The 113,695-nt window shown below is 42.6% G+C and overlaps 1 protein-coding gene across 2 annotated transcripts; it reads right to left on the bottom strand.

Annotated features, from left to right (window-relative positions):
• Nucleotides 1–3,363: 3,363 nt before the first annotated feature.
• Nucleotides 3,364–107,291, bottom strand: fat2 (FAT atypical cadherin 2). 2 transcript variants are annotated; one of them, XM_041943519.1, is made up of 29 exons: nt 107,182–107,291; nt 91,250–94,516; nt 89,452–89,763; nt 79,868–79,926; nt 78,448–78,759; nt 77,052–77,262; nt 68,463–68,602; nt 67,785–67,847; nt 66,701–66,913; nt 66,265–66,475; nt 62,359–66,026; nt 61,338–61,734; nt 59,489–59,688; nt 58,135–58,288; nt 56,848–57,081; nt 53,119–53,508; nt 43,863–44,074; nt 41,186–41,323; nt 40,941–41,084; nt 37,313–37,510; nt 34,998–35,598; nt 34,287–34,487; nt 30,785–30,942; nt 24,987–25,440; nt 20,844–20,997; nt 17,844–17,943; nt 17,577–17,725; nt 16,615–16,895; nt 3,364–8,866 (listed from the first exon to the last, which is right to left on the bottom strand). In XM_041943519.1, exons 2-29 carry the CDS (start codon nt 94,500–94,502, stop codon nt 8,370–8,372), a joined length of 13,104 nt encoding a protein of 4,367 aa, XP_041799453.1. In that variant the 5' UTR covers nt 94,503–94,516; nt 107,182–107,291; the 3' UTR covers nt 3,364–8,369. The 2 variants fall into 2 exon arrangements, with proteins under 2 accessions (XP_041799453.1, XP_041799455.1); XM_041943521.1 differs by having other exon boundaries at nt 68,502–68,602.
• Between the last annotated feature and the right edge of the window lie 6,404 nt (nt 107,292–113,695).

Genomic DNA, 113,695 nt, shown 5'->3' with positions numbered 1-113,695 from the left:
GAAGGTTTCTTCTTTAAAAAGACTGCAAGTGTAGATGATGTGTTGTCACATCTAGATATTTGCAACAGCTACCACAGTGTTTGCATGCAGGAAGTGTTGGGTTGTTCACAGGAATTTGGAAAAACATGAGGAACACTTGAAGCAGAAGTTTGGGAGAAGAAGAAGCAGTTTGGTGGAAAGTTGGTTCCACAGAAAAATAAAGAAAAATATATCATTGCAGTCTGATGATATATTTCAGGCCTGTAAGAAGCAGAAATTAGAGCTGTGGAAAGTGTGTGTAGTCTTTGATATGCAGTGTGCTATAGCTTCCTCTAAACACACACACACGCTCACATACACATACAGCTTATCAGGTAGAGTCAGGATCAGGCAGAAAGTTGCTGACTGGGTCAGATAAGAGCTGCTTCTGTTGTAATGAGAGTCTGAAACACACAGACAACTAGCTGTCTCACCTTTATCTCAGCGCCTCCATCTTTCACTCTCTCTGTTTCACACAAACACACATTCTTTCATCTTGTCACGCTTAAGTATTCACAAACTCTCAGACAGCCAGACACCCGCATTCGCTGTGTCATCGTCCCTTTATCCCGTTTTCACACAAACACACACACACACACACACACACACACACACCTCTGTATGTATGTTTATGTGGCCTTAGCTGTGCTCGTTATTCCATAAATGTGTAGGAAGAAAAAGAAAATTAGATAATCAGCAAGAAACTCCAAGCACATACGGCCCTGTGAAAAAGCATTCGCCTCCTTCCTGATTTCTTACTCTTTTGCATATTTGTCACACTTAAATGTTTCAGATCATCAAACTAATTTCAATATTTATATTAATTTCTATTTATAAATATTTAACCCGAGTAAATAAAAATGCACTTTTTAAATGATGATTTTGTTTATTAAGGGAAAAACTGTGTGAAAAAGTAATTGCCCTCTAAGCCTAAAAACTGGTTGTGCCACCCTTGGCGGCCACATTGGATGGTTTTCGGGCATGAACAGCCAGTGTGAGGTCATACCACAGCGTCTCAATTGGATTCAAGTCTGGACTTTGACAAGGCGGTGGACTCGCTGGTGTGTTTGGGATCATTGTCGTGCTGCATAACCCAAGTGCGCTTAAACTTGAGGTCACGAACTGATGGCCGGACACTCTCCTTCAGGATTTTCTGGTAGAGAGCAGAGTTCATGGTTCCATCAATTATGGCAAGTCTTCCAGGTCCTAAAGCAGCAAGCAGTTCCAGACCATCACACTACCACCACCGCGTTCCACTGTTGGTATGATGTTCTTTTTATGAAATGCTGTGTTAGTTTTACGCCAGATGCAACGAGAAAAGTTCAACTTTTGTCTCATCAGTCCACAGAATATGCTCCAAAAGTTTTGGGGATCATCAAGATGTTTTTTGCCAAATGTGAGACGAGCCTTTGTGTTCTTTTTGGTCAGCAGTGGCTTTTGCCTTGAAACTTTCCCATGGACGCCATTTTTGCCCAGTCTTTTTCTTATTGTTCAATCATGGACACTGACCTTAACTGAGCCAAGTGGCTTTGTAACCCTTGAGTGGTAGATGTCAATGACTTTGTTGCTCTCCTCTTTATTTACAGGGGTTATCTTTCTGTAATATTAAAATTTGATGATTTGAAACATTTAAGTGTGACAAATATGCAAAAATATAAGAGTCAAGAAGGGGGCAAATACTTTTTCACAGTACTGTATGTGTCAATACTGGACTTGGATGATAGAGGTAGTATAAATGCAGTCATTGGTGGAGCATGTTTCTGAGCCTCTTGGGCACTTACGCTCAGCAGATTTATCACCTTTCCCTCTGTGTGATACACTAAAATCCATATGGCATATTTTACAACAAGCAGGACTTTGACTGATGTTGCTCTTCAGTAAGTACAGTTAAGCCTTCTCCCATTTGGTGAGATACTTTTTAGCCATTTTGGCAGATGCTCCATCCCGCTCATGTTATCCATCTTCTTGTTTTATGGGTGTGTTCTGTTTGAGTGAATGACCTCTCGTTACTACCGGCAAATGTTCTGCATACTGCCACCTATGTTAACAGAGGGGAATGAATTGGTCTTAATGTTACAGCCAACCTTTTTGGGGTTTTTTTGTTTAGAAAGGTTAAAAGTATGGGAAATTTAAGGGACAACATTTAAACATTTAGAAGGGTAAAATATGTGAGAATCCTGGGATAAACGGGAGGGTTGACAGGTCTATAAGCAACTTAAATTTTTCTCTAAATCATTTGACTTTGTAGTCACTGAGAAAACACAGATCTGTTTGTGTACTGTCTGTCTGCAAATGTAAATGCCAGATATTAGAAGCCTTGTATTGGTGCTGGATTCATGTGACTGCTAGTTTACCTCTCTTGGAAATTACCTGTTTTGATACAGTGGATCATGCTTCTACTGTCACTGCTACAGTGATTACACAAAATAATCAGTGTGATTTACATTTTTGATTAAAACAATTTATTAATCAACAAAATGCTTTATCAGAACTGTTTGGGTGATGTTTGATTAGATTTGATTGAGACCGCTGACAATGTCATCAGATTTAATTTAAATGTTGCTAAATCCTGATTGGTACAACTAGAATTAGATGACATCGCCTTTTTCCAACTGAGCCCCACCCATTTAAAACAAAGAGAAATCTCTTAAATGAAATAACTAAAATGGCTCCAACTTTGGCTGGAAACTGCACTTATGAGGCCTAAATAGTCACAGTAGGACGCTGATTAAGTTTAGTTTGTGTTTATAGCATCTTTCAGTTTATTCTGATGGCGTAAATGTTTGTCTGTAAAGATGCTGACAGTCTTGGTTGCACACAGTTGCTTAATCCTCCCTAATTGAAATGGACAATACTTAGATTGAGGTGATATTTTTCAGAATCAAATATATAACCCTACTTTGGTCTGAAAATGCCCTGAAAACTTTGTGATTAGCTCTTTGTTGTTTAAACACATGAGTAATTGGAACATACTGAACAAAGCATGAACACTGCTTTTGTCTTTTTGCTGCTCGCTGCTGTCATCATTTCAACTACGTCCTGTAAAATTCTGATTGATCGGGCTTCCAACTGTTTGGCCCAGTAAATTTCTCAGTTGATGTGTTTGAGACCAACCCAGAAAATGATTTTACTCTCTGGGTGACTTGCGTCAGCGATGTGCATGGCCAAATTCAAATTACCCGTGATTTCCTCTGATAACACTAATCCTGTCTGGAGAAGGCTTAAAGTTTTTTCTCTTCTTTCAATCCGGTGACGAAACCCACAGATGTGTGTGTTTTTTTTAAACCTTGTCTATTTTCGCAGATGCTGAGAGCACAAAGCAGCAAACAAGTGTGATATCTTAAATCGATGTTCGTAGAAGATAATATCTTTATTCATATTCTCTTTACAATATTGAAAAACAAAACAGAAAGACGGCATCTTAATAAAATCTCTCACAGAGAAACAACAGAGCAAAACATGGGGAGGCCCACATTGATACAAAAATAAACTTTATGAATGAAATAAATGAAAACAAATGCAACTTACATTCAGGTAAAGTCATGTTCTGCACAAACAACAACCTACAACAGCAACACACAGATAAATACTGTATGTACAACACAATACCTGTAGATTATACAAACACAGCAGTCACAGTTAAACCATGTGTGATAGGCAGACACTGTACATTAACCCACAGCATACAACAACAATGGCAGTTCAACAGGGTTTAATTACACATTCTCAGATTTCATAGAATAAGTTCAAAATCTGAAGTGGGCATGACATTGACCTACAAAACAAGATTCATGTGAGAACAGCAGGAATAGAGTTACTCAAATGAAAGCGTCGGCTTAGCGTGTATATTTAGGCGATTAAAACTGCCTGCTTTTGGTTATGATGCAACACACTTTCCATGATCTTCAAAACCAAAATTGCCTTACAGTGCTTTGACTGGAACAACAAAGGCAGCAGAAATTCACTGTCAGATTTATGATGGAAAACACAGAAGTTTGATTTCATTAAGGCCTATGTTGTTCATCCAGGATATTAACTTCAAAAGGCTTTTTTAAGGCGCAAATGCTAATTTTTCTTATTAGTTTTTCTTGATAATAATTTGCCGTCTTTGTGGCATGAGCTTAACACTGTCTTCTGTGAGAGTGGTTCATAGTTTCTAGAGTTTGTTGAATTGAGCTCTGTCTCCCATTATTCAGGGTTTAGAGCAGCACGGTGGCTCAGTGGAGCTCTGTGTGAACAAATGTCACCATGTGGTACTAAGCATGATTGTATGTGACAGTAAAGGAATCTTCATCTTCTTCTTCAACGTTTTCTCTGGCTAAGCAAGACTGGATTCATGGAATTCTTTTAATTGCAAGAAAATGTATTTCTCATTTCTCTGTTATTTGCATTGACGCAGTCATTTAAAGGAATACTCTAAACATTTTTGGAATTTGCATATTTGCACTTAGCAAGAGCTGGATGAGAAGATCAGTATGAGTTTTGTCTCTTCAGGTCAAAACAGAAGCAGCTCTGTCATCTGATTAACTTAACACAAAGGATGAGGGGGAGGGGTGTGTGGCTAAAAATCAATAATATACCTAACACTTAGCTAGCTCGATGCTAACACAAAATGAGAACACGTTAAGGTAAATTAGCATTGCAACCGCAACAATATTATCTTAACAGACGGTCTACTTTACTGAGCATACTTGACATAAAAACGGCTAATATTTACAGGCATATATTTCCAGCCACCACTGGGTGCATGCCAGGAGAGGTACAGTATGTTCATCTTATAGCACGAGCTAACCATTCTGTTGTACTTTTGATTTACCTTGCAGTCAAGCCCAGGGTTCAGTTGTAAATGTTAGGGATGTTAATGTCTCACATTCGTGCATCTAATTTTACTTTGACTTTTCTTATGGCACTAACTTGATGAGCAGTAACAGCTAAACTGTAGCAGTTTACTGCACAATGTACTTTATGGCCACTTTTATATGCAGTATGGCTACGATGCTGCTGAAATAATTATAGAGACTGTAAATAAAAAATTATTTTTACAGTCTCTAGGAGTATGTGATTCAGCTTTGTCCCATGGTCTTGTCACGTCTTCATAATGGCAATGCATATTGATTTACCACCCAACTCTTAGTAATATCTAATTGGTAGTTAGCATATCATCCCAGCTGCATATTGCATGCTGTATGTGTGGAAATAGAAAGTGAGATATTGTAGTTTTAAAAGTAGTTCACTCATGTATTAGAGCTGAGCCAGAACAGTTGGATCCAGAGGCTGTAGCAGCGTATCAAAAGTTCTGTCCTCAGTGAGAAGCTCAATAGATTTATGAACAGCTTTCTTACTGTAATACAACATATAAACAGTTTCTGCAAGGCATTTTCTTTTATCCTGATGGATACAAGCAATTTAATGAACACAAAGCTACAGTTCTTCTCCATTGAGCTTGAAGAGATAAAACTGATATTGATCTTCTTTTCCAACTCTTGGTACACAATTAGTATTCCTTTACTGACATTTCAGGATACTCCGGTTGGATGATTGTGCAGTTATTGTGTCTTGCATGATTCTTTGGTCCTGTTTGTTGTGATTGTAAAATATACTTGCTATATGCTTTGCTACAGGACTGGTTTCCCATTTCAGACAAGAAAGATTTGGCCTGTGTGCATTAGATAAACAGCTGAAATCCGTTAAATTTCACAATGCTGCACGTTCAGCGTAAGTCTTTCTTAATGCGTCTTGAATTTTGCTTCCAAGCACCAATTTCTTTCCGTCTTCTTTTGTTTTAAAAATGGTGCCAAAGCTAAGCAGCAGCTCAGCAAGACTGCAGTAAAAACACCAGTGACTAGTCATGTATTAATATTTGCAGCATGTGTGCTTTGATTTAGTCCATTATGGTGCCAGATGGGTTAGGACATTACAAATGCATGACAGACTTACATCAAAAACAGTTTTTTCTGTGACTTTCCACCCCTGTCTGAACTACACTCATGTCCATTAACACACACATTACAACAAAATGCCTTCTTCGAGTACAAGCAGTGCTCTCATGACTTGTTTATCTCCCCAGCCTCAGGAGCTGTGTAAAAATTCAGTTGATGCGAGCTTTGATACTACGAGCATCATCTGCATCCTCAGCACGTTTACATGGAAGCAGCAGTAAACACTGTGTACACATTCACCCTGCACCCCATCGTTTGCCAAAACACAAACTGTCCAAACAGCTGGAAAATCCGATTTGTCTTTTAGATCTGATCTTTGAGGCCGTCTGTCTGCCCTGGAATTCACAAACCGCCTGATTAAGGCTCTGTGTTGTTTGGACTGTATAATCACATGCTGACACTGGTTGTTATGCTAACATATGTGTTGTACCTAAACAAAGTGCATGGACTGTCATACTGTATGTTTGCTCAGTTTATTAAAAGGGACAATCCATTGTTTCCCTGAGTTAAGTCAATTAGAAAACACTCCCTGAAGACTTTTACGCTTGAAATGTTATTGAGTTGGTCGTGGATTGAATTAATTGTGGAACAACAATAAAATTGAAAAGTCACACAAAAGTCCAACGTCCTAAATTACCCAACATGCATGTTAGAAACCCTCCGTTTTAGTGCCAGTAACAGCTCCTGAAATTTGACCATTTGCCTGTTTTTCTCCATGTACATACATTGCTTCTAATCTGACAATAAGGAATTTGGTTGTCGTTGCCGTTTTTGCATCATTTTTCACTTTTATACACGAATTTATTAACAGATGAAAGCTGAAATGAATAGTTGAACAGAAAATAATTGTTTAAGAACCCACTTTTGAAGCAAAAATGCAAAATGATTGCTGGTTCCATCTTAATTGGCAGATTAATGACAATCATTAGCTGTTGCTCTAAATTCTTTATAAAAGAACTTTTGATGAAATGATTGTGTGTACAAATTTGTCAGTTATTTAATTAAATATCATGGCTCTTCACTGTCAAACAGTTGATTTTAGAAAAGGCTGTTCATTGACTCTACTACTCAGTATAACACATTCACTTCTTAATATTCTGCATTCTGTACAAGTTCTTGACTAAAACAAGCATTTCTTTTATCTTAGGCTTGCATATTTATACCATTTAAAATGGCTGCATAGACATTTCTTTAGTGCTGCAAAAACTACTCTACATTAAGTGTTCCCTTTATCATGAAGGGCAGCAACACTGCAGAGCTGCACTTGATCACAAACACAAACGTCTCCTCCTAAGAAAATAGTGTAATCTAGTTCACACTTATTCTAATCCACAAGGAGATGCATACAGATTCAAAATCTACAGAATTTACAGGAGTGTCAACAGCATTGATACTAGCAACACTAAAAGTTAAAATACATCTGTGTCACAACTTCCCTCGCTTTGCCCTTCTTGTTTAAGGATTTAATTCTTTTATGAGGATCCAGCCCCCTTCTTTGTAACAGGCAACAACCATAAACAACAGAGCAGAAGAGTTCAATGAAATGTTTATCCTACATGAAATGTGTCATTTTAAGTACGTTTTAGATTTGAAATAGTGGGCCAACGTTAAACCTGTGTGTTTTCTGACATTCCTGCAGCTCTTTTATTCATAAACCCCGTCTGTGATTTACCTTTCATACAATGCAACAGTCCTCATCAAAGCTGCTTTATCAGGATTTCATCAGAAAGGCATTTCTGAACGAGCGGTGTTGTCTGAATGTCATGCTTGCCACTGTCATGGCAACTGTGTTTTCCTCGTGCCTGCTGTCGCACGTTCGATCACATCAAACTGTGCATCATAAACAGCTGAGACTGATGTTTTTTGGGCATGTTTCGAAAGCAGAGAGTCAGATTCTCCCATGTTGAGAAAAAAGAAAAAGTCTTGAGTTTTGCCTTATTTTGACTTTGAAACAGTCCACAGTCAAGTCAGTAATACTGTTCATGATTCCACAACCCGAACAAGTGAGCGAATGCTCTCGGCGAGGCTCTTTGACAAAGGGATGAACTTCTGCTGAACTTCTTCCGCAGAGGTAACCGAGGAGTCCTCAATTACCCCCGTCTAGTCTGGCACAGCAAGACTACACCACTTCAAAAAGTTAAACAAATAAAAGATGGCAGAACTGTTGTTTCACATGGTGCTTTCATCTCCATCAGGGTGGAAAAAGACTCGTTCTCACAGTGAGAGACTGCTGAGCTGCTGAGTCTGAAATCTGAAAGTGTACTTATACACAAAGCTGCCTTAGAATGGAGTAGTAGAACACAGTGGACAGTACTTACACTGTTTGGGTTCATGTGAAACTAGAAGTGAATTATCACTGGAAAGGACGCAAATTGCCACAAAAGGATGCAGGCTTCGAACCAGAAGTTGGTCCTAAAACATCACCTCCTCGCAGCTCCCATAATCGCTCTCCACCATGCTTGACCCGTCGTAGCTGCGCGGGTTCTGCCCTGCCGGTCTCGTTTGAGGCTGGGCGGGATTTGTCGCCGACGGCGGGCTGGCCTGCTCAGCATATGATGGCATAGCCACGCTTAGACGCATGCTGAGTCTCTTGTAGCCTCCTGAGACGTTGTCGAGGCTGCGGGTGTGCTGGGTGGGGTAGTAGCTGATGGCGGTGTACTCGTTGGGGCACTGGGAGCTGGGAAGCGGGAGCCCGTCAGGACCCAGGAAGTCGTCCAGGTTCTGGTTGCTGTAGCAGGGTGGCAGGGGAGCGCGGCGGTCGCAGCGGTCCAGTGGGAATGGAAAGCCACCGAATCGAGAGTTCCGACGGGAATCCATGGTGGAGGTGGAGTAAGTGTCCTCCACGATGTCAAACTGGGGGAACTCCTGGACTGCTGGGCGGCCATAATAGTCAGGGTCTGCCGGATAGACTGAGGAGAGAGGACATAAAAAATTAATTACTTAAAAAAGTGATCCTAAACTTAAATCTGCACTGAACTTTGGTCAGTTACAATATATCTGCAATCCGCTAATATCTGCCTGTATACTGGCTCTAATTTAGGTGATTATATTCTTAACTCATTTTTGCTTCGCACAACCTCACAATCGACACGTAAAGCAACAAAACACATTTTAGGTAAAATGGTTTCCTCTGCTTGAAAACAGATTTAATTTGCCTGTGTAAAAATTAACACAACCGTATTCTGCTGTGTGCCGGTTTGTGCAAGTCCACACCTATTAGCAGGGGACTGAGTACACAGGGCCCTTACTAGAATACTAGAATGAAAATCTGTGGATTTGGGGAGGGGCCCATAGAGAATGCTCGTGTTCAGGGTTCAGAATTTTGTGCTATGCCCCTTCCCATCAGAGTGAGAAGTCCAACAACTGAGTCAACACCTACTGTCACTGATAGATTAATACTAATAAACACTGAGACAGTTGTTGCTGTGCAGGATGGATTTGAGCAGGTCGGGGGGATTTAAGGAAGATTTGACTATTAGCATATTAAATCCTTTACTGTGGATTTGAAGTGGTGTGGGTGTGATTGCTGAAGCAGGAGGAGGGGAGATGTCTAAAAAAAAAAAAGGTCCACATCCTAAAGTCACCACAGTTACTTTAATGTTTTAGACAAGTGACTGATCCAGACGTCTATTGACTGTGAAAGCAGAATAATCTCTTCTTGGATCAACATAATTACAATCAGCTAACAGTGAAGATTCAAGGGCAACTTGACGATAAGCTCCTCCTGCTTTTTGGACATCCCGTGTGTGCTCTTAACACTTAATCACTTGTACATTTTTCCCAACCTCAAAACACTTTAATGATAAATTATGTCCTTTTGATGTGCTAATCCTGAATAAGACGTTACACCCAATACGCTTTTTAAATCATCTTCGGCAGGTTTAACAACAGGAGTGTGTGGCAGGTGGAGAGATGTTTTTCATGGAGGACAAAGCTTGTTGACGACCTTGCAGTGACTCATACTTCAGTTATTTTCCCTGTGATCTGTCCACACATTGTTCATTTGCATTCACATAAGGAACAGCATGTTCAGTGCGTCCGTGAGGAAGCAGTAAACACTTGAACTTGCTGCAACGCGCCGATAGAAAAATTATTTGCGACTTTTTTGGTAATAAATAAATAGTGAGTAATGGCAACCATTCGTCAAGCAAAAATGTAGAACATTTGCTGGTCACAGCTTCGTTTTTGTTTCATATCATTGTAAATTAAATCTCTTTGGGGTTTGAGCTTTTGGCAAACAAACAATATGAAGACACAGACTTGAGAGATTTTTCACTATTTTACATTTTTTTTCTGAAGATTTTTTTTATCTTTGGACATTATTATAACAGTCCAGCCGAAGATGGACAGGAGGGGGCGGAGGACGACACGCAACGAACCCAGGCCACTGCTAAGGACTCAACCTTATGTTTTACAAGGTGAGCTGCCTGGTGTCCCCCCATAGTGACTGCTGCTCGCTATACTCTTTGCTGTAGCAATCAAGCTAGTTGGCTGAGTTAGCCATGCAGCTAGTGGCCCCATTAGTTAACTGGAGTCTGCTGCAACCACCAGGGGGTTGTTTGTGTTTACACCGCGGACAACAGAACCAGGCTTAGCAGCCTCCCAGTGAACACAACCGGATCAGGACAGACAACAGCCTCCGAGACTGAAGGAGGCCAGTTTGATGACAGAGAAAATGGTGCCGAGGTGATTTATAGCTGCTCTAATCAGAACTTCGACTCCGGGGACGACAAAGACACAGCGGGCCGGGACAGGAGAGGCCTGAAGCGGGAGAACAGCGACAGGAAGGTCAGTCATCATCAGCATCTAGAGCTAGAATATTTTCACATCTAACTCGAGAACCAAACGGTAATAGTTGTTGCAAACATGGAAAGACAAGACAGTTTTGGTGAGTTTTATTGTGTTTCTGTTGAGTTTTGTCTTTTATGATGAGTTAACTTCGCAATTTAGCTCATCTTAGTTCAGTAAGAGAGACACTTGTATTTTTCTGTTCAATAAGGAAAAAAAGGTGTAAGAATATTTCCTTTCTTGTAATTTTATGAATCTAATTTATTACACTTAAAAAAAAAATAAGAAGCTTGTGAAACATAGCAAACTTGGCACTTGCATACATCTCCCAGCTAAAACTACGTGTTATTGGACTGTGGCCTCTTGAGGGTCTAAGTGGTATTACGAGATGGTTTGGGCCACAGCTAGCTGGTTAGCATGCTAACCTAGACGTCTTTGATGTAATGTCAGAACTATGACTTTTTTATTATCACTTTTATCAGTCTATTGATAATGTTAATTTTTTAAACGTTTTACAACTCACATTCTGGCCTTAAAGGTTTAGGACTGTCAGTTATCAAAATAATAATTGTTGATGTAACCTGAAACCTTTTATCTTTTTTTTTGTTTACATATCCTGTTAAATTATTGCATTTCTACATTTAAGCTATCCTTAAAACTGTGTTTATTCTGTGTGTTTATGATAAATGAATATTGTAAATACTGTTGCTGAACTTTGATATTGTTATTTCTACATTAAGGACTAATCATTTTTGAGTTTTTAGTACCTAACAACGTGCCTGGAGTCTTGAGAACTAGTCAGCATTTATCAATAAATGGACTGACTTCAATGTATTTCAGCCACGGCTCTGTCTCGAATCTTAAATTTTGGTAACCGCTGAAATGTGTCCATGGCATCTCCTTTGTCAGGCAGGTATTTACTAATTTAAATCACATTTTGGCTCATTTTAAACGCATTTTAGCCAGACAAAGTTGTTGTATTAATCAAAATATCCTTTTTTGTTGCTACAGAAAGTCAGGTATCTTTTCATTTATGATGGAAACATGAATGAACAAAGTAATAATTATAATCAGCAAAAGAATGGAAAGAAGGCCGGTGATGCCGCCCAGCTCCCAGTGTTTGACTGACAGTGAACACCACACAGCGATGAGCGCTTCGCAGAAAAGATTGGAGGCAAAAACTGAAAACAAATTGAGGATTCTTGAGGATTACCTCTTCAAATTTCTTCCCGTTATCCCACAAATCTGAAACTAACAAGGCAGACACATTATACAGTTTGCTCAAACAAAACGACATTAAAAAAAGTCTCCTGCTGTCGCTTGAGTTACTGAGAATACTAAGCAGACTCCCAGCTGCTTGTGTAGTGAGAGAGAGAGAAAACGATGAGACCAAGTGGCAGAGCTACGAGAGAGCTACTGGGGGGGGGGGGCTAAAAGATGGATGGTGGAGGAAAACAGAAAAATCAAAGGGAGAGAGACACAGGTCAGAGGGAGACACAGGCAGAGAACAAGAGGGAAGGAAAGAGGGACAAAAAGAAGAGAGACCAAGTGAAAGTGTTTGAACAGAGATGAAGATGCTTCCAGGCTTTAGAGATGATAAAACATCTTTGAATCTCCCTCTGTAGACTTGATAGACATCAACATTCAGCTCAGACTCGAAATCTTTGCTTGTTGTTTCCGCACGTTGCACGGTTCAATAAGTAGTTAAGAACAAAAGCTGTTTTTTTTTCTTAAGCTGCAGAGAACAGAGGACTAAGTCTCAGGTCACAGGTTTCCGGCTGAAACATGGTTTGACAAATGGCAGAAGTACTTTAACTTAAAGGACGGGTTCAGATTTTTCTAGTCACATGGCCATATGTACCGTATGTTACTGCGTTGACTTAGTCTTTGCTGTAACAATCCTGTTTCTCCTGGTGCTGCAACTTCAACAGTAAATTCCCATCATTCCCTCATGACATATTTCTTGTTTTTTGTATAATACTGACTTGTGGCACCTGAAGCGTGACTTTAAGGTTAAGGTTAGGGAGAGATCATCGTCTTGGTTCCACACAGAAAGGGGGGCATTCAGCTCAGATTCAGTCTCTTTTTTTTTGCCACACTTCAGCAAATAGTTAAGAACAAGAGCTGCAGAGAACAGAGGACCAAGTCACGGATCACCGCCGCAGGCTGCTGTACTGATAATAAATGGCAGAATGAAGATTTTTTTTAGACTAAACTGAGCTCTACTTAGAGCGAACTTTTACCTGAAGCTCCTTTTTTCAAACTCGACTCCAGGTGGGAATATATTGCCCTGAAAACTAATTCAAGGCATCACAAATGTGACGAATATGCTCCCCCATGCAAATGTATTCTTATATATATAAATTGTCGTTGCATTGCACCTGTGCAGTGATTAATGTTTGCAGCCTCTGGGCCTCTGCCTTCAATTAATCAGTGAAACGGTGCATAAAAAGGAAAATCAAAATAATAATTAGTGTCCAACTTCACCACAGTACATATTTATACTGGCAGCAGGGGGTTCGCTTCATTTTTGATGGCTGCAGATTTACCTAACGAGCATTAAAATTTATCAGCATTTCCTAAGAACAATGTGCAGTTATAGTCATATCTGGCATTTAAACAGCCTTGAAAAGGATGTTAAAAATCATCATTTGTTGGGGAAATTTCCTTTTTCATGAAACATGAAGGCTGCTGCTAAGGTGGGGCAAATAGCTGAAATGTTCAAGAGGGGCTTTGAAAAGGCAAAAATCTGATTTGACTTCTGCATTTAACGAGTGATCAGTGTGGCTTTTAGCTTTTAGTCTTTATCAAAGAAAATTTATTTAGGAAATAAAGGCCATGATGATCACCACTTTGACAGTTCACAAGCCAGGTTTGACTTTTCTAACCTCGTCTCAGCAAACAAATATTCAAACAGGATAAAAAGCTTGAAAATGGAGAACCAAATCTATGATTTAGACTAAAAATGCACAATTCTGCAATTTAGTATGTGCTAAAAGTGAGAAACATTCCTCCACAGATGTTTTCTGTATCAAATTAGGACATTTTTGAGAATTTAAAAACAGGAAACTATGTTCATGATCTGTTGGCTGGGAGCCACAGACAAGGGAGCGAGGTCTTTTTTTTCGCATTTGGTGGCAGTAAGACAAACCACCAGCCTTATTTTTCATTTCTCTCTCACATTTCTCATCATTTTTAAGTATATTGTAAATGCAGCAATGTCAAAATAACATCATCTGGTTGATGTTTTGGAGGGTTTTGATCAAAGCAAAGAGCAAACCTTAGAATTTCTGCATGCAGTGACAACAAAGATATTCATATTTTATTGTTGTCTTGATGTAAAAAGTAATACTTTCTACAAATATATTCTTCTTTGGAACAAAAGCAAATCTTATTTTGTGCTTGTACGTTCTGTTTTCACTTTTCTCTTTGTCTTTCCAGCACCATATAATTTTAGCTTCTTGGCGTTTGGTAGCCATAAATCATTTCATGATGGCTGACAGTTTGATGGGGCTTTGTGCTTGGATTCTTCAACACAGATTCAGTAATGTTGATGGAGGGCCGATTACGTTCTTTTTTTTTCAGCCTGTAACTCTTTACTAGACATTATGCATTAGACATGCTTATTGGACATGCTTATTCCAAAATCTTTAACCAGTTTTGCACGTCTAAGGGGAATCACATGATATGTCCACAGAACATGTCATGTGTGGCCAAGAGCCATAAAAGATTTTTTAGATTTAGCACCAGGGTCACAGGGCGAATGAGAAGCAAAGTGGAGAGGATTCAGCCGCTGTCCCCACTAAACAACGAGCCCGGATAACAAGTGAAAAACGACAGGAGCGTGTCCTTTATTCTCTGTGATAAGGTCAAGCAGATGAATGACCTGCCAGGCGGGCGTTGCCTGGGGAGAGATGGCATGACGAACGCCTGATCTGCCTCTCTTCATCTGTCGCGAGAACATAGCAGTGGATGTATGAGTCATGGCTCAGCTGTATTGATTTCTTACAAGAGGAAAAAAAAAGCACACAAAAGCAGAGAGAAGGAATGTGAGGAAGGGAAGGTGGACAGACAGAGCGTGAAAGAAGGACAAAAGGGGAGAAAGACATGGAGTGAGTGTGTCAGGAGGAGAACAAGACAAATAGACCAGAGGGAGATAGAGGGAGGAATAAACGAGGAGAGAAGGGTGGAGAACAAGGGACGGAGGGTGCAACAGAGAAATGACAGCAGATGCGTGATCTATAAGAATAAAACAGGGTAGGAAGACAATGGGACCTCTTCTTCCTTTGAGGTTTGCTTACAAGTGAACCACGACAGATTCAGCAAACCCTCCTGATTAAACTAACATGATGAACAAAATGTTGTGAATTCCACCTTTTCAATGTTTTCATTAGCAAAATATTCAAAGCAATCTTTATCACATTGTGGTTATTGCATGCACAAAAAATGTAACCCAAGAGTAAAACAGAACTTCCTGGGTCATATATGTGGATTTAATAAGAAGTTTCCCATTAATACATTTGTATTTATAAAACAATGAGGTGAGAACGTGCACGCCACACACATACATGGTGGAGATCAAATTATGATGAGACACTGAATGTGTGACGGGATCAAAATATTAAAGTTTTAAAGTGATTTATAAAACATCAGTTAAAGGCACATTTATAAACTTAGTTTTGATGGATTACTTTTGTGTGATCAATTCTATGTTTGCTTGTTTACGCTGGAGGCATAAATTCCAATACAAGCACATCTCTCTGAACAAATTTGTTCGTACGAGACTCGCGTGAGGCCCGTTGAGAGAGATTTAGAAGAGCAGCGAGAGGAAGGACTGCGAAAGAAAAGATGGAGTGAGAGCAACAAATCCAAAGGACAGAGCGCTCCGGAGAAAAGAGCAAAAAAAAAAAAAAAAAAGACAAAGCAGATGGGGGGGGGGGTATAACAGAATATAGAATGTGAGATGTGTAGAATATAGACAATGTCGTAGAAGAAAAAAGATGGAGGGAGGAGAATCAGCTGCAGAAAGATTAAGTGGAAAATGAAGACATGCTGAGCGATGAAACAGAAATCACTTTATTTCCTGATGTTATCGCGTCCAGTCGGCCTCGTCTATGAATGTTTCATCCGCCAGAGTTTAATCAGCGTTGTGTGTTGACAGACGACTCTGCAGGCGGTCTGATGTTTCCCATGATGCGCCACTCCGCATGACAATTAAATACTTGCTTACAATGACCTTGAATGACTGAATAATTCAGCATGTGGTGACCTTTTGTGTTGCCGTGTGGCTTTGCAGCATGACGGAGAATGCCATTGATTTACTTTACAGGTCATTAGCGTTTTTTTTTTCCTTCAGTGCAGTTGACATTTTCCCAAACGATTTTGCAAAGTGTGTGGCGATTAAATTATTTTTTACCATTAACTTGACATCAACACATCAACTGCGCTGCTAACTGCTAACAGAGATGCCCTGAGTGAAAAAACACACATGTGACAGTACAGTTGTCGTGTGTTACACGAGATTTCAGTGCATCGCATGTTCACACTGGAAAAATTACAGATTGCTCCAGACTTCAAAATAGAAGACGTTATTCTACATTTTGTGACATTTTTCAAATTTAAATCAGCCATCTCAGTCTGATTGCTGTCATAATGATCTGTTGCATACAGTATTTTCCTGTTAGTATTTGTGTAAGACAGTGAAATAACAGCTGTAACCTGAGCAGCACTGTAATTTTGAGGCAGATATTTGCAACCCTGAAAGTTGGTTCTTTCAGAACATTGGTTTGCATGACTCTTCCAGAATAAACACAAAAAGTGTGCTCATGGACATCATCTTAAAACCATACAAACGCACATAAAGACGCACCTTCATAGTCCATATCCCAGTGGTTCTTCCTGATGGAGTCATTGTCGGAGCTGGACGGTGGCCTGGCGGGAAGGTTGGGGGCAACACTGCACACGACCGGCCCCTGTGTCTTCTGAGAGGAAACCCCACCTCCTGACGAACTGATCTGGCTTCGTGGGCGAAGCGACCTGAACGGCGTGTGGTCGAGGTCGTTGATGGGACCGACCAATGAGCTCATCTCTATGGGGTTGACTTCCTGGTTGTCGGCTTTGAGGCTCTTGGCCAGGCTGTGCTGGAAGTAGCTGTGGGTGTGAAAAAAGTGTACGTTATTTGTGGAGTAATTACTGATGCCCAAATTCTTGCCGCCTTTATAAGCGTGCTCTTTTCTTCCAAAGAAGTTTTGTTGGGTCAGTTTTTATAAAAAGCTGGACGGAACCATTTCAAGTCCAAATGAAAGATCATGCTGCTTAGTGACTGTTGGACGACAGTTGTTTGTTAACAGTAATCCATTATGGCATGTTTGTACATCCCTTACCCTCTAGTCACTTACAGTTGATCGACCCAGCTCCAGATGTTTGGGATGTTGGAGGTGAATGGAAAAATAATGTTTGGAAAATTGAGGAGCAGATCAATTCTTAGCTTGCTGTGTTGCAAGTAAAACATCTTTCCAAGAGAGTTTCTTCTGATGTCCCTGCACAACTTCACAGTTGTATAACTAAGAAATTCTGCTTTCTCTTCCTAGTCAGCTACCTCCACCTTGGATGTCCATTAAATACACATTGATAACAATACACAGAGCAGAAAGTCATGACGGCTGCAAGTTTTGCTTTCAGAATCTCCAGATGAATTTCCAAACTTTAAATATTAACTATGAAACGGCAATTGAGCACTGTGGTGTTTAGTTTTTGTCTTCAAACCTGGACTAGCGGAACATGTTGGGGAGATTTGAACTTCATTTGAGACTAAGAAAAATAAGCTCTTACCCATTGGAGTCCTGGACACAGACAGGTTTTTTCTTCTTCTGCTGAACGTAGCGTTTCCTGACGCAAACAAAGATGCCAACCAGGAAGAGCAATCCGAGCACACTGGCACTGATCTCCATGATTTCCATATAACCGATCACTGGAGACACCTGACAGATTGAGATGACAGATGTTGATTTTAAACATCATATCCCTCAGCTAGCTCAAAAAACTCAGGTGTCTGTGAGACTTGAAAGACGGGAAATGAAAGATGCTGTTCTGACTTACCTGAGGCAGCGGGTCGCAGTGGATGGAGCCATCAGTAACCTTACAATCAAAGCCTCCTGGACACGGATTGGGCGAACAGACTTCTACCTGATTGTGGCACCTGTAAGAGTGGGAGAGATTAGATTCAGGACATTTGGTGATGACAGGATTGATTTTTGCATGTAGCGTCCTGTTATTTGGTGGGTGCAGGACAATGTGACTTAATCCTGGCAGTGTGGGAGCTCTGCTATAAACGCTCAGGGACCAAAAGTCTGTAGCTATGCTAGCAGCCCCGTGAGGCTGTTATGCTCATCACGTTGCATCAAAGGAAGCGTTATTATGTAAGACAAAAAGGTTCATCCTGCGATCATTTTAGGAATGTGGCATTTCACAGTTAGCTTGTCAGGCTCAGCTAAATCGTCCGATTTGGCTTTGAGATGAAGGATAATGTTAATATGCTAAATGCTAAATGTCAGAATTTTACCTTAAAATGCTGCCATTTAGAATGTAGCATTTGTCATGTTAGCATGATAGTTTTAGCATGTTAACATACTAATGATTAGTGTGAAACATTCAACGTTTTAGCTTGTTGGCATGGTAACATGCGAACAGTTTGTATGCTGACATTTACAGTTAAAATACAGTTAACATGTAGTACTTGTTATGCATGTTTCTGTTTCAAACTTTTTCCATGACAGAGGCGACATGCATGTGCGTTTTTCCATCACTTGGACTTTGCAAATTGTGGAATTGTGGCCAAAAATGGGTTCAAACAGTTGGTGTTCATGACCAAACTGCTGTGTCTGAACCAGAGTGCTACAGTGAAGAGCACAAAGGCTGCCACCTTGGCCAGGGAGTGAAGGTTAAATTTGGCTGATGATACTGAGGGCTTCACTGTGGCCCTCAATCTTCCAGGCCCAGGCACAAAACACGACCCTCAGGACCTGCTGGCAGAGTTCTGATTGCAGAGTACTGCTGCTGCCATACCATATCATTTTGTTTTACATATAACTGCCTGTTGTTCAGCTTTAGCCACTCACTTTCCCCTGGTGTTGAATCCTCTTACTGTACAGCACTGAAAGTGTACTCCAGCAGAATGAAGTGTGCCATTCAGTATTTTTTTCTTGGACAGAAAGAGAGAAATGTTTTTCAATGAACTGTCTTGTCGAGTCTATTTTCTTTGCATTGGACGCTCTTTGAATGGATGACTAGTGGATCGTGTGAACGGTGTTCACTGCACAGACCGATGACATTGTGACGCACATGTTACAATAATTATCAGACCGATCAATAAACCTTCACAGCATGATAAAACATATATCTGCATTTTACATGTCACACGGCAAACTCCCACTTCCTGCAATTGCCAATCCAGCGGTGGTCATTTTTCACTCACTGAGTTAATCAAAACCCTACCTGGAACGTGGACCGCTGTTCATACCCGCGAGGAGAGATGCAATTTTGCAGGCGGCCTTAATGAAAGGAGGAATATGCAAATGCTGCTGTAATTTCATTGGAACGTGACTGTTCTGTTCATCAGCCGTTGGTGGTGTGAACGGAATACAACTAGCTGGTGGCTTGATGAACAAAGTCTGTGATGATCTGACAGCGTGCTCGTGTGTGTGTGTGTGTGTGCGTGCGTTACAGTTAAGAGTATGTGTCCAATCACATACACATGCAAATGCAAGGCCGTGCACAGATTTTGAAACGCAAGCAAGGACTGCAGTGTAAATGATGTTGCATATTAATGAGAGTTCAATGAGAGAGAGGAATCATGATAATATCCACATGTATCTGATTATGATTCTGTGGCTATACTTGATCTGTTTGACCACAATACATTTGGGAGAGTTGCAGCTGCAGGTAATTTATCTTCCTCACTTGTTAATCTTTTGTTTTGGATTATTTAATTGAATCATTTAGTCTAGAAATATTATGGGAGAATCCAGTTAATTACAACTTGTATTTCACTTTTGTGGCTCTAGCCATCAGTTCTCAGTTATGATAAAAGTTTAATCCCCAAGAAACTGAGTTCTCTGAAGGCGCACAAGCGTGGAATTAAGTCATTTTTAGGCCACTTTGGCCTTGATAAATACAGATGTATTGGGGCATCGCAGCCAAAGTTAACAATTACATATTATGAAGACAAAACTAATTAATTGTTATTGTTCTATTCTAGATTCTAACGTGCTGCTAACGCTACGCCTCCTCTGTAGACGCGGCGTTAGTGATGCTGCTTGGCGAGTACGGGAGCTGCACTCGGCAGAGATGCTGGGACAAACTCCTTTTTACGGCTTTTCTGCAAGTGTGGGCAGACAAGTTACTGTACCTTTTCCATTTGGAGTTAACCACTACGAGCCATGTGAATATGTTTTTATCAGTCTGTCCTGTTTGCAGGGATGTTGGTGCATGTGGCATCCTGTTGAAGTGCTGCATGGAGCCATCATTTCAAGTTGGCACACACTGTGCGTCATGAAGAAATGGTGTGGAAGCAATGCCCAGAGGTAGCAAAAAGCTGGCATTTTTACTTGGGAAATGACTCAAAGTCTAAATAGTTGACTGATAATAAATCACCTCAGCACTGATGATGGCTAATACTGCAAATGCTGAATATTTTGGGCTTTGAAGAGATAGTTTGAACACTGAATATCTTAATACATGTTGAGCATTTTCATTATGAAGAAGAGTCATGAAGAAGTCAGACGTGGCCTCATCATTTTGTTCTGTAAAAGCTTCTGAAGTGTTTTGATGGAAACTGGACACAAACTCTTGACAATTACGCCCGTCTTACAAAGTGGTATTACGAGACAGGACTCGCCGGGGCTAGCTGGTTAGCATGCTAACTGCAGTGGATATCTCTGCAAGTAAACCACAAGTATGCAACCTTCTTCATATTCTGTTGATGACATTAGTTCATTTTTTTTCTACATTTTAGACCAAAATTCTGGACACATCTTACACATTGCACCTTGATTAATAAATAAATAGTAATAAATAAATAAAATGCGCGTGTGTGTTTACCGTGCTTCGGCGTTGTCCAGCGAGCAGTTGCACATGTAACCTTGAGCCTTGGGTATGCACACCCTGCCGTGGGCACATGGCTGGGAGGCACACGGGTTGTCAGGCAGCTCGCAGCGGGTGCCGTGGAAGAGTCCTGCACACCTGCAGCGCGGCTCTGCAGAGTAAATAAAACACACCCAGACGTCTGAGACAAGAGCGACTGATCAAAGCCCCGGCCGGTTTCCCCTACAGGCAGTAAATAATCAAAGCAAAGGTCAGCCTGATCTAGCCAAAGAGCACGTGTGTGTGTTTGATATTTACAGGGGAAAAAATTCACCCAAGAAAAACTTGAGCACTGTTTTTCTTCTCGCTGTGTATAACCGGTCAAAAACAGACAACGTGACATCACGTCCAGCAGTGACGAGGCAGCCGCTTCACAGAAATGCTCTGACCGATCTAAAGCATCAACAGGGAACATCTGACGTGTTGTGTCACCACGATCAAAGAGTAAGAGCGGTTTTCTAGATCCATCCTGCATCATCAATCAGATCAGGAGAAAACCACCTTAAGAGGAGGAAACAGACCAATTTACACGCACGGGAGCCTGAAATGGACCCGAACGCAACAAGGACTCGAGCTGTTTTCTGACGAAGGGACAAAACTCTCATTTTCTTTTTGTTACTCTGCATTTTCAAACATGGAGAGACGGCAGTGTTTGGAAAATGTAAAAAAAGTGCCAACGGGAAAAAGAATATTACACTTTAAGATTTGGTGGTTGTTGATGGCGGAGCTGGAATTTTGGAAGTTTAAAAGTTCAAGCAAACGACAGATTTTTTTTAAGCTACGTGTCCTCAAGATTTGTCAAATTAAGAAAAACAATATCGTTTTATTGGAGTTTTAAGGCACTTTTAGATAGACACTTTTTTGTTCTCCCTGTAAAAGAATTATTTATGCAGGTAAACACAGCAAAAATGTCTCCAAAAGGGAACATTTTGGAGGTGTTTTGGAATGAAACCAGTTATATATATACAGTTTTATCACTGATATTGCGCCTGCCTGTGGGATCCTTCTGCTTTTTTGTCATTTGCATTCGTCCAAAGAGAGCATTTACACTCACACACACACTATTTTTAGCCAAAACTGACCCTGCGATTAAAGTCATATAATATCGAGTCCTGACACGTTAATGTTTGAACTGAAAAATGTCCTGCTTTGTTTTTTAACAACCAAATTTAAGGGCTTCTGATCTAAACTGTCAGTTTACGCTACATTTACATTACGCTACATTATATTTCTCAAATATCAATATCTGGCGGACAAATCCAGAATCATTCAGGCTCTACTTTCAGTCGCATCTCCCCCGGCTTGTTCGGCAAATGGACCGGCTCAGATGTCATCATGTGACCCCAAACATGGTCACATCCAGTTAAACAGGGGAACGTGAGCTCTGGTGTTGTGACGGGGATGTCCTGCTCCATCTTTTCCCCTCTCCACTGACTCAGTCTGATAACCTTTGACCTCTTCTCGGTCTGTGCTGTGATGGGGTCTGGTTTCAGGTTTACAGGCAGCTGATTGTGTCTTTGTGTTATCTCATTTTAGAAGGACGTGTTTCTTTCCTTCATAACGTTAGGCCTCATAAAGAGGAAGTTAAACCTCACTGTCTACATCCACCCTGTTGCTTTTTTTTTAATGTCATGTCCCGTTTTACTCAGGAAGTAAACAAAACCGAAGCCTCAGTGAAACAGCAGGAGATCAACTTCATATTCTGAGTAGAAAGAAAGAAACATCCACAGCCTTCATTGTTTTTCCTGCCTGTGTGATTACATTTTCTCGATCTGGAAGGATCTTCTGGGAAATAATATTTACTCGTTCAGCATCGCAGCCCAGACCTCGTGCCTGAAGCATAACTGAGATGTGATTTGGCGTGATGATGAATAAAGTCCTGAGAAAAGTAATACCTGGCTGTGACCTTCTGTCTGGTGTCCACACGGGCCACAGTGGACATTTTATTATAGTACAAAATTATGCGGCTGGGTGACCCAACAGGTAAAGAGAACCAGCAGGTGGCAGGCTTTTGATAACAGCTTTAGGGTTTATTTGTTTCCATCGTTCTTCCAAGGCGCACAGATCTGTGTCGTCTTCACGGCTTTATGTTCGGCTTCATATCCACCTTCCTAGAAACAGAACATATTGCCGCTCTGAGCCGCAGACTCACCACAGGAATATTATTTTAAAGCTCCTGGCTTTTATCTGTAATATCGCAGGCGTGCTTTTCACTGCTGTTCTAAGTACAGAATAAGGCAAGCTGCCCGACATCCTCTTTCGTGATAATGCAAAAAAAAATTGAATAAACAAAAACAAGCAGACATTGCAGGTAAGAACTGAAGCATTCGGCCAATTCGTGATAACCTAAAAGTAGTAAAGCAAGCAGCCACATAAAGGGAGAGAGAGCCTGATAAGGATTTCAGGCCACACTAATCTTTAAGACAGAGTTGTGGCTCGTCCCTGACTGAGAGGATGTACCGAAGAACTTTGTTAGATTTCATAGTTGGAAACTGCCGTATTTCCTGCTAATTCCTTGTAAGATAATAAGAACCGGGATATGCAGGAAAGAATGCTGGTCCAGAATTGCCGCTTGGTTTGAAGGATTAGGCTGCGTTTATTCTATATTTATCTTTTTGTAAAGAATGACCAAAAATGTCCTCAGTTAGCTGATCAGTGCTTTTCCTTATCTGTTGCTACTGAGGACGGAAATCGTCTGAAACTTTTTGCTTTGACTCCTGCTGTACTTTTTTATTTTTACCTATATTTTATTATTTTATGCTGATTTGATTTGTGAATGCTTTATCCTTGTTTTCATTTGCATCCTTGTTCTACTCTATTTTTACCTTGATTTTAATATTTTATTGTGTAGTTTTATAAATTCTCTTTATTTTTAATTTCATCGTTATCATCATTATCAAGTGGGTTTTATTCTCAATTTTTTTTCTTTTGCTTGTTTTTATGTCCATTTCTTTTTTGTAAAGCACTTTGAGCTGCCATTCCTGAATGAAAGGTGCTATACAAATACATAAAAAGTTTTTTATAATTATCATTAAGTTCAAAGTTTATTTTATTTTTTTTTTTTTAAGTCTCCGTTATTCCCTCCAGCAGTGGTAGTTTTTAGCTGAAGTTACTGAAACTGAGGCTGTTTTCAGCCGTGGATTAATCCACATCTGGTGGTCTCAACTGTCCCACTTGGGACGCTTTTGGAAGAAAATCAGATATTTATTCTGAATCAAACTGGTCAGCTTGGCTGTGCTAGGATTAAAATCCATCTGTTTTAAATCTGTCGATCTTACTGGTTTTAGTCTCCAGAGTTTGCAGCAGATGCATGAACTCGTAAAATTTGTCTTTTTAGAGCTGTCTTAAAAAGTACAGGTTGTGTTGAGTTGACTGAGTTATCATCTTTCTTTATTTCTGTATGTTATTTTCTGGTAGGTTTACACCTTAATGTAGCTGAGAAACCACCAGCAACACAGGACACTGCATTTGTTTCCAATTTTCCATGAAGACATGACCAACATGACTTTGGGAATGAGAGAGAAGAAAGAAACATGTTCACTGCAGAGGTAACAGGAAATTGTCGTGATTTTATATGTAGTAATAACAGTTTGACTACAGCAGGGGTTGGTGTCGGGTGGAGGAGGAGTAGAAGAAAACAGTAGGAAAAAATGTGTGAGCTCCTTCATTTAGTCCTTAATGGAGACATGAAAGCAGAGAATAATTCTTCTGTATGTGCTGAGAAAAGCAAACTAGTTTGGTATCATGTGATTGTATGTTTCTGCAAAATGACAGAAACTGCACTGCAGAGACGGTGCAAACATATTTTCTGTCTGTTGATTTTCATACGAACGAGTGGATCCAGTCAAGCCCGACTTTGTGCTCTACATCAAACCTTCATTTTCCTGGGAGATCGTAGCCGTTGGCAGAAGTGCAGCGTGAGCGCGGCTTATAGGGAACCATCTAAACGCTGATGGTGTCATTATTCTATAGCTGTTACATTGTGCAATAAACATTTACTTCATAATAATAATAAGATGAATACTTAATGTTACAGAGAAAATCTGAAACCAAGTTTTCAGGCTTTACACTGGAGTCAGGTGACCTCTTCAGTGCACTCACCTCCGCTGGCGTCCTCCTCGCAGACCCCTCCATTCTCACAGGCGTTATTGTCGCAGGCTCCTGCCCTGCTGCAGCACTGGTACACCCCAAACACCCTCCTGCTCCCCGGCCCGGCCCACTCCGCCGTGTCACCCGCTCTGATTGGCTCCCCATTGAGCTCCAGGCCCTCTAGGCAGCCGATGAAATTATGAGGATGCTGGTGGACCTCCGGAGCAGTGACCTGGGTGGAAGAAGCGAAGAGCAAAGCACCGTGGGAGCGCATCATCCGGCATGGCTCGGCCAGGGTGGTGAAGGCCGGATGTTGCCGGTCCAGGGTCAGTCTGAGGGCGGTGGAGTTGACCTCAAGCAGGACGCCGTGCCAATGGGCGTCTGACACTTGATCAGATCTGATCAGTAAGGAATCAGGGGAGGCGTTTCCACAGCTGTAGCTGAACCGCAGCCCCCCATCAGTCAACTGAGGAAAGAAAATGAGGGTCAGTTAACAAAACACTGATGCTCAGAATCTCCAGAGCAACAAGATAAGTCAAAATCTTTCTTTTCAAATGTTAACACGAACATTTACATCTGGGTGTGATGAACATACTCTTACTGTCATCATCTGTTTACATTCGGTTGGCATTTAACGTGCATTTTAGACCCTGTTGTTTTATGGTTATGCATCATACTGTGGTGCCAGTTATATTGATTTCTTTGCTCAATTATAGCAGTTTCTGCTGGCGTTATTAGTCAGCCGGAAGCATCGATGTGGTGGTTTGAAGGTCAGAAGACGTCTAGACGTCTTGGTAAAAACTGGACTGAAAGTGTAAGGCACGTAGATGTTCAAGTTCCATATAATCATTGTTTAAATGGTTGTATTTCAGCATTTAGTTAGGACCTTCTTTCTGTTGAAATATACTAATTTAAATGCTGTAGAACCAACATTTAGATGTAGCCATGTTTTAAACCTGGAGGATGCGGTTTGGGTCGCAGGCCCTGCTTCGTAACTGTCTCCTAAAATATCTCCTGGAGAGAAGAGGAGGACAGCAATGCCAATTATTTCCCCAGCTGTGCTGATCAGCTTTTGGAGTTTTGAGTCCAACGGGCAAGTTACCAAACTATGTTGTGATACCATGAGGATAATAGATCCAATAGCTGCCCTCCAGAGCAACAACAGAATGCTTTTATCGCCTCCATGGACCCTGAGCCTTTGCACAAAACGCAGACACTGACTAATTCATGAACAAACTCTACTTGATGAGCCCACTGTAACTGACAACCTAAATTAATGCCAAAGTACTTGTGTGTTACTACCAGCTCAACTCTCTCACCTTTAATTAAAACAGGGCTGGAACCACCAGCAGACCTGATCCAAGGTCTTGGTTGAAGCAATCGCTTGAAATAATAAACTGAAAACAGTCCGAGCACATGGACTATACCTCAGCAGCTACGGTAACTTTAGTTTGTGTACATTCATTCTATGGAGACTGTAAGAAGAAGATGGACACGCCTGTTTTTTTGTTGAGAAGTCTGATGTGCTACAAATAAAATGAGCTCCCCACGTTCTCCCTGTACAACACCTCTCCGGGCAGAGTCGCACATTCATTCAGCATTCTATCAACATCAGCAGGAGCCTCTTAACGCTTCTGCACGCTCAGCGTTCCCACAAACTAACAAGCCAGCAGCTTTTTTATTCATGTTTTCTTTATGTTACGGAAGGCTCCTCATATCTTCCCGATTAAATATACAGATGAAGTGTGTATTTTGCAAATTGCCAAGCATCACCCCACTGGAGGCTGAAAGCCGTGATGCATTATTGATACCAATCTGCTCGGCTCCTGCTTGTTTAACTGCTGCAGCAGGATGAGCTTTTCTCTCTGCTTCGCAGATCTATTTTCTCTTGGAGCTTTTATTCTTCTGTTTTCTATAAAACTCAGTATAATACGGATAGATTGCTCAGCATTCGGGCTCTGCTGGGCTGCTTTCTGTGTAATTCCCTGGCTGGAATGATGAAAAATATGAACAGGAATGATTAATTTTGGAGGGCTGGACCTGCGAAAATCTTCACATGGATCAATGACAGCACACACAGCGGGGAGGGAGATGAGGGCTGCTCTTGCTTTGGCTTATCGTGGACAGATGCTGAAATGCTGGCAGAGGAACAAGTGAAAACCTCGAGACATCCGAGGCGCCTGTTGCTTGTCTTTTAATCTATTTTACATGACTTGGTGTGACTCCTGGTGTGATTTATTGTGGATATCTGAGGAGAGATATCACAGTTTGACGCACTCAGGATTTTACAGCATCAGCACAGGCGACGTAGCGCAGGCGCGGTGTCAGGTCTGACTCCACGGGGACCGAAGCTCTATGGGACTCCGTAAATCACTGACCCTGAGCGCTAACGCTGCGAGCTTCCTGCAGGGAGCTTTAACACCGCTGGGCAAAGCTCAGTATTCAACAGCGGCTGCTGCGCTCATGAATTCTGCTTGCACATCATGTATGTGTACACTCACACAAACAGTTATAACACTGAGAACGTACAGGAGGCAGCGCAGCGGCGATAAAAGCTTCACTGAGCGCGCTCACTTGCTTGTTGTGGCGCATAATAACATTTGGTAACGCGGGAATAGTTTGTCCACTAAGTGAAAGGTCATGTTTTATTACTGTGTCCTTGAGCAAGACTCTGAAGTAAGACGAAGGAAGATGAAAGGAGTGAAGTGGCGTGAAAGACCGTCAGTTTGTGTGACTGCGTGAGGGAGTGTTAGTCCACTGATTCCACACCAGTGTGCATCTCAATCTCGGCTCGCTGTCGAGTCTGTAAACTGCTCTGCCGTCAGCCCTGCGCCGTCACTCCTCATCAAGGACGGTGTTTTCCTTCCACCGACGAGTCACCTTTACTTCTTCTGCTCAGCTTCCCACAGCGGCTTTTCATTCAAGCAGCTACAATTTCCATTTCAAAGCTGACGACTGAGAGTAAGATGTGTGGCAGCATAAAAGAGAATTAACAGCAGCAAATAAGTCTGAACTTCAATTTGTATTTTTTTTTTTTTTCAAAGACGCGGCTTGACAGAGCATACTGATGACATTCGGTGTTTTATAAGAAGCTACGGCAGCTCATGTCCCGCGGGGAATGAAGCGCACAAATAGCGTCTTGTGTCTCCAGGAAGTTTCTCTGAAGTCATCACAAAAACCGGGCGAGGGACTTCTCAGATGACCACGTTCAGAAATTCCTTTTGAAGCCATTTGTGCTCACAATGAATCGGGCAGGGACCCATTCTTGCATGTGCGAGGCGAGAACCAAAACCCAGGAGGTGGAACCTTGGGAAAGACTGAATGCTGCTTTTGAAGTTTTCCGAGAATCAAAATGATTGAATATTCCGCCCGAGTGCACACGGATGTCACACAAATGAGAAGAGCCCATGAGGGGAAGCATCATGCTGCATTTCAAGTCCATAGAAAGAGACGTTTTTTTTGTTATCTGTTTAGAGAATTATTCATGTCTTTCAAAGAATACAACAATTCATTATTCTCTTTCAACGTGCCCCTTTAATACAGTACAGTAACCTTGTATTGTAGCACACAGTTGAAGCTTCCTTTCCCTTGACGGTTCTAAAAAAGCACGATAATAAAACCTGAAGACGGCTTTTCATTAGGACTCCTGCAGAAGTCTCGCTGGTTCCCTCGGCGTGCTTTTTAAGGGAAAAGGGCAACGTGCGTATCATGTGCAGCGTCCGCACAGCTCGAGTTAAAGGGGCATTGATGAGCTGAGTACACTGGAAAGGCAGGGAATAATAATAAAGCCAGACATGTGTCCCCGGCTTCATAACCCGATGTAAAACTTTAAATGTGGGCTGGGGGGGGGGGGGGGTCACCGCCGCCTCTGATGTCCAATCAGGCATTCATTACACATAAACACGCGAAACAATCTGCCACAGAGAGATAAAGCAGAGGCATGCCTGATCCGCACGATTCGGCAAGAGAAGCAGCGGGGTTTGGACAGTTAAAAAAAAAAAACAACAACCATTAACTGGACAACCAAATGTCTCACTCCAACGCTGGTTTTCTCGTCAGCTCGGAGGATGTGAAAAGGCCCAGGACACAGCTGGTATGTCACGGCGAAGGAGGGCACATTGTCCGAAATGTCAGCGTTGCCACAATAGAACACATTTAAATGAAGCTGATTTTATTTGCCAAGTTTCAGGGTGTGAACAGGTCTGCGTGATGCTGACAGTGTTGACCCAGATACCCAGCAGAGTGCTCTGCTGCGGTGGGATCTGTGTTCGCAGCAAACACAGAACAGGACAAACAGATCAGACGCAAAATGTTTCACCGGTTATCAAATATTTCCAAAGATGTGACACCTATGCTGATAACATGACTGCTGGCACAAAGTAGCACAGAAAATATTGACATTTAAGATGGTATCAGTTGGTACAGTTGAAGCAGAGCATGCAGCAGTGTTTGTGCATTTGAGCTGGAAGCATTTTGGTTTGAAAGTCTTTGCTCGTCGCTCGTCGTTGGCGTTCTCCTGTGAGATCTCCGGTAGATTAAATCGGCCTCTCAGATTTTATCATTCTGAGAGTAAATTAGTGTCAAACAACAACATTACACTAACAGCACCTGAAAATTAGGAAGAGAGAGATCTCTCCACCGCAGCAATACATAATAAATTACCTGCCAGCTCAGGGGAGAATATAACAAATATTTACACTCCTTTCAAACGAATTGAAAACGTAATGATTTTCTTCTTCGTTTAGTCGTAATTGAATTGCCTCGTGTGTGTTTTATCATGCTGAGCTGTTGTGACATTTCTAACCAACAGGCAAAGAGGAGAACTTTATCTCACATGTGAGCAGAACAAACACTGACATACATGTCTCTACTGGTTTGTCCTCGGATCAGTTTTAAATACACCGATACACCCATGCAAACACACCGGCAGAAGCAGCAAAACACGTGAGTTCAAATGTGTAAATTCAGTCTGAGCGGGACTTCTATGTTTTGCCGCTAACTTTTTACGTGTTTACCTGTGGTGAAAGAAGCATTTAGAAATAAAATAAAAAAAATCTTGAATGTTATTGGATTATTGGATTATGATGATGCTGACTGTGCATCAGGTTTGACTGAGTTATGAGTCCTAGAAGAACTGAACAGCAAAGCATCATATTGTAAGTTCAGAACTTGAGTACATGTACTGAGAGCACAGATACTGGGCACACACACATCAAAATGCTGGACTTTATCACACACACATCTATATGCTGGACCCAAGTGTGGACAAACCGACTATTGCACACTGTTATTTTGCACAACTGCAATACTATGCACATATTTAACTGCTCGAATGTTTATCCTGTATTACAGATGTTGATCCTGGATAGCCTAGTTCTTTATTTTTACTTATATTGTTATTTTGTATTTTGTATTGTATTTTTACCTCCTACTTGAAAGTTGTTCTTTAGTAGTGAGTTGATCTCTACTCGTAAGTTGTTCATTACTTGAAAGTAGTTCTTGTTCTTTTTTGCATGCCCTTGTGTGTCCACCTTTTGAGCTGCTGGAACTGCAAATTCCTCTTCGGAGATGAATAAAGTATCCATCCATCCATCCATCCATCTATCCATCTATCCATCCATCCATCCATCCATCCATCCATCTACAGCAGCGACACGCCACGTATACAACATGAAACAGGCTACAGGAGAGCAGCTGTAGGAGGACAGAACCGAATAACATCCAGTAACAGGCTGAACGTCTGGAACAAAATATCCACCACAAATGGTTAAAAACACATTCTGTCATGCGTTCCTCGCACTGAGATATACCTGCAGAGTTCCCCAGTCCTTGGTGCCGTTGGTGGACACGAGCAAGCCCTGGTCCTGGAAAGTCTTGAACCTCAGTGACAGTTTGAAATCCTGGTTGTCCTCGTCCATCCTGTGCAGGTACTTCAGGTAGGATTTACCGTCGAACCTCACCGCCGACTCTGAAACACGGAAACAGCCGACAGTCAGCAAACAGCAGCCTGACGATGAACCACACAGTCACTCTGATTTGTTGAAGAACAGCACCTCAAACCAAAAGTAACATCATGAAGGGACGACATGCATCAGCTGGGCTTGTTATGAGCTGATTTGTTAATTGGAATCAGTCTTTTTCACAAGAGAACAACAAAACAAGTGCATAATCTGATTTGATCAAAACCGACCAGCAAAGAGGCCACGACCAGAGGAGCAACGGTTTCCACGGACAGGTGAAACAACGGCTCAGACAACAAAGACTGAATATATCTGAGCAGTTTAATGGAAATAATGGCCGTCTGCAGTCTTATTCCTGTGCTACAGTGTTACAGTACCTGGTGAATAAACTCCACACCTGTTTTAGTTTGTATTTATCATCATTTCACTTTAAGCAGAATGTTTAAAGTTTGATGTATTCACAGTTTTGGAAAACGATCTTCTTGCTGAGTGAAGAACGTCGGTTTTTGTTCTCGTTAACTGAGCTTTTGCAGGCACCAGACTACAGAATGATTAAAAGCAAATGATCCTTTTTCGCATTCCAGCTCAGCTTAAACAGAGAAAAACACCCCCCCCAAAAAAAGCCTTTGGCTAATCTTTCTCAGTCCACCTTCACTTTCCACTTAATGTGGCAGCTGAGTGTGAAACGTGGTGTAAACTGAATGTAACGTGTGATCTCAGATCTGACAGACAAGACCGCAAAGACAGAAAGACAGAAAGAAAGAAAGAAAGAAAGAACCTTTGATCTTCTCCACTGAAAATCGCCAAAAGCTGAAGAACCAAAATGCCCAAAAGCCAAAACAGGAGCAGAATGAACCGCGGCTGAAGCTTAAGCATCGACAACAGGAAGGAGGAGGAAGGCCTGAATGGAGGAGGAGTGGATTCATGAATGGAAACGGATCTCTGATGATTCCAACAGCAAAGCTGAGCGCATTAGTCTGCAGACTAAACTTCAGCCTTTTTAGTGCTTCTCAGATGAAACTTTAATGATGCCTGTGGGGAAGTTCAGTAACACGTTCCTGAAGTCTGCTGGTCAAAAAAAACCAAACTTTTCCTGAAGTGGGATTTGAATCCAGTAACTTTTTTTTCTCATTTTGACCTCGTGGTCCACGCCGCGCTCCAAAAAAACAACATTTTGTTTGCTGAAGTTTGTTGGTGTCTCAGAGTCTCCAGTTGGGACCACGGACCGACTTCGTGTGGAGGGAGATTCTTCCTCAGCTGTTTGAAGTTTGAAACAAAGCATCGCTGTTTAAACGAGAGGTCGAGGGCAAAAGTTAAAAAAAAAAGACCTTACAACTAATAAACATTTCAATTTAATGACAAACAAAGAAAGTGGAAGTTTAGAGTCGAGCTCTGAATGATAAAAAGGTAAAAAAGTATTTGTATAGTGACATTGTTCATTCACACTGCCAAATTGGCCCTTTAACCTTTCTAATGTGTATTTGTGTGTATAAGTCTTTATAGTGACTCTCATTGTTGTTGATTATGCAGCTGACAGCTGTTTTTAACATTGATTGAGTAAAGGTTTAGTACATAATGTGCTTGAAAATAACTATTTCAGTATTCCAGAGCTGACAAGTGGGGCCTTCAAATGTCTTGATTCAGATTACAGGGACATTCAACAGAGGAAGGCAACAAATGCTCATGTTTGAGACGCTGAAGCTGCGTCAAAGCTAAACTTCCCTCGCCTCATGAAGCTTTTCTGATTCAGATTCTGTTTCCAACACAGCAGCACAAAGCGCAGTTTAACACCACGAGCTCTACTGCTTTTAAGATGCTTATGTTTTTCTTACCTGTTCTCCGTCCTCACACGACTCCCTCTTATCACCGAACCTCAGAGTCTCTTAAGAGCACAGAGGTTTCCGATAGTCAAAATACGGTGGCGATAACACATTCAGAAGATGTTCCCGAGGGAAGAAGACTCTGAATAAGCTGATAATGAGGATATATCCTGGAGAGCCCCTAGCTGACTTTTATTCTGTCCTCACACCACTAATCCTCACAGGAATGCCAACACAAATCAGTGAGGACGATCGGACGAGGTGGCGCCGCTGCTCGATGATATAGACGTTCTGTCAGCTGTACAGCCGCTAACCGAGGGCCCACATTCATGCTCACCGTGTCCTGAGTGATTTATATGAAATCATGGGGGTTGACTGTGGATTTAACAAGAAGAAGAAGAAGAAGAAGGCAGCAACAAAAACCTTGACACTACAAGTCTCTGTCCTCTCCTGAGTCTGAGCCGAGTGACGGGAGATGGATCGGTCTGCTGGGGGAGTCCAGCAGCGCTGAGGGGACACCGCAGAACGTTTCCTTTATCCATTATAAACTGGAGCAAATATCAGACTCACTTCGTCCTCAAAGCTACAGATGAAATCTCTGAAAAGTTAGGAAAAACTCCCCGAATGCAACTGGCTTCAGGTGAGTTCACTGAAGATTTTTAGGTTTGCTGTTGATTGACACGATCGTCCACTCACAGCTGCCAAAGAGTCAAATGAATGACAGATGGTCGTCGACGGCTCCACGGATCCTGAGCTGCGTCTCAAGTCGTCTGTCCATGCTTTGTGTGTAATTGTGTATTGCGGTTACTTGTCAGTTACAACATTATTTTAGAGCATGAATGAGAAACAATTGTCTTCTTTCTCCCCTTTTCTGTTAATATTTTGTCCCCTAATTGCTTTTCTGTCCCTTTTTTAAATAATTTATATAATTAGTTTATCTTGCTTTGAGCGTTTCAGTGGACCTCCGCTCCTGTATGTGCTTTTTCTTTTCATTTCCTGAATGTCTTTTATAATTCTTGTACTTTTATGTAGAAATAAAGAATAAATAAAAAAATCTGAAAAATGAAAATGTCTGTTTTTCCATTATGACAGAAGAAAGAAAAGGTAAAAATGTAGGTGGAGGTAAACCTGTCTCCACCTCAGTGTTTCATCAGTTACACCTTCATGTGGCTTTCTGCTGCACAGCCACGTCCACGGTCGGATGAGGTGTCAGCCGTGCACCCTCTGCTCGGCGAATGAAATGACTCTGCTGGAGCGTTTTCTCATTCACGGCTGTAGTTTTCAGTCGAATCAATTGTCAAAGCAGCAGGACGACGCTGCTGCGTCTGAGGCTGCAGACTCCTCCTCGGAGGAGGAGACGAGGATGATGAGCTATGTGATAGACTGTCTACCTCAAAATCGTTGTTCCCCGCTGATAAAAGGCAGCCACCCCCTCACCAAGTCGCACGCGCTCATGTTGGTACCCACATGCATGCTGCCTCATTACCGGCTCTCCGCAGCACAGGTACAGACAGACAGAAAGACAGACGTACCGTTACAGGGGCAGACGCTCTCCCAGGTGTGTCGGGGGGTGATGTAACCAGCTCTGGCGGTGGTGAAATGGCTCATTCTTTCTCCTGTCAGCTGGACGGCGTTCCTGCAGCCTCGCGGTGGACAGCCGGTACCCAGACACCCGTTGTGGCTCACCCTGAGGATGCTGAGGCCCAGAGAGTCCTCGATGTCCGAAATAATACCTACATGAAAGAGTTCAGCTTTCAGACAGCACATTCGAAGAGACACTTCATCTCACAGCATTATCTGACTCACTTTGTGTGCAAATGAATGGCTGCCAACATTTCAAAAGAGTCAAAGAGTTCAACAACAGCTTTTTAAGAATGTTACCAGATATTTATTGATCTGTATGATCAGTTATTTTCCATTAAAAGCTGATTAATGATCTGCTTTGGGGCTCAACTGGTGACGCTACAGAGCTGCAGTGTCATTACTTTAAATCCTAAACATGGACACTTTCCCAAATCTGAGAAGCTGAATATGAGGAATATGAATCTGGATTTGTACCTTTTGAGTGTTTTTTTCTATTTAAATTCATATATCATATATACATCATATACATATCATGTCGTGCTAACACATTAATCCCTGAATCAGTGAAGTATTTTATCTCATGGAGTACACTCGGGTTAGTCAAAGCCCTCATTGTGACAGTCAGTTGGAATGCCTCAGTATGTATCTTGATTGATCACCTGCGAGTCTGCTGGTTGGCAGAGACTGGACGAGTCCATTCTGAGGCCTCCAGACCAGCAGGGTTTCCAGGACCTTGGTGTCAGGTAGCTGCTGGAGGCTGGCCAGGTGAAGCTCTTGTCTGGGTAAACCCAAAGCTTGTCCTAGGCTGCGCTGAAGGCCTCTCCAGTGGTCGCCCAGAAACTCCTCCGGCGACAGCCCGACCAGCTGCAGCGTCAGGCCGGAGTCCAGCGCCCTCTGGTCGGCCGCCCACACGTGAACTCTGACCCCAGTCCAGACGCTGAACTTCCCATCAGTCACGCTCACATTGAGGGAGTAGGAGCCCTCCTCCAGGTTTTCATCCGCCCAGATTTTGCCGTCAGTCAGGTCCACGGAGAACCTCCCGTTGTCTGGATTTTCTGATACTAGCTTGTAGGCCAGGACGTCCTGCAGGTCCTGGTCTGAGGCATGGAGCCTGCCGATGACCCGGTTGGCAAACAGCCCGCCGGAGGTAGTGATGAAGACCTCCAAAGGCACTACAGAGGGAGGATACTTGCTCTGCTCGGTGACATTGATGTTGACCACACAGATGGAGGAGAGGGGAGGGTGGCCGCTGTCTGTCACCTGATTGGTACGTTGATAGCACATGACACAGAGAATAGACTGATATTATATTTTGCTTTTTTTGTTTAGAAAAAACACAATTGTTTTTGGAACTATTCGACAGTGGGCCCCATAAAATCTACGGTGAGCTCAAATCTTGCTGCTCCAGCATCATTTATTTATAATTGAACATCAGAAAAAGAAAAATCAGTCTGATTGAGCTGCTCTGAACTCACAGACGTGCACCTGTATGAGGCGTCACAAGCAACAAAGCAGAAAAACAACATAATAAATGAGTTAGTTTGATTACTTTTATTGCTGATTTGAGTTTTGATTATAATTCCTGTCCCTAATGAACCGTGTTTGTCCCATGATACTCTGAATGTGTGTGTGGATTTTTTTACACTGACCCGAGAAACTGGGTAAAAACATATTTCTAAGAATTGAAATGGTGAAAAAGAAAGAAATGTAGTTATCAAAATATGCATATTCAGCTGTACTCAAATGCTTCAGCTCATAATCCTGAAGTGCTTTGACAGCTGTAACCTCATAATAACCTTTTATTTCTCATGGAAAGACACAACGTCATAAACTTGTTCAAACTAAACTCATGAATTCTAGTTGACACTGTTAGTTAGTCAATGCCTTGAAATATTATTAAGCGACCGCTCCACCTGCTGAGCCACAGTCGACACATACATCTATGTACCTGTGATGGTAATATGTAGGAGGTTTGACCTCACGGCCAATCAAAGCTAAAATAAAATGTTTCTGCTTGTTGTTTTTCTACCTCTCCTTTTTGTTATTCTGCTGCTGTAACAGGTGAATTTCCCCAGCGAGGGATGAATTAAGTCTTATCTTAGGCCAATCATCAACAATTTGAAGTTAAACTGCAGCTTATTTAGCTCGCTGTGAAGCTAAAGCTTCAGCTTGCGAGGTCACTCCTGAAGCACAGCAGACAGCTTCTCTGTTACCGCTTCCTCTGCTGTTTGCCAGTGTGACTGCCACCTCTCCTGACAGCACTGTCAGCAATACAGCACCCGAGGCCGCGAGGGACTCTGCAGCGCATCAGCATTTCATCACCGAACCAGGACTACAAGAAACACTTTGTAGCTTCTTTCCTTGTGTGACAATTTGGCAGATTTTCATTTTATGGTCCTGCAATTGCAGCAGAAAGACCAAGATGTGAATCTCAGGGGTGAAATGGGAGATGTGACAGACATGATGATAGATCTTTATCCTCCCACTGGGTGAAAACAGCAAAGGAAAGAAAACAAAAGTTTTAAATAAGCGTTAGAATGAGTGAAAACCAGGTGAGCGAGCAGGGATTCAGGAGGGGAAACTTGGAGCTTGTATGCGCATCGACCTCTAAGTTGAACATGTTCTCTAATCGGTAGGTGATATGATGGAGGATACCATCCCCCTTGTTAACCTGCCATCCACCCTCTCCATCTCCAGGTAGCAGAGCAGGAGCAGAGGGGTTGTTCAGTCGAATATCGGTCAGCTGGACCGACTCATTGATCCTTTATCTGACCTGATTGTGCAGGTTAGAGTCCCCGACCATGACTCTAAAATATCAGCAGTCTAACTGTGATGTGCATCGTAAATCTGCGCTGCTGTCCGTGGTGCTGAATTCACAGATGGATCTGTAACTGCGTCTTTTTCTCTCAGCTTCATCTTGGATCTCTAAATTAACAAACCACCAGCTGCCTGTCGTCATATCCTGTATTGTTACCTGAATCTTGAGCTGGTGATGGGGTTTGACCTTCTTTCTGAGTGGAGCGGAGAGCGACAGCAGGCCACCCTGGTCGACGTGGAAACGGCGGTCCTCGTTGCCGCTGACGATGTGGAAGGAGAAAGGCGGTCCGTTCCTGGGCGTGTCTTTGTCCGTCACGACAAGCTGGAGGATGCTGCTGCCGACTGACTCGCCCTCCTGCAGGAGACGAGGTTTATTAATTCACCTTTTACTTCAGCTTCAACCAGTTCTGTTATTTCATGTCCAGTTTAATGCAGCCCGTCAATAAATCCTACATTTATGAAATGAAGGTGTTCAGTTTTGGTTTTAACTGTTTCCAGGAGGCGTTGATTGAACTTAATGGTCATTTTGGAGCCTTTAGTTTGTGCTGCTGTTGAATTACATTGCATTATACTGAGCTATACTGAATATGTAGTCTGCACTATTTGATAGAAATTGTGTGGTTGAAACAGAAAATATTAGAAAGACATATTATGCGAGACTGCATTTGTTTTGAGGGGGCTCACTGTGGCCTTATATCCTACAGAGCATGAAGTAGGAGTACATTAACAGTTTTAGCCTGGAGCACCTACCAAACCTGCAACTGAGGGTAATTCAGCCATATTACAGCTGAGCATTTACTATTGCATTTTATTAACTTCTTCGATCAACTTCCAGGCAGCCATTGATAATTTATACATGTTCAATACAATACTTTGCTGTAATAAACGTACTGAGAGACCAAGAAAGTTTTTACACATTGTCCCTGCTTGAAACTTTAGTACCACAGGATGGTAGCTGACTGAAAAATAATAAAATCCTTAAATCGTTCACTATGACTGATCATCGACTCAAAGCCACCTTGACAGGCTCTGTCTGCTGATTTTCGTAGTGTAGTGAAATTAATAGAAACAAGTGGTTCCCTGGAAGGTGGACTATCAATCTAAAAGCAGGCTTTTAGGAGGAGGGCAGCAATGAAATAAAAACAATTTGGAGTTAATGGGCTAAAACATGTAACGGCTCCAGTGTGATCTTTCAGATTTCAATTAGAGCACAAATCACGATCCTGTTTCTGCAAACAGCGGCTTCATCAGAGTGTGAGGAATGTACGGGAAGTTTTTTGGCCAGTCAAACTTGAGGAGTGTGTCAGGGTTAGGAGTTTGATTCCTAAAGCAGGTTGTTGGTTTGAGCAAGGCATTGATGCTGGAAGGGAATCACCTTCCCTGCACAGGTTTTTCAGGTGTGGGAATGAAGTGATAACCTACAGATCATTGGCCTGCCTCTCTGCCCTTCACCACAGAACCGGGCTCAGCAGCCTCCCAGTGGACACAGCTGGATCAGGATTGAACACAGCCTCAGAAACTGAAGGAGGCCGGCTCGATGAAAGGGTAAACAAAGGTTAATGCAACCTAGATGTGAAAAAAACTTTCACATTTCAACCAAATTTAGCCCTATTTTCACCAAGACAACAAGACTTCACCAAATCAATGCTTATATCAGTGCTTTATGAGTGTCTTTCCTCGACAGGAACATGACAGATGCAGCGCAGCACAGATCCTGTTCATGGTATTCACGTGTCTGTTTAGCACGATGGAGTGAAGACAAACTTCAGTCCGCGTTTCCAGTAAATCTGCAGTAAAATCAACAGAGATGCAACGTGCTGTGGCGCTTCTGCATCCTTTTAGGGCGTTCCACCAATCTGCAACCAACCCAATGAAATATTCAAAGTCGACTGCAGCCTAATAGCACGTTGACACTTCGCTACAGCAGATGTGCCGGTCGTAAAACTGGCAAATAGTGAAACAGCAGAGAGGACGCCGCCGCCGACCTGCAGCACCTGCCTGAAAAAAACAACAACTCCATTCCCCACTTTCAGCAAAATCCATCTGCTTAATGCAATCAGGGCTTTCTTCTTGAGCTGGCTGTGGGGACATTAGCAGATGGGATGATATCACAGAGCTTGGATTCATCAGTGCAGACGTTTTGGCTCGTAAACCAGCTATTCTGCGGAGTTTCTGGGGTGGCAGCGCTGCAGCAGCAGGTGGAGTGATGGAGAGCTGGCAGACAGAACCGAAAGTGTCAGTGAGGAACAGCCAGCGTGGCTGAAACAACACTGCGACGGCCCTGCCAGAGGCGCGAACACACACCTGCAGAGGCACATGTGCATTCACAGGCATGTGGGCAACTACGTCGCACCGAAGCACGCGGCGAGCCGAGCTTTCAGGCGCACAAACAGGAGAAGTGCAGGTAAACTGCCTGTTAAAAGTTTCTCCAAACCAGCAGACGTAGTCCTGTAATTAGCGGTTGTAGGTGAAAGGGTGGCACTGATGTCCTGCAAGCAACTCACACAGCGGCTCCAACAAATCATGACAGCTGATCTTCCCGCCTCTTTGATCCCACAGAGTTCAGAAACCTCGCTCTCCTTTTTGGCTCTCTGAAGAGTTTCACTCTTGAACTCTCAGCACACAGTTTTAATGAGCTCTGGCTGCTGCGGTGATGATGGAGCAGCACTTACAGGTCAGCACATTTTCACTGGAGTGTCTGAGAAAGAGAGTTATAATGATACAGAAGGACTGATTGATAGAGGATGAAGGACCTTTAGTGATTTCTCTTTAATTACCTTCAGTCATTAGTTCATCTGTCTTCATTATCAGCGTGTTAGGCGGCCAGGAGCAGAGCAGGTTTACAGCCTTGCTTGACGAGTATTTGGCTCCGCTAATGGCTGTTTTTCAGAAAGTCCTTAACTAACTTAGGGAACAAATGTTTTCAGTTTCCTTACACATCATAAACAGATTAACAGATGAGGAGCTGCGTGTTTTGCTCATATTAATGTGAAAGCGAGTCCCCCCCTGGTCAAATTTTTCATTGAGTTGTCAAATTTCACACATGAATGCGACTGCAGCTTCCCCCTGCAGGACACCAGGGGTTATTTTCAGAAGCTGATGAGCAGATGAGTCTTTCCGGAGCGTTCTGGGCGCGTTTTTCTCATTGCTTGTTGACTTTTTGTAGATGCGGTGGTTTGTGTGAAGACGGCGTTTTCTTCTACTGCAGGCAGCGGGGTGCCAACATGTCTTCAACTGCTTCAGGCTGCAGACGTGGTTGGTTTCTGAACACCGAACCGAAGCTATTTTTCCCAACTAGAATCTCTCAGACTGCGTATGGTGTCCCCCGGGGGTCAAATCAATTAAAGAAACTGGGTTAAAGGCAAAAAGAGCACTCTTAATTATTGGAGGTCCCACGTTTTTATCTTGTAAATGAGGCATTCTGATGGGAGAAAGGATAAATGATCAGATTTTTATAATCAATGTGACTGCAGCATCATGCCAACACATCCTTCCTGCTGAATGCCATACGCACATGCCGACATCCATTTGATAGTAATTCACCTGCCTGCATCATTTACTCAGCCTGTAGACCTGAACCAGGATTTCACCTGCCCACCTTCTCACCACCTTTCCTTTAAGAGCTTATGCTGGTAGTACCACACTGGACAGATCACACAGGCAGCAGAAGAGGCCAGGTGGTTTTTGTCAAAAGCCGACGCATTCGCAGGTGCACCTGTTGGTGTGTGATCCTGACGTGAGTGTGCAGGTGTGATCTGTCGTGCGAGATGTTCCGGTGGTCATACCTGCAGCAGCAGATTGTGGTTGACCTGCGAGAAGATGGGCGGGTTGTCATTGACATCGGTGACAGTGATGGTGATGAGGACGGCCGAGGACAGAGGAGGATCACCTTCATCAGCTGCCTGCACTGTCAGAGAGTAATGAGGGATCTGGAGAGGAGATGGAGATGAAATTCAGTATTTAATTCATAAAATAATTTTAAATTCTTCCTTCCTTTTTATTGATTGAACACACAGAGAAACACACTGACCTCCTCTCGGTCCAGTGCAGTGCGGACAGTGATTTCTCCGCTGCGAGAGTGAATGGAGAACTGCTGCAGAGGGTCTCCGCTCACTATGGAGTAACGCAGCAGATTGTTGATTGGACCGTCCTGATCCGTGGCTGTTACCTGGAGGTGAAGATGGAGGAAGTGAGGCAGAAGTCAGATGAGAGATCCACACATTTTACCGGCAGCATTCAACAAATAATCCCATAGAGCAACAAGAAAGCTGGGTCAGAGGTCACGGTTAGCCACGGGACAAAGCAATGGCAGCAGATCTTTGCTCATTCAAAGGGCTGAATGTCGATGCCTGGGTTGAAGGACATTCTTTCGACTGACGGCATGTGCAGATTTTTTATTAGTTGTAAATAAAGTGATAAAATGATCAAGTCATTATCACAGAACTGCCTCCTTTATTATTTTAGAAAATGACATATTAGCCTGTTTTTGCTCTGGTTTTAGCCTCAACACAATGCTTTAGCTTGTTTTCCTGTTTCAGCCTGACTACAATCTTACTTTCTTTTTGCATTGGTTTTAACTTTACAACAAAATTAGCACAGTCTAGCTTAGTTTTTATCTGGACTGCGAGCTTAATGTAACACGGAAACAAGCTAAATTAGCATTACACGTTAGCTTGTTTCAGCCTTTGCTTTAACTTGATCACAAGTTTTGATTACAAGCTTGTTTTAATCTTGGTTTCAAGAACAGCTTTACTTTGAAAACAAGATTTGTTTGTTCTAGCCAAGATGTGATTAAAACAACTGTATTAGCTTGTTTTAGCTTTGATCTCACTTGACGGCAACATTAGCTTGTTTTCGTGTTTTTCATTTGGCTAAAATATTAGCTCGTTTAAGCCTTTTTCTTTAACTTGACAACAATAAGTTATTTAGCTTTGGTTTTTGGCTGTTAAAGTCTTCTTTTTATTCATCACAACACAGAAATCTACATCTAATCAAACATGATTTCACTGTTAGTGATAAAATTCACACTGTTTTAAGAAGTACAGAACTAACTTTCATATTATTACGCCTCAATAAGAAACAGTAAAAAATAATATGACAATTGAAACAGAATGTGCTTTAATAATCTTTAATGGCAGATTGTTCAATTTGTTCTCAGAGATGATTTTTGTGCTCAATGAGAGACAAAGATTAACATTATCATCATTATTATTAAGACGGGGATGTCTTGCAATAAAATCATGAGCTCAGCCGTCTTTGTTTTCCTCTTTATTGCCGTCGTTTTAGCTCATCGTGACAATGAATCTTATTATTTTCTCTGCGACACTCTCCCCCAATTATGTGATAAGTGATAACAGTTAAAACATTTTTAAATGGCGACAGGTTGCAGTTAAATGGTGAAAACAGAGATGGGAAAAGGGGGCGAGAGAAGAAAAATGTCAAATATGAAACCATATGATTACAGACTCATCATCCAGCCGTGGTCCAACCATCAGCAAACCACTGAACTGTGTTATTGCTGTGTTATCTCTGCTGCTGGCCTGACAGATGATGGTTGACATGTCATATAGCTGTGTGTGTCTGCACATTTAATCAGTTTTTTACACATGTACACCATCGACAAGCTGCCAGATCTCATACTGCTATATTATTATTGTGTATATGGAATTATTAAACCCTACTGTGTGTGTGTGTGTGTGTGTGTGGGCCTGTTTATTATAATTATTATCATTATTTTCATAAATTTAATTTGGGCCTGAAACACGAAACTCTGCCTAATAACTGGAAATGGTGTACATGTGCCTCCCAAGAAATATGAGCCCAGTCAGCCAGATGGTGGCGCTGTAATTAAGGCTCAAAAACGTTCCTCATATCTTAAGTCCAATTGACTTGAAGGTGGACATCTACAAAAAGCCTCTTGGACCATTACAGTCCGCCATGACGGATTTAGTTTTTGGAATATTTGTGTGTGTGTGTGTATGTATGTGTGTGTGTGTGTGTGTGTGCATCATATACACATTAGTTTATATATAATAAATTAGTAAAATTAGTGGAAAAACATGGCTGCCATGAACTAGCTATACAGTGCAGGGCTTAGCCAGAAAACGTCCATAACTCATTAATGATTTGTCCAATAATCACAAACTGGCACCACAAATACCAAAAACATGTACCTCAAACTCCAGTGGGCAGAATTTCACCATTCTGAGCGTGCATGCTCTGGGTATTGACCAAAACCTGAAGTGCCATATTGATTGGTGCAAGTGGGCGAGATCCCTTTGAGTAATCCTGATTAAACTCACAGGAGACATTTATCCTGGACACACACAGTTTGTTCAAATCCAGCGAAGGAGGGACAAATGGCTGAACCGTGAGTGTGTAATTACTGAAATGCTGCAGGCTTTGTGATGATGAAACAAGTGTGTGATTGTTCTCACTCCTCGTTTAAACTGAATTAAAATATCTGGTGGCTTTGTTCACCTCAAATAACCTGCACTGTACTGTTTCTTTTCGGCTTCACTTGCAGGAGCGCGATGCTCTAAAGACAACAGCTGTTGTTTCACCTGCTCACTTTCTGAGTTGGCACAGGTGAGTGTGAAGCCTTCAGGGCCTCAAGTTGAGCTTTTACACCAGATTGTAAACACGTGAAACGCACTTACAAATACAAATATCTGCACTATGTTTCTGTGTAACTCCTTAGCTCTTACCTTCATTACAAGGCGTCCAGGCGTCAGATTCTCTGATATCTCTGCAGTATAGTCGCCTCGCCCGAACACTGGCGTGTTGTCGTTCACGTCCGTCACGTTGATGATCACCGTGGTGATGTCGCTGAGGGACGACTTGCCACGACTTCCCTCCACAGAGAGGTAGTACTCCCGAGAAACTTCAAAGTCCAGCGGTGCGATAAGGGTCAGACGGCCTGCAAGACCACAGAGTAGGGACTGACTTATTCTTATTGAACAGTGAGATGACGCCGTATAGATTTGACTCATGTTTCTACAAAACACACACAAGAAAAGGATTGATTCTGCAGAAGCATAAAGACTGAGAATCAGAGAAATGTAGACTCGCTGGACTGGACTTCAGAGATTTTTCCACCTGTCTCTGGTTTACTGTAGTATAAACAGATCACAGCAGGTGCTGGACACCAGTGTGCCGTGTGCAGCGTTCTGATGTACTGTTGCAGGATTTGTTGGGGGTGATGAGTTACCTCTGATACACAACAGAAGTACAAAGTTCACTAACTGCCAAGTTCACCTTCTGAGCAAAATACCAGGTGTGGACTTTGTTCAGTGCAGCTGTACAGCCTCTGGTAGATTCACCGGTGGGTCCATCATTACAAATACATGACTGTTCAAATCAAAACTTTAAATTCCAGTCAAGACTTCCATGTTTTTCAAGACCAGCACATATATCAACCTGAAGTGTGGGGAAATACGGAAACAAAAAAATTGATTCACAGCACATCCAGAGTCACGGTGGAGCCGTATTAAACGCGGCCTCCTGGGTTTGAGTGTTGGCGGCTGCAGTGTTCGTTATACACCAGGGGAACAAGGAGATGGATGGATGAAAAATGATTAACAACGTATCTGGGAACTTAACCTTCTTGAGATCAATCAGTGTGGCAAAGAATGTTAAGTCTGGCCTGAGGGTGGTGCCGACGCTGGCTGTCAGCAGCTCTGCTTCATCAGACTCCACCTTCACCAGTCTACGCTTCAGCTCAGGCTCATGATAATTACAAGCGTGTTAACATGGCAACGTGCAGCATGTTATTACATGCAGCGCCTTAGCTTTAGGGCTGCAACAAACAATGACGCTCATTATTGATTGACATTCTGATTATTTTTGACTAATTGGTGAAGTTGCTTTAGGCGCCATCTTCAAATTGTTTTTGTTCAACCAAGAGTCCAAAACCCAAAGACAGTCCATCAAGAATCATATGAAGAAGCAGGATTGTCACATTTAGGGAGCTGGAACTCGTCCATCTCTGGCTGCTGTTTGATAAATAAATGACAATTCAATTATCAAAATATTTGCCGATTAATTTCTGCAAAAATTACTCAATTGATTAATCCTTTCAGCACCAGTTAGCATGCGAGCATTTAGCACGAGACGCTGGGCTTGTTACGCTGTTAACATGATGGTACTAGCTTTTTAATCTGTAAAAATGCTACAGTTTAGCATGCTCATGCTAATAACGTAACATGCTAATGTCTAGCACAGCAGTGTAATACATAAACTGAAATGCAGGGTGGCTGCTCGAGTGTTATGAGGGCACAGTATAAATGGATGATGTGCTAATGCTGTGTTAGCATTACACTCGAGGCTGATGGGAATTTCTTCATTATTTCTATCAACTGGGCTGCTGGATGAGTGAAAACTCTGACTGGTTTGTGGAGCTACATGAAAAGTCGATGACGACCGACTGATCCTCATAGAACGCCACGTTAAAGTCTGTACAGGACCAGGTTTAAAAAAAAAAAAAAAATCAGGTCCAGGTCAGTGGCTCACAGTTCTCATCCAGATCTCATTTCCTCCATCCTCAGCACCACTGCACGTCTGAACTGTCCTCATCTCCTCTCTATGTAAACTGCTGGGATGCCGCTCTGCTTGAATGCGCCTCATATTGAAATGCAGAGGGTATATTATGTTGAGTGACAGACATAATATACATTTAAAATGGATGTTCGCATGGTACGAGCAAAGTGCTTTGGATGATAATCCCCACCATAAGTCAAAGACTCTGTGTGTGTGTGTGTGTGTGTGTGTGTGTGTGGTATCATGTGACATATCTAGTGAACTCTCACTTTTGTCAGCTCAGTGAAGCTGTGAGTTTAACCTTTCAGGAACTATAAATCTCTCCACAGCTGGCTGCTGTCTTCATGTGTTAGCTATCATCCACATGTGAAGTTTAACCTCAATTTATGGCAGCGATAAAAGACGTGTCAGAGTCCTTAAGGGGATATATGGCGTCGTGTCCACTTTTTTTTGTCTGTTATTGAGCCACTCCTTTCCGTTTGGGTTGATTTCCTCATTTATCTGACCTGCCATAAACCTGCTCAGCTTTAACAGATAGACCTCTTCACCTCCTGCTCCCTCCTGCTCCCTCATTCCATCAACAAAACATTGTTATTGAATGTTTGCTGTGAGGTTTTTAGAGGGTATGAATGATTTGCTGCCAAGCTGGAGGACCGACACATTTTTTCAGTGTTATTTGTGAGAGAGAAGAAAAGATCAGAAAGAAAGAAATTGCACATTAAATAGTTTAACGGTTGAATATTTTGGGAATTGATGAAAAGTTTAATTTTTAAGCAAAAATGCTATAAAATCAGCCGTTACAGAAACTTGATGCTTTTCTTTGTTTCTGGTGACCGTTGGTTGACACGTTGGTCAGACAAAACAAAATTTTTAAAATTTTGAAGGTTATTTCTAACAATTTTCTGCCAGATTGAATTGATCAAAAAAAGTTATCTGCAACCTCACCACTAGATGCCACCAAATCCTGCACACTGGTGCTGCTTGAAGAATTTGGAGAAAATGATAAACGTTCTTCCTCTTTGAGCAGCTTCTTCTGAAGTCTGGTCATATTCTAGTCATGGCTTTATCCATCTCACTTCTCCTGGGCCTGTCTTCTTCTGTTAAAAGCCTGATTCATGTGTGAACCAAATCTGAACATGTAGTTTGCGTTCTGATCAGCCACTGCCACTTCTTATAGATATGGCTGTTTGGAGACAAGAGGCTCTAAATTGTTCCGACTTTGTGTTTATTACACAGGATACCTCTGTTAGTGAGTTTATTATACCACACAAAGCCGGAGTGTATCTGTGGACGGCAGCGTGTCCTATCCAGCAGTGTGTGGGTGAGACACACAGCGTATTTTCACGGGCTGCCAGCCAGTCTGCCAAACCACACTTTATTAAGATAAAATGAAATGGAATCCAACACAAACAAACATCTAGCATTCCCCTCAAACTAAACACCTCCAGGTTTCAACAAGTAAATTATTTGTACCTCTTACACAAATCCCACTTTATTGATTTCTCTGAGATCAAGGAGATTTGTACAAGCAGCCTCAGTCAGAATGATCCAAGCTGTGTTATTTATTTATCTGGTTTTCTGTACCTTTTTCTGCAGGGAGAAAACTGGCCCAGCTCCAGTTTTTCCTCTTCCCATCAATGCTGCTTCATGCTCTTCTGTACATTCTCACTCGAGCACTACATCCGCAGTCTATTCTTTCCATCACAGAGAAGCTCTACCGCTCATTTTTCACATCGAGGCACGAAGCAGGGATCAAGTGCTTTGCTCAGGGGAATTTAGTTTGTTGGCTGAGAGGAGCAGAATAGCTGGTTTCTACATTTATAATCACATCTGAGTCATAATTATGATTTATCATCTATCAATGGCCCCGTTTTTCAGTTTTTATTTCATGTGTCATCTGATTGTAGTCTGTCTTGGTTTTCCTGGATTACACATCTCAACGTTCCCTCTGTGAGGGATGTGTTGAAATCACTGGAGCTGCCTCTTTTCTGCAGGGAGAGCAGCAGATAATTACAGCGTGGCTTCAGCTGGCATTATCCCAGAGGACGGACTGCTCACTGACGCACTCGCACAAGGCAGGACTGAAGCCTCCGTGCCTGTCCTGGAGAGACGGCTGCATGTGCACTACTGCTGTGACCTTTCAGTCTGCATTCAAGCGTTTTTCATATTCTGACTCCGGACCACTTGAAGCAGCTTGCCTTGCGGTCCAGCAGAGGGCGTTCATAAAAACCGGCTTGACCTGGAAGGGGTGGAGGGCACTGCAGTGAGCGTAGTTGGCTGTTGACTTTGTAAAAAGCAGCTGCTTCACTCTACAAACACAACACATCTGAGGATTCACCTGCTGGCTACACCCAGGCGAGGCAGCAGAGGCACCGGGAACGAGTGGAGCAATATCCAGACCATGACTCATGTGACCCTGACAACTCGCATGACGGCCGGGTGGGTCGACGATCCTGCAAGCGGATCGATGCCAGGAACTCCTCAACACTCAGTTAGAACTGAAGAAGCCTCTTGGAAGCCTTTTTAAAGCACTTAGAAATATTCAGAGAGCTTCTAACCTCTCGTGTTTCTGTTCGATCCATCTTTCCTGTTCCAATTATGTTAATGACTTAGTTGTCGTCCAAACAGCTGCACAAAGGAATTTATTATCTGGTATCTTTTGCTATCTGGATACAATTTGGCAGTGTATTTTACTGATGATCATATCGTGTTTGCTTTGAAAACAATTAAAAACCACAGTTTAAACAAAGCTCCCTCCAGTTAGCATCAGTTGTGAACGTTGCAAAGTTAACTTTCAGCAGGAGTGAACTTTGCTTACATTTTAATGAGCTGAAACAAACAGACAGACAGACAAATCTTCTCTGGCAAAGAGGTGAAACCTTGTTTTCCTCCCTGTGTAAAAGTCTTGGCTCTGATTTTCCATCAAGCTTTAACTCCTTCCACCACCTGCTGCGGCCTCAAAAAGCTCCTTTTGTTCTATAAAACACAAAAAATATCTGCCTTTTTGTACTATTAAGTGTAAATAATCCCCACAATCCATCAGATGTCCCTCCACATTCACACAATGTAATGGCCGTGCAGAAATCACCAGAGGCAGGCATTCCTCTTCGAAGCAGTCACGTTTGTACAGGTCATTATGCTAATGTCTGGGATTTATTGTGGCAGTGACTTATTGCTGTTAAATTCCTGCACGTTGCGTCTTTAATATGAATGAAGAAATGATTTCTGAGCCGCAGCTCCTGCACGGCTGCTGCCAGCTTCCTGTCAATGCGGGTTCGTATCTGTGTTTTGTGTTTTACTCAAAGCCGTCTGAGCTCATTCTGCACAGTGTGATACGACTTCTCAGAAAGAAGGAACTGGGTGAAGGTCGTTTGTCATTGTCACCTAAATGACGCTGCTTCCCACATGTCTCATTGTGTACACACACACACACGTAAACAGAGTGCAGGTTTCAGGAAGTCAAACTGAAGATTGAATATGTTTTAAATGCTACATGTAATATAAAGTGACGCTAATTTAAATCTAAATGGAAGAAAGCTTTTCTTGGGCTGTAATCAGGCCATACTTCTATAAAAAAAGAGTCCCTGATATGAGATACTCCACTGGGTCGTGGTCGTACGCTTAAATCTTACAGCCAAGTCTTGATATGTAATTGATATTCATAAACTAAATTCTCCATCACAGTGATCTCAGGTAAATAACATGTTACAAAATAACAAATGAGGAACCTGCATGTGATCATATCGGGCTGCAGCACCTCGTCAGCTGATACAAAAGTTCACCTTTTTTGCTGGAGCTTTGTGCATCGGCGTCCTCGCTGCATTAACAGAGTGTCCTCAGTCAACCGAATGAGGAGGCTGCTTTGTTTTCACAGTGTTCCCGTGTGTCTGTACACAGTCTAACAACCAGATTACGCTTCGTGCATTCATGTGACGCACATTTCACCAGATTTCAGCAAGAGTCCATGCAGACCGAGCAAATGCTTCCCAGCATGTACGGCTCCACGGACACGCTGACGAACATGTGCTGGAGTATATTCATGCTATAATTCCATCTGACACACTGACATCAACTTGACAATAAAGTAAAAGGAATGTATGCACTCCAGTTCCTACATATTTCTATTCACCTGCATCTGTTTTCACTGGTTCTGTTTGTCATCCTTACACAGTGACACTCACTTTATAATCTATATATATATATGCATCACTCTGTTTGTGACGGTGCTCTCTTTGTCATTCTGTGTGTGTCAGATGTGTGTTTTCCTAGTTTTTCCTTCTTGCTGACACTTAACTTTCATCCACAGAGATACGTGGACTGTCAAACACTCCCAGTGATTCACCGACACATTACGCTGTCACGTTGGGTAAACCGCCGTCCATCTGGCACCTGCAGTGAGATATGAGAAACTGCGGTACGCCGAGTGTTTGGCTGAAACACCTCCTGATCCAGGGCCAGTGTGAGATTTACTGTTTGCAACTGCGTCCTTCACGGCAGCCTTGACGCAGAGCATCCGTCATTTATTCATGTAATTTTGAATCATTTTGTGGAAATCATAAAACAAAACTCATAAATTATCAACAAGCCAGAGAGTCATTGTCATGCAGTGGACGAAAAAAATCAAATAAAGATGAACTTAGAAAAACAAGTACGTAACGTTGTTTGAAAATCCTTCTCACATCATGCAGTTCCTTCAGGAATTTACACTTTATCCATCTTGCGACCAGAAGAATTACATTAATGCAAATTCAGCTAATCTCAGCAGTGTTTGTGAGAGTTTTTAATGCTGTCCAACCCTCCGACATTTAATTTAAGAATAATTTTTTTAAATGTCGCAACTTTCTTCTCAAAGCTTCAAAGAAGACGTCCTAAAGTCAAGTCAAAACAGCTTCTGAACAACTTACTTAAAGCAAAAGTTCGAGACTGGGAAATTTTCCTTATTTGCTTTCTTAATGAGACCCAGATGATACTATGATATGATATGATATGATATGATATGATATGACATGATATATGATATTATATATGACATGATATCATATGATATAGTATGATATATGATATGATATGATATGATATGGTACTACTCTCTTGGTTACCATGGTTATCTCAACTAAGCATAAAGACTGGAAGCCTGGCTTGATCTAAATTTTAAAAATGACCTACCAGCTAAAGCTCACTTAGTATTATAGAATTTTTAGAGCCAGGCTAACTGTTTCCAGTCTTTGTGTTGAGCTAGTGGTTTCAATCTTCTCATCTACACTAACTCTAAGCAAGAAAGTGAAGAAGCGAAGACAGAACTGGTGTGAAGGTGACGGTGACGTAGACTCGGCTAAACCTTTAAGTGTAAATGAAAAGAAAAACTGAGAGAATGCAGCTTTAAACTCCTGCACCCCTCGGTCGGTGGTTGAGTTCGCTGTGCAACTCCACACTGAGAGAGTAAACTCAGTCACCGTGTCTCTCAGCGGGTCGTCCACTAATCAGAAGGTCGGTGGTTCTATCCCCGGCTCCTGCAGTTAAAGTGTTCACGGGCAACGTACTGAACCAGCTGTGTGTGTGTGTGTGTGTGTGTTGTAAAGTGCTTCGAGTGGTCGGTAAACTATAAAAGTGCCATATAAATGTCCTGTTTAAACTGTGTGTGATGTGTGCAGGGCCGGCTGGGGGATTTATTGATTAGTACGAGCTACACAGAGAGAGGCCACACAGGACGGATCAGCAGGAGATGGTAAAGTTACCGTCCTCCTCAGCTTACGATCACTTCACTACACATTTAAAGGGATCGGTGCAGCTTTCCAGAGCAAATGAAGTCTCTCTCACTTTTAATACATCCTCCTGACTCAACCACAAAACCCCGTTAACAGCCGACTGACTCTGCTGTGATTACGTTCACTTTGGGTTAGTTTCCAGGCAGACCTTGAATTTCTGACTCTTGACTTATTGCCTGACAAACATTAAACTCTGCCTGAGGTCTTTTCTCAGCTTGGCTAGTCATGCCATCAGACAGACCCTTCAGATATCAGTTTGTTCTTCTAGTTCAACTTGTCACATGAATAAATATGAATTTTCCATGTTCGAATAATCTCAACAACCTTGCCGAGTCTAATGTATTCCTATCAAGGCCTGTTTATTTGCCCAACATGGTTTTTCTTTGCTGCAGTGTGAGATTCTGATCGCCACGTCTCAGCTTTTGAAACTTTTAAAATCCCTGCTCTCCACAAATAATGAAACCTAATGCAGTGGACAGTGATCAATGAGTGCGGTTCTTCTGACCAGCTGCCCTTTAACGATTTATTGGCAGCAAGCCGTGAGACGGTCCCACACAATCCAAAGGGCAGACTGCAGTTCACTCCCAAACTCTGCAAGTTTTTAAATCCAGCAGGGGATGGAGCTCGTGAAAACTCGGGCTGTTTAACTTCAAGTCCAGCTCTCTAACTTTTAGCTACAATAATAAATCTTTTATCTTTCAAAACAAAAGGAGGAAGGATGACGGATTCATTTTGTGTCAGGAGATACGCTTAGGCACAGGACAGCAAGCATGATCATGAATTATGATAATCTTTTAAAGGGGACTCAGACAGGAAGGTGTCTGGGAAAGAGAACATCTAGTCCTTTGGTGGATGATTATAACCGACCTTTAATCTGGGATGTTAAATGTGTTATGTGTTAACACACACAAAATATTACCACTATTATCAATTTAGGACCAATTACTGTAAACCTGTGACACAAACACTGGGTGGTCTGCCAGCGTCTTGCCACCTTGGACAGAAATGAATGACAAGCTTCGGCTGTGTTTACTGGTGAAGAAGAGACTGATGTTGAAAAGAAATCAAGCTGGATTCTTGTTGCTTTACGCCACAGAACAAAGACAGTGAAGAATGACTGATCATTCTGACCGTTCTGAGAGCTTCTTGCAATGACAAATAGCGGATGGAAAGTTGGAAAGGCCAAACCACTGCAGCAGTAAACTCACTGTACGCTACCTGTTCAACACCAAACAGCAGACAGACACAGTTGGCGGCTGGCTAATTGTGGACCACGTGGCAGAGTAGCATCCTGGGACACAGGAACCGACGGGCCCCTGCTGTCCCCTCGTCTGAGCCCTCAGAAGGCATCGATTTCTCACTTCTTATTCATTAAAACACGGGCCTTGCACACTAGTTTCTGACTCCCAGGGTCTTTCTGAGTGGAGTTCAGACACTATGTCAACTGTTTTTACAGGATGAGGAAGGACGGTTCCTCATGATGAATAAACCAACCTTTACTGTGAGTCTAAAATCACGGCGGGGCCCCTTTAAAGAAATACAGAGATGAATCTTGGGAAACTTGGTCTCATTTGTTCAGGTCCAGTATAGAAAATAAAATATTGCTTCAGGTCTCCACCTTAAACAAAGTGTGAGCAAGATGGACAAAAACTTTTCAAACCTGTCTGTGAGTCCAGCAGGAACCGTCCGTCCTCGTTGCCGGTCATGATGCGGTAGGAGACAGGATCCGGTCCTCCACCATCTCTAGTCAGGGCGGAGACGCTCACCACCTCGGACCCCACGGCCAGGGATTCTGGGACCTGAGCGGTGTACTCCGAGCTCAGGAAGACGGGCTGATAGTCGTCCAGGGAGACCACGTCCACCGTCACTGTGGCGACGGAGTAGAGGTGACGAGGCAGGCCGCGATCCGTGGCCTTCACCTTCAGCTCAAAGGTGGGCGGGGTGTCGGGGGTCAGGGGTCGCTCCAGCCGCAGGATCCCCGAAAACTCGTCCAGAGAGAAGTAGCCGCTGTCGCCTGCCAGGAGGGAGTACTTCACCTCAGAGTTTATACCTGGAGGAGACGCAGAGGGAGACACGTCAGAAACACGCACCACTTTAACACTTCTGATATTCCTGTAGTCTGCTGCACCAGTGCTGCTGCGACATGACTTGTCCTAACTTTTTGGAATTGAGGTTGTACATAAGGATCATCTGCCTGGGACCATGAATACCAAGCAGATGTTTACATGTCTTGCTCTGGACCAGCGTTGGACAGATGGAAAGAAAAACTGATGGACCCACCAAACGTTGCCATCTGGAGGCCCTGCAGAGACAAGGCCAGTGAACACACAACTGGTAACACCAGACAGATGAGGTTTATTTTAGGGGTATAGTTTTAAACCTGGAGCTCAGAACCAGGTTTTTCTTGGTTAGCTTCACCTCGTAAACTCGTTGCTATCAGTGAGGAGAGACATGAAACCAAACCACACAGGGCATCATGTCTTCTACCTGCAGCTCACTCAGCATGTTACCTGTGGAGTTTGAGTGGTGAACAGACCGCTTTGTTTGAAGAGGTCACGAGCTAAAACACTTGAGAACTGTTGTTCAGGATAATGACACAGACTATCATGGGAGTGCCGTGATTAAAGGTCAACATTTTTAACTGGAACAAAGCTTCAGTGAACAGGTGGTTTGACAAGTCCTGGAGGGAAAAGATAAAGGTTCCAGCGAACTAAAGATGGTGCTGCAGTTAACAACAGTAATTTCAAACCCTGCATTACAGAGGACGAGTGGCATTTGCCTCCCTTTCCTAATGTTTCCTTTTTATCACTGCAATCATATCACAGATCTATCGAATCAATTCGAACGATTTTTAATCACAAACAGGGCTGTTAACTGGATCTGCTGAATCAACGGCATCTTGAATTCTTTCTTGGCGCTTGGCGCTACGTGCAGTTTGTCTTTTGTCTTGATGTGTCTTTTTAAGTGTTTTTGATACTTTTCTTTGGCATTTCTTTGGCAGATAAAACATCCAATAAAAACAGCATTCATTAGTCATTGCTGTCTGTGAGAAAGTGTGGAGAAAGAGAACAAGCTGCTGCACATCTGAAGGAGTGGCTCCTGTTCCCCTGCCCAGCTCTAAGTGTGTGTGTGTGTGTGAAACATGAAACACCACACTGACTGAGCTCCACAGCTGGTTTCAGATCAGGAAACAGTCTGTTTAACTGTTATCTGACTTTACTGTTCCAACACCTAAAAACCAACCAACCATCAAAGGAAACAAATGAATAAAACATTGAGTGCAGTGGAAATTTGGACCAAACCACAACAACCAGAGGGGGTTGGTTCAGAACTGCTCTACATTTCTTCAGTGCGAAAGCACTCAAGTGATTTTCAAAAATCAGTGTGATCAAACACAAAGTCAAACACAATTTATCTCGTAATCTTAAAGTGAGCGTGTTTTTCTTCCATATAGTAGCCAAACCTTCTGTTCTTGAAACTTACCCCTAAATTTCCACTAAATCTTGCAGAGATTCCCAGACTGACACTGATCACTTTTCCATGAGAGCAGGTGTGCTCAGACTTTTTCATCTTGGCATCAACAGTTGGGTTTTAGTGTCCCAGGATCCCACACTGGTGAATGCATAATTAACCGCAATAATTTCTACGTTTGATTACAGTCAACAGATAGCAACATTCATTAAATGCTCAAATCTACAGACTCAGTAAACCGTCTCACATGACAGAAACCTTGTTTCTGTAGTCCACCATCGGGCCCAAACAACACAACAAATATTGTACAGTAATGGCTGCTCTTCTTTGATATAACATTCAAGCTCCACAGAGGATAGACCATTTCCATTTCAGCTGTATCACGTCTTTCGCTAAAAATCTTCCATGAGCCCTGTGAAGTTTCAGACCAGTAATGGCGCTGGGGTTTGTTCTCATGAGTGGGTCCCACTTGCTCTACTAGCACACATGAGGGTTGATACACACTGTATGAGCATGAAGCTGTTGTCATACACATTAATGCAGACAGCAGAGCGTGGTAATATCAACGCATGGTGCACACAGGTGATAAAACACAGAGGCAGTGATGAATGTGTGACAGTCAGAGGAGGAGTGATGTAAACTGAAGGGAGCAGGCAAGGCAATCAAACATGAGCCTGACCATTATGCTGGAATGACATCAGTCAATAGTTGGTGGCTGAAACATGCACAGAAATACAGCAATGCAGCAGCGAGGCAAGAGGAAGACAACTGGTTCATTTCAAGTTTTTTGCAAAATAATTCATAGAAGAAGAAAATTACCTTTAAGTCAAGACTTAATTTATACCACACATTTATACCACTCTTATGTTTCCAAGCTAGATGAACACGGTTGATTCATCAACCATATAGCTTCTGTCAACGACCACCAGCAGGACAAATTTTGCATTTCAGAAGCAAGTTTGAAACAAGTTTACAGCCATGCTGTAGGTAAATTTCTCTTTGGAGATTAATAAAGTCTATCTATCTGCTAGCGGCTCTGTGAGGCCGTACTTAGCTGCAACTTCTCAGAATGCTAACAAAGACGAAAGTACAGCTGAGACCGTAATTAGTTTTGCAGGTATCTGGTCATGAACCAATTATTGGGAAAATTAGATTTGTGACTTGATGATGGATCTAGACGAAAAGTCAGAGGATCACTAAAGTCATTACAATTCATCCCGGAGGGAGACATGAACGTCTGAATCAAATTTCATGACGGTTCATCCATATAGTTGTTGAGATATTTCAGTTTGGATCAAAGTGGTGGACCGACTTGATGACCGTCACTCCTCCACAAAAGACACAACCGAACAGGGCATGAGAATCTGGAGCCAAGCTCTACTTATGTTCACAACTACCAGAAGTTAGCTGACATGTGACCGAATGAGTAGAACAAAATACCGATGCTGCCACAGTTAAGGGTTAAAATCCCTGTGCAGCAAAGTATCACCAGCTCAGCTGAAATGACACAGTATCAGAAGTATCAGGTGGGCGTTTCAGAGATGAAAACTCTGTTGGGAATGGCTTAGTCTTTTATTATGTCTAGAATTAGTCGTACCACATTTATACACACACGTACTGCATGCGCACAAAGGCAAGCCTGTGCATTAGGCTTTAATAGTATTAAGCATCGCTGACACCAGGACTACGGGGTTGTCACAACACGTCCTGACCTGAGACAAACAATATGAAGCTCTCTGTGGTCTCATTGTGTGGAAACTCTGACTTGCACGTTCACAGCACCCACAGTGACACTGAGAACATGTTGACAATGACGATGGTGATCTGATGTTGATGACGAAGATGGTGGCTGTACCGAGGATTGGCACAGTATTTTGTTTAGTATCACATTGTGTCGTAGGGTTAAAGCTCAGCGTACCAGTGTCTGGGTCCTTGGCGTATATGACTGCGATGGGAGTTCGGACAGTCGTGTTGTCGAACACGGTGACCTCGTAGTGGCTGGAGGAGAAGCGAGGCGGGTTGTCGTTCATGTCCTGGATCATCAGCAGGATGTCTGCCTGACACGAACGCCCGCCGCCGTCCGTCGCCTTCGCCACCAGGTTGTACTCAACCTCCCGCTCCCGGTCCAACACAGCCAGAGTAAACAGCTCACCTGAGGAAGGACGGATGCGATACTGAAGTCATTTTACTGAAGTCAAATTACATTCAAATTCAATTTTATTTTTTATGTTTAACTGAACAGAATATATGCCTGTTTATCAGCAGTTTACAGATTACATTGCTTTTTTATGTCAGAGTGAGACTTCTCTAGCCCTCTAATGTGCTAATGCTAACTAGTGCTAGCATCCTTACATGCTAATTTTGGCATGTTAACTACTGGATGTTAAAATGATGATGTTTGCATAACATCTTTTCCATTAAATGTTTGGTATGTTAGGTTGTTAGCTTGCTAGATGTCAACATGTCAGATTTAGCATGTTAGGAATGAGGAAGACGCCACCAAATAACTTTAAATCCAAGTCTATGGATGAAAGAATCGAACAAGTCCGACACACAGTTTTTACGGCTGAGGATTAGCGTCGTACAGATATGTATCCTGATCTTCCAGAGTAAAGCTCTGGTGGTTTGCAGGCAGACAAGAGCAGATGGTACAAAAACATCTTAAATAAACTCTGTGGTAACTTACTGTCAGCTTAGCACCCGAGCTATTATGACTGACTAGCGCTGGCATATTCACAGCGGGCTCAAAGTGTTAGCGGTTAGCTCACTAGCTACAGCAGTTTGCCAGCTAGCCTTGTGAATCGTGCAGGATCACATGCAGTTAAACTGTGCGGTGCCACTTTCTGGTACGACCACACTAAAGTAACTAAACACAGCTATAAGTTTTTATATTTAGGATGCTACACACCAACTGATCTACAGCCTCTCTGTTAGGATGGCTAAAAACTGCATGTTATCTTACAGGAAATCAGGTTGCATTGAACACATGAGAGGAAAGATGTTATGACAGAAATGAAGTGTGATGGATGTCAGTGGGGCACTCACTGAAAATGGGAAAAAATGACAACAGAAATGGTTTTGGCTCTTTGCAGCACAGAGCCTCTCTGAGCAGCTGCGGTGTTGATGGTATCGCCGACTCAAGCACTCAGCACAGCTCACTTAGAGGGAGCTCCCGTGTTTTGACCCCAAACAGACGCCGTCATACCTGTCCTGTGGTCAAGATGGAACTTGTCTGCATCAGGACCGTGGAGGGTGTACGAGATCTGGCCATTAGCTCCCACGTCTGGATCTGAAGCCGAAACCTTCAGCACAAACATGCTGGAGGGCGAGTTTTCCATCACCGCCTCCGTGTACACCAGCTGGAGGATAATAACAATAATCAGGCCGCCATTTGCATAGCTCTTTTCTCAGTCAAGCTACTGAGTGCTGGATAACAAAATGACACAGCGACTGGGCTCCAGTAATGACAAGAAAAAAGGTGATTAAAACGTTTTAGCACTGGTCGAAATTCATTATTACAGTTAAATTAGACGCAATCAAGTTACTTTCAAAAAGAGAAAATTTTAATTTTCAGATGGTTGTCATAGAGCCACCACAAGGTAGTCCACATCATCAGGCTGCAGGAGCACAGCAGGCAGAGTGGGACAGTAATCCCAGGGTCAAAGTGTGTCTGATCAGGACAATGAGGCCCAAACATCTCCTGAGACATCATTTCAGGTGAAAGCCAAATGAATTTAAGCACATTTTTGGTGCATTTTCATTCACGGAAAGGTGCCACATGTGTTTGTAAAAAGAGGAGAAAGGTAGCACAAATTGTTAAAAAAATCATTGAATCAGCACCTGCCTGTCTTACTCCAGCTCCAAATATCTGCTTGACAAAATCATCACATTGCTCCAATTCTTCTTCGGAGTGTGGAGGCTCTCCCTTCAGAGTTCATACTGACATGTTTGTGGTTGTGTGTGGGCAGCAGAATAAAATATGAATGGCTTTGGATGTACTGTATTCAGTTCTGTTACTGCAGCTGAGGCGCTCATGAGGCGCACATGAGGGGTTTTACAGTTTGGAAGGAACTGATTGCATCCAAAAGCTAATTATTTCATGAAGATAAGTTACGTTAAGTTTTTTTATAGGACATGTTAGTGGAGGTTGACTCATACTTGATAACAGTCTTAAAAATTTTCACCATTTTCATGCAAAAACCACAAATATTCAGTGTTTCCTTAATTTGTTCTTCACCAAAACACTCGAATGAAAGCAAGACTAATGAGATCGATTATTGGTGGAGGTTTTAGGAGGCACTGCGAGGCGGGGAGCGCGTTTTATTACTTGTGAATAAAGATTTAATTTACTGCGAAACATTGTTGGTACAACTGCTGGTATAAAGAAAATGTGCAATGAAAATAAAATGTAATTTCCGTTAATCGTTCCCGGCAGGCAAGAAGACTATTATCTTGTATTAAACATGGCCCAGATGGGACTGCGTCTAACAAGCTGCTGTTAACGTTGTGTTTGATGGATAAATAAGGACAATGTGAAGGTTCCTCTCGTCCTTCCTCACCTGTTCACACAGTGGACTGTTGTCATTGATGTCCAGCACATGGACGTCCACAACGACTGGAGCCTCAAACTTCCCATCAGTGGCCGTGACTTTGAGAGTGTATCTGTCTTTGGTCTCTCTGTCCAGACGCTCCTTCACGATCAAACCCCACTCGCCCTCGTCCTCCTGGATGATGGCAAACTGGCCAAAAGGGTCCCCATCTGCGTGTGATGAAGAACCCAGTTACTAGATACACAGTTTAGATGTGACAAATGGCTTAAAGGGGACAAGTGGCAGCGAGACCATCATGGCAGACACTGATGTCATGTCCTGCTTCTCTTCTGGGAATCATAGAACCAGTTTAGCAACCTAGAAGGAGTCAAATGACCTTTTCATTCACGTCTGCTGTAATGTCTGTGGTTCACATGAGAGAGCAAAGGCATGTCTGCCTTCTTATCGTTTGTGTTGTTTGTGTTGTTTGTGTTGTCTGCTTTTTCTGTCATTATAGTGTCTCTTTAACATGCTGTTACCTTCTGAGTAATGTGAAGGTTTTTAAATTCATGTTTTTTTTTTATTTTAAAACAGCAGTGTCTTTGATATTGAGTTCTGATGGCATGTTGTTCCTAATGAATAATTCAGTCACTTCTGTTTGCCACTTTGTTTGTCCTCATTTTTGTGTAATATAGGGAAATGTTTTAACATTAGGCTGACTCACCTGGGTACTATTTGCATTTTAATGTTTTTCTGTCTTCCTCACAAACTTCTATCTTGGAGATGAAAACAGTTTTTTCTCTGATTAGACAGCTGTCACTGGCCTCTGAGTAGGACCATTACTCTGTACGTTACAGCACCTGTTTGACAGGTGTCATACGCTGGTGGAGCCGTTGTGGTCATCTAGCCTGCTCACTGCACACTTCAACCTCAAGATGGGAACCGTTTCAATCCTTCACACCTGTCAAAAGTTGCCACACAGGTCTTGTGTGGTTTTCTTTGGAAGTGTTAAAATACTAATTGAGTGCTACTCCATAAACAGCCTGGGATGAGGGATAGGCGGTTTGCATATAAGCAAATCTTTTTAAAGACCACCACAGTGCAGGAGGATAGCATGTAAAGTAGTATTTAACTGAGTTTTTGGACTGAAGCTGTTCATACTTGATATTTATGTTGATATGATTTTATGTTTATGTAGCTCCATTCCTGATGAAGAGCTACTGGAAATCAATTTTGAATTTTGTTGTGGAAGCAGCTCGGTTGTAGACGGACACTCCTGAATAAGTAAAATCCTCACATCAATCATACTGGTGGTGGGCAACTTCAGTGTCCAATGTTTGCTTCTGTTTTTGTTTATTTTTGATAAGCTGGAGTCAGCATTCAGCCAAACTGGACCATTTAGAAATAATCCCAATGCAAATATTCCTCTGTCACACTTTCCGACAACAATGTTGTGACAGCGAGCTGCTTCAGAACGGTCCGGCTCTAACTGTCTGGAGGAAAATGAAGGATTTGCATTAATATGAGGTTTTGTTTTTGTTGTTAGCTGCAGGGCACCTAGTTGGTATTCGTGTCCCATCGGCTTGTCAAACTGCTTTTCTTCGTGATTAATCTGTGGTTGAATAACATAATATCATGACTCAGCTGAGGGCAATAACAGAGATTTCATTTCACCTCATTAAAGTCTTGATAAAGCCCACAATGTTGCAAATCTTCAATGGGACAGTAATTTGGCAAACAAAGAAAGACACAAATACATAATAAGTGAATATATGAGCGACGCAAAATTACACTTTTGTGTGCACAGGAAGCAACACAAAGTCACATTCAAAGGCTCAAATCCATAAACACTCATCAGGACACATTTAGACGTCCTCACCTGTGATGTAACATGTCACAAGGCGGTTCTCCAGTGAAATGTCAGCATCTGTGGTCGTCATGGAGACAATGACTTCACCAGGACTGCTGTCCTCCACCACCGAGCCGTGGTAAACTTCATCGGAGAACCTTGGCGGGTTGTCATTGTCGTCCATCACCGTCACCTCAACCAGGACACTGGACGACAGCTTCATGTCTCCACCGTGGTCTGTCGCGACCACGCTGAACCTGTAGACCCTGGTCGCCTCGCAATCTGTCTGGCGTACGGTGGTGATCCAGCCGCTCTCTCCATCAATTGAAAACACCTCAGTGATGTCTGCCATGGTGTCATCAGGTAGAGACTCCAGGCTGTAGGTCACAAGACCGTTAGTGTCTGTGTCCGGGTCATTCGCCGTCACCTGTGGGTCACGATAAGTGCTTTCAGTAGAAATATTGGTCTGTTTCAAGCTTTGAAGCTTAGCTTCTTGTCTAAGTTAGGCAAAGCATTCATGAAACATCAGCAGCATGTGAAAAACTCCTGTTCTGCCACTTAGTTTCATGCATTATTCCAAAATGTATACCCCTATTGCTATCCTTGTAGTCACACCAGATAAACAGCTAATTTCTTTTGAGCTACATATCTGTAGCAGTTGTTAACAAGTGAAACCAAAAAACGTATAGCTCCTTCTGAATTTGCTAAATCTACTAAATATATGTTGGATTTTATTTGATGTAATTTCCAGCAATGGTGGTTTTGCAGCCAATCTGCAACTGGTTTATTAACGCTGCAGTTTTTTGCTAATGTTTACCTAAGGAGAATTTAGCATTAATTCTCTCGACCACTTCCAGTACACGCCCGCTAAAAGCAGTTGATAGTTAGTGTACAAGATAGCAAATTTCACTTTTGCTTTTCAATCAGTGTGGAAAACAAATTTTAAAAATCGTATACAAGAACCAAAAAGAGCAGACTTCACACTCCTTCTGCCCACACTGAGTGTCATCTAGTTCCCAAAAATGAAGAATCAAGATTTTCTTGATCTTACCTGAATAACCGTGGTTCCAACAGGCATGTTCTCAGCCAGGAAGGCCCTGTATGGGTTTGCATCAAACATGGGCTGGTTATCATTCACATCTTGGACCTGGATGTTGACTGACACCAGAGATGCTACATTAGTCCCGTTGTGGCTCCCCTGAGCGATCACATCTATCTGATACCATTTTGTCTTTTCATGATCAATGGTTTTCTGCAACAGCAAAGTTCCACTCTCTTTGTCCAAAGTGAACACTTTGTCCTTGTTGCTTTCCACAGTGTTCCCGTCCACCAGGCTATAAATAAGGGGCATGTCAGAGTCCGCCTTTACGGAGCCTATCTCTGTCCCAATGGGGATGTCCTCTGCAGCTGAGAAGGTGTAGAGAGGCTCTGAGAACTTCGGAAGAGGAACCTCAGGAGGAACCACTTTGACCTGAACAGGGACTGTGGAGTTATAAAAAGGAAGGCTGCCATCACGAGCTTTGACTTTGAAGTTGAAGATCTTGTTCTCCATGCCAACAAGACTCTCTTTGACACTTACAAGTCCAGTGAAAGGGTTGATCTCAATGATGTCTTCGGTCACCTCTTCGGCTTCATCAACTGTGTAGGTGACGTCTGCATTTTTGCCATCATCTGCATCATAAGCCATAATTTGAATGACAGGGGAGCCTTTATTTACAGTTGACTGAATTGAAACCTGGTATTCTGATGCTTTGAACTGAGGAATATTGTCATTCTCATCTGTGAGAATAATCTTGACTGTGCAAAAGGCCACTTTTCCACCGCCATCTTTTGCCATCACCTTGATAGCTATGACTCTCTGGGCAGGGTTCTCTCTGTCCAGTGGTTGTGTCGTAATAACCTGCCCATCATTGTCAATGGCAAATTTCTCATCAGCAAGTTTATTTATGATTGTGTAGTCAACACTGCCATATGGCCCATCATCAGGGTCAATGGCCGCTAGTCGGATCACACGAGTTCCTGCCTCCGCATTTTCCGCCAGTTCTGCTTCGTAGATGCTCTGCTTGAAGTACGGACTATGCCTGTTGCTGTTCATCATGTCAATATTAACTGGTGCTGTTTTCTGAAACACTCCGTCTGAAACCGCCACTGTCAGATTATAGTAAGGATCCAGATTCCTCTTACAGACATTAGAAAAGGCAATTATTCCTGAGGATTCATTGATGTTGAAGTACCTGCCTTCATTCCCTGAGAGGATTTTGTACCTGAGGTTATTCAGGTCCCCAGTGTCGGGATCTGAAGCTTGGATTTTGATGACTACGTGGCCACACTTTGCCATTTCATCCAGTTTGGCTTCATACTGGGAGGTGACAAAGTCTGGTGGGTTGTCATTGACATCAGTGACATTTATGAAGACATAGGCTTCACTGCTAAGAGGAACAGTGCCATTGTCAGTGGCTTTGATTTTCAAATTAAAGTGTTTCGTTTTTTCATGGTCCAGCACCTGTTTTGTGACAATCAACCCGGTTTGTGGGCCTATCTCAAATAAATCAGTCTCGTTCATCTCTGTTTTCACCACTTCGAAGGTCAGATCTTTATTTCTGCCTGAGTCCTTATCAGAGGCAGAAAGTTTTATCACAGAGGTGCCGATTGGGAGCCCCTCTGCAATGATCACAGAGTATGTCAGTTTTGAGAATACTGGTGCATTATCATTCACATCTTCTACTTCTATTTCAATGGAGGCCTCTGAGAAAGCTCCGGTCACAGAGTCAGTAGCTCGAACTGTCAACACATGCATGGTTTGGCTCTCATAGTCGAGGGGGTTGGTGACCGTCAGTACACCAGTTTTGAAATCAATGTGGAAGTGTTTTGAGGCATTTTCCTCCTCAAGGTTGTAAATGAGCCAATATCCCTCTGGATTCCTGGCCTGGACGTGTAAGATGGTGGTGAATGGGGGCACATTTTCTGGGACTTTCAGCGGATACAGAAGAGTCTGGAAAACTGGATTGGTTTGATTCCTCACTTGAATACTGAGCTGTGCCTCTGTGCTGTGACTGGGCTCACCCTCGTCTGTAGCCAAGATTGTCAACACATACTTATTCAGAGCTTCAAAGTCAAGAGGCCTTTGAAGGGATACATCGCCTACGTCAGGATCTATCCTGAAGAGGTCAAAGTCCTCCTCCAGTGAGTACATAATGGATCCATTCTCTCCCAGATCTCTGTCGACGGCAGTTGCTTGATACAAAACATCTCCTGGTTCAGAGTTTTCAGAAATCATCATTGAAAAAGGCAAGTTCAGAAACTGTGGAGAGTTATCATTGACATCATCTATAAAAACCTTGACCTGGGTTGTAGCTGTCCTAGGTGGAGTTCTCATGTCTTGTACCTGCACCACTACATCATAAACATCTTGTTCCTCTCGGTCAAAAGGGATACCTGTTGTTTCAAGTACACCTGACGTCTGGGAAATGACAAACTTTCCCATTGGGTTTACCACAGAATACGAAAGAGGCTCATTTAAATAACAGCCTGTGGTTTTGAGTGCTGCCAACGTTTTGACTGTCTTTAGGTTTTCTGTTACGCTAGCTGAATACACTTTCTGCTCAAATTCAAGATCACTGGCTGTCAGGTTTGTCACGTTTACCTTGACGGTAGCTAAGTCTTTGTAGAGGCCGTCGGAGGCTTTGACAACCAGTTGGTAAAATGGCTTAAATTCAGACACATTGCTTACGGTGATGACTCCAGTATTGGGGTGAATTGAAAAGGCATTGTGAAGATTCCCCTCAGTGATGCTGTATGAGACTGCCGAGTCGGCGTCATGGGCCATGATGCGCACAACCTCTGTATCTGTGACAGCTGGGAAGATGATGGATGGCTCGTACACTGGGGAGGTGAATTGTGGTGGGCAGTCATTCAGGTCCAGGACGCGAACAGTGACCTTGGCAGGCTCTGCTGCATACAGTGATGGCTCCCCGGAGTCCTTTACCTGCACGCTGAAGTGATACTCTGCCTTGGCTTCAAAGTCAACTGGTGCAATTAAAGAAATGGTGCCCATACTCGAGTCTATCTTGAAGATGTTCAGGGCATCTGGTTCAAGGATCTGATACACCAGCAGAGAATTTGCATCTCTATCTGCATCTGAGGCCTGGATGACCAAAGGGGTGTTTCTTTCTCCCATAATCATGCTGTTGATGTGAGCTGACTCACTTATTTGTCCCATGTACTCCTTCTGCTGAAAAACAGGAGCATTGTCATTCTCGTCAATTACATAGATATAAACAAGGGTCTTGGACAAGGCTCCGGCTGTGGTGGAAGCAGTAACTTTGAGCTTGTAGGAGGCACAGTTCTCAAAATCAAGGTGCTTTTGGATTGAAATCAACCCACTGTTGGGGTTGATATGAAATATCCCATCTGGGTTGCCACTTTCTATCCCATAATGCACTGCAGTAGGGCTGGAGGCTGAGATGGTGACCACTGGTGTTCCGAGGGTGCTTAATTCACTGATCTCTGTTAGGTATTCATCCAAGGTGAAGGCTGGTGGGGTTTGGTCGGAGATGCGGATGTGGACGTGGACAGAGCAGAGGTCACTGCGCTGAGGGAAGCCCTGGTCAGTAGCCTTTACTGTCAAGTGGAACTGGTCCTGAGGCTGAAGGTCCAAAGGTTTGGACACACTGATGGAGCCCAGCTCTGGATCTATGGAAAAGATGTTGTCGATATTCCCTGCAAGAAAGGAAATAATGTGTCACATAAATCAGCTCCTCCAAAATACTATCATTTTTATCCTGTTACTCCATGGACCTTTTGCTATAGAGCTAAAAATCTATGGCTGAAATGCTGCTGCTTCTTTAATGCTTTTCTTTTGTGCGAGTCCATCACTTTATTGACTTCATCTCCTACAAACCTGTGTTCCAGGTCTGCATTAGATTCATACAGTTTTAAAAGCCCTTTTGCTGCTTACCTGAGTGAAGAGAATAGCTGATGTCAGCATTGCTGCCCATGTCCTTGTCCAGGGCCTTGACCCGGACAACCTCGGAGCCTGTAAGGGCCTGGTTGGAGATGCTGGCCTCGTAGCGGGGGCTGAGGAAAACCGGCGAGTGGTCGTTGCAGTCCTCCACGTGAACCACCACCTTCACAAAGTTCCTCTTCACTGGGATCTCCTGGTCACGCACCTGAGGAGCAGCAGAGAAGTGTTGAAGTGTTTGTGTCTATGGTGGTAAGAGACTAATGAGGCAGTTATAGTCAAAAAATAATGTTTCTATATTTTTTACAATGACAGCAGAGATCTATTTTGGGTCTATTCTATCATATCCTGTCTCTAACTACGTCCTGTGTCATTGACATATGTTCATTAGTTTCTATTCTGCTGTATTCTGCTGGGGTAAGTGTGTCATTACCATCACAATGAGTGTATGAACCGAGATCGTCTCGTAGTCAAGCTCCTCCGTCATCACCAGGACTCCGCTCTTTGGGTCCAGGTGGAAGAATTTGGTGCTGTCTGGATGCAGGCTGCTGTGGATGGAGTACACCAGTTTACTGTTGGTGTCGGCGTCCTGTGCGCTGATCTGCAGGATGTCCTTCCAAGGGGAGGTATCCTCAGGAACCCTCACCTTAAACGCACAGGACGACAGGAGGACATGGGTAAAGTTTTTCAAGGGAAAGAAAATAAACGAAAAACAAACACAGGAAACAACAGGGTTTGAAACATGGACAGAAAACTGAATTCCTGGACTTTGATGTTTCAATTCAAAAACAATTTCTATTCATAAAGGTGGTCAGACTAAGGACAGAATACATTTAGAGGACAAGAAATTGTTCTGTAAGTGCAATAATTCCAGTGGCAGGACCGGAGAGGCGTTGATGACTGTGATTTAGAAAACAAAAGTGGTGCTGCAGTTCTACTGTCTCTTGGCTGTCCTGATAATCACAGTGAGAGAACGCCCGCAGGGGTTTATAATCATTCTCAACATGTGCTGAAATTTAAATTTAAAGTGGTATGTCGAGCAGATCTCTAACTAGCATCCTGGTTACCGCAAAGACTCACAAAAACCGGAACAGAAATCTGTACAGCATGGCCTACCATGCCTTAATGTGAATATATACATATACTTCTATCAACTACTACAGCTGTAACAGCTTAAGGTTGGGAGACTTTAGCCAATCAGAATTTGTAAATATCGAAAAACAGGGTGTTTGTGTCACCACAGCAGCAGCACACAAAAATAGGAAATAGGGATTACATTGTTTTGTGTCGGGAGTCTGACAAACACTGGAATAATCTTTGTTAGCTTGGACAGTTGTGTTGCATAAAACCCCTTATTGTGACTATGGAGGCCCAACAGCACTCGCTGCTTTTCACATCTGGTTGCATCTCGGACGTGCCCATAATCATCTGCAAAGAATGTTGCTTTGGGTGTTACTGCTGTAATAACCCATCTGTGAGCCGCATCACTCTGAGTCCTGTATTCAAATGACTCTCACCTCGTACAGCTGCTTCAGGAAGACGGGACGATGCTCATTCATGTCCAGCACACGGATGTAGGCCTGCAGTTTGGAGAGGGAAGACACAGGGTTTGAGAAAATAGATGCTCAGCTTGAACAACATCAAATATGGAAGTTGTTGGAAGTGTTGGTTTAAAGACCCTTGTGCAGGTCAGTGACTTGATTTGCATGATGACTCTCAAACTGTGGTGGAAAAGCTTGTCTTATAGTTTTTATGCACCAGCTTTGGTTCATTATGATTAAAAGACAGCTTTGGCTGAAGGATTTAAAAGTGACGTAGCTTGTTTAATGTCCAGTAATTGTGCAAAAAGTGAGCTGAGCTGGTGATGGAAGAAGAAAAAATTGCAGTAAACAGGGTGGATGTCATGATTTGACAAACATTATGAATTCATGCTGTGTTTTGTTACACAGTAAGTCAGAGTTTAAGATTCGCTGGTGCCTGAAGATCTGAGTTCCTACTCAAATCATCCAACCATCAAGAATAAAAGAAAGCATTCCCATTTGGTGTATTCTGCTGTGTTCACATTTCTTTTTTTTATTTATTAAAGGATTTTTCAGGCCGTTCTTTCTTCATTTCCTGGACCAGACAAACTGGTTTTTCTACACAAGTCCTTACTTGCAGACTTTTTTCAGACGTGTTTGGTTCGTGTTTCTAACCTGTGTGGTGGCGCTGTGGTGGCCATCGGTGACCCGCACCGTCATGTTGTAGTTGGCGCGTCGAGCCGCATCGAGCCGGCGTGCGATCGAGATGGTTCCTGTATTTCTCTGGATGTCAAAGTCCTTTTCCTCATCACCACCTGAGAGAGAGACAGATGGAGACAGACACAGACAGACGGGGGGAAAGTTTATTCCACCGGGTGTTGATGCTACAGTATGCAGGGTTATGAATCAGGCCGTGTCCAGCTGTCAGATGTAATATCTTAGATGATGTGTCAGACTCTGCAGGTCTGATTTTGACTGGTTGCAGGAATGATGCATCTTGGCATCGACCTCCAGCACCTGAAGAATTGCAGGGCTTTCCCTGTAGGGGGCGCTGCAATAAATTCACCACTTTATAACTTTGAATGGCACGAACTCCTTTAGCGCTGGTCCCATTCTGAAGAAAGTTTGAGGGATGATTAGCATGACTGTCCGTTCTAAATTCAACGTTTTCAGAGTTAGTATATTATATTGTCATAAATTCAGGTATTCAAGTCAAATGGTGCATCGTCTCATCCGGCCTTTATCGTCCAGACTGACTTTTGAAAATGCGACTTTTGCAGAAATGTTTGTTGGGTGTTTCTGTTCAACTCATCCTGGAATTGTTGAATTAAAATTGAACCAAAAAAAAAAAAAAGAAAAACAGAGAGAAAAATAGATTTTTCTTTCCTTCATATGAATCCATCCATCAGGGCAGGACATTTTGATGGCCTCTCATTTACAGACAGAGCTGAGAAACCAACTGAGACACCCACACCACCAACAACAATGCTGTCTGTCTGATCACCTGTCGTTATACCTGTCTGTCTGACTGTCTGATTTTAAAAAACACTGAGTTTATGCTTAACCTTGACTGTCCCCCTTCCTGTCCTGCTGGCACGACAGTAGCTGGAGCAGGAATAAATAAATGAGTTGATAAATAAATGTAAATATGAATATTACATGCTGTGGTCAGGCTCAATGGGCCTTTATTTGGGACTGAAGTCAGAACTGTCAGCTGTCAAAAGAAAGATCTTAAAAAAAGGAGCAGCAACTTAAACTGTCATCTAGGGACTCTTTGGCTTGACACACTGAGCACATCTTGAGTTACTCAGACTTTCAGGTGGCTGGTAGAATTTAAGGAACACCAGTGGTACAATATTTTGTGGAGATGGTCTTCATATTGTTGCTAACATGCTGATCAATAATGTGCCATACAAACGTTAGCAAAGCACCTATGAAAGAGAGGAAGATGAATACAAGTCATTGTACACACTGCACTTTTAAACCATAAAAAAACTTTGCACAGTCATGGGACTGAAAACGCCGCCCGACTAATATGAGGCGCTTGAGGCCGACACTGATGCTAACATTCGACAACATATCGGCCAATATTCCTTTTTTTTCTAAGCATAAACATGTATAACGACATGAATAAAAATGTTTGATGAGGAGAACTTTAATTTCTTTTTGAGTAGGAACTTAAGAGTTGAACAAAAACCTCACCAGTGCTCTCTAGTGGACAAACTAGGTAATGGAGACACAGTTTATAATCAACGGCCCTTCACCACAATTTCTTGTGTTATCAGCCGATGCTGATATATCTAGAATATGCTCATATCGGCCATTTATGAGTGGGGCTCTGATAGGACATGTATTTAATATGTTTGTCAGACTTTCAGGATACATGACACACAATGCATCCTGCAACAAAACGGTTTGTTGGCCATGAAAACAAAATCTTGAATTGGAAACCGACTTCTGAGTGACAAGCTTCTCTGCTCTTGTTGCGGACAATGAAATTAAAACTTTCCTTTGTGATACGCGTCACATTTATCCTGTTTGTCCTGATTATTTACTGACTGCAAGCGTGACTGTTTTTCTTCTTTCCTTTATTACCAGAGGGCATACTGTGTTGTAAATCTGCAGTAACACTGACTCACTCCGTCCATCTGTTTCCCTTTATCCTCTCTTCCTTATCTGTCTTTCCTTCCCTCAATGCTTCTCCCTTTTCTCCACTCATCCCTCTTTTTGCTGCACTCCCTTGATATTTCTTGCAGCATGGCTTTCTTCTCTCTCTCAGCAGGTTGTGTGCATGTATGTGAGAAAGGTAAACCTCATGCCTGCTCAGCCAGATGGTGTTTATTATTAAGATATCCACCTTGCGAAGGGCTAAACACACACACACACACACACACACACACACACACACACACCTGAATACCTCTACATATGTTTCTGTTAATGTATGTGACGGCTGAGGCTGCGCTCTATTGCCAATTCATCTGAATCATTTTCGCTTTTATGTGAAAATAGAAGTGGAGTGAAGCACCAATACATTTTCAACCTCTCTTCAACCTTTTTTCCTCTGCTACACAAACACCAACAGACACACACACAGCACAATCGCTCTGTTCTTGATCAATAGATAATTGGGTCATCGAAAGGTCTACGTCTGTCGGTTCCGCCCTAATGACTGAGCTGACACACTGCAGGCTAACCACTCATATTGACAGCTCCGTTTCACTTATTTTGATTTCCAGATTCCTGGACTGACTTCTTGTAAGCGCCCAGGAAACCTTTCATGAAAAGGAAAGCGCTGAAACAGATGCAGCATCTCACATCGCTGGCTGTCATCTCAGCACAGACAGAAGAGGATGTACTGTAAAAGCAATTTTTCACTTTACTGATCATCTCCAGGAAGATATGATGTCCCCGCCAAGGTTGGAGCTTCCATTCCCTCTGGGGCCAGCCATGCAAAAGGTCGTTTACCCGTGGCAAAAAAAAAAAGCGTATGCCTGATGTCATGTTACACTGGAAAAAGGATCAATCTGTCCTTCCTTCCATCAATCTCCTGGATGTTTATGTGGGTCAGGGTCACAGTGGCAACGAGGCAAGCTGAGCGACTTGGAGCCCATCAGTCATTTAACAGGCCATCCTTGACTTATATGTAACTTAATACGTCACATAAGTGGACATCACATGCAGAGCAGACGGAGGCGAGGTCAAGGTGGACGAGAAAAACAAACATTAAATATACTGACTTTGTGCTGTTTTCAGTTGAGCAGATTTCAAAAAGGAATTAGCAAATTGTTTTTACACAGCGTCTCGCATCACAGTTCTTCAGAACCGCTACTGCTGACCAGATGCCAAATAATCTGCTGTGGATTTCAGTGGTCCTCATGTGAGAAACCCTCAGCCCACCATCCAGCCAACCTTCCTAACAAACAGAAAAATGATCAAACTATCAGTTTATTTTCTTTCTCTAGGTTTGAATAATGATATGGCGCGCTATCTGGCAGTGCTACCCTCAGGACAGATTTAATATTTTGGGGCTCAGAGAAGAACAAAGAGTGTGTTATTTGTTTTATCTGTCACTTTTCTATTGCAGGCTATAATAAGAACTGCAGCCTTTGGGGATACAGGTATTGCCTTATTGCTTTTTGTTGAGGAATTCTGCTGCTTCCTTAGAGAGCTCCTGCTGGGTGGCAACTGTTGTGAAACCCACTGAGGCCTCGTATATTACTCTGGATGAGACAAATAAACTTTGCTTGTTTGAAACATCCTCAACCCTTTTCCCGCCATAGAAATGATTAAAATACAGTTTATTCTGAATTGAAAATTGAAAATGAGTTGAATATCACTGTTGAGTCGCTCTTTTGGGCCTCAAAGGGTAAAACTTCGCAGACATTCCCTTCAGGGAAAGTTGAGGGGAAGCTGAAATGACCATGAAACAGATGTCCAGCTTCCTCCAGTAATTGCTCCAAACACAAGATGGTTTCATTTCTCAACCTGTGCTGCCTCGGGGTCTCCTCCAGGTGCCTCACCTGCCTCAACAGCTCCGCTCAGGAGAGGACGGCACGTCGTCCTCGCCCTGCGCACAGAGGATTGGGTCAACATTCCTGCAGAGACAGCATCATTTTCTCTGATTTGATCTGCAGCTGCATTCTTTGAGTCACTGCTCAAAGGTTGTGACAACAGCTGAGGGTCAGAAATGAAGATCGATTGATTCTTTCCTTTGACACGCTCTCTGTACAGCCACAAAAACTTCTACCAAAGTGCGTCAATGGACACAACCTCTGAATTACAGAAAGTTAGAGCAAACTTGCGCTTGGCAGTCTCAGACATCCCGCATCACCGCAACAACTCACATCTCGACCTCGGCCAGCGGGACGTTTGAAAGCTAGCATGTGATCACTGTCATGTGACCGGATAAGAGAACAGTCCTGTTCCATCCATTCTTTTTGATAAGCTAAGCGGCTGCAGCTAAATATTTAGCAGACATGTATGAAAGTGGTATCGATCCTCTCATCTAACTCTCCAAAAGAAAGCAAATATGCAAATTTCCCAAAATCAACTATTCCGTTAAATTGCACTCCGGGGGCATGATGCGTCGAGTTCTTCATCAGGAAACACTGCCGGACTCAGACCCAGAGAAGCCTGAGCTCAGGTACTCAACCCTCCCCCGCAGGAGAGACACCTCACCACCAGGAGAGAGCCACGGCCTCCGACCTGCAGGTGCTGACCCTCATCCCGACCACATCACACCCAGCTGGGACCCGCTCCAGCACAGTCCAGTGAAGCTGGAGGGACGCTGCATCCATCCACACGCTGCAGAGACGCGGCCCCCGCCTGCTCTTTGATATCCTGTCGCTGATTTCGTGTTTCCACTTAGCTCTCCACTTAGCTAGCTTGTTTTTGTGCAGATTCAGAGGCCCTTCGAGTTATTTTGACAGCGAGGGAAGTCTTCATTTGTCTCGGTGAGTTATCTCACGGCCCGCAAGGCTCGATAGGCATCTGGGCTCTGCTGCTGGAGAGGTGGAAGGTAAAGCGGGGCAATAAATACCTGATCATATCTGCATGGGAGAGGATCTCTGTAACACAACAACATTCCCTCCTCTGCCAACGCCGAGATGAGGGTCAGCGATACGCGACTGCAGGGCAGACTGGGGAGGAGCGGCGGAGGACTGAAACACAGTCTCCAGTCATGTAGTCATCACAGCAGGATGAGAGTAAAAAACGAGGGTGAAGTCTCGCGTCTGGCTGAATCAAAAATGGGACTGGAAAAGAAGAAGGCTGATGTGACCGTTGACAAGCTATCAGTGATAATTACAGAGTTATGTTCACAGACCACACAGGGAGAAAAACGCTGCACAGTCACTCGAAACAACAGCAAACACTTCAGCTCTGATTGATTAAACACAGAGCTGTCGGAGCAACGGCACACTTAATACATTTACTCAAGTGTACACAAATACACATTTTACTGTAAATTTGGCACTTTAAGCTTATTAGACGTATCATGAGCTTGATGCTGTGCTACATGCATTGTACAGCTGTAGCTCGTGATTACTTTGAAGAAATGGAAAACAGATAATTTCATATAATATTAAATAATGCTTTAGATTCACATTTAAAAATTCAAATTTATAAAATGATTTACACAGAAATTTAGCAGTAATTAAAGCAGCCACCATTAATAGATGGTATAAATGGGCAGTTATTAACTATTACTGACTGCTTTTGCGTTTAATGTAGAAGCAGTTTTGCACATAATACTTTCTCTGATTCCACTGTGGCATTACCTTTCATTAAAAGCAGTGCAGCTGGTGGAACCGAGCAGTTTCAACTTTGTGCAAATCTCCTCTGATGCAACAGAGTCATTTTCTACTACAGGACGTTTGTCAGAGCTGACTGTGTCAAGTGCATGTTCGTTGTTGAACACATTCAAAGGCTACAAATTCATGACAGCGGAAGTATTTAGGCCCTTGAGCTGTTTCTCTTACACAGCTAAATTAATACCTGTCATCAGTGTTTGGTTAAGGTAAGAAACATATTTCCAAAACAGCTAGTCCCACCTGGAGAAAAGAAAATATGCTATAGAAAGGTACTGAGCAAAAGCATCAGATGTCATCAGTGCTGGGAAAATTAAATGTGGATAAATGTAACAAAATTAGAGTACAATGAAACGTTTGTGGCCAACTACTTCTTGGCAAAAGCTCGTATGTTCATGCTTTAATAATTTCCAAAACTATATTTTTATATTTGACTGGTGTGTAGTGACTGTGGTGTGAAATCACGGAGAATCCAGGACGATCAGAACTCCTCTGCTTCGTGACCAAAAAATATCACCGGAGGAAGACGAAACACTCACGTCAGCAGCTCTGAGACGACCGAACGTCCCCTCGGGGACGCAGAGAGCGTCTGGCACGGATCGACGTTGGCACGGCAAACCGAACAGGAGGAACCTCGGCCTTTCTCTGCACACGCCGCCCCGCCTGGCAGGAAACGGCCTGGCAAACCCCCGCATGTTTTCCTGGGAGGCTCTCAAAGGGAGCGAGACACCGACACCTCCGGACTCACGGGGCCGATTTCCCCTTCGACGGAAAATGCTGTCGCGCTTTTTTATTTTTCGTAAAGCTCTCTGTGACGGTCCTTCGCATAATGAGGAGGGAAAAGGAGAAAGGAGGACGAGTAGCGGAGAGCAGGAAGAGGAGGAATTGCCAGGCGTCCCTCCTGTGGGGATCTGGCAGGTGATGAGAGGAGGAACGCTGCTGATTTATCCTCACAGAGAGAAAACGTCCTGCTGATACCGCTGACACCAAGACCTTTTTTTTCCTCCCCTCGTCCCCTTTTCTCTCTGTTCATCCATCACTCCAGAACACTTTCGCTTCTGTGGTGGCAAGGTTGTATTATTTATCTTTTGTTTGCACTTGTTTATCTTCCGTCTCTTCATTTAAACTCTAAAATGTAATATTTCTGCTGAATTACTACACAGCAAATGTCAAGGACTGTGCTGGTTATTAAGTATGATGCAAAATGAACCCATGACTGTAAAGATAAGATAAGATAAAATAAGATAAGACTTTATTTATCCCCAGCTGGGGAAATTTGGGAAACATAACAGAACTTAAAAATAAATATAATTACAAAGATTGGGTGAAACAATCTTCAGGAAACTCAGTATATGATTGTTTGCTGTCCATAGTTTTGTCTGTGTGTGTTCCTGTGTGTGTGTGTGTAAGTGAAGGAGTATATCCAAGGTGAACGAGGTCAGCCAAAGCCAACAGCCTGTGATTTTTCTTTTTCAATGAGCACAAAGTGTCTTTTTCTACGGAGTAAATAATCGCCTCTGTCACCTTTCACACCAGAAAACATGCAGCTCCACCATCACTTCAAAGCCCTTTTGTACACCTTCAGAACTTTCCACAGCACTTTTATTTCCTGCCACTGTCAGTAACCTTGTTTGTTCTTTAATGCCTTTTTTTTGTTTTCGGGCTTCAGCAGCAGGATATGAGAGCTGCCCAGACAGAAGCCAACGCTGGGCGAGAGAAACGTGTTTCAACTACCAGACCACCGAGATGTTTCGACTCCAGACGCGAAGTCTTTCATGTTGTGTCGAACACTGAGGTGAAAGGATTGAACTGGAAGGAAGCTGACAGCACGTAGCCTGGAGGACTGGGCAGATTTAACCAGAAAAAAGCACAATTACAAACAGGAAGTGAGACGTTCCATACATAAGCATCAACATGGCGCCCGTCACGTTAGCTGGATCCACGTCATGCTGTTCGGCTCATTCTCAACCAACACTGATGTCTCACCAGAAAACATCAAATCAGCATCAAACATGTGAGTGAGAGCTTTCAGGGGACGAGCCAGTGGAAGACATGCATGGAGACCTTCTACATATATCCACAGCAGCAAGAAGAAGAGGGCTGCTGCTCTCTCTTCTGCTCACCTGGAAACTCTCACTGCCGCCCATTCTGCTGCAGTCTTCCTCACTTTCTGCACCTCCTCAAACAACACAGCCCAACAGCTGAAAGCCAAACAAGCTCTAACTGAAGTTTAGGAGACCGATTGAAGAAAAATGAGGTTGATCAAAGAAATAAATCACAGCACTTCATCACAAAACAAGCCCAGAAAACGGTGAAATTCACAGTGCAGAGAGTTCATTTCCTTCCTTTACTTCACGCTCATATTGTTTGTCCCCGCCGTGCGCCGCTCCAGCATCATTCACCGCTGCAGGACTTTGCTGACCTTTAGAAAATAACTGTCTCCTCTTCATATGGAGGCTCATATGGATGGATGATGGTCGTAACCTGTTTGCTTTCTCCGTGCGAGCCGGCGCTCCACAAGTCAGCACTTCGCTTTAAGTGGCAATACGGTGAATGTCAGATATCATTTCCTAATGTGTTGTGCTTTTTCCCTCGGCCGCAGGAGTTTAACGTTGCACAGGAGCAGAGACTCTCTGTGATCTGTGAGCAGTCGCCACACGATGATCGCCGAGCTCTGATTCCAGCTGCTGTTTCCTGCCCTCCCTTATTAAATCCAGTATATTGTGGAAATAAATATAAATACTTAATATCTATCGTTTGTCTTTTTTAGAGGTCATTACCCTCATCTGTGCGATGCTTGCTTTTCATCAGAGCTGGAAGTTCATTCTGTTTTCCTGACCTCACCTGCCCAGCAAACAGCTTCCGATCAATACACAGCTCAATACCAGACCGCGGCCGCGGAGTGTGTGTGTGTGTGTGTGTGTGGGCGGCGAGCGCGGTCATTTCCCCTCACCTGTGATATCGAACCACCTCTGCCTCAGATGCGTCTCCGTCATGATGATGCCCACCATGTGAGTGACGGGCTCCGTTTCCATGACGGCAAAGGTGAAGTGGGGCTCGTCAAACGTGATTGGCTCGGCGGAGGGCGGCGGGCGGGCGATCCACTCGATGTCTAGTCTCGCCGTGGACGAGCGTGACGGGCTGCCCTGGTCTGTAGCTTTAATCTGGAAATTAACATAGAAATTAAATTAACATTTTATAATGAGGTTTTGACTAAAAATAGAAGTGTATGACAATAACTGCAGATCTGAAGGGACTGATCACAGTCTGGCTCTGCCTACCTCACAGTTAAAAAATGTTTGTTGGGGGGCGCCCACCAGGTTAAATCTAAATTAATTTGATTGGTTTTGTCATCATAAACAACAGCGAGGTCAGAGCTAGAGAGTAAAAATGTAAATGTAACATTAGACGGCTGCATAATCAGGCTCTTCGTCGTGATTCTCAGCTGATTTACACCAAGAAGTACGAGTGTTTCAAAGGACGACAATCAGTTTAAAGAGGTTTTCAGCCAGATTTTATGTTCTTCTACACGTCCAGAAACTGAGTTTTCTGTTGCTGGTTCTGGAAACAAAACAGTGATAAAAAAAAACTGTGTAGAAAACACAACACACAGCCCCTCAAAGCAAATTGTTTGTGCAGGAAATTACATCTGCAAAATTCATTTTGCATTTTCATTTTGTGTTTATGATTTTGTTTTTTTTTTTAAGGCCAAGAGTGTCATTTTCCTCTGTGTCTCCCAGTGGGGGGTCATGGTGCACATTCTGCTTCAGTTGCCATGACCACCACAGGTAGAAAGTTGAAAATCTGACACAAAGTGGCTCTAAATCCAACTTTGAGCCTTTTTTTGAACATTTTTAATAAATATGTGCATCTAACAGTATATACTGTCAATAAGAAAAAATGGAGTAACACCGACCTAATCGCTTAATAATCCGTAAAGCTGCTTAACATCAAGAGAAACAAACTCTTAATGGCCGTTCTGTATGTCAGCGGAAGAGGAAAATATGAGTTTTTTGATGTTTTGAAATGCTGCAGAGCTTCTCTGCTGCTGATTAACCTCTCTGGCTTCCACAATGCAGAGTGATGACAAGGACTGGGACACTCAGCAGGTGCTAGTCAAGTGCCTTTCAGAGCATTAAGCACGGGTAATTTATCCTCTTCAGCAGAGCTGGTGGGTTCAGTCAAGACTTTAAAGTCTCCACACCTTCTACAGAGAGACGCAAATGAAGCGCAACTCGTTTACCTCGAGTCTGTTGAAATACAAACTTATTATCGCCGTTGCTGAAAGACGGGGCCCATGTGGGCATTTCACATCAACAACATCTCTGAATGGCGTTCTGGACACCGACCGTGAGAATGCTGTAGTTTCCAGGCCAGAAATCGCCGTGCGATGTCACCACGCCCGTCGCCGAGTCGATCTCAAAGCGCTCATCCTTGTTGTCTTGGAGCTTGTAGGTCACCACGGCGTTTGGGCCCTCGTCGTCGTCGCGGGCGACCATCCTGCAGACTTCCTGTTTACCTTCCTGGTGGCGCTGCTCAGGCAGCTTGACGTGGAAAAGTTTGTCTGTGAACTTCGGCCGGTTGTCGTTGGCGTCTAGAACTCGGATCACGACGGTGGCGGTGGAACGCAAAGCCGGAGATCCGTTATCTGACACGATTACCTGAGAATTTAGAAGAAGGAGGCTTAATGTCATAAAAATCAGATTTTAAAAGCCAGATGAAACCTTGTACGTAACAAAAAACACCTCTCATCTCACCGTCAACTTAATTTGGTGATGAGAGAACAGTAATCAACTCTCATCAGACACTCTTTCAGACTTCCCCTCAACCTGCCGCATTAACTCCTGTCTGAAAAAGTTTAACACATTCGACTCGCAGATGGAGATTCTGTGTTGAGTCTGCTGCCACAAGCTCAAACTGCAGAAGGCTGCAATAAATTCGGGCGGATGGCGTCAAAACTGATTTTGCATTTGAACGACTGCTTATCGTCGAGGCTGAATTATGACATATCAACGACCACATAAATACATGAAAAGGGAAGATGTAGCTCTTTAAATTTACGGGCTGTTCTTTCCTTCGTGATTTTCAGTGACGTTAATGGACAAACTTTGCTCTGCTTTGTTGGCCGTAAAGCATTTCATCGAGCGTCGTGAACGTTTTGTGATTTAGCAGAAATTGTGCCCGTGGAGGAAAAAGACTCCTGTTCCTGCACAGAGAACTACAATGCAAGAGAAAGGGTTCATTCACCCAGATAAAAAAAGACAGACAAGAAGTTTAACTTGCTGACATGTGAATGTTAAGAGTCCCTCACCCCAAACAGTGGAGGTGAATGGAAATCCATACGGGGGGTGAAGTGTTGGGTATCAGCAACAATTTTAAGAAACGTTTCAGTCAATTTCAATTCAAAATATCAAACTTTCTCTGGTTCCAGCCAGATGGTTTGTTGCTTTTCTTCATCATACGTGGCAGTGAATTGGAAATCTTCACTTTTGGACTGCTGGCTGGATAAAACAAGCAAATTAAAAGACATCAGTGTGGGCTCCCTTTAAGAGCCTGCACGAGACCAGTTTCAACACACGCTGATGTTGTTGAAGTAGAGGGGCTATAAAAAACCAGCGTGTATAACACTAACAGCCTGTAGAACATACACTGTTATGGATTTATTGATACTGTGAACCTCTGATGCACCACAAAACAGGCGGATTTGTTTCTCCCTGTTTCTGCATCAACACGAAGGGAAGTGAAAATGTTGTTTTTTAAGAGTCTCACCTCGACACTGTGTTCTGGTTTATCCTCCCGATCCAAGGCTGAGAGAGTGCTGATAACACCTGTACACACACACACACAAACACGCACACACACAGACACAGACACACGCGCACACACACACACACACACAGAAAGAATCAATTCTGTTAGTGTGTCTCAGTCTTGGGAAGTGAGAAAGCTAATTACACCTAAACAAACAAACAAACACAAACTGTTAGGAGTGCTACTGCTTCTGTTATTGTAGGTGTGTGTGTGTGTGTGTGTGTGTGTCACTCAGAGCAGTAACAGTGCTGATTGCACCTAAGCAAACACATTCTGGTTTATGGATGTTGTTTCTGCTGTTGTTGTTGCTGCAGTACATCTGTGTGTGTGTGTGTGTGTGTGTGTGTGTGTGTGTGTGTTTGGTAAAGTATAAGCTCCTGAGGATACAGTTTGAGTGTGTGTGTGTGTGTGTGTGTGTGTGTGTGTGTGTGTGTGTCGGTGTTCAAGTACACCAGTTTTCTGCTGCCAAACATATCCAGATTTATGTTATCAGGATATATTTACTCAAATTCTCATCATCAATATTTGCTTCACAAAAGCACTGAGGGTGGTGATGTCACTGCAGGGGCTGAGGAACACGCACTGTACACAGTGTCCAAACTTTATAGAGACAGACAAACAGACAGACAGACAGACAGACAGACTGTGATAAAGGTTTTAGCATATTTAAAATAATGTGCTTTACTGTGACTTTGGTGAGATGCAGGTAGCGGGCTACGCAGGCGCTCATCACTGTAACGCCGACTTCAAACTGCTTTAAGGGCCAATACAAAGCAGGGGCGCTTCAAAACTGAAGGATGGATCAATAGTGACTTCAAACTTCTAAGCTTTGCCATTTTTATGTTAGTTTTCTGTCTGTTTGGCTCGTTAGCCTGTTGAATTTGGCATTAGCATGCTCCGCAGCTAATGTGGCTAACAGCATCTACTGCACACAGGCGACGGTGCTGGAGAATTTCACAGTCAAGAGAAACTGTGTGAACATTAAGCCTCATTTGAAGCTTATTAAATAACCCGAGTATTAGCTTGGTGATAGGAAACTGCTGCAAGTCTGAGGATAAAAACTGGGTTAAATTAATCTGATGTTAGGTGGCTGATTCATCAGGCCGAGCAGCCAATCAGAGACAGGCGCACGTCGTCAGACAGTTTGGTGAATCAGCCTTTCTGTCTGTATCTAACAGCGTGTCTGTAGTTATAAACTATGCGGCTCAACAGGTTATTCGGACATATGTTCAGACATATTTGGCTGCTGCTCGGCTGTTTGCTGGGAGTCTGTTTGTCTGAAGCAACATCAACTGTTTCCTCACTTCAGACCTGCCGGGGACACACAATCAAAAAACTGTTTTCATCAAGGACCTCTACTATGAGTTTGTGATTTTTGTGATGTCTCATCAATATATATCCATTTATCATATTCTTTAATTAAGATATGATGTATTTTGTTCAACTTTACTCCATCCTACCGCTGTTTTCTACAACTGTGAGTCAGTTTCCCAGCTGGGCTTTTGACCTCGTCTCATCTAATCCAAATAAATTAAGTGTTTTAGGGCAGCTATTAGCTCTAATAGGGACATCAGAGACACACTGGCAGGGGAGGGCTGCTAATGCTGCTGGCAGCATAATAACTGGGGTCAGGTGGATAAGAGAGAGACCAAAGCAAAGACCAGGGGAAACCCCATGTTTATTATTTTGTGTGTACACTTCTGCACCCTCACACGTCAAATCTACTTTCTACGCTCATAAAGATGATTGAAATGAAGCTGTTTAATTTAGCTTTTAGTAAGGAGACAAAATATGGAACGTTTTTAAAGGGTTGATCAGAAGATCAGATCATCAAACACCTCTTTAGTATGCTTTTTGATTAATTGATGTTAAGGTTTTATTGCATTCTTGTTTTAATTATAATTCATTGACTTATTTTTTTTTTTACCGTGTTTCATGTATTTACTGAACATATTAATTCACTCTTATCATTGTTACTTTCTGCGTGCATTAATCTCCAAATGTTTTATTGTTCGTATTTGTACTGTTCAATTATCAACTGGTAAAACAGTTCAACTGTGTAACAGCGCATCGATCCACTCGCTTTCATTCATTCATTCGCTGCATTCATACCTGAGGCGGATTTAAGACCGATATTGATAATAATCATCCGTACGCAGTGCTGTCTGACCACGTCTGAAGACAAAGGTGTTAACAGCTGTTCTGAAAGGCCGCTCTTGAACACGGTGAGATGCGATGGATCGTACAAATGTGGACAACGGCGCATATTTTCACACAGTCTCTCAACAAAGGCGTTCACGGTGTCGCGCTCCGATGGTCACATGGAAACTGACAGAAGCAGTTATGTGAAGAAAACAGCTGGACAGAAAATCTGGCTGATCGCTGTGTAAAACGGGTGTGAGGCGAATAGCTTCAGAAAGCACCTCCGACACCTTTCTGATCATCACAACAAACAGATATTCAGATATTCACGGAGCCAAAGATGCCAGCGTTTGAACTTCTCTATCTTTTCATTCTTGACACAAATATTTCTGCCACTTTTCATGTGAACAAGCGAGTGCAACACTATGAACGCCTTCCAGAGAGACGTCTGAACACTTGCTCTGTTACCCCCGTATGCTATCGGCACTTCTGCTTTCCAACATGTCGTATGAACGAGTTCTGTTGGAGCATAACACTTAGGTTGAAGGATTGCAGGTTTGTAGAAGCTGCGACTGTGTAGGTGGGGGCGTATTAAGAATGGAATATGTGAAGACGTCTGGGCGAGGGGTTTATTGTGAGAGATCTGGCAAGAAGTTAAGAAAACTCAATTACAAAGGAATGAATCTGTCAACGGGAACATTAAAATGTCAGCCGCTGACAGACAGCAACATGCTCCGTGACTTTCAACTGCTCCGTGTCTCACTTTAACGGCGGCACATGGGCCATTGTTTCAGCAGGCTGAGGTCTGTTAGGTTGAAGGCCAGGTGTGCAAAGGTGTGAGAAGAACCCCTAACAATGCAAATTTTTCCCTCCACTGTTCATTCTCACTGCTCGACTCAAAGACACACAAAAAAGACAGAAAAGGAGAACGACAAAGTTTTGGATAAAAGTCTGAGTAACAGCCAGGAAAGATACGAGCCCACAGCCTCGAGTGCACACTTTTATTTCAGCTTTCACAGACGGCGTTCACCCCACCAGGAAATGCACCTTCCAGCGTTTTATTTTCTGTAGGCTGTTCAGGTACTTCCTTTATCTCTTGAACCAAAAAAAAAAATTATTTTGTAATTGCTTCCTTCTTAATAACAACCTTAGAAACGTCTGGGCTCTCCTTGAAAAGCTCGCAGCTCTAACACATTATGTACAACACGCAGTCGACATTGACTCACATGACTTTACGTGTCGTGTATTTTTGTGCTGCTGCTGCATTTTTTTGGTGAATTAACTGTCCTTTTGTTACTGTGGCTAACACATTGCTCTTGTTGACTGTGTACTGTAAACTGTATTCAAGTGCTGTACTTTAAAGGTAAATGAATGGAAATGTCTACATGAATACATTGTAGAGGGAAATGGTGTCCTCTGTGCTCAACTGCATGACTCACAGTTATAGTTACTTTTTACTTTGCAGTTTACTTTGAGTCTTTTCAGACTGTGGTGGAGAGGAGGACGCTGAATAAACTGTTCTCCATCATGGACAATGATCAGCACCCTCTCCATCACACAGTGTACATTATACAGCCATTACACTGTACAATAACAGCTAAAAAAAAAAAAAAAAAAAAAAAATCTAATAATAATAATAAAATACTTCTTACCACTACTGTTTGCTTTTGATATTTTATTATTATGTATATAATTTTTACTGCTTGCTATTTCGATATTTTATTATATATAGTTTGTTCTTACAGTCACGGTACACTTTATTTTCACTGCCATTTGCTGTAGATATTCTTATTTTGATATTCATTTTGCATTTGATATTCTTTTTTGTGCAATACCTTTACTACTGTTCACTATTTGGCTATTTTATTATTATGTATATAATCTTTTTACTGCTCGCTATTTTTATATTTTATTATGTATAGTTTGTTCTTTATAGTCTTATTTTCACTTATTTCACTGTGTGTAATGCTGCTGCTGCACTGCAATTTCCCATCTTGGGATAAATAAAGTTTATCTATCTATCTATCTATTAATATTCAAAAACATTTGATCAACTTGTTAGGATGAAAGTTGTTCAATTATTTGCTCATAAAAAGACAAAATAAATAAATAAAGCTTCTAATGTTATAAAGCAACTGCTATACATAAAGTAGTTAATATCAGTTAAACCATAAAACCAAATAATCCAATCACGTAAGTGCATAATGAGCACTTTTACTAGTGAAAAAATTCTGCTGATCGTGCTTCTGCACTCTTGCTTGAGTACAACTATAAATGCACGACTGTAGCAGAGTAGTCCTCTGCTGCTGAATCATTAATTGTACTTAATTAGGGGATTAAGTACCTCTTCCACCACTACACCTTTGCATTACTTAACAGCTTTAATATTATCGCTTTCATGCAGATTTAGTGCCTGATACACACCCAGACTGATGCAAACGCAGACAGTGCACATGCAAGCTGTACGTATCGGCGTTCTCCACTGGAATCTCCTCAGCTTTGTGTAATTTAGGTAGAAAATCTGCAAGCGTTTATTTGATAGGGCTGAGTGAAAGAGGCAGACATGAGGAGGCGTGGGAGCTGTTGCAGACCCAAGTGAAGCGAAAGACCCCGATGAGGGTCGTTCAGTCCTTTTACGACAGCGCAAACAAGCCCTGCTGGGAGGACATCACTAAGACAGGTGGGGCACATTAGAAAGTGTGTTTTTGTCATTAGTGCAGACGTGGGAATCAGGCGTGAAGCCTTGTGTCTCTGTGTCGCCTGTGTTCGCTCAGCCGTGCTGTCAAAGCCATGTGAAGATAAACAGTGTTGTCTGGCATGTCGGGGCCCAGAGTGTTTGTTTCCACGTATTTCTCTCTAGATTCACCGCCAGTCAGCCACTCCACCGCCGCTACTTCCCCTCTTTGTTTGTTGTTTTTTAATGTAGCCTTTATTTCACTCACTGAGCCCTGTCAAAATCACGTTTTCAAGGGAGAAGTCTCATAACAAGTGGAGCATCTGAGCAACATTTCAGCAATATCAATGAGCGAGGGCGAGGAAGAGCTCCGGCTCACATAAAAGTAAGAGAGTCAGTAAAACATATTGAGATCGTAAGGCAGGACTCCAAATTCAGCAGGGTTGGCTTAAGAAGGGAAATTTCTTTCGAGAAATTACCTCCTCAAACGCAAATGTATGCAAATGAAGTTGTTTGCATAAACAAACCCCTGGAAAGAGCAGCAAACAGCCCAATTCATCACAAATTGCAAGAGCAAATCACCACGCTGGCACCCCTGGGCCTCAAAGTGCTCCCCATTAACGGATCACTGCCTGATCTGAGCTGATCCGAGACGGAAATCTCTCCACCTCGTTTGCCCGGCTCAGGAACAATGATAGCTGATCACTGCAACCGATACGTGTGGACAAATTTTCTCCAGGTGAGCTCAGATGCAAAATGTGAAAGTTAAAGGATTCGCTCCGAGCAAATTAAAGTGAAGACATGTGAGTTTGTTAAAATGAAACAGAAGCAAAGCAGCCTGGAGAAAGCAGAATTAAATTAGGCTAATGCTGAGGTTATTCTATTTCTTTTATCTTACTGCCAATCCCATAAAAATATCAAAACCAACAGAGTGTTAGTCCGTCTCTCAATACTTTCTGACTCCCCAACTCTGTCACTCTCAGCCTCAAGTCCACTGGTTCCTTCTGAAGATGTAAATCTTTAATATACAGTTGATTATTAACATTTTTAAAGGCTTTGTCATTCCCTAAAACAGCGACCCGCTGTGGTTTTACTCAAACAGGAGGAAATACTGTAACGACTGGGGATTATTTTCAGCGGCGGATTAATCCACATTTGGTGCTCCAGTGAGCTTTTGTAGCAGCAGGACGGTGATGGTGGGAGTCCAAATAAACTACAGTTTGTGTGTTAATGCTAATGAAGGAACATGTGAGCCAGAGCAACAGAGTGGCTCACTGTTAAATGGTTTTTGGACAACAATGGAGCTCTATGGCACAGAGGAAGAAGATCTATCAGGCTGCGATGCACACGCAACACTTGCTAGCAGATCAGTTTATCGATGGTTTGGGTATTTTCAGTGAATTTGTTGGAAATGAGAAGAATCTAGAGACCGCCAGACGTATGATTAAATAATGACCTGTTCTCATTTTGTGGCTTGGGAACACAAAGCGTAAAAAACAGAACATGAAGCGAGACAACAGACTCCTTCACAACATACCAGCTACAGGATCCTGGAGGCTCTGCTGCTAATGCTAATGAACTGAGCACATTCCTGACATGCCTGGCCTCGCAAACAAACAACTTTTTTGTGTGAAACATAATAAAACCTACGGTGAACTTTCTTAAAACAGAGAGATGCTGATTTTCGTTCAATTTGGTAGTTCGGCACCCCTTCCCTTCACAAACCCGTTATGTAAGTAAGACAACAACTTCTTCAACAGCTCAACAAAAGGCCAGATTGGACTAGATTTCATTTGTGTATTTTTCTGTTGCTCGGCACACATCTTTCTCTGGTGAAACTTCATCGACTAATTCTTCAAGGTTGAATGAGACAGACAGTGCTGCAGCTTAAAGTTCAAACACGCTTCGGGAGAATAAAAGCTTAGTCAGAAACCTGCGTGGAGCCATGAGTCATTTTAATCCTGCCCGGGCATGAGAGGTCTCTACACCAGTCAGCCTGTACTGTACATCAGTAGCAGTGGGTTCATTTGAGAAAATAAGACAAGGTGGATCACGTTCTAAAGATCAGGTTTCAGCAGCATGCTTATGTCGTTAAACATAACACAATCAGCCTTATCTTCATGGATTTGCTTGATCAGTGAATGTTAATATCAGATTTTTCTCGTGTAGTCGTTGTTGATGATGTTTCACGTTTACTTCAGTTGGAACATCGCTGCCAAGTAAAATGTAGATTATCTTTAGATTAGATCGTAGATTATCTGTGTGAATGTCAACACGTGCTCTTAATAATTTATGCAGCTTCCTCTTTAATTTAAACTGCTTGGCCTTAAGCATGTGGACACTTGACATTACACTCATTTGATTATGTCTCATTCCCAGAAAGGGAACATTAATCTGCTGCTATAGCAGCCTCCACTCTTCTGGTTTCAGTCTTTCACACCAGAACTTGGCTGCAGGGATTTGCTCCCATTCAGCCACAAGCGCATTAGTGATGTTCGGCATGGCGTGGAAGAACCGGTCTGCACACGGCCCTGACCTCAACCTTTGGGATGGACTGGAACGAGCCGGGCCTCATCACTCAACATTGACTTGGGAAAACCATTTCTTTGGGGAGCTGCTTTGTGCATGGGGACGTTGTCATGTTGACACAGGAAAGAGACTGCTGACGCGAAGAAGGAAGAACACTTCTGTCTAAAATATCATTGTATGCTGAGGCATTAAGACTTGACTTCATTGATTATAAATGGCCAAATCCCATTAGCCTGAGAAGAAAAGGATGCATTAAATGTCTTTCTGGAGCTTCTGTCAGGTTGCAGGAGCAAATAATGCAATTTTGAACAGTCTTGTAATCATTTTAGGGGATAATTCTTTGACATTTTTATTGCATACATTTTATTAATATTTTATATCTTAATTTGCATAATCAGCTTGCTTTTTTTCTCATGTTAATTTGGTCTAGTTATGTCTTTTAACACTGGTTCTGTATTACTTTATTGCTGTTTGTCTATTCAACCCTATTATTATTATTATTAAACGTGGACCCTTGGAAGACTTTTGAAAGCTTATGGAGATCCAATATGAGAAAGATGAGAAGAGAGATGAGAAGTAACTGTTTTACATGAATTAAAGTCATCTACATTCAAAATACTTCAGTCTACAGGCAAGACTAGAAAAGCAAAACTCCACAGTGTTAAACGTCCACACAGACATCAATAACCCTTTTCAACCACGCTTACTCCACCTCATGTCTGTATGCATGATAAATGAATATCAAATACACCTGCTCCTGCACAAAAAAAGCTCGTACTAATGTGACACTCTGCGGCTGTTTCAACACCTCCTGTGCTCCCTGCCTTTGTGTGACGTCCCTCTTCTAACACAGCTCACCCTCCCTCTCTGTAATCCTTTGGCATACTGGCCTTCGGGTGTGGACAAACACCAGAGCTACCTGGAGATTATATGAAGAGGACAGGGCTTGTAGCGGCTTGCAGTGCAGGAGCTGATGCTACGCTAATTTGCCTGAACATCAAAGCCTGCACCAGGTGACTCAGTTGCAACTGTCAAACACGGACCCTCACATACCTGAGTGGCTTTACAGGTCTCTGCCACCGAACATTTTAGCCTTTTCTCCACAACTGCACAACCTTTTAGGGCATGCTTGAATGAGTTTGTGAGTGACCTGTGAAGGACTTTCTCATTATGAAGTTTAATTTTCAGCTCTGCCCTCACGGTGACACGCCCAGGTTCTGCACGACTTGCTCTGCTCAGACTTGCAACAGTGCATTAGGAGAAATCAACATTGTTTTCAACCCTCCCTTGTGGGAAATAACTCCCTGTTTGTAGTACCCTAGAATCGAAATGTAAAGCTGCCACAGGGACATGGCAACATATACAGATGAAAACAATCGTGAAAGACAAATAAGAGCGGTAATCCAGATGTCTTATATGCACAACGGGAGTCTGAATCAAAATGCAGATCACTGACAACGAGCAAACAGCTCGTATTTCTGTCCAAACTGCTTGTAAAATGGGAAGATGACAGTGGCTGACACAGGCTGATCCATTTCCATCCTATATCCCAGAGTTACTGTTTAAGTTCAGGGCCCTACTGAATATTCAAATGTCTTTACTTACTGTCACACAGCTGGAAGGTGAAGCTGCTTAGAGGATCTATTTTCAAAACGTGATCTAAATTATTATGTTATTTTATGTCACAGTTGGCAAACTGGAGGAATATTTGCATTATATACCATTTACAAATGTACCATTTCTATGCACTCTCTGCTCATCTTGAGAATAAAATGAGAGAAACACAATGCGACTTTTTTGAAAATTTGGTTTGCAGTTCATTTTAACCATTAGACCTCACATGTTTCCCCTACTTTAGCACCAGGACCCTGCACCAAAGCTGCCATGAGGCCCATTCCCTTAACTCTTTAAGCTATTTTTTCACAAAGTCAGTGGAGTTCTCCACCCGACAACAGGCTGATGTTGTATTTTTTAAATGACTAAGACTAATTTTACGATGAGAGCCTGTGCTGTAACAACAACATGTCAAATAATTGTTATTCACAGCAGAAAATCTGTAATAGACTGCTTATAAAAGGTGACCTTCAATACTAATGCAAACAAGTACACTTATTACTGGCAATTGTTTTGCATGTTCAATGGAAATGTACTGTTTTATAGTAAACAAAGCTGCTCATGCTCATTTACTCTTAATTACCTGTTGCGGGATCCACATCGAAGTACGTTCGGTGAGATTCCAGCATCTGGAAGGACAGCTTCCCCTCAGAGGACGTATCTAAGTCTGTGGCCGACACCTGGACAACGGACTTGACCCTGTCCACGTTCTCCTGGACGGAAGCGAAATATACCGGCTGAGACAGTTCCGGAGCGTTATCGTTAACGTCCAGGACCTCCAGGAAGACGTGAGTCCAGGAGATCAGAGGCTCTGTGCCCAGATCAGTGACGTAGACAGAAAGCCAGTAGTGAGGCATCATCTCACGGTCCAACGTCTCTGTTGTACGAATTACACCTGAGGCACATGAAAGAGTTGGATATTAGGAAATAAGTGTTCAGATGCCACGCTGTCTTTACCTGTAAACACCACACCAGTATCTACTTGTTTCAAACCTGCTGCTGTGACTCAGGAATAATACATTTATCAGTATAATCAACTCTATACTTAATAACTATAACAACCCTGGAGGCAAAATCAATCATTATGTCTTTCACAGAGTTCATGATGCCTGTTCGCATTTAAAAAAAACAAAACAAAAACAAATCTAGATTGATGCCCAAAGGCTCAGCAACACTGGTGACAAATTTGTGTTCCCAAACATTTCTCAAATTCTCATGGCGTAGAAGAAGACAGATACCAGAGGAGAGTTATGGAACGCCAGGGTTCCAAAAACAGCTTTTTTGTGCACAGTTGGCTTCAGAAGCAATATAGATTTGAATACCCTGAGGGAGAACTAAAAAAAAAACAGCAACACAGAAAAAGAGATATGTTTCAGCACGGCTGCATTATGACAGCAAACTCTATTTGGCCTGATTTTATCTAAGCCCTAAGTGCAACAGCAGACTAATGGGATGTACTATGATATGTTGAGAGGTTGCAGGGTATCCTCTGCAAAGGATGGTGCTGATGGAAAAACAGAAAAAAACGCCTTACGAGCCCAGAGTAAATATCACGTTGTACGACCATGCAGGTCTTATCGCAAGCTAAGGGAAACTACTTGAGGAATTGTATTGCTGTGAACAAATGACTTTATCTGCACATCTGACGATTGTGTAATATGATCAAAAGCTCAAGAACAGCCACTAATTGCACTTATGTTGGAACTGTTTTGCCAATAAGAGATATGATCTGTAATGAGCTGTTTAAATTCACAATTCAGGCAAAAAGCACAAAAGACTTTGAATTAGCTTGCCTAACTCTACTTCATAAGCTGAATGCTAAAAGATCATGTGTCGATCATAAGTAAATTAGGCCACTGTTGCCCTCTTTGAAGGAAAAGTTACACATTTTGGGAAATATGCATGTTCCCTTATTTGACTGAAGAAAAGCTTGATACCACACATGCCTGTATGCAACATATGAAGCTACAGCCTGCAGCCAGCTAACTTAGCTTAGCACAAAGACTGGAAACAGGGTGAAACAGCTTTTAAAACAGCACTGTTTCTTGGATGGGACAAGTAACTTCCCGAAGTCTCTGCTGGTTGCTGGTCAATAAATTACGAAGCAAGTTAAGCTGTTTTTAAAAGTTTAACATTAACACAGCAACAAATCAGAGTCTTCCATTTCTACTTATATTATCTCTATTAATCACTGATGCCAGGCCAACAGGGGCACCACAACTGAGTCAAATTTAATCAATTTTAGAATATTTGAGGATCATTGTGTTCATACTGTTTTTTTCTTATTGAAGAGCCCTAGTGTAGATCGAGATAAATCCCATTTCCCCCTTATTACCAACAATACAAACACTAAACTATAACAAGCAAGTCAGTGTTTTTACCTGTTTCTTCATCAATGGTGAACACTCCCAGACCAGAGCCTTCGTGGATGTGGTACCTGACAACTCCATCTCTTCCCAGATCCTTGTCTGAAGCTGTCAGCGTGACCACTGATGTCCCCACTGCTGCATCCTCCATCACTCCAGCTTCATACACAAACTCTGAAAAGACTGGCCTGTGGAGATTTTCATTGACATCCAGAACATGAATCTCCACAAAGCAGGAGGAGGAGAGGGAACGAGGGAGACCGTGATCGACGGCCCGAACTGTGAGGTTGTAAATTGGCCGCCTCTCAAAGTCCAGCTCCCTCTCGAGGGTCAAGCCACCCGTGGAGGAGTCCAGATGAAAGATCCCGCCCTCTGTATTCTTGAGGTTGTAGGTGACTAGGCCTCCACTGCCCAGATCCAAGTCGACACTCTCGATCCAGACTAGGAGGGTGCCAACAGGTACATCCTCCGGAACTTTAATTTTGTAAACTTTGGGTACAAACCTAGGTGGGTTGTCATTTATGTCTTGCAAAACCACCACAAGGTCAATAGTGGAGAACAACTGAGGGCCAGGTCTGGCTTGGTCTCTAGCTTCGATCCAGAGGTCGTGCCTGGGTGAGGTTTCTCGATCCAAACGACCCGTCACCGTCACCTCACCACTCACTTCATCAATTCTGAACATGTCAGTGGACGTCAGCAGGTAATATTGGACATTACCGCTGGTATCTGTGTCAAGATCTATTGCATGAGCTGTGAAAACAATGGAGTCCACCTCTGTGTTTTCAGGCACATGTATCACATATCTAGGCTGATCAAAAACGGGAGGATTGTCGTTGACGTCTATGACATTCACTGCAACGAACTTCCATGCAGATGTTTGCGGAGTTCCCAAATCATAAACAGTGATGTTCAAGATGTAGAACTCTTTACTCTCTCTGTCCAATGGGCAAACTAACTGAAGGTCACCAGAAAAGGTATCAATGGAGAAACAGCCATCCTCATTCCCGCTTGATATGGCGTACACAAGCTTGCTATTAAACCCAGTGTCAGCGTCTGTTGCCTTGAACTGAACAATGGTGGAATTCAGTGGATGGTCCTCAGTGAGGTCAACTGAACTCGGGAGGCTCAAGTCAAACTTGGGAGAATGCCGGTTGGTGATGTGAATATCGGAGAATGTGTCTTCCTCTTGATTGGTCAAAATGGGTTTGATCGACTCTATCAGTTTATCAGTCAGCTGTTTGAAAATGCCCGTTTCCTGGCAGTGCACCGTCGCATCATCGCCTCTGTTAGTGACGGTTACCCTGACAACTGAAGCTTCAGAGTGATGTCTGCCATCAGTGGCTACAACTCTCAAAGTGAACGAACCTGCTCGCAGGGGAATCGGTTGCCTAAGGGTGATGGCTCCTGACACAGGATCAATACCAAATACTTGGAGCTCATTTCCTGACTCGATGACATACCTCAGCTGCTGCAGCTCATCTAAATCAATGGCTGACAGCTCAGCGATTGTGTGCCCCACAGGTAAATCCAGAGGTACAGTGGTGTTGCAGCCCACCCTCTCAAACAGAGGGATATTATCATTGACATTGTTCAGCGTTATCGTCACGGGGCACTCGCTCACCTGACTGAAGGGGCTGCCGCTGTCTGATGCCCAAACTCTCAGGTGATAACGCCGTTTCATCAGCTCGTAGTCCATGTGTTCGGAGGTTGAGATGACACCTGTGAATGGGTCTATTGTGAAAGGTAAGGGGCCTGGGTTGGCAATAGCATAGGTCACGAAGCCATTTTTGCCTTTATCTTTGTCTGTGGCGGCTACTTTCAGAACACTGCTGCCAACGGGGGTGTTTTCATCCAGTGTGGCCTGATAGGTGGTGCGGGCGAACTGTGGGCTGTTGTCGTTTTCATCCGTAACCTCAACCACTATGTGAGTCTCAGCTTCTCCATGATTGGCCACGACATCAAACTCATAACGATTCTTTACCTCATAGTCAAATTTCTCGGTTGTTATGATAATTCCTGTTTTTGGATTTATCTTGAATTTAGTGCTGTCCTGATTATTTTTAATACTGAAGGAAACATTATAAGGTACGGAGGTGACAGAAACTTTTACTACATAAGTTTTAGGGGGTGAAAACTCACTCACTGTGACAATGTAGGTGTCTTCAAAAAATGCCAGTGGGGTGTAATGATATGCCGGGACGTGGATTTGTGTAATTGGAGAGAGTAAACTTGGGATGCTCCTGTCTTTAGCTTGAAGGGACAGATTCAGCCCAAAAGGAGTTTGAGACCAGATAATCCTCTTTGTAGAGATCACTTGGAAGTCACTGCCCTGCGCCCCGAGGGGGATTATCTCAAAACACTTGTGAGGATCCCCTCCAACAATATTGAGGGATTCCACAGGCTTAACTCCTGCCTCCACATGGACATTGATAGTGATTTTACCGTCTGTAGAGAAAGTGGGTTTGGGGGCAGGTGTGATGACTGGAGACCCCGTGGACATCTTTTGTATGTTTACTGTAACTCTTGCAACATTACCAAATTTCTGAATGCCAGATATCTTCTTTGTCCTGTCCTCAGCTAAAACTGTGAGGTCGTACCTCTCTGTGCGGGTGTGATTGAGCTTCTTGGCGAGGCTGACTGTGCCCGTAAAAGGGTCGACGACAAAGGGATGAGATCTGCTGGTGAAAGAGTAATAAAACTCAGCGTTGCTCCCAATGTCGGCGTCTGTAGCACCAACCCTGACCACACTTGACTTAAGCTGAGTGTCCTCCCTGATGGCCACGTTGTACGAGGCAGGATAGAAGAGAGGCTTTAGGTCGTTGGTGTCAAGCACCTGGATGAACACCTTTGTCTTTGCCTGGAAGTCAAAAGTGTTTTCAGTTGCCTCCACAGTGAGAGTGTAAGTGTCTCTGACCTCCCTGTTGAGGAGTGCGGAATTACTGCTGCGTGTTTTGATCCTCAAAAAACTGAAATCCCCAACTTTAACTGCTTCTGCTTGGAAAAGGCCATCGTCATCACCTGAGACCACGTTATATTTGATGTCCCAGAACAGATCTGTCACTTCAATGCCCATCTTCACCGGCGTCTCAATGTACGTCCGTGGGGCCGAGTTCTCGTTGATGGTGGCGTTGTAGAGATGGTGCGTGAACCTCAGAGGCGAGCTGTCTTTTCCTTTTCCCATACCTCCCTGGCTTCTCGGCACGTGCAGAAGGACTGCTACTAAAGTAAGGAGAGTTTTTCCAAAAGCTGCCATCTTTAGTACCTCCATGAAGGTCCTCAGACCTGAAAAGGAAAGAAAAAATAAATGTCAGGTAATACATGTACTGTATGTCAGGAAAAGGAGAATCCATTATGTAAAAAAGACACCTAGTTTCTTTGAATAATAGTCTTGTCTGTGTCACCTTTTATATCTGCAGAAAAACACATAATACAGATATTTCTTGTACCGCCGCTATTTTGTAAATAGACCAATCATTTCCCCTAAGCTCCACAAAGAATACAAAATGGACACAGAATACACAATGACACAACAGCAGAGGGGAGGCCTGTGATCAGGTATGTGACTCCTGTTCCAACTTGCATTGACCAACAAAAAGTAAAACAAGGCTTTGTTTCGGGATCAGAAACTTGCCTCCAAGCCTTTTCAGAAAGGTGGCAGCCAAAAAACCTCCTCCATAATTATTACTATGGTGGCCAAATACTAGCAAAAAGTACTCATCCAAATTATTACTTCTAAGCCTTTGTCATCACAGAGCTATGAGGAGGGATTTGTAGCGTGATGACTCAGTATCATGCAGATGACGGTGGGTGGTTCAGTCCTGATCCGAGTGTAAACGGCTGCATGTGTACTGTAGGTCTGGGCTGGTGATTGCTCTGTGTGCATTAGACGCCCCTGGAGGCATGAGCCACCAAATTGCTGCTTTCATAATCAACAAAGGATCAGGATCCCACACTGGTGGAATTACAATATCTGTTTTACAAGGGAGGCTGAAATGGCAGCATGAAAGATTAAATATAGATGAAGTGTGACAAATTTAAGTCACAAACTGTACAGTAAAACTGAAGTGCCTCACATGGAAACGACAGCCTTGATCATTTAACAACATTTATATTGCTCATAAAATATTTATTGCATGCAGCGTTTAAATACCTAATTAGATGTCAGCTTTTCTTTAGAGTGTGTCTAATTATCTATTCCAGACATGAATTAAATAAGGGTGCATAAAATAAGTTCCGACTGGATGGACTCTTAGCTTGGATGACTTGAAATGAATACACGATAGACTCACACTGATTAAAATCTATTTATTTCTCTACAACTAATGCTTTTGTTTTCAATAAAAGCACCCACCAAGAGGCATTAAAATTCATATTCTGGTTCAGCTTCCCTCAGAATAGGTTAAATGGTGAGGAAACTGTCTCGTCATATTGAAACAAACCTCCTTTTAACCTAATCTATACCTTAATCAGTGTGATTCATACTTCAGTGCTGTAGCTCTGATGGCACAGCTGATGTTTTAAATCCCTGGAATCATTACTTCAGTTTTAAATCAGGATTTAGCTTTCCCTGGCTAAGCTAACTGTTTACTTGTGTGCAGATATGGTTTGTTAATCCTTGTTGACATGTGTCGGTACCCTTTGTAACAACATTCACACATCAAGTGACGCAGTACAGGTGATTCTGTCTCAGTTTAAAACCATTAACATGCAAAGGAAATCAGCCCCATTAGGATGCACACAACAGTAATGCATGGGGGACAGAAAGACATTCAGGTTTGACACATGCTCGAGGATGCACCTTTTGCACGTGGATTCCACAGTTTTTGATGAAAACCAAAAGCCAAAACGTGCACAAGAAACATGGAAATACATAAACTAACGCAAGCCAAGCTGATGCACAGCCACACCATGCCAGCTCGAGTTTCACAACACCGAGAGCTGACAGCAGAAGAACTGGAGGGCAGAACAGTTTGCCCTTCACCGCCACTCTGACAGCCCATCCAGAGCTGCGAGCAATCTGCACAGAACAATCTGCGGGGCAGAAATGTCGTTCCCTGAGATCAGAGATGAGGAGATCTCCGTCACGCTTTTTCCTCTTTCACTCCTCTGCAAAAATAAGCTTGTTCAGGTAGTGTTATAAGAGAGAATCTAAATCATTTGACCCGATTGTTATGCCACAGGGGTCCTGGTGTCTGAATAAATGTGAACATACAACAGGGAGAGAAAAAGACGCCTTCATCACCAAGTTATGAATACCAGTGTCATACATTATCTCAGAAGTCATATGGGTTTATGAAAACAGCTCTCCCCGGGTAAGGTTCAGGTCTGTGCCTCCAGGTAGACTGGCGCTGTGGGTTTCAGTGGAGGGTGACAGGTATGTGGGGTTTTATCTCCTGTCAGGGCACTTGGTGACAAATAATCAGATTACGTGTGTCAGGGTCACTATTCGGGTTGGTATTTTATTCATCCGTGAGGCTGGATTAAAATAGTTTTAGCATAATTTAGTCTAGGGGCTGGGTCCTATTTCACATGTGGCACCTGAGGGTTTTTCTCTTAGGCTAAAATATCGACAGACACTTCATAGATTGCAGGTCTCACTGCATGAATGCATGCAGACGTGGACTGTTTATTTTGTGTGACAGTGTGTCTGGTTCCTAGATTAGAAGACGTGCACATACATCAAATTTCACATTGATCTCAGCCTCAAAGATATGGATCTACAGGATTGGCATAATGAGGTAGAAAGTAATCCTCAGTGTAATAATTACAGGTCTAAGACGGATTCTGTCTTTGAAAAAACACTTTAATATGCTAATCCCTGTGGACAGAACAAATCTGTCTAAATTCAAATGTATCAAGCAGGGATTTAACAGTGCAATCCAGGTTCTTCTTAAAGAGTCAGTTCAACCAAATTGCAAAAACACATATTTTCCTTCCTTTTACCACATCAGTAAACAAAACGGGGCCACCTGCATAGTGAAGCCATCACTCAGTGTTAGTGGGAAAATCTGTGTGTGTGTGTGTGTGTGTGTGTGTGTGTGTGTTGGGCAAAAGTTTTATTTTAATGATTTTTTTTTTATATTAAGGAACGCAGTTTTAATTACTTCAACTTTGTTTCTGTGAAATCATGTTTTTTTCCATTGCAAACAAAATACTGAGTCATAGTTGCCCAATTAATCTGAACTGACCCAGAATGTGAAAGTGAATGATTGAACTGCTGAATGTTGTAAAAAGTGAAATCTTAAGCTTTGGCTTGTCTTTAGCGGAGTGTGTAAATTAATTTTAAGGTGTATAATCAGATGTTTCTAACTAAACGCAGCTTCTTTATTTATGCCTTTTATGCACACAGGCTTGTGTCTTTGAGTTTTCCATCAAAGAATCACACATTTGATGTTAACGTTTCATCGATTCACTCAGTCCATTCGAGCCTTGAGGAGCTCCAACTATCAGTCACTGAAAACTGTCTGCAGAAAAGATGGAGGATGTTGACAGAGCTAACAGCTACCAGTCTGAAATCATCAAACATAAACTGTAGCTGACAAAAGATCACTTTGTTTCTGATCAACATGATGAAGGAAATGCAGATTGATCGGTTCTCAGCCACAGCAGACCTCTAAGCTGGCCAGTAGTAGGTTTGTGTGTCCTCCTCAGTAGTTTAAAATCTGCCAATATGACTTGACTTTGATACAGTTTTCCATCCAAATACCTGCTGTAGCACATATACTGTTAAGTAAAGTGAGCACTATGCAAGACATTAACTATACTGAAAACATATAATACCAATGGTCAGGGTTTTCCCTGCCATTATAGGGTTGGGGTGCAGCATCCTAGCTGTTTTAGGCAGCACCCCGTCAGCCAAAAGAATGAAAAATCAATGCAGAGAACATTAAAACAAATTTCCCAGATCTAATGGTTGTAGTCGGTCCCAAGTGTACTTCTTTAGCAGGTTTGTCTATAAGCATTATGGCTGTGTCATGTCTGGTCTAGCTTTTCCTACTTGTATACACAGGCACTGTATGGTAATAATAATGGTCCAAAAATATGCAAAATCGTATATTTTTATAGAGAAACAGAACACAGTCTTGTAAAAGGACCCTCCACAAAATATGTGCACCTTAGTTTTCCACAAAGCAAGAGAAAACAATGATGGTTATAAAATTATTAAAACTGGATCAGCCATCAAAAAATGAAGAGAGGAAATCTGAAAGCTTTGGCTTATTCAAAGAATTTACAGACGACTCAGAGTTCTTTGTAATTCGCTCCGGTTTAGGATAGAAAGCAGCGAACACTATTTTGGCAACACCATAACTCATAAGAGAAATACTTCCACAAATATTTGCTCATGTCGTGTTTCTGAAATAAAGGCAAATCGGCAGCTAAAGCCTTCACGAGGAGGCAGAGGAGGGTGGTCTAAGTGGGAGATGAGGATGGATTACACTCCGATTGTAAACACAGAAATATAATGAATTCAATTTGAATCTAATGAACGCGGCAGCAGACATGTAATGAATCCCACAAATCAGCATTACCTGCCTCATCAACACACTCGTTAATGGACGCACTCCTTTGAAGCGCCGCATACAGAGGTAGTCTGGAACTGAACTGTTCTTTTCCTACACTGACAAGTTTCGATCAAGTCCGTCACTCCTGCAGCTTCAGCTTTGTAAAGTTTAACAGCGCTGTGAATTGTTGCTGCTTGTAGGAAAGCTTTTTATGGTTCTGGTGAAAAACTGACATGCCACTCAGAGCTTCTCTGGAGTCTGTAAACTCGACTGAACCTGAAATTGAGACTGAAAGGAAACATTGGAACACTGAAACACTCGGCGCTGCAGGGCAGAAACCCCAGGCCGTTACTGCTGCCGCTCCGGTCAGCTCACACATGCAGATGCACACCATCCCACTTACACTCACGTCAACAAACACACTCCAGAGCTCCCTCCCGGTGTGTGTTCCAGGTAGCAACCTGCAGCCACATGTTCTGCTCCAGCTTCCTGGATCACATTTCAACGCCCCTATCGCTCCCAGTGCAGACGGAGGAGTATCTGCAGCCTTTTTCATTCCTCATCTGCACCTCCTCTGTCTGTCGAAGTGAGTCTGACTTCTCTGCTGGAAGCTCGATAACGTGGAAATCTCCTGCAGAACCACACAGTTTTGCACACAACTCAGGGAAAGTTTACTGTTTCATGTTTGCCGGCTCTCTGCTGCAGGCTGAGACCACGTGATCACTGCTGCTCGTCACTTCTGCAAGAGGTGTTTCTGGCAGAGTGGATCCATATATGAGCCCATGTGCCGATATTCTCAACCTAATAAAGGTTACTCACAGGTATATCACTATATGTTGCTTTTTTATGTCTTCAACACAAGTTTTTCTTAATTGATGTTTAAAATACTTTGTATTTCTGCTTTTATCTATAGTCATTATTAATAATGATTTACTGTTCATCGTATCTTTACTGTAAAGGCAGATTTATAATTGACAAAAAGGTTTTATTGACACTACAGTGATGGATTGTACCCATTGACATCACCACTGCAATCACTGCTGTCAATCATCCTGTGATTATACACCCACAGTAACTGTGTTTACATTCTGTTCACGGGGTGGGCGATGCACACACTCAGAGAACCGGAGTTACATTCGGGTCACTCGTCCCATTATTGGATGGGAGAAAAATGCTGTATGATTGTCGTCTTTACATGAACCCTTTCACGGTGCTGGAGGCTGGTGATTAGCCGGTTTGCTAGTGTGTTCATGTAGAAGACTACAACGGCTTTTTTTTTTTTTTTTTTTTTGCTGGCTTCACATTGTCTTCCACCAGCATCAGAAAGGTGGAGGAGACAACACAAGTAGCTCAGGCTGATTAATCACAGTTATGTGTATATACTGCACACAGAACATGCTGCTTCTTCTAATCTTAACTAACCAAATTCAAAGTTTGTAAAAACAGATCTAATATATCAATATTGGCATGCGCCCAAAAAAATCTTTTTTTTTTTTTTTCAAACTACACCAGGTTTGCAAAATGCAATAATCTGGGGCTGAAACAGAGACAACTGCCTAACCCTTCTCAACTTTCATTAGCTAAGAAAAACAGGCATGTTTTGTACGAGAGGTTGCCCCCTCCCTCACAGCTGTGAAGCTGATATACTGTTTATCAAAACTATATCACTCATTATGTTGAATCGATCCTAAATGGTGATTGAAAAATAATTAACTGAGATTAAATATTAACACTCATGAGTTGATAGACAGAAAAGTAGAAAATCTGTCTGCCTACCAGCTAAAGCTAATCTAGATACAGATATATTAAACAGTGGTAGCATCTCCTGGTGTGTCTGCTCTTATTTTACAGTCACTGTCCACTTACTCATCAGTCCTACGTGCAAATTACTTTTAACCACACAGTGCACTTCACTCGATGTAAGAGTCGTCACTCATTTCCTGTGTGATGGCTATTGCAACACAGACAAGTTGAATCATGGATCCATATAGCTGCCAATCTGGCTTTGTAAATGCTCAGGGGTGTTTTATAATGGGAGAGCGGGGAATGTGGTTTGATCTGAGAGAGCCAGCAGCACACAGAGCCAACAACAGGCCCCGTCAGGCCCACTGGCACACAGGTAATTATCTCCATGTGTTTGTACAAAGGTTTTTCACCAGTATATTGTGGTAAATGGTAATGGTGGAAAGTGGTCTTGTAAGGGATTTAAAAGATTTCAGGGTTTTCTTTTTTTTCCACTGAAAACTATACGGTATTATTCCTCCTCCTGCTGCTCCGCCTCCGACTGTATTCATCCCTTCAACCTGTTTCCTGGGTTTTGTGAAGTGATTACGCCCCTCACTCTCCAAAAGAAAGGATAGAAGGAACCTAGGAACCCTCTTTCCTTACCTTATAGGTCAAAAGGTATCTAAGGTTGTGTTCTGGATGTGGGTGTTTCACTGGCTGAAAACCAGCTGGACAAATGTACCTTTCTGTGATGAAAACATGGATTTATTCACCTGCCATTAACATTTTTGTCTGAATTTAGCTTTGCAGTAAGTTTTAATGTAGCATCATATTTCCTAAATATACGCATTAGATGTATATGTTTAGTGAAGTACTATTCTAATCATCCATGACAAATTCAATTATATATAAATAATTCCTCACTGCATGAATGCTGATGAAGGCCATGGAATGCAGCTGAAAGCTCTGGGAGGAATCTACTAAGTGGACCATGAGCAGTTTCCTCTTAAACAAGGACTTGTTAATGTTTATACATAACAGCTCATATTATAGACATGTTATCAGTCATACATTCATGTTTTATACAAATTGTTTTAAGCAACACACTCAAAAATGTCCTGACAGCAGCTTGTAGCGTAATACAAGCAATAAATCAAGTATTTATATCACTCATGTAAATCCTAAATAGAGGCCTTCAGAGTAAAATTTAACCTCATTCTATCATCATGGCTGTCCCGGCCCAGCCATGACGGTGCCAACACGATTTCCTCCACATGAAACTAAACTTACTTTCAGACTAGCTCTCATTTACATAATTGCAGAGTTCAATTTCCTCCCCATCTATAAAAAAAACAACATCCATAGTCTGTACTTTGGTACAATCTAACACGGTAATGAGTCTGTGCTGCACATTAAGCCATGATGGATGGGGAGGCTTTACCCAATGTCAGTCTATTAAGTGCTCACTCTTGTATCCTGGTGAAAAAAACTCTCCAAATTTGCTGACTACAAAGCACAAGCAATGTTTCGCTCCTCCTTCAAGATTCGCAGGGTGAAACAGCCCGAAAATGTCAAATTTGACAATTAAGTGCGGCGACAAGGTGTTACAGCAGCTGGTCCCATTCAGATAAAAGGTTGTTTCCAAAGACGGTCGGCGACGTGCCGGTCTTTAGCATTTCAAGCCCCGCTAAAGTTCTCTAGGGTCTGAGAAAGTGTTTGGTAGAAGAGATGAGCAACAACAATCAAAGATCCACAGCATGTTGTAGAAAACTGGCAGAAGAGGCAGATAAATAACGTTAAGAAAAAAAGGAGGTATAATGTCACCTTATACTTATATATATCTAAATCATCACAACTATCTTTCCAGTCAAGAATCGATAATTAAAAACTGAGGCTTTAGTCAGTTAAAGACTCTGCCGACCTACAACTTCAATAAGTCTGATACAGTTTGTCTGAACAGGCCTCAAGGTCTCTGTGGATCTATTAAACTGGGCAAAAACAGAGTTAAGGAGCTTTGTCCTCCACCTCATCTGTAAGAACAGTAGCTTACAGTCCCTGCTGACGCCTCTGGACCCGGAAGGTTTCTGTAAATTGTCAGCAGTTATTTGAATTGCTTGCGGTCTGTAAAACATCTTGTGTCATCCTCTGCACAACCTGAGGTCTTGCTCATGTTTGCCCATACGCATCCCTTGTGGGATTAAAGTCCATTTTACGTCATTTGCTACCAGACAGCCCAGTGATCCACATCCACAGAGAATTCACTCAGCCTTATTGATTCATCTTGGAATCAATAGCAAATGATGTGCTTTTGGTTTTCATTAAAAAGCATGGAACTCACATGCAAAGGGTGCACCCCCAAGCATGTGCCAAGGCCTTCTAGCAGTTCACATGCTCATTTTTTTCCTCCCCCCACGATTCATGAGTTAATTTTGCTGAACAGTTTCAGAGAAACGCACTGCAGGTGTCGTTTGCTGTGACATGTGAAGTTTGAAAACAGCGCCCCCTGTCTTTTTTATTCAATCGAGACTTGGCTCTGAATGTAGTAGTGAGATTCCCATCCTGATAATATATTAATGTTGTTTTAAATTGTCGTTGCACTGCCTCAAAGTGGCCGAAAACAGTAAGCTGATCCAATCAAGCGTGGGAAGGGTCTGTGTTGCAGCGCTGCCTGCGGGACACTGGCTGGCAGAGGTGATAAAAACTGCTCACTTATCCAGAAGCTTAATAATAATAATTTCTTATCTGTTAGTGGCGTCTCTGTATGTCTGGCCAGGTGCCCTGCCTCCACTGTAAAACGCTGCGGGATGCGTTGGTGTGTACATGAAGGGAGCTGTCAATCAGTTTTTGCAGCCTACTTGAAATGCTGATTCTTACTGACCCTTGCCAGACCACCATGAGAGAAGAGAAAATTGTGGGCTGGTGCTCACATTCAAATAAGAATAGAAAATATTCACTTTTGCAGCCACACGTCTCCCCCACCCTGTCTCCCTGCTTCCAGATACCAATTAAAATCAGGTGTTGGAGGCTCGGGGGGTCAGAGGTAAGAGTGGATGCACCTCAGTCACTCCCCTCTCCTCACTCTGACTCATTTAAGGAAGCTGCCTCCCAGCGCTCTGCTCTGCTCTCACATTATTGCTTCCTCCTGCAGGACCATTATCAGTGTTCATTGACTCTGACACTTGACCTCTGTACAACAGGCGCCCCTCCACCGTGCAAGCCATTCTTCTCTTTTGATTCAATGCATTATCATTGGACTGCATTATTCATGGGACATTATTTCTACATTTCATACAACATTAGTGTCAGAATTTCAGGTCTATTTGGGTTTTACAGCATAGAGCCGGTTTTTGATGTGATCTGCAAAAGCCCACTTTACCTTCACTAATGTTCTTGTCTGCACTGGCTCAGTTTGCTTAAGTAGACCAGCAGTCTGTCTGCAGTGCACTTATCTTCAATTAAAACGTGTCATCAACTAATTTTCCACATGTAGTTAAAAAGTTTTAGCGCGTCAGCATTTATCAGCAGAAGCAGTATCTCCTTGTTTCTGAGAGTGAATGAAAATTTGCGAACTTGAACAAATAAAAAACAAGTGAACACCCAGCAGCAGCTGTGTTTTCGCACAACAGAACATTTGTTTAACATTCACGTATTATTCACTTCAACAAAGATGCCGATGCCAAGCCGATTAACTCAAAATGCCAGATACCACTCGATTAATCGGCTGACCCATTAATCAGTCTACCACTATTCAATACTGCTTAATTCCAGATCTAATCTAAACTGATCTGAAAATCAAAGGCTGCAAAAAAGCATCAGTGAAATGACTGAAACCTTTACTGTTCATTCTTAAAAATGGGATCTGCAGAAACTCTCACAGCAAACGCCTTTGCAGGACTGGAATTTAAGATCAGACCTCCTGGATTTTGTAAGGGTGGGGTTATGATACTAACCTCCGTCTGGAAGGGTTCGGGGGTTGGGAAGGGCGCGGCCTACAAACCTAACCTCTCTCACACCCACAGCATGAAGCCGGGACACGGAGGCCTTTAACTGGAGCTGAGTGGTTATATTGGGACGAGCTAACAGCCCTGAGCTGCTCTGGTCCAGAGGTGCTTAACCCTGTCAGGACTACACGCAGTCTGATGAAACTCAGAAGCCCTGAGAACCGGGTCAGAGTGTGTCTTAAATAAATGCAAATAAAAACATCAGTATAAAGAACTTGCTCTGCATGCCGAAATTAACCAGACAAGGGCGTCTATTTTTGTTGACTCCAGGCAATAAAACGTAGCACAGTGGCACTCAGTCCTTTACGACGCTGGTCAGAACGCCCTCACGCAACCAAAGATATTAAAGACTGTGTGTAAATATGACAAATCTCTGATGATAGGTAAGTGCCTGCTGTCAAATCTGCCAGGTGAATGCAAAAGGTCACCAGTGATAAAAAAGTTAACTGACCTTTGCCAAGTGAAGCTGTTTGTCTCAGTGAAGCAGCTCCGCCCGGCCTCACACCCGAAACCACAACTTTTATGTGTTACTGTTGCGCAGAGACTTTGGATAATTCTTCAAGAGCTGACAATAGCAGAACGTTTTATTGTCACAGCATCTGCAAAAGCTGTGATGGTGCACCACTGTGGGCAGTCATAAAAATCCAGTGTGAAGTCATGGAAATGTTCTGGGATGAGACTTAAAGAAAGAGTGGAAACACACTGTGAAACACTGTGAGAATAAAACTGCATTTGGACCTGACTGTGTTTGTTTAACCACTTTATATTTAGGCTATAAAAGTAGAGCATTTGGGAAAATAGAGTGTCTGAACAACTGCAATAACATATTAAACCTATTACACACTGATATTATTTACAGTATGAGCTCCTCTCTATGATACCACACTGTGCAGCACTGCAGCCTGTCTGCTGGATTTTTCTGGGCTTCTCTTCTCAGAGCTGCAGCCTGCAGGGTTCAGGTCGTGTCACGGGTGAAAGGTTGAGTGGAGGGGTCGGGGGTGTCCTTTCAAGCTAAACTGCCCCTCTGCATATACACACACACACACCCGACCCACTCCCACACCTAAAGGGTCACTCAGGCCTCACAGCAAATACCATAATTATAGGGAGGGTCAGAAATGTCTCAGCAGCATTCCCTGTTAGCAAGCTCGGCCTGTCAGTCATTCAGACGGTCTGGTGGTTCGTTTGGACCAGACTCTACGGGATGGGACTGGTGGAGGGGGTAGATGTTGTTTGGATTAGGGTGGATTTCATCTCATTTTCCCCTCATATCACACTCCTTTAGTTTTCAATCTTTCTTTGGCTAATTTCATAACTTCCCTCGGTGGTTCTGCAGCGTACACTCAGTCAGTCAGCCAGGAACTCAGGTAATAAAACAGTTGGAGAGGCCAACAGCTTAATTGCATGAGGGTAATATCCATCCATGCTTTATGGTGGGCAGCAGTCGTCCTTCCAGCTCAGTCTAGACTTCATCTCAACCCCCCCCAAACAGCTGCGTTATCTGCGCCCTCATTAAACAAACAGCCCATCAGATGATTTCAGAAGCTCTCAGTCTAGACTGAATGGCTGCTGACTAAAATTTCAGCATTTCTGTAGAAACACTGCGCTTAAAAAAAAAAACTTTACCTGATGGGAAAAGTAAACTCACTTAATCCAACTTTAACAAAGCAGACTTCAATATCAGAGTTATGACATTTTCCACGGACATAAAAAGCAATTATGTTGTCTACCCGCCATAGAACGAAAACATCAGCTGAAAGTAGCATCTCAACACAACACAGCCTCAAGCAACCTCACGGTCAAATGAGGTTCAGGAAGATGAGTGAGTGGTTTTCTTTTCGCACCGTTTCCAAAACATCTACCTGTGTGTCGCTTTCCATTATGGAAAGTCACCTTCAGAGAAATGGTCAGTCGTTTGAGGTTATCTTGCTGCCCATCCATCACAAATGCCACCCTCTATTTCACAGTATGCGCCATGCAAGCCGGCCTCATTGAGGAGTGACAGGACTCGATGGACACACTCTCAGCAGGAGAGGAAAAACCAGCCTTTGACTCGGGAGGCATTCAAAGGAGAGACGTATGGCAAATCATTTCTTTTCCTGCACTGCTGTCACACATGCACTGTCATTGCAAAAAAATATATGTTAGCAATTTCACTCCACACAGAGGAAATGAGCTCCAGGAGAAAAAAAATGAGAGGAGGACTCTGACTGAAGCTTCGTCAGGAGCTCGGCTGCATGCATTGACATGTGGCTCCACTGCTTCTCTCCACCTCCCCTCCCATGCTGAAGCTCCCGGCCAAAACTGTGAGAAATGAAAGCCTCCGAATCGGTTCTGTAATATCGACTCATACACGCTCACACACCCTTTTCTCCGAAATAAAGCAAATTGCTTGATTGATTAAATTTCAGTTCTCTCTTTGGCAACAGTTAGTACTCAAAACGCATTAAAACGCACCATGGGAAGCTTATGTTAGTGCATAATTATAACTAGAAGATGATATAAGAAGCATAATGTGCCAAATGATCATTCTTTCCCAGCACTGGTCTTGGTAGAGAAGTTCATCTGAGGCATTTCTTCTCTGTTTATACATACTCCTGCAGTGTTTATGAATCTTGTAATACTAAACAGTGGTGTTATTCTTCACAATACACAGCAGTGTGAAGTGGAGTGAAGTGGAGTGAAGCAGCGTGCATGGCGAGCGACAAGGAAAACTTACCTCAGGTCCAGTTAGGTGACTCTTCCAGGAATATCGCTCTCTTCTCTCCCCTCACACTGCAGGAACTTTAAAGATCCTCCGACAGGCCCGCAACAACCGGTGTACTCCCGTCATGGTTTGGTGACAAGTCCATGAAAAGGAAGGAGGAAAGAAACAGCGAAAAACACACACGCAGAGTGTGTTTGAACTGCCGCTGACTTCAACTTCAGCGCCTTCAAAGGCTCTGAACCAAAGTGCTACTGAGGCACCTCAACACTCCCTCAGGAGTCCCATCTCCACCCACTTCTCACACTGTCCCTCCTCTCTGTGACACACACACACACACACACACACACACTCACACTCACACCTTCCATGTGCCCAGATTGTGGGCTGTGCCCCCCTCCCCACCCCCCTCCTGCCTGTGGGCTCAAGCCTTTGGGCCTTGGCCAGGACTAGGGCGTGCATGTGTGTGTGTGTGTGTGTGTGTGTGTGTGTGTGTGTGTGTGTGTGTGTGTTGTCTGTTGACACTGTAAATGCCTCTGCTATGTGTTTATTCAAGTTTAGTCCGATTCAGTTCAGAACTTTATTCTCAAAGCAATGCAACAAGTGGATTTAAGAAAAACAAACAACCCGCACAACAAACATAACCAACAGGCCTCAAATTAGCAACTCATCATTCAAACAAGTAATTAGACAGTGAATTATGTCCTCGGTATGCAGGGAAAGCAAACAAACCTTAAAGGGCCGTGTGTTACCTGCGAGGAACTCTGCAGAAACAAAACACAGCTTAAAACTGTCAGTTCAACCAAATAACAGAGAGGAAAATCCCACCTACCCTGAGCGGGATCTGGACACATTATTCGTCCCTGAAGGAGCTTTGAGAGGCAAACTGACTGCAAACACGACAATAAACAGGAAGTATTCATTCAAATAAAATACAAATACATAAAATATGAAATATGATAGCAAGCGTCCCTGACAAAGGTACAGTAGAGCATTTATTACTCTCCAAAGAGAGATCAGAGTTGCCAGATTGGCCGGTTTTCCACTTGGGCTACCTTTTATTTAACTGGATGGGTAAAACTAGTAGATTGTGATAATCTGAGCTAGTTTCTCCACCATTTGTGCTGCTTCCCTTGATGAAATGTTACAGACACTGTCTTAACAAATCGTCCCTCCTTCATCTTCAGCTCTCCTGATTGAGGCTGACAGGGAGTTCAACAGGCTCCACAGCAGTAACTGAAAACTGATCAAATGTAATTTCAGTTCATTACAACAGGCTGACGCTGTCGGACAGACACAAACATGCCTCTCCTGAATGGAAAGAAAATGTGGGCTTCTTTTATGACGATTAGGCAGCTTTAAAGCCCCGATGGAGGCTGAAGTCCCAGAAACTCTGGAGTCTCCACATTCATTCATTCATCAGGGGGAACCTTCTGTCAGCAGTGTGGTCTTTGGATTCAGTTCTTTACATTAAATGAAATGGTCCAATCGATATTTAATTTAAAATCATATAAACAAAGAAAATCAGCAAATTTGACAATGTTTGTTACTGCTTGTTAATCAGCTGATCCACTGATGCGTTTACACTACGTCGATGTCTGACTAAAGATATTTGGGATTGTAATTAGTTGATTAATCACCTGCAAGCTAAGGTGATAATAAGTCTTTGCAGCTTGCTTGTTGCTTTGTGGACCCGTCTGGGTGAAACCATGCAGCTCACCAGTAACTAACAGTCGGCCACTTCAAGCCGTATCAGCCTAATGGAGAGAGGTAATTAGCTGTTATGGTTTTGTAGCTGCAGCAGAAACTTATCAGCCTTTGTGTCGCTGTTGTGTAAACATCACAAATGAACTCACTGCATACAGCTCTCTAACTCCTGGCCCGAGGCCATGAATGCTGTTAGGAACGAAAGGGAGAATAATGAGGACGGTGGTATGTAATCTATAGTATGTGACCAAAGTAAGAGGCATTAAGTACAGTAACTTCTGTCTTATCAAGAGTTACAGAGCGAAGAAGCAGAGTTTGCAGTGGCCTGTAAGGACCAGAAATCTAAATGTCAGCTGATTACTAATACATGAGATTTAAGCAAGGATTTAGCTGAAAGGGGCAATAAAGAGGTAATTCATCATCACGATAAAGACTGGAACAATAAAGATTTGTCACAGTGTTTTGTGGCGCTGTCTTCTATCACTGAGCAAATTCACAAAGAGGGGATTGTTGTGTCAGAGCCCGATCAACAGCCAAACAAACCTGCTGCAGATGTTGAGTATTAGAGCCGTTTGTGCAGTGGGGCAAAGCAAATCTAGTTTAATACCACATGTCCCTTGACAGGAGAACAGATTTCTTCATTGTTCCGAGGCCTCAGACGCTGTACAGCAGACGCAGTGTTTCCGAAACTGTAAAAAGCTCAGCAAGGGACATCGCTTGGCAACACCGCACCCACCCAGAAAGCATCTGCCACCTCAACCTCTGCTGGTCGTCAAATCGCGCTAGCCATCAGTCTGCAGGTGGACCCGACCAGTTCACCTCTAAGGCCAACAGGGGGGCTCGGGCGACTCCGTCAGAAATCTCGTTTAAAAAAAGATGCACCAGCGCCAGATGATGAAAAATCTGAGAGATTCTTGATCATCTGGCGCTGGTGCGTCTTCCCTTTGTTTCTTTACAGCATGTAAAAAGGCCTTTACACACACACACACACACGCACGCACACACACACTGTGTGAAAGAAGTACCATTCACTCTGCTTCCATGTAAAAGCATCATGTTTACACTCATCTGGCGTTCTGGGGAACAGAGGTGATCATCACCTGTCATGCTTAAAATGCAACCATTGAACACTTTCCCTTTAAAGCTGAGACAGAAGGGGACCAGAAGCTGCCCCGAGGCTCCATGTCCAGTATTTCCAGGCCAAGGTAGAGAGACCTGATGATACAGAGGAGAGAGAGAGAGAACACATGGACCTGTGGAGAGAAGAGGGGGGTGGAGGGGGAGAGAGGGACACAAAAAAAAAATTAGTGAAGGGGTAAGTGGAGAGAAAAGCAAGGGAAGAAAAAGATGGAGGTCAATGGAACAAAGAGAAAGGTAAAGAGGTGGAGAGCAACTGAGGAAGGAGGGAGAAAAAGAAACATGTTGTGGGAGGGAGATAACAGAAAAGAGACGAGAAAAGGTAGAAGGTAAGAAGGTAAACATCATGTGAAACAAATGCTAATGAAGAAGGAGCGACTGAGAAATGTAAGGAGGTCAATGGAGGGAGTTAAGAAAAAAAAGGAAAGAAGGACGTGGCGAAGAGATAGAAGACAGAGAGGAGCAAAGGTAGATGAGAGGAGGAGGAGGAGGATGGACGCAATGAAATTAATCAAAAACATTACAAAGAGACGGACAGAGAGGTGGAGGTGACAGAGGGGCGTAAAGGAGAGGGGGCTAGATGAACAGAGAGGGAGAGGAGAGAAGGAGGGAGGAGGTCTGGTCTAGAAATAAACACCAACAGAAGGTGGGCATGAAGCCACCAGCAGCAGGTGAACCTGAACGAAGAGCCGGAGAGCCTGGAGGAAATGAAAGCTAAAATCCACCTTATGTAACCCGCTGCTGTCGTCTCACGCTGCTCCATCCACACCGCTCAACATTTACTTTTACACCGGGGGTCATTCTGCCGCCGCGTCCGTCCTGACTGTCCCACAGTGGAACAAAATGTCTCCGCGATCTAAAACGCGAGCCAGTAAATGTCACGTTCTGCTATTTGTCCCTCAGAATCAAAGAGGTCTGACTTTTTGTTTTACTTTTCAGTGTTCAACAGTCACATCCGAACAAATCCATCAGCGAAGAGCAAACACAGACCAATTTCTGCAGGTACCGGCGGAGGAAATGGACTGTGGCTCATGTTTATCAAGCACATCAGAGGAAACTTGGTCCTAACTGGCTAAAAGTTTCACTGCTGCATGTCTGGTCTCACTCATCAAGCATTTTTGGATTGAGGACAATTCCTTCATTATAACATTTAATCACAATGTCATTCACTAATCAACTATTAATAGAGACACTTTAACCCCAAAATTAGCATTTATAAGAACTACATGAATAATGAATAGAGAGTTTATAACACACGATTATGTAGATTTAAGCAGATATTTAAGTGTTTATTTATGTGCAGTATTTGTTAATAATTCTAACTTAGCATATGATGTTTGATAGTATTTCACATCAGTACAACTGAGTCTGACGACATTATCATTCACTTTCTGTTTGATAGAGCAGCCTCACCGTCTGGGTGTCCACAGAAGGAGTTATAGTTCTGACACTTACAGCTGCCTTCAACTACACTACAGTAGGTTATGTTTATACTCTCCTTTTTTTATGTATTTCCTGCCTTTCAGGAGGGCAAATTCATTTTTTTCTTTAACTCATGTAAGTCATGTAAGTGTACAGCTGCAAGGTGGACAGTGCTTTTGAGACTCTTTCTTTGACATTTTGAGAAGGAGAGTGTGTATTTGACCATTTCTGGCACTTAGTGCTGTAAAATGTGCATCACCTCATTACGTAGCAGGTTAAAGTGCAGGTCAGTGGTGGCAGCAAAGCATGATTTAAGACTGACATGAACAATGTGATGGACAACAGGCTTGTTATTATTGTGCAACTTTATCACTACTTTAACCAGGAAGCCAGAAGAGAGCTGAACTGTGGCCTCTGCAACCTAAACTGTGATGCATCTCACAAAACAAAACTCTTCCTGTTCACACAAACACAACAGAGTGTTGGTGCAGTGCTGCAAGCATCCGAGCCTCAAACTGAGGCTAAATACAAGAAAAATCACTTTTCAGGTCCAGGCTTGAACATCAGTTAATTTACAGCTACATTTAGAGGCAAATAATCAGAACCGTAAATCCATCATTCAATATATTTAGAATGTAAGTCTGTAAAAGTGCTGTAATTCTGTCAAACAATGGACAGTAATTATGCCCTGTCAATCAGTTTTTAAGAGCGTGTCCCACAGAGTTTCTTAACTTTCTCACAGATAAAATCTCTTCATTTAGAAGCAGATGAGGGATTGAAACCGCCGATGTGTGTGATCTACTCGGATCCTCTGTACTGCCTTTTCAACATGCACATCTGTGCATATGAATGGAAAAAAATGAAACTTTTTCTGTCTGCGTTTTCTGCTTCCAACATGTGTTTATTTTGAGTCGCAAGGTGAGAGAGAAGAGGTGATGAGATGAAAATCAGGATCGTGTCTGCATGAGAGAAGATATGCAAGCGATAGTAGTGTCATGACTACATTTGGAAAAATCTTTTCACTACAGTGTAGTTTGACTTTATTTCCTGAATTCCTGGGAACTGCACTGAAACGATCAACTTCTCAGAGCTTTAGAGGAAGGAAAATAGGCAAACACTGGCTTCTGTGTTTCCTGAAAATGATGCCGCCATGACAGATTCATCATCATTCAAAATAACAGCCCACACAAACAGAAACAGACAGACATGAACACAATGTCAGGCTGAATGAATGACTATCAGGCTAAAGTTAGCATGCTAACATGCTATTATTAAGTGTAGCATGCATTCTTAGTATGTTAGCATGTTAGCATGCCATTCTAACAAACACAACTGAGTATGACAAGAATTTTCTCATTAGTGTCACTATTGGTCAAGTGAAATTTTGACCTGATGCTGGTTCAAGATAACAACAATTTAACAAACTTTATTTATATAACAATTTTCTTAACAAAGTGCTTTACAAAAGACAAACTAAAACCAGATGAGCGAAATAAAATAAGACATCAGGACATGACACAGAGGAAGCAAAGACAATAATGCCCTGATGACACTTCAGGGGTCACTTAAGCCATTAGGATTTATCCTCTGAGGACCATGAATATACCAAACCTCATGGACATTTATCAAATAGGTATCAAGATTTTTCACTCTGAAAGTGAAAGTGAAAGAAAAACAACTGACAGACAGTCAGCTTGCATGGCTAAAGATATATCTTTTCTTTTATTTAAAACAAGAAAATATGTAACATTTCTGCATTAAAATGTCTGAAAACGATTGGATCTATGTTGTAAGTTGAGTTGTGTACTTACATTATCCCAGTGTTTCCACAAATATTCAGAAAGAGAAATCCAGAATTTTATTCAAGGTAGATGCGTTTAATTTGATCGCCTCCGATGGTGAGATGATAGATGATACTTCAGAGAGTGATGAAGGAAGAAAGACATTACGCTGCCTGTGAACAGAACAGTCACGTTAGATGGTCTAGATTTTCATTAGTAATGGTGGTTGTTGTAACAATGAGGACAACAACTCCCGTGATCCCACATTACTTCACATCATCATCAAAGTACATTGTTTGTTTTCATTGTTTTAACTGAGAGACCCCTAGTGGCAGAAATGACACACTGCATGTTTAAATTGAAGGGTGAGTAATTAGTACTTAATGACCTGTGGTAATTTGTTAAATTGAAATGTTATGACAAAAGACTGAAGAGCAGCAAAAGACACATCTTCATGATGGCCAAATGACAAAAAAAAAAAT

The sequence above is a fragment of the Chelmon rostratus genome, chromosome 9, assembly GCF_017976325.1.
Source record: "Chelmon rostratus isolate fCheRos1 chromosome 9, fCheRos1.pri, whole genome shotgun sequence".
NCBI classification, from domain to species: Eukaryota; Metazoa; Chordata; class Actinopteri; order Chaetodontiformes; family Chaetodontidae; genus Chelmon; species Chelmon rostratus.
This window is presented reverse-complemented; position numbering and strand designations above follow the sequence as displayed.

Bases quoted from the DNA above. Each gene is read 5' to 3' on its own strand.
- fat2 (XM_041943519.1), bottom strand. From the start codon at position 94,502: ATGGAGGTACTAAAGATGGCAGCTTTTGGAAAAACTCTCCTTACTTTA. The intron at 67,848-68,462 runs GTTAGAAACACG...TCCAAACTGCAG, and splicing joins ACCACAGCGCCACCACACAG to GCCTACATCCGTGTGCTGGA. The intron at 17,726-17,843 runs GTAAGTCAGAAC...TCAATCTGTCAG, and splicing joins ACTGCGACCCGCTGCCTCAG to GTGTCTCCAGTGATCGGTTA.